The sequence below is a fragment of the Xenopus laevis genome, chromosome 7L (genome assembly GCF_017654675.1).
Source record: "Xenopus laevis strain J_2021 chromosome 7L, Xenopus_laevis_v10.1, whole genome shotgun sequence".
Lineage (NCBI taxonomy): Eukaryota > Metazoa > Chordata > Amphibia > Anura > Pipidae > Xenopus > Xenopus laevis.
Window position 1 is genome coordinate 107,638,088 of NC_054383.1, and position 134,926 is coordinate 107,773,013.

The 134,926-nt window shown below is 38.1% G+C and overlaps 5 protein-coding genes, 15 non-coding genes and 1 pseudogene across 21 annotated transcripts; 16 read left to right on the forward strand and 5 right to left on the reverse strand.

Moving 5' to 3' along the window:
- Positions 1 to 4,349: 4,349 nt before the first annotated feature.
- trnar-ccu lies at positions 4,350 to 4,422 on the reverse strand. Its single transcript has one exon. It is a non-coding gene; the product is annotated as a tRNA-Arg (tRNA).
- Positions 4,423 to 6,465: 2,043 nt separating this feature from the next.
- On the reverse strand, positions 6,466 to 6,538 carry trnar-ccu. Its single transcript has one exon. It is a non-coding gene; the product is annotated as a tRNA-Arg (tRNA).
- A 2,713-nt stretch (positions 6,539 to 9,251) lies between these two features.
- Positions 9,252 to 9,334, forward strand: trnal-cag. The gene has a single exon. It is a non-coding gene; the product is annotated as a tRNA-Leu (tRNA).
- A 1,796-nt stretch (positions 9,335 to 11,130) lies between these two features.
- Positions 11,131 to 11,213, forward strand: trnal-cag. Its single transcript has one exon. It is a non-coding gene; the product is annotated as a tRNA-Leu (tRNA).
- Positions 11,214 to 15,734: 4,521 nt separating this feature from the next.
- trnal-cag lies at positions 15,735 to 15,817 on the forward strand. Its single transcript has one exon. It is a non-coding gene; the product is annotated as a tRNA-Leu (tRNA).
- A 178-nt stretch (positions 15,818 to 15,995) lies between these two features.
- On the forward strand, positions 15,996 to 16,078 carry trnal-cag. The gene has a single exon. It is a non-coding gene; the product is annotated as a tRNA-Leu (tRNA).
- A 720-nt stretch (positions 16,079 to 16,798) lies between these two features.
- trnaf-gaa lies at positions 16,799 to 16,871 on the forward strand. Its single transcript has one exon. It is a non-coding gene; the product is annotated as a tRNA-Phe (tRNA).
- Positions 16,872 to 17,916: 1,045 nt separating this feature from the next.
- On the forward strand, positions 17,917 to 17,999 carry trnal-cag. Its single transcript has one exon. It is a non-coding gene; the product is annotated as a tRNA-Leu (tRNA).
- A 987-nt stretch (positions 18,000 to 18,986) lies between these two features.
- Positions 18,987 to 19,059, forward strand: trnaf-gaa. The gene has a single exon. It is a non-coding gene; the product is annotated as a tRNA-Phe (tRNA).
- A 1,630-nt stretch (positions 19,060 to 20,689) lies between these two features.
- On the forward strand, positions 20,690 to 20,772 carry trnal-cag. Its single transcript has one exon. It is a non-coding gene; the product is annotated as a tRNA-Leu (tRNA).
- A 178-nt stretch (positions 20,773 to 20,950) lies between these two features.
- Positions 20,951 to 21,033, forward strand: trnal-cag. Its single transcript has one exon. It is a non-coding gene; the product is annotated as a tRNA-Leu (tRNA).
- Positions 21,034 to 23,257: 2,224 nt separating this feature from the next.
- Positions 23,258 to 23,330, forward strand: trnaf-gaa. The gene has a single exon. It is a non-coding gene; the product is annotated as a tRNA-Phe (tRNA).
- Positions 23,331 to 23,803: 473 nt separating this feature from the next.
- On the forward strand, positions 23,804 to 23,886 carry trnal-cag. The gene has a single exon. It is a non-coding gene; the product is annotated as a tRNA-Leu (tRNA).
- Positions 23,887 to 24,911: 1,025 nt separating this feature from the next.
- trnaf-gaa lies at positions 24,912 to 24,984 on the forward strand. The gene has a single exon. It is a non-coding gene; the product is annotated as a tRNA-Phe (tRNA).
- Positions 24,985 to 26,200: 1,216 nt separating this feature from the next.
- trnal-cag lies at positions 26,201 to 26,283 on the forward strand. The gene has a single exon. It is a non-coding gene; the product is annotated as a tRNA-Leu (tRNA).
- Positions 26,284 to 31,602: 5,319 nt separating this feature from the next.
- Positions 31,603 to 58,661, forward strand: LOC108696636 (zinc finger protein interacting with ribonucleoprotein K). Of its 2 annotated transcripts, none has more exons than XM_018226167.2 (11): positions 31,603 to 32,268; positions 35,472 to 35,559; positions 38,518 to 38,649; positions 40,387 to 40,507; positions 41,793 to 41,906; positions 46,043 to 46,156; positions 47,719 to 47,826; positions 51,480 to 51,581; positions 51,923 to 52,039; positions 52,706 to 52,813; positions 54,005 to 58,661. In XM_018226167.2, the coding sequence occupies exons 3-11, from the start codon at positions 38,626 to 38,628 to the stop codon at positions 54,784 to 54,786; spliced, it is 1,590 nt and encodes a 529-aa protein (XP_018081656.1). In that variant the 5' UTR covers positions 31,603 to 32,268; positions 35,472 to 35,559; positions 38,518 to 38,625; the 3' UTR covers positions 54,787 to 58,661. The 2 variants fall into 2 exon arrangements, with proteins under 2 accessions (XP_018081656.1, XP_018081657.1); XM_018226168.2 differs by having other exon boundaries at positions 31,603 to 32,233.
- Positions 58,662 to 69,917: 11,256 nt separating this feature from the next.
- On the reverse strand, positions 69,918 to 70,853 carry LOC108695866 (olfactory receptor 5V1). The gene has a single exon (XM_018224818.2). The coding sequence runs from the start codon at positions 70,851 to 70,853 to the stop codon at positions 69,918 to 69,920; it is 936 nt and encodes a 311-aa protein (XP_018080307.2).
- An 8,586-nt stretch (positions 70,854 to 79,439) lies between these two features.
- On the reverse strand, positions 79,440 to 80,087 carry LOC121395492 (annotated as a pseudogene).
- Positions 80,088 to 88,013: 7,926 nt separating this feature from the next.
- Positions 88,014 to 88,940, reverse strand: LOC108695868 (olfactory receptor 5V1). The gene has a single exon (XM_018224819.1). It carries the CDS (start codon positions 88,938 to 88,940, stop codon positions 88,014 to 88,016), a length of 927 nt encoding a protein of 308 aa, XP_018080308.1.
- Positions 88,941 to 93,367: 4,427 nt separating this feature from the next.
- On the forward strand, positions 93,368 to 98,176 carry LOC108695869 (olfactory receptor 5V1). The gene is made up of 2 exons (XM_018224820.1): positions 93,368 to 93,376; positions 97,178 to 98,176. The coding sequence occupies exons 1-2, from the start codon at positions 93,368 to 93,370 to the stop codon at positions 98,174 to 98,176; spliced, it is 1,008 nt and encodes a 335-aa protein (XP_018080309.1).
- Positions 98,177 to 118,067: 19,891 nt separating this feature from the next.
- On the forward strand, positions 118,068 to 123,456 carry LOC108696637 (olfactory receptor 1361). Its single transcript, XM_018226171.2, has 2 exons — positions 118,068 to 118,299; positions 122,318 to 123,456. Exon 2 carries the CDS (start codon positions 122,345 to 122,347, stop codon positions 123,275 to 123,277), a length of 933 nt encoding a protein of 310 aa, XP_018081660.1. The 5' UTR covers positions 118,068 to 118,299; positions 122,318 to 122,344; the 3' UTR covers positions 123,278 to 123,456.
- The last annotated feature ends 11,470 nt before the right edge of the window (positions 123,457 to 134,926 follow it).

Genomic DNA, 134,926 nt, shown 5'->3' on the forward strand with positions numbered 1-134,926 from the left:
GTTAGAAACTACACTAGCATAAAAACCACCCTAAACTGGATAGGGACGTGTTTTTGTACTCTCAACCATAGGACAAACAAAAAAAATGATAGGGTAAGGCAATTTTCACAAGAATTGATGCATCTGGGACTATGGCTTGTATCTATGTTGCAATCTATATTACTGTTAAAAAAAAGGATTCTTGTTTATTTAATTTTAGAGATCTGACTTAACTTACCTGCATAAACCCTGCTGATATATCATTTGCAATAATCCTGCACTTTATTGATCAATAATTGTAAAAATAAAAATGTCTGCGTTATCTAATTTAAAAAACATTATACACTGCTGAAAACGGATGTATTTTTTCTAGTGTAAGTGTTCCAGTATAAAATATCTGAGGAGCATAAGTATAAAGGTATCAGTTTACTATATATATATATATATATATATATATATATATATATATATATATATATATATATATATATATCTCTCCATTTATCTGCACGCACCACTCTATGCAATAATTACCGGGTGCTCACCAAAATCCTCATACTCCACCAGATGAAAGCACTCACGGGTCAGTCATATGAGTACAAATAGCAAAAAGTTTTATTCCAACAACCGCATATCTACGCGTTTCGATCCCACTGGATCCTGATGACGATCCAGTGGGATCGAAACGCGTAGATATGCGGTTGTTGGAATAAAACTTTTTGCTATTTGTACTCATATGACTGACCCGTGAGTGCTTTCATCTGGTGGAGTATATATATATATATATATATATATATACACAGTACAGGACTAACGTTTCGGTCCAGTCCAGGGTCTTTGAAAAGGCCCAGGACTGGGCCGAAACGTTAGTCCTATGCTGTGTTATTTTCAATAAAACCTTTTTCATATTTTTAAGCCCTGAGAGTGCTGATCTTCTTTGGATGGATGGAGATACTATATTGATCATGCATCCAGGCAAACAAACACTTTATTCGAGAGTACTGGCTCTCTGCTGGTTATATATATATATATATATATATATATATATATATATATATATATATATATATATATATATATATATATATATATATATATATATATATATATATATATATATATATATTGATCTATATCAGGAAACCCCTTATCCAGAAAGCTCGAAAACAGAAAGGCCGTCTCCCGTAGACTCCGTTTAATCCAAATAAACCACATTTTAAAAAATGATTTCATTTTTCTCTGCAATAATAACAGTAGCTTGTACTTGATCCAAACTAAGAAATAATTCATCCTTATTGGAAGAAAAACCAGCCTATTGGGTTTATTTAATGTTTACATGATTTTCAAGTAGACTTTAGGTATGAATTACAGAAAGATTTGTTAACCAGAAAACCATAGGTCCTGAGCATTCTGGAAAGAGGCCTCATACCTATATAACTCGCTATATAATACGATTCTATGCAGAGCTTCACTTTGAGTTTAAGTATAGTGCCTCTTGTTTTATGTCCTCCTTTGCACTCTCTGCTTCATTTTGGAAATTTAAATAAAATACTCTGCAGTAAATAAAAACGACAGTAACTTCCTCATGCTTTGTGCAAATTTGAAATGCTCATTAAGAACTTAAATATATTCTTACAAACCATTTCCACAGTCATGATTCCACATACCTTCCAAAAATGTTAAAAATCCCAATTTGAAATATTATGGATTGAGTATTCCAGAAGGACACAATGAGAAATGCAGTCATTAAATTGTGTGTGTGGCACACACAGATATTCTGTGACCTTCATAGTATTTATACAGTATGATTTAGCCAACTGGGGGTAGGCTCCCAAATGTACATGATGAAAGAGCATTGTAATAGGCACTGGCAGTCCATCATTATAATGTAAAATAAAAATATGGATCAAGTTAGAATTCCAATGGGGTCATTTGTGAATGACTTGCAGCCCTTTCCATCCCTGCGGTTGTACATAAACTGTCTCCCATAGAGCTACCATGTACTCAATTACTATCATACACTCCTAGCACTGCCACTGCACTCTGTTCCCTGTGCATTATTTAAAAAGTAGCCCTGTAACTAACACCTGACCATAGGCCACTCACGTGCCATCATCCTTCTGTATGCAGCAACACAGCCAAATACACATATAACTACTCAGAGACAATGCCATTCCAGGTACAAATGCCAAATTTACTTGAAAAAGGAGCAAACAAAGGTTCCCTCTTTTGCATCTTGTCCCATTTTTAAAAATGTACCCTCATGTTTTAAACAGACTTCATTTCATTGAGATATCTGTTTCTGCCCTCTTGTCTAGCATGACACTAAAACTAGAACCTTCACTTTCTCTTCCTGATCTTGTTAAGCTGTGTGTCAGGCCAAATGGAACAATGTATATGTAGTCATAACATTTATGGCCCCTCACGGGATATCCATTCATTCATATTGTCTCCTTAGGGTCGGGGCACACGGGCAGCTTTGGGAGATTAGTCGCCAGGCGACAAATCTCCCCGATCAGGGCAACTAATCTCCCCGATCTGCCTTCCCCTGCCTTCTGCCAGCTAAAAGGAAATCACCTGGGGGCAGAAGTCGGCAATTATGGCTACTTTGGAAAACGAAAAGCTCAGAGTGCCTGCCCCCAGGTGATTTTCATTTTAGCCGGCAGAAGGCAGGGGAAGGCAGATCGACAATATGTTGGTTATCCTGCACGACATCTTGCCAATTGGCCCAAATCTGCCGTGTGCCCCGACCCATAAAGGGATACTGTCCAGTAATTAAATTAATAATAGCTGTGGCAAGGAACATGATACCTCATAAATGGAAAACAAAATTATCAATAAATAAAATATCATGGATTAAGGAAATTGAAGAAATACGAGGCATAGAAGAAATAATAGCAAAAAAAAGAGGGAAAATGAATAAACACTATAAACTATGGGAACATTGGTGTGACTTCCTAGAAAATGATGGACAACTAAGAAGGGGGGAATAATATAAACTCGTGTATCTATCCCCTTTTTTTTTTTTTTTCTTTCCTTTTCTTTTTCTTTCCCTTCTTTTTTCTTCCTTCTTTATGCATTTATTTATTTATGTATAAAGTAAAACGAATTTAATGAAGTTGTGATGAATATGCAAGAAGATACTTATTTTGTATTTATTTGCTATGTATTATACTTTATGTCTTAACAAAAAAACTGAATAAATAAATTAAATATAAAAAAAAAAAGGGATACTGTCCCTGGAAAACATATTTTTCTTTAAATTTCACGGGACAGACGCATGCACAGTAGAATGAAAAAGCCGACTTTTTAGTTAAAGTTTGGCTTTTCACTCTTATGTGCATGCACTGCCGCACAAAGAAAGAAGAAGCCAGAAGAGGATCGCTCTGTGGTGCTCACTGGTATAACCCTGGTCCAGTGCAGTTTTCTGCTGATAGGAGCACTGGCCCGGGGTAAGTAAATACATTCACTTGGGGGTGCCTAACATTTGGTTGCTAGACTACTTTCCTTCTCCTTTAATCATATTACTTTGGCTAAAACCCTGCCTATATTTAAACAGTTTGTGGACTGTAATACTAGGGTAGATAAAATATTGGCCTTACTGTATGCTAACATTTGGAGTACAGTTCCATAGCTCTTCTGCACTGGGTAGGACAGATTGGGATGTTCTCTGCAATGTACACAGGGAGGATATAAATGGTGTTATGGACTGTATAGCAGACCATATAATTTTTTGTACCAATAGCGTAATTCCTATGGTATATATGTTGTTTCTCTAATAATAAACCTAGGGTGACTAAGAATATTAAGGTTTTATTGAACAGGGAAAATGAGAGTTACAAGAGAAAGCTTGAGAGGAAACTTCAGCAGACGTACATCAAGAATATGTGGAGTAGTATGAGTGCCATCACTAGTCATGGTAAAAAGACTCATCAGGGTATGGAAGGAGACTTGAATGTGGCAAATGATGATGTGATTTCTATTAAACCTCGTTAGGGTCTCCTAGTTTGTCCAGAGGGGCTTCTTCTCATCAATCTTTACCTCAGGAGTTTTCCCTATTACTCCTGGGGTTCAATTACAATTATAGTGGTGGATGTTAGGAGGGAAAGCTCTGGGGGCTGGTGGAGTGCTGTACTGCTTTTAGATTTACCCTGCTTTTATTGGGGAAAGAGCTGCTCCTTTAGCAACCTCGCCAAACAAGTGAATCTTAAGGCTATTGCCACTTATATAAATCTGCATTGCTTGCTCTGAGTACTCCTAGTTGTTCTGCTGTTATAAATAGGAAATATGGGGACCTGCAATACATAAATTAATGAATGCGCATAACACTTCCTTTGTCAATTTAACTTTCACAAATTTTAAAACCAACACACCCCAGATGGGACTCGAACCCACAATCCCTGGCTTAGGAGGCCAGTGCCTTATCCATTAGGCCACTGGGGCAAGCTTTTCTGCTGCTTCTATGTTATCTGTGCTATGTAGGGTATATCATATTACATCCAAGCACTGATTGCACTGCACCAGGAAATAGTTTGAGTGCATGGTGTAGGAATATGGCAAGAAACCAGAATGCATAGAAGAAAGCCTCACAGTCATAGAGAATGATCAGCAATTGTGTTGCACATGCACATTTTCCAGTGCTTATAAATAAGCCCAAGTGCAGAGAAAGAAAAAAATGCAGCTTGCCAAGTGACTCTCACATAGCTGAAATAGCTCAGTTGGGAGAGTGTTAGACTGAAGGTCCAGGGCTTCGGCAGACCTTTTAAATAAAAAAAATAAAAGCCTAATTTTAAGTTTTCCCACATTTCATTTTTCTGTGGCCTGCTCTCATCATAAATAATGCATAATGCATTTTCCTGATTTTACACCATTTTGCTCTGGTACCCTAAAATTTTAAAAGGGGGTTCTACTGTAAAGTATTTTATTTATACATGTCTGCATTTTAGACTTTTATGCAAAAGGAACTCACAAGTGCACAAATCCCATACTGACTGGCTTAGACCCAGATATGGGTACCTAACAAAGTGCCGCCACCCATTGATTATACCTGCTTCTCCTTTAAAGGGACAGTAATACCAAAATGTTTTCTAACATAATCAACACCTAAACGGTTACCCCTTTGTAACTGCATTATCCAAAATTACAAAACTCTTTGCTGCACTTTTTGTTAAAAGGGTGATTGGGCATCAGGCTGCCTGCATTGCTCTTTGTGTTCTAAACTGGAAGTCAGCTTTGTAATGGGAGGAGTTTCAGCAATCAAGCTTTTCATGAGTGTTTTCAGTTTAAATATGTTTCTGTTCCTTTGGATAATTATTGGGGGAATGTTGTGACAGATTGTTACATAAATTTAAACTGGAGACGTTAATAAAAAGTTTGACTGCCATAGGTCGTCTACAAAGTACACCAGCAGAATGAAAGAATTTTTGTATTGAAAGAGAAGATCCAAAACATGTCAGGATGGCCGAGCGGTCTAAAGCAGGGGTGTCCAACCTTTTGGCTAGCCAGGCCACATTGGAAAAAGAAAAATCGTCTGGGGCCACACATGAAATACACAAACACGTTTGATTTGTAAAAGTAAAGGAAATACACAGAAAAGAACTACAATGCCAGTTGGATAACCAGATGGAGCTATACACTGGAATATGGGACACCTGGATAATAAATAGACATATTATTATATTATTATTACTAACTGGACAATGGGAAGAGTCCCCCCTCCTCCTATTTCCTTGGGAACCAAGCGTTTCAAGCTGGGCCACATTCATATGCATCCTGGGCTGCATGTGGCCCTCAGGCCGCAGTTTGGACACCCCTGATCTAAAGCTTTGTGTTCAGGTCACAGTCTCCTCTTGAGGCATTCAAATCCCACTTCTGACACGCTGTGTTTTCTGTGCAATTGGTTTGTCATAATAAAAATACCATGGTATAATTACTAGACCTGGCCAAAATCCTACAGAAACATAGATGCTACTACTAGAAAATCATGTAAACATTAAATAAGCCCAATAGGTTGGTTTTGCTTGCAATAAGGATACATTATATCTTGGTTTGGATCAAGTACAAGCTACTGTTTTATTATTACAGAGAAAAGGGAAATCATTTTTCAAAATTTGGATAAAATGGAGTCTTTGGGAGACAACCTTTCCGTAATTCGGAGCTTTCTGGATAACAGGTTTCCGGATAACAGATCCTATAGCTGTACCAGCAGCCACTATACAGTATATTAGATTGCCTGAAAATACAAAAAGGATAATTATGCCCTGAGCACACCTAAATCTAGTTTTTCCTCTTGGGAAATTAGTTGGCTGAATTTCAACAAGTACAGAAAATGTAAGGTAGTTGTTGCTAATCACACTTGGGAAAATGGATTATTAATGGCAGAATTATCACTGCCCTTATCTTTTCTTTGATGTAACCACTTGTGGAAAGATGTGTCTATTTCCACATCCTTTGTCAATTTAGCTTTCACAAATTTTAAAACTAACACACCCCAGATGGGACTTGAACCCACAATCCCTGGCTTAGGAGGCCAGTGCCTTATCCATTAGGCCACTGGGGCAAGCTTTTCTGCTGTTTCTATGTTGTCTATGCTATGTAGGGTATATCATATTACATCCAAGCACAAATTGCACTGCACCAGGAAATAGTTTGAGTGCATGGTGTAGGAATATGGCAAGAAATCAGAATGCATAGAAGAAAGCCTCACAGTCATAGAGAATGATCAGCAATTGTGTTGCACATGCACATTTTCCAGTACTTGCCTAATAGCTGTCACATGGCCACTGGGGCAAGTTATTTATGCAAATGGATGTTATCTGTGCTATGTAGAATATATCATATTACATCCAAACACTGAATACTAGTGATGAGCCAATTTTTTCGCCAGCCATTGATTTACGGCGGAATTCCGAATACCACCATGGGCAAATTTTTTCACAAAACTTTGGCTAAAATTCTCAGCAGGAAAATTTGCCAGGAAAAACACAAATTAACTTTAATGCATTAGGACAAAAAAAAGTCACGATAAGAAAAAACGCTCATTGATTAATGCATTAGAACAAAAAAAGTCGCCAAGAGAAAAAAAATGGCCATTGACTTTAATGCATTAAGATAAAAATGTGGCCATAACAAGAAACACCCATTGACTTTAATGCATTAGGACAAAAAAATGTCACCGTAAGAAAAAACTGAGAAAAAGATTTCTGTGGTCTCATCATATATAATGCATTTTCCTGATTTTACATCATTTTGTTCTGGTCCCCTAAATATGTAAATGGGGGTTCTATTGTAAAATGATTTATACATGTCTGCATTTAAGACTTTTATGTTAAAGGAATTCACAAGTGCCACACAAATCCCATACTGACTGTCTTAGACCCAGATGGGGGTCTTAGGTAAGCAATTATAATCAATATGGAGTGCCTAACAAATTGACTGCCGAAGCTCGTCTACAATGTACATTAGTAGAAAGAAAAAAGTTTGTATTCAAAATATTACCCAAGGCATGTCAAGATGGCCAAGTGGTCAAAGGCAATGCGTTTAGGTCGCAGTCTCCTCTGGAGGCGTGAGTCCTGCTTCCAACAGCTTTGTTTTCTTTGCAATTGGTTTGCCATAATAAAAATGCCATGGTATAATGGGCCTAAAGGAACGGTTACTAGACCTGGCCCCTGGCCATGATCCTACAGAAACATAGATGTTATCATTAGAAAATCATTTCAACATTAAATAAACCCAATAGGCTTGTTTTGCTTCCAATAGGGATTAATTATATCTTAGTTGGGATCAAGTACAAGCTACTGTTTTATTATTACAGAGAAAAGGGAAATAATTTTTCAAAATTTGGATGAAATTGAGTCTATGGGAGACAACCTTTGCGTAATTCAGAACTTTCTGGATAACAGGTTTCCGGATAACGGATCCTATACCTGTACCAGCAGCCACTATACAGTATATACTGTAAGATTGTCTGAAAGTATAAAAAGGTTAATTATGCCCTGAGCACACCTAAATCTAGTTTTTCCTCTTGGGAAATTAGTTGGCTGTAACTGTAAAAATATCTCCAGGGCTGTGGAGTCGGTACATAAATCCTTCGATTCCGACTTCTCCGTTTGAGGTACCTCCTGACACAAAGCATGGAATGGGCTGGGGATTTAGTATAGGGGTTAGGACTGCCAAAAAGGAGCAGATCGTAGGCAGGCTTGGAGCAAATTGATAGGTCATTACAGATTTACTGGCATGAATATTGTCAGTAAATTAGTAACACTGGGTTTGGCCGGTATTTTACTGCTTTACCCAAAATTCCGAATGCTCTGCTGTAGTTTCTTAAAAGGGTAATTGGGCAACAGGCTACCTGCATTGCTCTTTGTGTTCTAAACTCGAAGTCAGATTTGTATTAACATCTGACGAAGTTGCACAAAGTATGGTGAAGCCTTTCAAGGTGAAAATTCGCCCTTTAGTAAATTTGTCCCTTTGTGCTCTAAACTGAAAGTCACCTTCATAATAAAGGAGCTTCAGCAATCAAGCTTTTCATTAGTGTCTTTTCTCAGTGTTTAAATAAAAGTTTCTGTTCCTTTGGATAGGTATTGGAGGAATGTTGTGACAGATTGTGAACATTAATTTAAACTGGAGACATTGCTAAAAAGCTTGATTGCCGATGCATCTACAAGGCCAGTAGACAGACAGAATTTTTGTATTCAAAAATAGTACTTGCGAGAGGTCAGGATGGCTAAGTAGTCTAAGATGCTGTGTTCAGGTGCTAGTTTCCTCTGGAGGTGTTGGTTCTGACAGCTTAATTATTTCTACAATTTGTTACTTTCAGTGGTTTCTATGATAGACATTTCTACAATAACATCAAAATGAAAATATCTGAATATCATACAACTGAAGTCATTTGGCAAACTGGCCCGAAACTTCCAGGGTTGTGGAGCCAAAGCTCAAAAATATAAACCTTATCCTTTGATAATTCTAAAACAAAATTATTTTGAGGTATTTGATACCAAATCTATCCACAAGCCCACCTACAAGCCAAAATAGCTCAGTTGGGAGTTACAGTGAAGATTTAAAAGCTGCAGATGTCTCCAGCTGTTTTAGAAAAGACAAGGTATCTTACATTCAGCAGAATTGTATGAAAACATTAACTTCCATTGATTTAACAGCTACAAAAATGCAGGGTCTGACCCCCTAACATTCACAGGCAAGTTTGTGTGGGAAGGGCAGAGAGCTTAGTAAAAGTATCTCACTGAGAAGACTTAAAAAAGAAAATTGAGGCATGGGTCCAGATGGCTGAGCGGTCTAAGGCACTGTGTTCAGGTCGCAGTCTCCTCTGGAGGCGTGGGTTCGAATCCCACTTCTGACATCTTTTTCTCTCTACAATTTGTTACTTTCAGTGGTTCCTGTGATTTCTACAAAAACAAGGTAGACCATGGACTTTTTCAATGCCAACATTTGAACATAATACAATTAGCTATTTCTTTTGGAGGTAAAGGCTCAGTTTAATATCCTTATAAAAAATCAAAATGAAAATATCTGAATATCATACAACTGAAGTCATTTGGTTAACTGGACTGTAATTTCCCGGGCTGTAGAGCCAAAGCTCAAAAATAAAAACCATTTCGGCCGAATCCTGCTAAAAAGGCCAAATCCCAAACTGAGTCCTGCATTTGGTGCATTCCTGACTCACATATAAGGTGAAATAGCTCAGTTGGCAGAGTGTTAGCTGAAAGATCCCTGGTTCAATCCCGGGCTTTAGCAGTTCCTTTGTGTGCAAATGATATTACAATGACGAATGATGATCTCCTGTAAGTGGCACCAGAGAGCAGGGACCTCATTCCAATTGTTCATTTAAAACACCTACAAACTATGTATTTATTCTCCCGGTCTAATGTATAGTAACTGTACCCTGCTTGTCTCTATGCCTTGTAAAGCACTATATGCATTTGTGGTGTTACATAAATATACCTTATACATAAGTGCAAAGTAACACAATAAGCAATAGGCTTATGAAAACCAAAATTCTGACTAATGAGGGAATGTCATACAGGTATTGGATCCATTACCCGGAAACCCATTATCCAGAAAGTTCTGAATTATGGGAAGGCCCTCTCCCATTAGATCCAACATTTTTAAGAATGACTTCCTTTTTCGCTGTAGTACAATAGTACATTGTGCTTGATCCTAACTAAGATATAATGAATCCTTGTTGGAGGTAAAGCAACCCTTTTAGCTTTAATTAATGTTTGAATCATTTTTTGTAGTCAATGTATAGTGATCCAAATTACAGAAAGATCCCTTATCAGGAAAACCCTATGATAGAAATTTCTACAAAAACAAGGTAATGCATTAGGACAAAAAAGTCGCCATAAAAAAAAAACGTCCATTGACTAATGCATTTGGAGCAAGAAAAACTGTAGCGTGCCGTGCTTAAAAAAGCCTATTGACCACAATACACTTCGCAAATTTTGTCATTTTGCAAATTTTTCAGCTTTAAACGCCAGATTCGCTCATCACTACTGAATACACCTGCACCAGGATAATAGTTTGAGTGCCTGGTGTTGGAATATGGCAAGAAACCAGAATGCATAGAAGAAAGCCTCACAGTCATGGAGAATGATCAGCAATTGTGTTGCACATGCACATTTTCCCAGTGTTTATAAATAAGCCCCAGTGCAGAGCAGTGTTTAGGAGCAGAAAAAATGCAGCTTGTCTGTTAACTCTCACATACCCGAAATAGCTTGGTTGCAAGAGTGTTACACTGAAGGTCCCTGTTTGGTTTCCGGCAGACCTTATAAATACAAAAAACTAAATTTGAAGTTTCCCCACATTTTCCAAAATTTTTTAAACAATTTTTCTGTGATCTCATCATATGTTATGCATTTTCCTGATTTCACATCTTTTTTTTTATGGTCCCCTAAAAATGTAAATGGTGGTTCTATTGTAAAATTATTTATACATGTCTGCATTTAAGACTTTTTAGTAATAAGAATTCACAAGTGCCACACAAATCCCATACTGACCAGCTTAGACCCAGATGGGGGTCTTAGAAAAGCAATTATAATCACTAGGGGGTGCCTAACAAATTGACTGCCGGAGGTCGTCTACAATGTACATTAGTAGAAAGAAAAAATTTTTTATTCACAAGTGTGTCCAAGACATGTAAGGATGGCTGAGCGGTCTAAGGCGCTGTGTTCAGGTCGCAGTCTCCTCTGGAGGCGTGGGTTTGAATCCCACTTCTGACAGCTTTGTTTACTGTGCAATTGGTTTGCCATAATTAAAATGCCATGGTATATTCGGTCTAAAGCATGAGTTATTAGACCTGGCCCCTGGCCATAATCCTACAGAAACATAGATGTTACTATTAGAAAATCATGTAAACATTAAATAAGCCCAATAGGTTCGTTTTGCTTCCAATAAGGATTAATTATATTTTAGTTGGGATCAAGTACAAGCTACTGTTTTATCATTTTTCAAAATTTGAAAAATTTGGATGAAATCGAGTCTATGGGAGACAACCTTTGCATAATTCATCTGGATAACAGGTTTCCGTTTAAATGATTATATACCTGTACCAGCAGTCGCTATACAGTAAATACTGTAAGATTGTCTGAAAGTACAAAAAGGATAATTATGCCCTGAGCACACCTAGATCTAGTTTTTCCTCTTGGGAAATTAGTCGGCTGTAACTGTAAAAATATCTCCAGTTGTGCAGGAAAAACATTGTTAGGAGGTACAGGTCCCATACCTGTATAGCATAATATATTTATTATTATGATTTATTATTATAATTATTATGATTTATATATTCTTTATTTGCTATTTTTGTCCTCTAAACTGAAGTTTCAATTATTATGCAAATGGATATTTGTAACTGAGTTATTTGTAATTAGGGTCAGAATGGAGTTCGTTGCTTTCAGTGGTTCCTACGATAGACATTCTGCAAAAACATGGTAGAGCATGAACTTTTTCAATGCCAACATTTGAACATAATACAATTAGCTATTTCTTTTGGAGGTAAAGGCTCAGTTTAATATTCTTCTAAAAAATCAAAATGAAAATATCTGAATATTATACAACTGAAGTCATTTGGTAAACTGGATCAAAACTTCCAGGGCTGTCAAGTCAGTACATAAATCCTTCGACTTCGAGTTTATAGTACCTTTGATTCGACTCCTCTATTTTTAAAGGAACAATAACGCTAAAAACCGAAAGTGTATCAAAGTAAATAAAATGTAATGTACTGTTGCGCTGCACTGGTAAATATTGGCATGTTTGCTTCAGAAGACTACTATAGTTTATATAGACAAGCTGCTGTGTAGCCATGGGGGCAGCCTTTCAAGCTGATAGAAAAAAGGAGAAAAGGCACAGGATACAAGCATATAACAGATAAAACACCATTGTATTGGACAGTAGTGATGAGCAAAAAATTTGCGAAACGCTTTGCAAACAATTCAGTGGGCGTTAACATTTTTCTTGCTCTAAATACATTAAAGTCAATAGGGTTTTTTTCTTGTAGCAACTTTTATTGTCTCTGCAACATTTTTTATCCAAATGCATTAGGGTACAACTACACGGCCGATTTCCCCGCGATTGTGCCGGATTCGATGTGCTGCTCCAAAATGCTGGCGTCAAGTCGGATGAAAATAATGTAAGCAACTGCAACGTTGGATGGTGTCGCATCGTTTAGCTGATGCGACACGACTGTCGGATAATTAAAAAACTATAAAAAATTAAGGCCATTCGGAAAGTTGCTTAGAATTCTATAACATATTGAAAGTTAACTTAAAAGTGAACCACCCCTTTCTGCAGTTGTGAATATAATCCTTTATGTATTTTTTTTTTTTTTTTTTTTGGCTGAATAGAACATTTTGGAACATTTTACATTTCATTTGCTGGATATGATACCAAACCAATCCAAGGACCCAGGTACACTCAACCATAAGCAGAAATAGCTCAGTTGGGAGAGCGTTAGACTGAAGATCTAAAGATCCTGGGTTTCTGCAGGAGTTTTGGAAAGTTCGCAACTGCATTCAAATGGAATTATATTTTATAGAGGTAACACATTTACTTCAAGATAAGGTTTATCATATAACAGGTAGCAGATGTATTATCTAAAACCTAACAATTACTGCAAAGTGATAGGAAACATGACCAATAACAATGATCTTCTGTAAATGGCACCAGAGAGCAGGGACCTCATTCAAATTGTTCATTTAAAACACCTACAAATTATGTATTTACTCACCTGATTTAATGTATAGTAACTGTACTCTGCTTGTCTTTATGCCTTATAAAGCACTATATGCATTTGTCGTGTATTTGTTTGTAAATATATCACATAAATAAAGGCAATGTTACACAATAAGCAATTGGCTTAAAAAATAATAAATCCTGCTAGCTTTAATTAATGTTTAAATTATTTTTTTGTAGACAAAGTATGGTGATCCAAATTGCATAAAGATCCCATTATCAGCAAAACCCCAGGTCCTGAGCATTCTGGATAACATGTACATGAATAATATATTTGCAGTAGCTTAATACATTAAAGGTTCTGGGGCTAATTTACTAACAAGGCAGGCTGGGGCGAAATTGTTTGGTCATTGCAGATTTACTAGCATGTATATTGCCAGTAAATTAGTAATACTGGTCCTGAGTTTGGCCGGTATTTTACTGCTTTACCCAAAATTCCAAAGGCTCTGCTGCAGTTTCTTAAAAGGGTGATTGGGCATCCTGCTACCTGCATTGCTCTTTGTGTTCTAAACTGGAAGTCAGATTCAAATTAACTTCTAATGAAGTTGCACGAAGTATGGCGAAGCCTTTCAAGGTGAAAATTCGCCCTTTAGTAAATTTGCCCCTTTGTGTTCAGGTTCAGCTTCGTAATAGAGGAGCATTAACAATCAAACTTTTCATTAGTGTCTTCAGTTTAAATAAAAGTTTCTGTTCCTTTGGATAGGTATTGGAGGAATGTTGTGACAGATTGTGAACATAAATTTAAACTGGACACATTGATAAAAAGCCGAAGCATGTGTACAAGGCTAGGTGAAAGACAGAATTTTTGTATTCAAAAAGTTTAACTGCTTGATGTCAGGATGGCCGAGCGGTCTAAGGCGCTGCGTACCTAAAATATAATTATACATGTGTAGAATTACTAAATATATATACAGTAATTGCTATAACTATTAGGAAATGGAAAATATATTTCTATCTTTACCCGGTCATTACAGGGTTAAATAGAACTTGTATTTTTCCATTGCCTTTTGTCTACAAACTGCCGGCTCCGGGATACGCATGGTAGATAATAACTGCAGGCCCTTACTATTCTGGAACTCACGAGGAAGTGTATAGGAGTCTGTGAGGAGTGAGGTGAGAAGCGCCAAGCACCACCCACCCCTCAGTGGAGAGAGAACGGAAGTTGGAAGACTCAGGGGTCCGTTTACTAAAGTGCGTTAAAAATATTCGCACAATATATAGACAGAATTTTCGCCAAATATGTTATCGCCAGTTTACTAACCTGCGGTAAATATAAATTTGCGAATTTTCTTGCGCAAGAATAATTGTTCGCCAGTTATCGCATTTGCTGAAAATAACGCTACGTACACATTAACGCATGGTTTACTAAACAGCGAAATGTGCTAAAGACAAAATTAACGCCAGAATATTCGCAAACTTTTACCGCCACATATGAAGTGGCGTAAAAGTATTTTTTCTGCCAGAAAATTCTCAAGGGGCAGGAAATATCCCATAATAATGTTTTTTTTTTACCCATCATTCTTTGCTGACAGGAGAGAGATCTGTAGCTATTGCTGACAGGATGTTTTGGCTTCTGCTTCTATCTGGTGCAACAGCAGCAGTTTCAGCTCAGAGTCGTATTATTGGCAGTGGCATCACAGTCCAAGGATTCGTCAGCCTCTACACTTTTTGGTTTCATTGGGATTGGCTACATTAAACTGTGCATTTCTATGAAGCAAAGAGATTGACTGGTATCATTTCCTATGATTCTATTGGCAGAAGAGTTTATATGATGCAGACATGTTTGATTGGTATTACTCTGGTGATGTTGTTGGATGGTATAATCATCAGTTAATAAAGTTTATAAGTTTTGAAGATGCATTTCTGGCCATAAATGTCACAGTAAAAATTGCCATAATAACCGCCATAAAACAAGACTATTTTATAGCATAAATATTCGCAAAAACGTAATTTTTCGCCAGAAAATTCGCAACTCGCTAAAATTACCGCTAACGTAAGCTGGTTCCTTAACGTAGTTACCGCAAGTGATCGCAATGACTTCTGAGCGCATCGCTGTTTAGTAAACTTAGTCTCTGCGAATATTCTGGCGTAAAAATATTCTCAGCGATAACATGCGGAAACTTAAAGTCAGATTTACCGCACTTTAGTAAACGGACCCCTCAGTCTCAGTGACAAGGCAGCTGCGCAGAAACCCGGAAGTAGCAAGATGCCGCTGCCCGTGCCGGGAAGATCAGACAACAAGAACAGCCGGCACGGGTCCGCAGGACATCTTCGATACTATCCGGGACAGCGGGACAAGCATACAAAATCGGGACTGTCCCACGTAATGCAGGACAGTTGGGAGGTATGATATAAGTTTCTGTTCCTTTGGATAGGTATTGGAGGAATGTTGTGACAGATTGTGAACATTAATTTAAACTGGAGACATTGCTAAAATGTTTGATTGCCGAAGTGTGTGTACAAGACTAATAGAAAGACATAATTTTTGTATTCAAAAAGGTTTCCTACAAGACGTCAGGATGGCCGAGCGGTCTAAGGCGCTGCGTTCAGGTCGCAGTCTCCTCTGGAGGCGTGGGTTCGAATCCCACTTCTGACAGCTTTGTTTTCTCTATAAATTGTTAATTTCAGTGGTTCATATTATAGACATGTCTACAAAAACAAGGCTTTTCAATGCCAACATTTGAGCATAATACAATTAGCTATTTATTTTAGAGGTAAAGGCTCAGTTTAATATCCTTATAAAAAATCAAAATCAAAATTTCTGTTCAATAATTGTCAGGATGGCTGAGCGGTCTAAGGCGCTGCGTTCAGGTCGCAGTCTCCTCTGGAGGCGTGGGTTTGAATCCCACTTCTGACAACAACCTTTTCTGGATAGTCTGTTACTTCTCTCAGTTTGTAGTCTTTAAGATAGGAATGTTTGCAAAAACATGGTAAGGCATCTAAAGTACAGACTGATTGACTTGTTCAGAATTACACATAAATTAATCCATTTATTACTTATTACCTCATGGTGCAATTGGCTTTTAATTTTTAATTATTTGTGGTTTTTTACTTATTTAGCTTTTATTCAGCAGCTCTTCAGTTTGCAGTTTTACCAATCTGGTTGCTAGGGTCCAAATTACCATAACATGCATTATTATGAATAAGAGACTGGAATATGAAGAGTACAGGGCCTGAATAGAAAGAGGGGTAATAAAAAGTATACATTCATTTGTAGCCTTACAGAGCATTTACTTTTAGATGGGGTCAGTGACCCCCATTTGAAAGGTGGAAAGAGTCACATTAAGAAGGCAAATAATTCAAAAACTATAAAAAAGAAAAAATGAAGGCCATTAGAAAAGTTGCTTAGAATTCTATAACATACGGAAAGGTAACTTAAAAGTGAACCACCCCTTTCCACGTGTTTTGTGTGGCGTTGTATTTCTGCAGTTGCGAATACCAAACTTTATGTATTTGTTTGTTTTTTTTTTGGCTGAATAGAACATTTTGGAATATGTAATTTTGGGGCCCATTTTACATTTCATTTGATGGATATGATACCAAACCAATCCAAGGAACCATAATCACTCCAGTATAAGTCGAAATAGCTCAGTTGGGAGAGCGTTAGACTGAAGATCTAAAGGTCCCTGGTTCGATCCAGGGTTTTGGCAATTTTCTTGGAAAGTTTTCAAAAGTACTGCGTGCGAACGCAATTATTTGAAAGAATCATACATGTTTACAGGTAACAAATGTACATCAAGATAAGGTTTATCATATAACAGGTAGCAGATTTATGATCTAAAACCTAACACATACTGCAAAGTGATAGGAAACATGACAAATGACAATGATCTCCTGTAAGTGGCACCAGAGAGCAGGGACCTCATTCCAATTGTTCATTTAAAATACCTACAAATGATGTATTTATTCACCTGGTTTAATGTATAGTAACTTTACCCTGCTTGTCTTTACAGATATGGGATCCATTATGCTGAAACCCATTATCCAGAAAGCTCTGAATTATGGGAAGGCCCTCTCCCATACACTCCGTTTTAATCAAATAATTCAAATGTTTAAGAATGCCTTCCATTTTCTCTGTAATAATACAATAGTATATATCACTTTATCTTAACTAAGATATAATGAATCCTACTAACTTTAATTAATGTTTAAATGATTTTTTTTGTAGACAAAGTATGGTGATCCAAATTACATAAAGATCCCATTATCAGTAAAACCCCAGGTCCTGAGCATTCTGGATAACATGTACATGAATTATATATTTGTTATACTGCAGTAGCTTAATACATTAAAGGTTCTGGGGCTAATTTACTTACAAGGCAGGCTGGGAGGAAATTGATTGGTCATTACAGATTTACCAGCATGTATATTGCCAGTAAATTAGTAATACTGGTCCTGGGTTTGGCCAGTATTTTACTGCTTTACCCAAAATTCCAAAGGCTCTGCTGCAGTTTCTTAAAAGGGTGATTGGGCATCAGGCTACCTGCATTGCTCTTTGTGTTCTAAACTTGAAATCAGATTTGAATTAACGTCTAATGAAGTTGCACAAAGTATGGCGAAGCCTTCAAAGGTGAAAATTCGCCCTTTAGTAAATTTGCACCTTTGGAGACATTGATAAAAAATTTGCTTGCCGAAGTGTCTACAAGGCTAATAGAAAGACAACATTTTTGTATTCAAAATTTTAAACTGCAAGATGTCAGGATGGCCGAGCGGTCTAAGGCGCTGCGTTCAGGTCGCAGTCTCCTCTGGAGGCGTGGGTTCGAATCCCACTTCTGACAACAATGTTTTCTGAATAGTCTGTTACTTCTCTCAGTTTGTAGTTTTTTGGTAAGGCATCTAAAGTATGGACTTTTGGACTTGTTCAGATAAAATAAACCACTCATTATTACCTCATAGTGATCCGTTTAGGTAGTCATTTATTGGAGGTAAAAGCTCAGTTTAATATCCGTGTTTAAAAAAATAATTATATATAATAAAATATAATTATACATGTACAGAATTACTAAATATATATACAGTAATTGCTATAGCTAATAGAAAATGGAAAATATATTTATAGCTTTACCCAGTCATTACAGGGTTAAACAGAACTTGTATTTTTCCATTGCCTTTTTTCTACAAACTGGATGCCAGAAGTACCGCTTTATATTAATTCTACTCTCTCACATTTTTTAAAGGGGTTGTTCACCTTTTAGTTACATTTTAGTATGATCTAGAGAGTGATATTCTGAGATAATTTGCAACCGGTTTTCAGTTTTTATTATTTGTGGCTTTTGACTTATTTAGCTTTTATTCAGCAGCTCTCCAGTTTTCAGTTTTAGCAATCTGGTTGCTAGGGTCCTGATTACCCTAGCAACCATGCGTTGATATGAATAAGAGACTGGAATATGAAGAGTACAGGGCCTGAATAGAAAGAGGAATAATAAAATGTATGTAAATAATTTGTAGCCTTACAAAGCATTTACTTTTAGATGAGGTCAGTGACCCCCATTTGAAGGAAAGAGTCACAAGAAGAAGGCAAATAATTCAAAAACTATAAAAAAGAAAAAGTTAAGGCCATTAGAAAAGTTGCTTAGAATTCTATAACATACTGGAAGTTAACTTAAAGGTGAACCGCCCCTTTCTGCAGTTGCGAATATCATCCTTAATGGTCTTTTTTGGCTGAATAGAACATTTTGGAATATGTAATTTTGGGGCACATTTTACATTTTATGTGATGGATATGATACCAAATCAATCCAAGGACCAATACCAACATCAATTAAGCCGAAATAGCTCAGTTGGGAGAGCGTTAGACTGAAGATCTAAAGGTCCCTGGTTCGATCCCGGGTTTCGGCAGTTGTTTTGGAAAGTTCTCAAGAGTACTGCGTGCAAATGCAATTATATTTTATAGAATCATACATTTTATCAGGTAACAAATGTACATCAAGATAAGGTTTATCATATAACAGGTAGCGGATTTATGATCTTAAACCCATACTGCAAAGTGATAGGAAACATGACCAATGACAATGATCTCCTGTAAGTGGCACCAGAGAGCAGGGACCTCATTCCAATTGTTTATTTAAAACACCTACAAATTATTTATTTATTCACCTGGTTTAATGTATAGTAACTGTACTCTGCTTGTCTTTATGCCTTGTAAAGCACTATATGCATTTGTGGTGCAATTGGCTTATGAAAACCACAATTGTGACAAATGAGGGAATGTCATACAGGTATGGGATCCATTATGCCGAAACCCATTATCCAGAAAGCTCTGAATTACAGGAAGGCCCTCTCCCATACATTCCATTTTAATCAAATAATTCAAATGTTTAAGAATGACTTCCATTTTCTCTGTATATTGTACTTTATCATAACTAAGATATAATGAATCTTTAATTAATATTTAAATGATTTTTTTGTAGGCAAAGTATGGTGATCCAAATTACATAAAGATCCGATTATCAGAAAAACCCCAGGTCCTGAGCATTCTGAATAACATGTACATGAATAATATATTTGTTATACGGCAGTAACTTAATATATTAAAGGTTCTGGGGCTAATTCACTTACAAGGCAGGCTGGGAGGAAATTGATTGGTCATTACAGATTGACCAGCATGTATATTGCCAGTAAATTAGTAATACTGGTCCTGGGTTTGGCCGGTATTTTACTGCTTTACCCGAAATTCCAAACGCTCTGCTGCAGTTTCTTAAATGGGTGATTGGGCATCAGGCTACCTGCATTGCTCTTTGTGTTCTAAACTTGAAGTTAGATTCGAATTATCGTCTAACGAAGTTGCACAAAGTATGGCAAAGCCTTCCAAGGTAAAAATTTGCCCGTTAATAAATTTGCCCCTTTGTGTTCAGCTTTCGAATAGAGGAGTTTCAGCAATCCATTTGGTTAACTGGACTGAAATATCAAGGGGTGTGGGGCCAAAGCTCAAAAATATAAACCATATCCTTTGATAATTCTAAAAAAATTATTTTGAAGTATTTGATACTAAATCCATCCACAAGCCCACCTATAAGCCAAAATAGCTCAGTTGGGAGAGAGTTACAGTGAAGATTTAAAGGCTGCAGATGTCGCCAGCTGTTTTAGAAAAGACAAGGTATCTTACATTCAGCAGAACTGTTTGCAAAGATAAATGAACTTCCATTGATTTAACAGCTGCTAAATGCTTGATCTGAAAACTGTCACTGCAAGACTGACACTAGTAATTGGTTAAGCAAAGACCCCCTAATATTCAAAGGTGAGTTTATGTGGGGAGGGCAGAGAGTTTAGTACAAGTATCTCACTGAGAAGACTGATGAAACTAACTGCAAACAGGTGTTCCTTTGGATAGGTATTGGAGGAATGTTGTGACAGATTGTGAACATTAATTTAAACTGGAGACATTGCTAAAATGTTTGATTGCCGAAGTGTGTGTACAAGGTTAATAGAAAGACAGAATTTTTGTATTCACAAAGGTTTCCTGCTAGACGTCAGGATGGCCGAGCGGTCTAAGGCGCTGCGTTCAGGTCGCAGTCTCCTCTGGAGGCGTGGGTTCGAATCCCACTTCTGACAGCTTTGTTTTCTCTATAAATTGTTAATTTCAGTGGTTCCTATGATAGACATGTCTACAAAAACAAGGCTTTTCAATGCCAACATTTGAACATAATAGAATAAGCTATTTATTTTACAGGTAAAGGCTCAGTTTAATATCCTTATAAAAAAACAAAATCAAAATCACTGATCAACAAGTGTCAGGATGGCCGAGCGGTCTAAGGCGCTGCGTTCAGGTCGCAGTCTCCTCTGGAGGCGTGGGTTTGAATCCCACTTCTGACAACAACCTTTTCTGGATAGTCTGTTACTTCTCTCAGTTTGTAGTCTTTAAAGGGATACTGTCATGGGAAAAAAAATTTTTTTTCAAAATGAATCCATTAATAGTGCTGCTCCAGCAGAATTCTGCACTGAAATCCATTTCTCAAAAGAGCAAACAGATTTTTTTATATTCAATTTTGAAATCTGACATGGGGCTAGACATTTTGTCAATTTCCCAGCTGCCCCATGTCATGTGACTTGTGCCTGCACTTCAGGAGAGAAATGCTTTCTGGCAGGCTGCTGTTTTTCCTTCTCAATGTAACTGAATGTGTCCCAGTGGGACATGGGTTTTTACTATTGAGTGTTGTTCTTAGATCTACCAGGCAGCTGTTATCTTGTGTTAGGGAGCTGCTATCTGGTTACCTTCCCATTGTTCTGTTGTTAGGCTGCTGGGGGGGGGGGAAGGGAGGGGGTGATATCACTCCAACTTGCAGTACAGTAGTAAAGGGTGATTGGAGTTTATCAGAGCACAAGTCACATGACATGGGGCAGCTGGGAAATTGACAAAATGTCTATCCCCATGTCAGATTTCAAAATTGAACATAAAAAAAATCTGTTTGCTCTTTTGAGAAATGGATTTCAGTGCAGAATTCTGCTGGAGCAGCACTATTAACTGATTCATTTTGAAAAAAATTTTTTTTCCCATGACAGTATCCCTTTAAGATAGGAATGTTTGCAAAAACATGGTAAGGCATCTAAAGTACAGACTGATTGACTTGTTCAGAATTACACATAAATTAATCCACTTATTACTTATTACCTCATGGTGCAATTGGCTTTTAATTTTTAATTATTTGTGGGTTTTGACTTATTTAGCTTTTATTCAGCAGCTCTCCAGTTTGCAGTTTTACCAATCTGGTTGCTAGGGTCCAAATTACCATAACATGCATTGATATGAATAAGAGACTGGAATATGAAGAGTACAGGGCCTGAATAGAAAGAGGAGTAATAAAAAGTATACAATTAATTTGTAGCATTACAGAGCATTTACTTTTAGATGGGGTCAGTGACCCCATTTGAAAGGTGGAAAGGAAAAGGTGGTGGTTTGTTTTTGGCTGAATTTTTGGAGATATCACAGACAGAGAAGGCATAATTAATTTCCACAAACTAAAAGAAAAAAAAAAATGTTTCAGGGGAGGCGTGGGTTCAAATCCCACTTCTGACAACAATGTTTTCTGAATAGTCTGTTACTTCTCTGAGTTTGTAGTTTTTTGGTAAGGCATCTAAAGTATGGACTTTTGGACTTGTTCAGATAAAATAAACCACTCATTATTACCTCATAGTGATCCATTTAGGTAGTAATTTTTTGGAGGTAAAAGCTCAGTTTAATATCCGTGTTTTAAAAAAGAATTATATATAATAAAATATAATTATACATGTACAGAATTACTAAATATATATACAGTAATTGCTATAACTAATAGGAAATGGAAAATATATTTATAGCTTTACCCAGTCATTACAGGGTTAAACAGAACTTGTATTTTTCCATTGCCTTTTTTCTACAAACTGGATGCCAGAAGTACCACTTTATATTAATTCTACTCTCTCACATTTTTTAAAGGGGTTGTTCACCTTTTAGTTACATTTTAGTATGATCTAGAGAGTGATATTCTGAGATAATTTACAACTGGTTTTCAGTTTTTATTATTTGTGGTTTTTGACTTATTTAGCTTTTATTCAGCAGCTCTCCAGTTTGCAGTTTTAGCAATCTGGTTGCTAGGGTCCTGATTACCCTAGCAACCATGCGTTGACATGAATAAGAGACTGGAATATGAAGAGTACAGGGCCTGAATAGAAAGAGGAATAATAAAACGTATGTAATTAATTTGTAGCCTTACAAAGCATTTACTTTTAGATGAGGTCAGTGACCCCCATTTGAAGGAAAGAGTCACTCGAAGGAGGCAAATAATTCAAAAACTATAAAAAAGAAAAAATGAAGGCCATTAGAAAAGTTGCTTAGAATTCTATAACATACGGAAAGTTAACTTAAAAGTGAACCACCCCTTTCCAGGTGTTTTGTGTGGCATTGTATTTCTGCAGTTGCGAATACCATACTTTATGTATTTGTTGTTTTTTTTGGCTGAATAGAACATTTTGGAATATGTAGCTTTGGGGCCCATTTTACATTTCATTTGATGGATATGATACCAAACCAATCCAAGGACCCACAACCACCCCAATATAAGCCGAAATAGCTCAGTTGGGAGAGCGTTAGACTGAAGATCTAAAGGTCCCTGGTTCGATCCCGGGTATGGGCAAGTTTTTTGGAAAGTTTTCAAGAGTACTGCGTGCGAAGGCAATTATATTTGAAAGAATCATACATGTTTACAGGTAACAAATGTACTTCAAGATAAGGTTTATCATTAGAATTGATTGGTCATTACAGATTTACCAGCATGTATATTGCCAGTAAATTAGTAATACTGGTCCTGGGTTTGGCCGGTATTTTACTGCTTTACCCAAAATTCCAAAGGCTCTGCTGCAGTTTCTTAAAAGGGTGATTGGGCATCAGGCTACCTGCATTGCTCTTTGTGTTCTAAACTTGAATTCAGATTTGAATTAACGTCTAATGAAGTTGCACAAAGTATGGCAAAGCCTTCAAAGGTGAAAATTCGCCCTTTAGTAAATTTGCCCCTTTGGAGACATTGATAAAAAGTTTGCGTGCCGAAGCGTGTCTACAAGGCTAATAGAAAGACAACATTTTTGTATTCAAAAAAGTACACTGCAAGGTGTCAGGATGGCCGAGCGGTCTAAGGCGCTGCGTTCAGGTTGCAGTCTCCTCTGGAGGCGTGGGTTTGAATCCCACTTCTGACAACAATGTTTTCTGAATAGTCTGTTACTTCTCTCAGTTTGTAGTTTTTTGGTAAGGCATCTAAAGTATGGACTTTTGGACTTGTTCAGATAAAATAAACCACTCATTATTACCTCATAGTGATCCATTTAGGTAGTAATTTTTTGGAGGTAAAAGCTCAGTTTAATATCCATGTTTTAAAAAAATATATATATTCTTAAAATATAATTATACATGTGCAGAATTACTAAATATATATACAGTAATTGCTATAACTATTAGGAAATGGAAAATATATTTATAGCTTTACCCAGTCATTACAGGGTCAAACAGAACTTGTATTTCCATTGCTTTTTGTCTACAAACTGGATGCCAGAAGTACCACTTTATATTAATTCTACTCTCTCACATTTTTTAAAGGGGCCATTTACCTTTTAGTTACATTTTAGTATAATGTAGAGAGTGATATTCTGAAATAATTTGCAATTGGTTTTCATATTTTATTATTTGTGGTTTTTGACTTATTTAGCTTTTATTCAGCAGCTCCCAAGTTTGTAGTTTTAGCAATCTGGTTGCTAGGGTCCTGATTACCCTAGCAACCATGCATTGATATGAATAAGAGGCTGGCATATGAAGAGTACAGGGCCTGAATAGAAAGAGGAGTAATAAAAAGTATACAATTAATTTGTAGCCTTACAGAGCATTTACTTTTAGATGGGGTCAGTGACCCCCATTTGAAAGGTGGAAAGAGTCACATGAAGAAGGCAAATAATTCAAAAACTATAAAAAAGAAAAAATGAAGGCCATTAGAAAAGTTGCTTAGAATTCTATAACATACGGAAAGTTAACTTAAAAGTGAACCACCCCTTTCCAGGTGTTTTGTGTGGCATTGTATTTCTGCAGTTGCGAATACCAAACTTTATGTATTTGTTGTTTTTTTTGGCTGAATAGAACATTTTGGAATATGTAGCTTTGGGGCCCATTTTACATTTCATTTGATGGATATGATACCAAACCAATCCAAGGACCCACAACCTCTCCAATATAAGCCGAAATAGCTCAGTTGGGAGAGCGTTAGACTGAAGATCTAAAGGTCCCTGGTTCGATCCCGGGTTTCGGCAAGTTTTTTGGAAAGTTTTCAAGAGTACTGCGTGCGAACGCAATTATATTTGAAAGAATCATACATGTTTACAGGTAACAAATGTACTTCAAGATAAGGTTTATCATATAACAGGTAGCAGATTTATGATATAAAACCTAACACATACTGCAAAGTGATAGGAAACATGACAAATGACAATGATCTCCTGTAAGTGGCACCAGAGAGCAGGGACCTCATTCCAATTGTTCATTTAAAATACCTACAAATGATGTATTTATTCACCTGGTTTAATGTACAGTAACTTTACCCTGCTTGTCTTTACAGATATGGGGATCCATTATGCTGAAACCCATTATCCAGAAAGCTCTGAATTATGGGAAGGCCCTCTCCCATACACTCCGTTTTAATCAAATAATTCAAATGTTTAAGAATGCCTTCCATTTTCTCTGTAATAATACAATAGTATATATCACTTTATCTTAACTAAGATATAATGAATCCTACTAACTTTAATTAATGTTTAAATGATTTTTTTTGTAGACAAAGTATGGTGATCCAAATTACATAAAGATCCCATTATCAGTAAAACCACAGGTCCTGAGCATTCTGGATAACACGTACATGAATACTTTATTTGTTATACTGCAGTAGCTTAATACATAAATGGGGTTATGTAATTAAAGGCACTAAGTTTGCCCGGGGCAGTAACTTATAGCAACCAATCAGCAGGTAGAATTTCCTGGTTATGTGTTTAAATGCAAACATCTTATTGGTTGCTACTGGTTACTCCTCCTGGGCAAACTTAGTGCCTTATATTACATGTGGGGGTAAAGGTTCTGGGGCTAATTTACTTACAAGGCAGGCTGGGAGGAAATTGATTGGTCATTACAGATTTACCAGCATGTATATTGCCAGTAAATTAGTAATACTGGTCCTGGGTTTGGCCGGTATTTTACTGCTTTACCCAAAATTCCAAAGGCTCTGCTGCAGTTTCTTAAAAGGGTGATTGGGCATCAGGCTACCTGCATTGCTCTTTGTGTTCTAAACTTGAATTCAAATTTGAATTAACGTCTAATGAAGTTGCACAAAGTATGGCGAAGCCTTCAAAGGTGAAAATTCGCCCTTTAGTAAATTTGCCCCTTTGGAGACATTGATAAAAAGGTTGCTTGCGAAGCGTGTCTACAAAGCTAATAGAAAGACAACATTTTTGTATTCAAAAATTTACACTGCAAGGTGTCAGGATGGCCGAGCGGTCTAAGGCGCTGCGTTCAGGTCGCAGTCTCCTCTGGAGGCGTGGGTTCGAATCCCACTTCTGACAATAATGTTTGCTGAATTCTCTGTTACTTCTCTGAGTTTGTAGTTTTTTGGTAAGGCATCTAAAGTATGGACTTTTGGACTTGTTCAGATAAAATAAACCACTCATTATTACCTCATAGTGATCCATTTAGGTAATAATTTTTTGGAGGTAAAAGCTCAGTTTAATATCCGTGTTTAAAAAATAATTATATATAAATAAAATATAATTATACATGTAAAGAATGACTAAATATATATACAGTAATTGCTATAACTATTAGGAAATGGAAAATATATTTATATCTTTACCCAGTCATTACAGGGTTAAACAGAACTTGTATTTTTCCATTGCCTTTTTTCTACAAACTGGATGCCAGAAGTACCACTTTATATTAATTCTACTCTCTCACATTTTTTAAAGGGGTTGTTCACCTTTTAGTTACATTTTAGAATGACATAGAGAGTGATTTTCTGAGATAATTTGCCATTGGTTTTCATTTTTTATTATTTGTGGTTTTAGACTTATTTAGTTTTTATTTAGCAGCTCTTCAGTTTGCAGTTTTAGCAATCTGGTTGCTATGATCCTGATTACCCTAGCAACCATGCGTTGATATGAATAAGAGACTGGTATATGAAGAGTACAGGGCCTGAATAGAAAGGGGAGTAATAAAAGTATATAATTAATTTGCAGCCTTATAGAGCATTTACTTTTAGATGGGGTCAGTGACCCCCATTTGAAAGGTGGAAAGAGTCACAGAAGAAGGCAAATAATTCAAAAACTATAAAAAATAAAAAATAAAGGCCATTAGAAAAGTTGCTTAGAATTCTATAACATACTGAAAGTTAACTTAAAGGTGAACCACCCCTTTATTGACCATTTCCATGTGTTTTGTGTGGCATTGTATTTCTGCAGTTGCGAATACCATACTTTATGTATTTCTGATTTTTTTTGGATGAATAGAACATTTTGGAAATATGTAACTTTGGGGCACATTTTACATTTCATTTGCTGGATATGATACCAAACCAATCCAAGGACCCATGTACACTCAAACATAAGCCGAAATAGCTCAGTTGGGAGAGCGTTAGACTGAAGATCTAAAGGTCCTGGGTTTCGGCAGGTGTTTTGGAAAGTTCTCAAGAGTACTGCGTGCAAATGCAATTATATTTTATAGAATCATACATGTTTACAGGTAACAAATGTACTTCAAAATAAGGTTTATCATATGTATAAAAAATGGATCAGCGCCTCTGGCAACGGAGAAAACCAATAACACAAAAAAATATATATGTTGTAGTATTTTCAAAAAGTTTTTTTACACCACGTGCTGGAATGGGGAAATAGTGCTGTTTTCCCCTTTAAATTGAGAATTAATCTTTACACAGGATAACCAATGTGCTTCCCCTTTAAATAACCATGAAATCCTCTCAGCATGCATCTGTATTTCCTGCAGATACTTCCACCAAGACTGAGTGAAATGCCTACTTACAAGAAAGTAGTTTTAAACTTGCATATAATATTGTCTGTGCTGCGCTGTTCTCTTCCTCTGTCACTCCATAGGTTAACCCATACAAAATAAGACATATAGTGTAATACGTTTTATAAAAAACTTGTTAAAAAGTAAAAATTTGCACTCACATTTTTTGTCATTAAAAAGCGTTGCAGATTGCCTAGTTGGATCCGGGACAGGAGTAATGCCGGCTTCCCCTTCTCCCTTGTGCCTTCCTCTGCAGATTGCCGTTCTGTCCCTTACTACCTGACGCGTTTCGCTGATCCAATCAGCTTCCTCAAGAGATCCCCTACAGAAATAGTTTCCGAGCTCCACTTTCATTAACGAAGCAACATAACGAACATCACAACAGCAGAGTGACCATTAGGTATGGAAACCTATAGGAACAGTCGAAAACAGCACTATTTCCCCATTCCAACACAAGGTGTAAAAAGACTTTTTGAAAATACTACACTATATATTTCTTTTTGTCTGTTATTTGTTTTTCTCCGTTGCCAGAGGCGCTGATCCATTTTTTATACTTGTGAAGCAATTCTACGGTTGAGAGACTGAAGGAGGATCGGCAGGAGAGAACTGAACTAAAGGGATTAGTTTTTTCCTTCTATTTCTATTTCATTTGTAAGGTTTATCATATAACAGGTAGTTAATTTATGATCTAAAACCTAACACATACTGCAAAGTGATAGGAAACATGACCAATGACAATGATCTCCTGTAAGTGGCACCAGAGAGCAGGGACCTCATTCCAATTGTTCATTTAAAACACCTACAAATTATGTATTTATTCACCTGGTTTAATGTATAGTAACTGTACTCTGCTTGTCTTTATGCCTTATAAAGCACTATATGAATTTGTGGTGTTATATAAATATAACATATATATAAATGCAATGTAAAACAATAAGCAATAGGTTATGAAAACCAAAATTCTGGTCATAAAAGGTATTGGATCCATTACCCGGAAACCCATTATCCAGAAAGCTCTGAATTACGGGGAAGGCTCTCTCCTATAAAATCCAAAATTTTTAAGAATGACTTCCTTTTTCTCTGTAGTACAATAGTACATTGTACTTGATACTAAGTAAGATATAATGAATCCTTGTAGGAGGTAAAGCAACTCTATTAGCTTTAATTAATGTTTAAATCCTTTTTTGTAGACAAAGTATAGTGATCCAAATTACTTAATACATTAAAGGTTCTGGGCCTAATTTACTTACATGGTAAAGTAATTCCTCTTCTGGCTCAGGAAATCCCAGTTACTGTTACTTATGACTAGGGTTGCGACCTTTTCCGGAAAAAAATACTGGCCTTCCTATATATTTATCATTTTTCCCCATTAATAACATTGGGATCAACCATAATTTTTACCGGCCAGGCCAGTAAAATACCAGCCAGGTGGCAGCCCTACTTATGACCTGTTACCTTAATTGGCCCAGTGGTGTTACTATAAGTTTCTGTCTATAATAAATATAATAGGAGAAAGCAAATGGCTTTTCCTCCTTGGACTCCATCTGCTACCCAGGGATGGATGTTGATGGGGAGCCTGGAATAGAAAGTCCCACTAAATAAACTGTGCCCTAAGGGAACAAACCCCTTACCAGTGACTTAAGTAATGTAGCCTGGGCCCAGGACGTGCACCTGGATCCCCTTTCCCACTGGACTCCCGCGCACAATTTATCTTTTTTTACACTTCAGAGGTGGAAGCTAGTCAGGAAGGCTTAGAAAGAGCAGCACTTTGCTCCAAGGACTGATAGACCGGGGTGGATTTTGCAGTCAATTAAAGGTACACTTATCGGGTAAGAGACTAAATGTACTTGCTGCAGCAGTGGGTAGAAGGGGCTTGACTGGTCAAACAGTGGGCCCCAGGCAGGCCCGGACTGGCAATCTGTGAGTTCTGGCAAATGCCAGAGGGGCTGCTATAAAGTCCCATAGAAAGTCAGTATTTAGTGGGCTGATTTATTTTAATTCTCAGTCCGGACCTGCCCCCAGGAATCCTAGTCTGACAATCTATCCACATAGTTGCTTTCTCTATAGTTACGACCCTGACATCAGCACTATCCCCGGACCCTCATCAGTGCGCCCGTCTTTTTACCAGTGCACAATATTAAAGGACCAGTAACAGCAAAAACATTTTTTTTAAATTCGTTAGTATGCTACGTAGAAAAAGACACCAACACATATTAAACTTTAAAGTCGCTAAGTCTTAACTTAACGAAACTCCGCTTGCGCTTCTCTTCAGAAAAGGCGATCCATCGTGCGGCGCTTTATTTCTCCTCCCTGCCTTCCTTACAGGAGATAGCCAGTGAGGAGAAATCGAGCGCTGCACGATGGATCATCGCCCTGCTGCTGTTTCTGAAGAGGAGCGCAAGCAGAGTTTCGGTAAGTTATTTATTAATAAAGACTGAGCGTTTTTAAAGTTTAATCTGTGTTGGCGTCTTTTTTTCGTAGCATGCTAACGATTTTTCTTTTTAGAACATTTTTGCTGTTACTGGTTCTTTAATGTTGGGTGGTAATTGGGAGAAGGGCTGCCTTCAAGGAGATACTGCAGTCAGGGCCCTGTGGAAGGGGTGGACCCAATTTGTGGGTCATGGGTAGGGTTGCCAACTTTTCCGGAAAAAAAAAAATATATTTAACTTTTTTTCCTATTAATAACATTGGGATGAAGCATCATTTTTAATGGCTAGGCCGGTAAAAGACCGGCCAGGTGGTAACCCTAGTCATGGGGAGGGGCCCAGGTGATATAAGGTAATAATTGTGGCTCCCTGGGGAAAGGCCACCTGCTACATTAAAGGAACAGTAACACCAAAAACTAAAGTGTTTTAAAGTAATGAAAATATCATGTAGTGCTGCCCTGCACTGGTAAAACTGACATGTTTGCTTCAGAAACACTACTATAGTTCATATAAACAAGCTGCTGTGTAGCAATGGCGGAAATTGAAAAATATGGCACAGGTTAAATAGTGTATAACCGATAACACCATTATGTTCGACAGAGCTTATCTGTTATCTGCTGTGTAACCTGAGCCTTTTCTCCTTTGGATAGCTGCCCCAGGGCTCCACAGCAGCTTATTTATATAAACAAAAGTAGTGTTTCTCAAGCAAACACCAGTTTTACTGGTGCAGGGCAACACTGCATTATATTTATATTACGTTAAAACAATTTAATTTTTTCATGTTACTGGTCCCTAGCTCTGGGCCACTTGATGATGATGAAGCAGGCCCGGACTGGCAATCTGTGGCTCTGGCAAATGCCAGAGGAGCTGCTATAAGGTGCCAGAGAAAGTCACTATTTAGTGGGCTGGTGGGGGCTGTTTGGGCCTCTGTGTACCTGAAATGCCAGGGCCTATTTTAATTCTCAGTCCAGACCTGGGACCTGTGATGAAGGCCCTGAATGAGGAAACATATGATGTGCATTGCTGTGGTTTCTACATGTCCAACCAGCAGTGCCTCCAGCTGTTGTTGTACTGTAAAGCTGGCCATAGACGCAACAATCCGATCGTACAAATCGTGGATTCGTGCGATTTTCGGACCGTGTGAGTCCTGACATTTTTCGTCCGGCGGAGATCGGTCGTTTGGTCGATCAGACAGGTTAGAAAATTTCTGTCGCCTGCCGATAATATCTCTGCGTGTATTGCCAATGGTACGATTTTCAGTGGGAGACTGTCACCAGCTTTGGTCGGACATAACTATCGTACGATTGCTGTCAGGGGCAGAACATCGGCTGATCTGTTCTTTTACTACTTTATTTGATCTGAATGGTAAGACTTTGATCTGAATGGTTAGTGGCGGGTCGGGAGATGGGAAAGTCCGATGGTACGATGGCCAGCTTTACTCCCAGAACAGCCACCCTCATGGACTTGGATTGTGGAAACTGTTTGGTTGAACATCAAATATCCCTGGTGTTTATTTACTGAAACATGATTAAATATTGGCACAAGTCCTTCTGATTTCCTCAAATCTTTATACTCAAGGGACGCCGCGTTGGCAAATGTTCTTTCTTTACTAAACCTCGTATGGATGTAGCACCAGACAACAGGCTCATACAAGGTTAGGGTTACTTCCCCGAAACAAAACTTATTTCTCAAAAACCTGCTAAACTGGTACAAAAAGCGCAGCCCGAGGCTTCCTAAGAAACAGCAGTTACCACAGAACCACCTCACGCTGTCGTGTAATGGACACTGGCGCAGCCCTGCACCACGACTCATATTATAAGAAGAGCGGCAACAATCAATCTCTTACGGACTACTTTTTTTTTTTCTGAGGTGAAGGTTGTACGATATCTAAACGTGATGACGTAACGTATCACACAAGGGACGGCCGGCGTCGGCCGCGTTGCAAAAGCTTTCCAGCGAGTTTTTTTTTTTTTAATTTTAATGAGGCGGAGGGATTTCTATTTCTGTAATGTAGATCCGGAGTTGGTGAAGGATGCAGATGGGAATGTGCTGCGGCTGCCAGTTGCAGGTTCTGTGATCCCCCTGTTACTTTATGCTAGCAGTGTGAGTATAACGTGCTGTTGGCGCCATGTATTCCCTTCCCGGTGCTGGTTCCGCTGCTCCGCGGTCCAAATCGCTTTGTTTCCTAATAGCGCTTTACTTCTCCCTCCCCATCCTTGGCAGCGTTCTCCTTCTCTCTAGCCCTCACGCCTCCCCCGGCAGCAGCACTTGCAGCAGCACTCCTCCTCCTCTTCCTCCTATTCTTGCTCTCTTGGAGTCTCAGCGCGGGTCCCGCCCCCATCCCTGGCCCTTTGAGCTGCAGAGAAAAGGCCCGTGTCACACAGGGCTGTGCAATTAGTCTGTTGAGAGGGGGGTCGGCTCCCTGCACCCCCATGTGTTTATATCTTCCAACCCAGGCTGCTTCTGGCTTTGCAGCTGGTCTTATTTTACCCACAGAACCCCCTAAACTGTCTGGAAAGGCCCTTATTTATATGAGACACCTTGTGGGGCGAAAGGAGTGCAAGTAGCTGCCCAGCAGCGTCACATTTGGGCTCCCTGGCATCATATTTGGGCATATACCCCTTATACTGAACTTTCACTTTCCCTCAGGACAGGTTTTTGTTGCCTCTATAGCCTTTGTTCCTCCGTTGCACATCTTCCTCGGGGGTTGCCAGGTTTATATTTCAGAACCAGCCAAAGGCTATCGAAAAAAGTAGTCAAAAGCCATTTTAAAAAGTAGCCCAATTAGGCCATTGGTGTATAAAGTAAAGGCCATTAGTGTATAAAGTAAAACAATAAGGTTATCAAATCAATTAAGTGTCTGGAATGTTTCATTCATTTATATACATTAAAGGAGAATTCAACTCGTACATAAAAAACCCCTACCCTACGTATAGTAGACCACCCACCCCACAGCCTACCTGGTACCCGGGAAAAATGCCCTTAAATTTTTACTTACCCCTCTGTGCAGGTTCTGTCCTAAGGAGTTTGCGGTTGCCATCTTCTTTTCTTCATTAAACTTCAGAAGCAGACCATAGTTTTCGGGCACATTCGCAGTTGGAGTAATATTCCGGTCCTGAACAACTGCCCTTTTCCCGAAAGTCACGAAAATCTTCAGATGTTCAGGGCTAGGGCTTGTGTAGAAAGAGCAGTCAGCACGACTTCTTACACCTTTTCTTCTTTTTAAGTTGTGGTGCAGGTTCCCCAGTGTCCACTTATCACCAGTCGATATAGAAGAAATTGTAATTGAACAGCACCATCCAATCTTTGTAAGATTAAAGTGCCTTTATTGCAGATTTCTGAGCATCACATGCCCAGAAATCTGCAATAAAGGCATTTTTATCTTACAAAGATTGAGTGGTGCTGTTCAATTACAATTTCGGGGCTAGGGCTTGAACATGCTCAGTTTGCTTCTCTCTCCCCTCCCTGCTGTAATCTGAACCCAGAGCTGTGAGTAAAGCTGGCCATAGACTAAAGGTCTGCTCGTTTGGCAACATCGCCAAACGAGCGGATCTTTCCCCGATATGCCACTAACGGCATGGCTATATCCGGGGTTATTCGAACGTATGGCTGAACGATCAAATTACGATACGCCAAGGGGCTCTGACGGATCAGTCAGGTAAAAATCCCCGATCGATATCGTGGCCAGATATCGAACAGGAAGACCCGTCGGAAGCCCCCACACACGGGCAAATAAACTGTCAAATTGGTCTAAATTACCTATATCGGCAGCTTTATCTGCCCGTGTATGGCCACCTTAAGCAGGGAGAGACTTAGGCAGGAAGTGATGTTACACAAAGCTAATATGGCAGCTGCTATCCTAAACAAACCGCTTCTAGAGTTGTCTACGCAAGTGTGGTAAAGCATTCTGCAGAATAAATAAATATAGTGTTATAGCTTGCACTATTGTGGTTAATCTATTGGCAATAAACTGCTTCAGTAGCTTTCCTTCTCTTTTTAATGGGCTAGTTCGCCTTTACATTCTTCAATGTCCCATTCTTAAAATTAAGAATTTTTTTTCTATTTTTCATGATACTTCTTGATATTTGTGCTTCCTGGCTTTTTTTTTAACTTAACCCAACAGCCAAAAATTTCTCTGTGAGGTTATGGTTTTATTACCACATTTCAGTCCCTCTCCTATTCAATCATCCAGTCTCTCATTCAAACCAGCGCCTGGCAGTAGGTATGTATTGGACCCTAGCAACCAGCTGCGGAAACTCACAACTGGAGCATTGCTGAACATAAAGCTAAATTCAAAAATGAAAACCTATTGCAGATTGTCTAAATTAAAATTTGGCATGATGTGAACAGGGATCTTCTTAAAGTTTAGCCCTCCAGCAAGTATTTTTTAAGAGATTCCCTTTGTTAAGTTGGAGGTACCCATGCCTTTTTCTGGGCCAAGGATCTGCAGCCTTTCTTGAAATATGTTGCTGGCATGTGTTGCTGTGGCTATTGTGAGTTATGTATAAGTTACAGTTGCAGTCTAGAAGGTTGCACATATGGCTCATGCTGCTGGGTTACTGGGAAAGATAATCCAATTCTTAAAGGGTTAGTTCACCTTTACTTTTTAGCATGATGTACACAGTGATTAACTAGGACAATCTGCAGCTTGGTCTTCATTTTCTGTTTTTGTGATTTATTTTTTTTGAACTTTGCTTTTTGAACAGCAGTGCAGTAGTTTGGAATTTTAGGCAGCTGTCCGGTTGCTAGGGTCCAACTTTCCATAGCAACCAGGCAGTGGCTTGAATGAGAGACTGGCAAATGAATAGGAGAAAGACTAAATGAAAAGAGGAGAAATTAAAATAAACGTGTAGCCTCACAGCAATTTGAGGTTAGTGACCTGCTTTTAAAAGCTGGAAATAGGCATATAATTAAAACAAGTAAAGGGCATTTTATATTGCATGAAAAGTTATGTGAACTATCTATTTCCTCACTGGTGGGTCAAGGGCACTCTGGCAAAACCTTGTTGTTGGGCAACAGACTTTTTCCCCATAGTGATATTCTGAAGACAATTTTCAATTTTTATCAATTGTGGTTTTTGAATTATTTTGCTTTTCATTCATCAGCTCTGCAGTTTCAGCAATCTGGTTTCTAGGGTCTGAATTACCCTAGCAACCATGCATTTCTTTGAATACGAGACTGGAATATAAGTAGGAGAGGCCTGAATAGGAAGTTGAGAATAAAAAAATAAAAAAGTAGCAATAACAATACATTTGTTGCCTTACAGAGCATTTTTTTCTAATGCACTTTTTTTCCCCTGGCCTCAGATCTATTGATGCAGCTGGGAAGGCAGCTCAGGCATGGAGTGAAGCTCAGATGGCAGAATCAGGAACACTATCCAAATTATAGCCCAGGGTATGTCGTCCCTTTTGCCTCTCTCTGGTTTGTTACTGCTATGCACTTTCTTGTTCAGATAATTACAGTATTTACAGGTATAGGGTTCATTATCCTAATGAACCCTAAAGTCTCCTATAGACCCATTTTAATCAAATAATTCAGATTTTCAAAATTGATTTTCATTTTCTCTGTTATAATAAAACAGTACATTGTTCTTGAGCCCAACTGATACAATTAGATTATTATTAACATGTATTTATATAGCGCCAACATATTGCGTATGCATATTGCGATGCAGAACAATCCTATTATATGTTGTTATATGTATACATTTATTTAAAGTGCACTTAATTTATGGAGATCCAGATTACGTAAAGATCCCTTATATGGAAAAACCTGGGTCCTGAGCATTCTTTATTATCGATCCAGTACGTATGGGACCTGTTATCCAAAATGCTCGGGACCTGGGCTTTCCAGATAATGGGACTTTACATAATTTGGACATTCATACCTCAAGTCTACTAGAAAATCCTGTAAATATTAAATAAACCCAATAGGCTGGTTTTGTTTCCAGTAAGGATTAATTATATTTTTAGTTGGTATCAAGTAGAAGGCACTGTTTTATAATTACAGAGAAATAGGAAATCAATTATACATTTTTTTTAGTAGAGTCGACCATTCTGTAATTCGTAACTTTCTGGATAACTGGTTTCCTGGATCACCTGTATTTGATTTTTATTAAACTCATGCCCCCAGCCTTATATAAAAAGCTTATTTTAATATAAATTATTTTTAACACCTGTTTCTAGGGCAGAATGTTTTTTTTAAAAAATGATCGTTCGCATCAGGGAATTGTAATTGAGTTTTGCTTTTTAACCTGTATTGTTCACTCTCCTCCGCCTCCCACCTAATACTGGGCCATAACATTAACTCTTCCAATGCAAAGCATAAATAGTTCTGAATTAAATATTGTAGGTTTTCGCTGTGTAACAGATGGCTTAGCCATATGACATTATTATCTCCTCAGAGCCACAGGGTTTAGTAAAATGTATAGTTTTCACATAGACGCACCAGCTCGTTTAATCACTGGTATTAATCAGTATGTCACTAACACTAAGTGCCCCTGAGCGAGTCTATTTCACGTTAGATGTTCCCTAATAATATGCATCTGGGCGACTGGTTTGCTGATTGATAGCATGTTGGAGAAACTGTTTTCCTTTGCACTTTTCCATATTTGGAGCTTTAATTTATACATATATCTGCTGTTTTGTATGTTAAAGAACAGGTAATTGTGCATAGTGGTGCCCATTGATCATCATCCAGTAATCTCGCCTCTGTTTTTACTGCAACGAGAGGCACTGGCTTGGAAAGTCTGCACAGGGCTGCATAATTAAGAGCCAGCTTTTGTGTTGGAATGGGCAACTGGAGGTCTTCTTCAAGCCTACCACTGAAAGCTCATGTTGATTGTTGTAGTTCAGATGCCCATTCCTGCACTAGAGTTCATTCTTAAAGGAGACATTTTGTGTAAGTAATAAGACGGTACCAGTGCATTATACTCATTTCGATATAGAAGAATTATGCTTAAAAAAAGTAAAGTTTTAGGCTGATTTATTGAATATTTCTGCAAAAACCCTAATAATCCCTCCCTTCCACTTCCTGCTCCCTGAATTCCCAGGGTGTGGAGGGGAGCAGGCAGCGCTCGGCTTACTGCACTGTAGAACAGGAACCAATCAGCAGCTAGCAGGACTTGATGGGGAACTGAAACATGTCTGCTTGTGTGACTGCAAGGCTGTCCCCCTCCTACTGTGCTTCTGGCAGGGACCATTAGGACACACCCACCCCTCATTTGAAACACGGACAGTGACCATCTATAGAGAGCTCAAATAAAGGGGCTGTTTTTAAAGATAATATAAATGTAAAAACAACACCATATATTACTCATACTCATAGAAAATTAGGTTTTATTTAATTTATCCTATGTCTCCTTTAAATGCAGTTCTGTTTTTTTTTTCTGGTATTGAAGGTTATGACCTCTAATGCCCCTGTTCACATCGACCAACCCCAGCTCCAGTGTTGCAGCCATGAAACAGGTTGCCAGTTTTTTTTCTGTCTGCTCTCTCCATTGGGAGCCAATTGAAAACAGGTATATAAGAGTAGAGCCATGCTTAAGGCAACATGCATGCTCCCTTCTGATTGGTTCATATTGCACAGCTAAGTGACTGCTTTCATTTCTGCAACATCGGACCCAAGGTTTTGTCTCCAAAGGGAACTTTTTTCTTCTTTAAAGCAATAACTTGTTCAGGTATGGGATCCGTTATACAGAAATCACCGAATTACAGGAAGGCCATTTCCCATAGACTCCATTTTAATCAAATAATCAAATTTTTTCGCTGATTTTCTTTTTCGCAATAATAATAATAAAAAAAACTACAGGTATGGGAGTTGCTATCCAGAATGCTCGGGACCTGGGGCTTTCCGTAATTTGGGTCATCATACCTTAAGTCTACTAGAAAATCCAGAAAAATCCAGAAATACTAGAAAACACCCAATAGGCTGGTTTTGCTTCCAATAAGGATTAATTATATTGTAGTTGGGATCAAGTACAGGTTACTGTTTTATTATTACAGAGAAAAATGAAATAATTTTAAAAACTTTACATTATTTGGATAAAATGGAGTCTATGGGAGGCGGCCTTTCCGTAATTCGGAGCTTTCTGGATAATGGGTTTTACCATACCTGTACCATGTACTTGATCGCAACTTCAATATAATTAATCCTTATTGGATAGAGAACAGTCTTATTGGGTTAAATAACATTTAAATGATTCCTTAGTAGACTTAAAGTATGGACATCCAAATTTCAGAAAGATTCCTTATCCGGAAAACCCCAGATCCCGAGCATTCTGGATACCCACACCTACACCTGTTTTTAATTGCTGTCCTGTGCATCTTATCAAAACTTTGCTTTTCTCCCTAGGCTTCATTGAGAGCATATGTTACTAGTTACAGTTAATTTTTCTTTGCTGATCACTCAACTGACTGCAACTTTGGACTTTGGAGTTTTAATAAAGTACTGTGTGAAAATATGGCAGGCCATGTTTCTCCACAGGTAAGACAGATTTTGTAAAATTATTTTCTATATACTTTTTTCCACCTTAAATAGAGCTTCAGTATTTTTTCCTAAGATCGTAAAGAGGAATCCCTTTACTACAGAATTAACTGTCATATATAACTTGTTGTTAACTTGTTGTTTGTAGTCCTGGCACAGCTCTCTTCCTTCAAAGCAGTCTGATTGTCCTTTGAGCATTAGTGACATATACTTAAAGGGACAGTAACATCAAAAAATGAAAGTGTTTTAAAGTTATAAAAATCTAATTCAGTGTTGCTCTGCACTGGTAAAACTGTTGGGTTTGCTTCAGAAACACTACTATTGTTTATGTTTAGTATACAAAAAACAGCATTTCTAGCCTTATTCTATTTGACCTTACTTCCCCTTTAACCTGTGCCATATAACCTTTTTTCAATTTCCGCCATTTCTACACAGCAGCTTGATTATATGAACTATAGTAGTGTTTCTGAAGCAAACCTAATTTTTACCAGTGCAGGGCAACAGTACATGCCACCTTCAGTACTTTAGTGTTTTGGTGTAACTGTTCCTTTAACACTTTTACCTGCTGGGATGTGCTATGATGTCAAGATAACCGCATGGGGGTTTATTTTTAAATGGCAACAGAATTGCCAAACTATAGGTATCTGCTCTGGCCATCTTCACGGATGTAGGGCTGGAAGAGAGATGGAGCTTTGCCATGAATTCTCACATACAATTGCAACTAATTATTCTGAGCCTTCCAGTCATATTAGCAGTGCTTCTTACTTGCACGTCCCAGCCTTCACTCTGCATATTTACCAAAGCTAGGGTCATCAGATAGGGTCATTCTTGTTAATGACGTTCTTTTATTGCCCCGGCTATAAGCTTGTATTTATTTAGCCAGATGGTTACTTGCTCCCCTTGGAATCCAGTTTTTCCTGTCTGAGCAACCGACGCCAGTTAATTGGCATCTGAACAGATACATTGGCTCACCGTATTAAAAAAGGTGTGTGCGGAGCTGTAAGCTTTGTGGCCATTTGTGCATTTTTATACCAGTACTCTCAGCACCATTAGTGGATTTGCCGCTGCTTTGGTTTTGTGTTACTGCTATTGAAATAGCCCTTGAGGGTTATGTAATAAAATACACTTGTTTGCTCAGGAGCAGTAGCTCATAGCAACTAATCAGCAGGTAGGATTTGCCCGTCACCTGTTTACAAGCAAACATCTTACTGGTTGCTATGGATTACTGCTCCTGAGCAAAAATTTTTACCTATTAGTACATATGGGGGGCTTGACCTGTTTGCATTGAGTAATAATGGACCATGGAGCTTCTTGACCTTTTATGTGAAAAGAGCTGCCTCCTTGTCACTAAGGATAAACATATAAAAGATCTAATAAAGTTAATAAGTTCATTAAATGGAACTTTTTTTTTAAAGGGTAAAGACATTTTCATGAACAGCATGGAATTGCCCAACGGCCAATATATCCATTTAGCGGTCTATGCTTTTGGAACCACTGGTGTTTGTATTTTGTTCTTTAGCCAAGGTCAGTTAGTGTAGGAAACCAGGCAGTTGTTTTAAAACCATATGGAATGATTAGTTGGAGAGGGGAAAGAACACAAATATACATAATCAAATTATGAGCTACCTTAACAATCATGTGTAACTTTGTGTATTAGGTTTATTCTAACTAAAGCATAAAGTTTAATAAATCAGGTCCCTAATTTGTTCTTACTTCGTCCTCTTTTTATTCCACTAGGTAATATTCCGAGATGTTGCTGTTTATTTCTCTGAAAAGGAGTGGGATCTCCTCGAAGGATGGCAGCGAGACCTTTACACTGGTGTAATCAAAGAAATTCATGGAATTCTCATATCCCTCGGTATAGTACACATGGGTGCTTTGGAAGTGCAGTTTAGGGGGAGTCTTTATTCACAAAGCAAATTTATTGCAATGCCCCAGAGTATACCTACTATTGGTAGGATCCATTATACATATATACATACATTATACATATACATATATATATATATATATATATATATATATATATATATATATATATATATATATATATATATATATATATATATACATATATATATATACATATATACATACATACATACATACATTTATATAGTGAATAAAGTTCTCCCTTTTGTAAATTATAAGGATATTATAAGTTACAGAGGAGTTTCATGACTATATAAAAACACAAGGCTGTAGGCCGAGTAATTTCTAATATCCTCATATTTTGCAACATGGGGTCCTTTATTATAATACACAAGTTTTAGTGAGTCATATGACAAAAATGACATCACTACTCACTGTTTATAACTGATGACATCACTACTCACCGTTTATAAGGATATTCATGGCTTTTGTGTATTATACATATGAATACCACTCATTTAATTGTTTTTTGGACAGACGCTAGGTTCAGTGAGATGGTGAGATCTACCTCCTAATGGGTTAATTTCTAATTATTACACATTGTGCTGTAGTGTGTTGTTTGTATTGATGCATGATACAATGAATCACCATTGGCTTTCACATGATTACGAGTTGTTGGGTCACTCAATAGGTGGGATTATATGTTTTAAATGTTGTGGCTTTATTGTAAACTATTTTATGATTGAGCATCTTGAGAGATTCTAAACTACTAAACCATGAACCAAAACGTCGATGCATAATTTATATATTGCTTAAACTTATGAAAAATAAGTGACATACGGGATCCGTTATCCGAAACCCTTTATCCAGAAATCTCCAAATTACGGAAAGGCTGTCTCCCATAGACACCATTTTAACCACATAATCTACATTTTTTTTAAAATTATTTCCTTTTTCTCTGTAATAAAACGGTATCTTGATCCAGACTAAGATATTATTAATCCTTATTGTAAGCAAAACCAGCCTATTGTGTATATTTAATGTTTATATTATTTTATAGTACACTTAAGATATGAAGATCCAAATTATGGAAAGATCCGTTATCCGGAAAGCCTCAGGACCTGAGCATTCTGGATAACAGGTCCCATACCTCAGTGTGTGTGTATGTATGTATGTGTGTATATAGTTAGATGAAAGGTGATAGTGAAATAAATGCATCCTTTTTTACTTATCTTGACTCTTTTTTTTGTTTTGTTTTTCCCCCCCCAAAGGATTTATTATTCTTAATCCAAACAACTTCTTAAGGATTCAGCCAGAAGATGAACCATGTCGGAAAAGCCGTAATGTGCTCGAAAGACATGAAAGCATAAATATCACAGAGCCTGGTGAGTTAGCTCTTGAATGGAACTTGATTGCTTTCCATGAGATTTATTCTTGCTATTACTGCTGTGTAATAAAACTGTGAATTACTGAAACTCCTTTCTAGACACTGTATTGAACTGTACCAAGTTATACAGATTCTGTGATTCATTTACATTCATGATTTCTCCTCAATATGATCAGGTGTCACTCACCCTAATAAATATTTCTGCTTTGCTTTTATGGATGCCGGAATAATAAAGCATCACGGACTGATTACATTTTCCGCTCCTTTACTTCCCCCCCCCCCCCCATGGCTATGGTACAAGGCTTTTAAAACCGTCGTTTTTTTTTTTTTCTCTATTGATTACAGGGGTGGTTTGCCTTCAATTTAACTTTTAGTATGTTATAGAATGACTAATTCTAAGCAGCTTTTCATTTGCTCTTCATTATTATATATTTTTTACAGTTTTTGAATTATTTGCCTTCTTTTTCTGACTTTCCAGTTTTCAAATGGGGTTCACTGACACCATCTAAAATACAAATGTCCTGTAAGGTTACAAATATATTGTAATTACTACTTTTTATTATACATCTTTCTATTCAGCCCCTCTCCTATTCATATTCCAGACTTTTATTCAAATCAGTGCATGATTGCTAGGATAATTTGGACCCTAGCAAGAAGGTTGCTGAAATTGCAAACTGGAGAGCTGCTGAATAAAAAGCTACACAACTTAAAGGGGTGCTTCACTTTTGAATTAACTTTAAGTATGATGTAGAGTGTGATATTCTGAAACAATTTGCAAATGGTTTTCATTTTTTATTATTTGTGGTTTTTTAGTTATTTTGCTTTTTATTTGGCAGCTCTCCCATTTGGAATTTCAGCTATTTGGTTGCTAGGGTCCTAATTATCCTAGCGACCATGCATTGATTTGAAGAAGAGACTGGAATATGAATAGGAGAGGACCTAAATAGAAAATAAGTAATAGCAATAAATATGCAGCCTTACAGAGCATTTGTTTTTAGATGGGGTCAGTGACCCCCATTTGAAAGCTGCAGTGAGTCAGAAGAAGAAAGCAAATAAGTAAAAAAAACTATAGAAAATAAATGATGAAGACTAATTGAAAAGTTGATTAGGATTTGCCATTCTATAACATACTAAACGTTAACTTAAAGGTAAACCACCCTTTAAGCTAAACTGGATGCCATGTTCCCTATACAAGTGATTATTGTATTGAGGGTAATTTATTTGTTTGTTGTTTTTTTTAAAAAAAAAGAAACATTTTAAGATAATAAAAAAGCTAAATCACTCAAACTATAAAAAATTAAAACAAATTGTAAATTGTCTCAGAATATCAGTCTCTCTAAATCATACTGAGAGTTAACTCAAAGGTGAACACCCCCTTTGATAGTTTTAATGATCACAGACACAATCCCTCAAGCAGGGATTTAAAGGGGAATTGAGTGTGATCAATTTCTAAAATGTATATAATTATCTCTTAATAAGAATGAAACCCATGTCTACAACCTTGGTTCTCTGCACAAACCTCACTTGCAAATGACTGATTCATCTCTATATGGCCCCACTCCCTGGTTCCTCGTGGTAAATGCAAAGTAGCAAAACACAGTTGTCAGCTGTTATCTCTGCCTGCTTGACTTCCTTTCTCCAACTCTTTGGCAACCAGAAGCATGCACAGTTGGGGCTAATCTAGTCCTGGCTTCAGTGCAAGGTTGGTGATCACTGCGAGAGAGTCCAATAACCAAGAGATGTTAGCCCCAACCATGCGGTGCTACTTTGCCTTTTAGCACAAGGTTAAAGGGAAGCTGTGCTGTAATGGGGTACATTGGTGTGATTCGAGACTTGTGGTCTCCTTTAAAGTGATAGTGACACCTTTAGTTTGTGCTTAGATCTCTACATTGATGGCAATAATTGTTAATCACAAAACTACTGATGTAAACTCACTAATTAGTAAAATATATTGTTTTAAAAAACACTCCACTTTCACATATGGAGAAGAATTCTACTTCCTTTAGGGGGTGAGTACTACTGCTTTCAGCCTCTCACACCCACTCTGCAAAAGATAAAAGCCCTCCTCTTCCTAAAATCTCCTCTCCTGCACTGCTCAGGTATGGTTTTTTTCTTTTTCAGATGGTGCTTTTAACTCATTCCCTCTTACTAGGATATATATGCGTGTCCCTTTCCTGCCTGCTTGACTTTTCCTGCACTAAGAATCTACTCCAGCTATGTGGGTTAAAGGAATTGTTCAGTATAAAAATAAAAACTGGGTAAATAGATAGGCTTTGCAAAATAAAAAATGTTTCTAATATATTTAGTAAAATGTAATGTATAAAGGCTGGAGTGACTGGATGTCTAACATAATAGCCAGAACACTACTTCCTGCTTTTCAGCGCTCTAACTCTGAGTTAATCAGTAACTTGAAGGGATGCCACCTGGTCGCTAATTTACCGGCCTGGCTGGTAAAAATGATGCTTGATGCCAATGTTATTAATAGGAAAAAACTGCAAAAATATAGGAAGGCCGGTATTTTTTTCAGAAAAGGTGGCAACCCTACATATGGTACATCTCTGTTCATTGAGTTTGCAATTGATCCTCAGCATTCAGCTCAGATTCAAAAGCAACAGATATGACCCATGTGCCCCCCCCTCATGTCTCTGATTGGTCACTGCCTGGTAACCTGCCAGAGTAAACCAAGAGAGCTGAAAAGCAGGAAGTAGTGTTCTGGCTATTATATTGTACATCCAGTCACTCCAGCCTTTTTACATTACATTTTTGCCTAACTATATTAGAAACATTTTTTATTTTGCACAACCTATCTATATACACATTTATTTTCACACTGAACTGTTCCTTTAAAACGTTAATCTTGCAAGCAGTCCTGGCACAGATCATTCCATTTGTGCAGGGAAGGCAGGCAAGGCCCACACATAATCAAGTAAGGCAGAATAAAGGTGGCCATACAAGGAGAGATCCGCTCGTTTGGCGATGTCGCCAAACGAGCGGATCTCTCTCCGATATGCCCACCTTGAGATGGGCAATATCGGCCTGATCCGATCGTGGGCCCAACGATCGGATCCTAACGAATGGGAACGGGCGTTCGGATCGCGGGACCGCATCAACGAACAGATGTGGCCACGATCCAACGGGATTTTTAGTCCCATCCGATCTCGATCGGGGAAGCTCGTCGGGCGGTCGGCAGCTTTTATCAGCCCGTGTATGGCCACTTTAAGTTAAAAACACCATTAAAAAAAATGAGTAGCACAAAGCGATGCAGAAGAGGAGTTTTGCAGTGCGGTGGAGAAACGGAGGATTGTTATTGTATAGTCACATACCTGAACATGAAAGGAAGCAGCAGCACTGCGATAAGGAGGTTGTAAACCCTGTGTCTTGTGTATAGTAGCATAGTATAAGCACTACACCATTTAACTGTGCTGCCGGATTCTTCCTGTCAGTCAAGCATTTAACTTCCTACCTTGCAGCTCTGATTGACCAGCCCCAAGGGACCATAAGAACGTTTCGGAGTCCGACACTCTCTTAAAGGAGAAGTGACCTATGTCCAATTTACATAGAAAAGGTCACATTGAGGAAAATGGTCTAAAGGAGATATAGGCATATTTTGATAAAGAATTCAATTATGCTAAAACCTGAGGTGTCACTATCCCTTTAATAGAATTTTTAATGTATTCCTATTTATCAATATTTCTTCTTCCTACTACTGTTCTACTGAATAAGTAACCATTGCAAGCTGCTTTTGCAATTGCAAAATGCCTGACGAAGGGGCCTGTGTGCTCCGAAAGCTTGCAATTGTTACTTATTCAGTTAGCCAATAAAAGCTATCACCAATCTTTAAATTTTCTGTGTTTTTTCAATGGCTAACACGGTACAACATCCTAATACTACTGTCCTGTTGTTGCACAGCAAAAAACCTGCCCACACATCTTTACCTTCAGAAAAAGGGAAATTTAATGTTTAGTGTGTCTTTAAAAAAGGAAAAGAGAGCTTTAAAAATAATGTAGTTCATATCTAAACACAGTTTTAATTTGTAAACGTGACAACATTTTCAGAATATCTTTAAATTGATTTCCATTCGGAGGAATTGGTGGAACTATTGTTTATGATTATTTTTATTATTGTTATACCCAGACTGTGGTTTGGTGAATCCTGATATTTTATTAACTGTCCAGCTTGGTGAAAAGCAGCGTGTTGCAGATACTTATGAAGAGGACAGAGGAAGAAATGTGGCATTGCCTAGCACAAGTAAGTTCAGTAATTTACAGTTGTAAATTAATATATAGCTTATTTGTGTTTGTTTGTATAAAAAAGAGAAGGATGAGGGTATACCATATGCCAGGAACATGCACACTTACCCCTCCTGCTGATTAACTGCTACAGTTCTCATCATTTTCAAACTGCTAACAAGAAGTTGGTGAATTCTTTTTTACTTCTCTAACCCACTGTAGTTTGAGACTCTAGTTTATCCTTTCCTTGAGAGAGTCCACCCTTGTCTCATTTAAAAATCAGAGGTTTAAAGGGGTGATTTGCCTTTATGCTAGCTTTCAGTATGTTAAAGAATGCCCAGTTCCAAGCTACACTTCTCCATCATAGAAAAAAGTTAATTTAAAGGTGAACAACCCCTTTAAGCTGGGCTAGTGCTGGGCTAGTGTGTGGGTATTAAGAGCTGCTTTGAGTTTTATGGCAATGAAAGTGTGGCTCTAAGCCTGCTGGTTTTACTGCTCCTTGTGTTAAAATATGAAGAATACAGTCAATTTCACCCACAATTAACTAGTCTGACCTGCAATTTGCTGCCCCATGAGAAAGTGATCTAGTTACCTATCCCTTACACCAAGGGAGTATTTATTAACATTGGAGACAAGCCAATCAGATCGTTGCTTTTGTTTTCTTACTTGTAGGTGACTGTTCACATCTAATTGCTGATTGGTTACTATGGGCAACATCACTGGTGATGTTTGTCTCCAATGTTAATCAATACGTTCCTAAGTTTGAGTTATGTTATACCCTGACACTTTAGATGTTGGCATCCCACTGACGGTTTTGGGTTGGCAACTTGCCGTGGCATAAATACCTTGTTAGTTCTGTTCACTTGTGATTTTTTTTTCTTTCTTATTAAGGCTACAAATGTATTGTTACTTTTTATTACTGATCCTTCTATTCAGAGTCTCTCCTATTCATATTCCAGTCTCTTATTCAAATCAATGCATGGTTGCTAGGGTAATTTGGGCCCTAGTTACCAGATTGCTTAAAATGCAAATTGAAGAGCTGCTGAATAAAAAGCTAAACTCAAACCACAAATAATAAAAAATGAAAAACAATTGCAAATTTTCTCAGAATATCACTCTCTACATCATACTAAAAGTTCTCAAAGGTGAACAATCCCTTTAAGTTTTACTTATCCTTTAAACTGGGTCCAGATTTCTTAGGCCAATCTGTTAAAGGCTACAAAGGTTTTATTGGATAAGTTATGCCTAGTAAAGCAGAATCCCGATTATACAACTGGGCATAGAGTTGCATTCATGAATATGTCACCCCAGATGTTCTTGCACTCTATGTTCGTGCCACCCAGTTGCAGTTTGTCTGATCTTCTTACTCTTTTTTTCAGATGCAAGGGGCATCTTTGTAACCGGAATTTCAACTACATTCTTCTCCTTTTACTTTTTTTACGTCAATATAAAGGGAATTATGTTTCTTAAGAATACTGTAAATTTGTTTTCAGTGTGTTTTTTTTTTTTTTAATTTTTTTATTTCTTTATTTTTCTTTATTTTGATTTTCACTTAACCTGAAAGTGTTTTAATGTTAACAGGCAAGTTCATTGACAAGTTTGGTGAATATACTGCTGTCAAACAGGAAGCCCGAATAGCGGATTATACAACTATTCCAAATGTAGAACCGTTGAATAGTCCAAAAAAGCGTAAGTTGCGTTGCAGTAACTTTTTTTTTTGTAGAAAACACTAGCCTACTTAAAGGAACAGTAACACCAAAAAGTTAAATTGTTTTAAAGCCATGAAAAAATAATTTACTGCTGTGCTGCACTGTTAAAATGCTTCAGAATCGCTACTATAGTCCATGGGGGCAGCCATTTAAGCTGTAAAAAGGAGAAAAGGCATAGGATACACAGCAGATAACAGTAAGCTGTAGAGCTGTTAAGCTCTGTAGTATACAATGGGATTCTTCAGAATGTATGTTATCTACTGAGTATCCTGTGCTTGAATGGCTGCCCCCATAGCTACACAGTAGCTTGTTATAAACTATAGTAGAGTTTCTGAATCAAACACACACACACATAATGCAAAAGTACATTATATTTCAATTCCTATCAAACAATCAATCTTTGGTGGTACTGTTGCTTTGACAGATGTACCTACCATGTTATCATATATGTTCATTGCCTTACTCAATACATAGTAGTTTTGTTTTGTTTTGTTTTTTATTTAAACAAAAACATTTTTCCAAGAAGCTGGTGCCTATTTTTAGGCTTTAATTTAGGGAAAACAAGGACTGTGTTTATTTAAAAGACGTGCGTCAAAAAAATTTTTGATGCCCATAGACTTTAATGGTCGTCGGTGACATTTTGCCGATGGCGAATTTTTGGCAAAACGAAATGGGTCAAATTCGCCCATCCCTAGTCATATCTGTTGCTTTTGAATCTGAGCTGAGGATCAATTGCAAACTCACTGAACAGATATGTACCATGTGGCCCCCCTTCAAGTCGCTGACTAAAGGGGAAATGCAGGAAGTAGTGTTCTGGCTATTATGTTAGACATCCAGTCACTCCAGCCTTTATACATTACATTTTTGCCTAACTAACTATATTGGAAACATTTTTTATTTTGCACAGCCTATTTACACAGTTTTTATTTTCACACTGAACTGTTCCTTTAATATATTGCTTTATGAATATTGGTAAGAGAAGGCTCATTCCAGGACTTCTGGGTAACAATTCAAATAGTCCTATAATTCCCATCTGTTTGTGATCTAGTGCTTTAATTTGGTTTGCATCACCTTAAAACATAGGTGGTCATGTTTTAGTAAATGAAGGCTTTCCATAATTTGTGAAGGCCTCATTCAGGCCAGATTAGCACATTGTATTACAAAATTTAAAATAACAATAAAAATATTGTTATAAAAAAAAAAAAAAATAGGCAGCCCCCCCACATGCATTCATCATAAACTAATAAGTAAGAACACTGTAGAGTTGGCGGGGGAAAGGCTACATCTTAATTTATGAATGAATTCATGAACTAATCCAATTAACTCGTCGTTATTAAGTAAAAAGGACATACTAATGCAAACTAGACTAAAACAAGATAAAGTGTCCCAGTTGGCTTCTGATAATTGACCCCAACATGGTGCCGGTATGAAAATCGATCTCACTCGGAAACAGCCGACCAAGAGCCCCCCTCCCACAAGCTGCAACAATATTGTTTTTTGTTTTTTTTTACCTTATACTTTTTTGTGTGTGCGCATCCAATTAATACAGTTTAATTTACAAATCAAACATCGGGTAGACTTTACTGTTGCCGGGTTCCTGCTGTCCCACACATTGGAACTGGAGGAGCAGAAAGGAAGCTTTAAAGCTCCCCATAGACACGACGATTCTTCTTGCCGAACGACCAATTTTAGCGAAGTCCAACCAATCCTTCGAAATTATCGTGTGGTTAGAAGGATTCGAACGATCGACCATTTTACGATTTTTCGGCCGGCATCTGTCAGGAAATTGATCGGCCAGGTTAAAAAAATCTTTGTCAGTCCCAGTGCAATCTATCTATGTTTGCAGGGCCAAGCAGGCAGCTCCCCTTTGTTTTCCTGGCAAATTTTAGTTGATGGTCAATTCGTATGATCGTAAGATCTTTCAGAGAAAATCGTGGTCTCACAACGAGAATCTGATCTTTTAAAAATCTCAACATCTATGGCCAGCTTAACTCTAAAAATTGCACTCAATTGGCCAGCACAACACTAATATAAATTTTATGTATTTTTTTTCTGGGAAAATTATCAGTTGCTGAGTATTCTATATATAGGATCCCAACTGTAATCACTTCCTGGAATCTCAGGAGAGTTTTACCAAGTACAACTGCCCCAGTGGCCTAACTGCAGGGGGCGCTGGGGGTTCGAGTACACCCGGGACTGCTCCCAATCGGGGCTGCCAGAGATCACAAAGCGGTAGGAAAAAATCATGGAGGCGGGTGCAAGTCACCTGGACCCAGAAAAGTATAGTTACATTACTGGCTGCCATATCCAATGTTTTGGTTTTTTTTTCAAGATCATTAACCCCACAATGTCAGATTACAGACATCAGAAGAAGTGACACTTGATGTAACATTGAAAGCTTGGGAAGATAATGACACATTCACAGTTAAAACAACATTATGGGTGAAGACGCACAGAGCTTCTAGTAGCAGCTACTTCTAACCGCTACAAAATAGGCAATAGATATAATTGGCTTTGCTAAGACACAACATGTGTTTTAGCAGAGGCAATTTTCAGTAGTGTCTATGGCAGGGTATTTTGTAGCTGCAACAAGTAGCTGCTACTAGTTCTGTGTGTCTTCACCCTAAATGGCAGTGTAATGCGGCTACCTAAACAAACAATATATCCGTGTAGCAGAATCCTCATGAATAAAGTTTCGATCTGAATTCTCTGCCTCCAGTCTCAATAAATGCACATCCCCCTGTGCTATTGATGCTTTATTATGCATGGCCTATAGAGCATTCTGGGAACTGTAGGAATACAGGTTACAGCTGCATTGCTGTTTCACTTAAATTGTCTTCTGGAACAGAAGATTATAATTTAATAGTGTTTCTGCTTGTCTTGCAGAGTGAATTTTTTTTTCCAAAGTCACAAATCACTTGTTAATAAGCTCTAAGGAGAAATGCACAGCTTTATAAATACACGTTTTGTTGCTTGTATTTATAGATTTTACAAGATTTTTCAGAAACACACCTTAAAGGGATTCTGTCATCGGAAAACATGTTTTTTTCAAAACGCATCAGTTAATAGTGCTACTCCAGCAGAATTCTGCACTGAAATCCATTTCTCAAAAGAGCAAACAGATTTTTTTTATATTCAATTTTGAAATCTGACATGGGGCTAGACATTTTGTCAATTTCCCAGCTGCCCCAGGGGAGAGAAATGCTTTCTGGCAGGCTGCTGTTTTTCCTTCTCAATGTAACTGAATGTGTCTCAGTGGGACATGGGTTTTTACTATTGAGTGCTGTTCTTAGATCTACCAGGCAGCTGTTATCTTGTGTTAGGGAGCTGCTATCTGGTTACTTTCCCATTGTTCTTTTGTTTGGCTGCTGGGGGGGAAAAGGGAGGGGGTGATATCACTCCAACTTGCAGTACAGCAGTAAAGAGTGATTGAAGTTTATCAGAGCACAAGTCACATGACCAGGGGCAGCTGGGAAATTGACAAAATGTCTAGCCCCATGTCAGATTTCAAAATTGAGAAATGGTTTCAGTGCAGAATTCTGCTGGAGCAGCACTATTAACTGATTCATTTTGAAAAAAAATGTTTTTCCCATGACAGTATCCCTTTTAAAGATTTGAATTTATTTGCTACAGGTTATCCCTGTAATGAACCAGTATTGCGACGAGTCAGTGTTCAGGAACAACCATCCAATAGCTTGCATTTGGAATTGAAACGTGGGATCAGATTATCTACTGGTGAGTTCAAACTGATAATGCATTGTCATGTCATATATTACAGAAAGAGCAAATTAGCCAACATGTTATTGTTTAAATAGAACCCTATGCAGTTGCCATTTTTTTAGAACTTTCTAGGTAACTGGCAGAATTACACCTGGGCTATTGAATTGTGAATTTTGTAGTGAATTCACTCTTGTCCCATTGATGTAAATGTTTTATTTGTAAAAATGGCAAATTGTAATAATGAATACACACAATGCGATGGTAAGGTAAAAATGTTCACACGGACTAGAATAAATAAAGTTTGCTATTAATTAAATATATAATAATATTTATTATATAAAATATTGCTTCTCCAGTGCAGGGAAACAGAGCATCTACCTCTGGTTTAAGTAAGCCAAATGTTGTTGCAGTACCAGGAAAGTTCATTATCAAGAAGCCATACAATGTATGTGACAAGAACTTTAATGTAAAAGGTAAGTATATAAACACACACTCTCTCTCATTCCTATTTATTATGCTGTTAACGGTGTAAAAAGCTGTGTAAAATAAACAGCGAATTTATCAAGCTGTGTTTTATTTTATTCCATGCGAACGCTAGATTTTCCCCCGTTATTTTACAATGGTTCCGACCTTTGTAAGTAATTTCTGTCAGAAGTTGTTTAAGGAAAAAGTTTTTTTTTTTTCTTTTATACACCATTTCTTACACGACAATGCCACGACAAATTATTCCACCATTTTTTATACCACTTAATAAATATACTCCATAATATTAGTGTACAGAAGCAATGGCGCAACTAGAGATTGTGACAGATTAAACCACAGCTCCCAGGTTCCCCCCCTGCAATATTTGTGAGTGCTGTAGTAATTGTTGATGGGCCACAATACCCTCTTCCCAAGGTTTTGTTTAGTAATAAAAACATTTTGTGTGCGCAAATTTTCTTGGGACAGGAACCTATTAAAGAACAAGATGAGCATTTGTTGGCATTGTCTGCACTCACCAGCAAGTAAGTCACACGTTGGCATGGGATTAGAATTCAGTCAGTGTAGGTGTGTGGTTGGGAATTTGTCATTTAGTGTATATTAACCATATATTAACTGATCTGTGGCTATTTAACTATAATGTTTCTTTCCTTTGGTAGCATACCCAAAAATTGAACCTCTAACTTTAAAACTGAAATCAAAAGAACTGCCATCTAACACTGAAAATGGTAGCTTGGAAGGAAGAAAAATGGTTAATTTTATTAATGGTAAGTTTTTTTCTACTACATAATGTAAATTGTGCACAAGTAGTAGTCTGCTTTATGCCATAAAATATAAAAGGGGAGGATTTTCTGTTTGAGTTCAGAATAATTAAAGTAATCTGTATATAGGGATACATTATATGAAGGCACATATTTGACTTCAGTCTTATGTTCATTTAGCTGACTACTGCTCACCTTAATTCTAACATTATCTTTAAATTATAGGAACATGACTTTTCTTACACAGTGTCTGCCATTATTGGACTCCTATTTGTAAAGCCCATAGAGGATTAAAATACATTAAATACGTGTTATTTGCATTGAGCTGGCTGCATTAAGAATCACAATATGTTTAGAGATGTTCATTGACAAAACAAGAGAATATTCTCCAAACTGGATCTTGTTTCACTAGCACTGTGCACCTAGCCAGAAGCCATCCTATTTCAACTCCTTTTGGTACAAATTGTAAAAAAGTTAAATATATATTTTTAACTGAACACATTGCACCAAATTGGAAAAAAGCTCACCCAGGGGAAAGAGCCTTTCATAATAAAAATGGGCTCAGCCTAAAGTCAATTCTTATAGTCAGATTTAGCAAAAGTTGAATTTCAAATGTGATTTTTTTTTTTTAATCTTAATAAATTCGAATATACTAACGACTCAAATGGGAGGTTATTTAAGAAAAAAATTAGAACGTTTAATATTCGATCGAATAGTCCCGACCCGAAAATTTGCATCGAATTCAAAACGAGTTTCCCCTCGAATGTCCTATTCAAATGGTTCAGTGGACCTCTGCCATTGACTTCTACATGAACTCGGCAGGTTTTAGGTGGTGAATATTCGAATTTGAACTGTTTCCATGGTCGAGGTGTGATAAATCTCGCATTCAATTTACATTTGAATTGGGGGATTAAAATTTCAATGTGTGAATTTTAACACCAAAAATAAATTTGAAAATTCGAATTTACTATTCGACCTTAATAAATCAGCCCCTTAAGGTCCGCTTGAGAACACTAACTGGGGAGTGACCATATGTATTTTTCATTTCTGAATAATGCTTTTACTATTATGTGAAAAATCAAGGGCTGCAGCGCTTGGATTTAATTTAAACTGCAATCAGTGCAGCCCAGCAATTTGCATTTATTTCTAGTGTCATTAACATTGTAAAAAACAATGTTCTTTCTTTTATTTTAACAGTAGACAAAACCATCAATGAGAGACAAGTCACTCAGAAACTCAACTTAGGAAATATACCTTTGAAAAACCAAGGAAAAGTTCAATACAATTTGAAAAGTAGCGGGTACTGCCAAAGAATGTTGAGATGGTCAATCACTCAAAAGGAGGAAGTGACACAGAAACGATATTTAGCAGGAGCGCACGTTTATAAAGAGCCGGAAAGGCGCTTTAACTGCACCGAATGTGGGAAGAGATTCTTAAAATTATCTGACCTTAGGCTTCACCAAGGAAGCCACAGAATAAAAATCAAACAATTAAACGGTTACGTTATTCAACTGAAGAGTCATCAGAATGTCCAGGCAAGCCAGAGGCTGTCCATCGAGCAGAAAAATTCTAATGCAGGTTCACCCAAAAACATATCCGGGGCAAAGTCATTAACATGTGCCGTGTATGGGAAAAGCATCAGCCCCAACACCCACGTCACACCGCATCAAAAAACACTTGTAAGAGAGAGGCGCTTTGTGTGTAAATTCTGCGGGAAAAGATTTCAAAATAATAGTAACCTTATTGGGCATGAAAGAATTCATACTGGAGAGAAACCTTTCGAATGCCCAGAATGTGGCAAAAGCTTCAGCCAGAAAGCAAACCTCACAACTCACCAGAGGCTTCACACTGGGGAACGGCCCTTTGTATGTATCACTTGTGGTAAGGGCTTTGCTCAGAAGATCAACCTGCTCACACACGAGCAGACGCACTCCAAGAAAAAAAAGAAAAGCGATGGCAAACACATCATGATCAATTGATCGTCCCGCTTCAGGATCTGGCTGATTCAATAAACGGAGAGACGTGTTCAGCTGTGATAACCATAAAGTGCCTGGAAATTGGTTGCTCCATTTCACAAAGTCTACTTATTTTTGAATAAACCTACACAGTTCCTGAGATGGCTAATTTTACTGTTGGTCTAGTTTAGGACTAGCATTGACAGGTGCTACTTTTTTTTTAAAAATAAAAAAAAGGGTAGGTATCACTGGGAAGTAAGTCTCTCAAAACACTGCTCGCATAGATGCCCCTAGATATCCATATCCATCTCAAAAAGGCTATATACCTCACTCCTTCCGTAGGAGGACACTTGTCATACATAGTTTTCCAGTTTCATCATCTTTTTGGTTAGAATAAAAACAATAGTCATTGCTAGTGTTTGTGTTCTAAACGTTAGTACATTCCCCACCATTACAGCATACTCTGTTTCCTCTGCAGTTTCGGGGGGGGGGGAAGACATTCTTTGGGATATTATAGTCTCTTGGGTCACCTTTGATTGGAACATATCAATTTAATTCCATTCTAGAGGCAGTGTACTTTCACTAAGTGCAGTGAAATATTTTACCTGTTTGAGACTCCCCCCAACAGAAAACTTCTTCCGTGGATGTGGCGTATGATATACTGTTACTGTATGTACATTAGGCATGCCAACTACTTTCTTTGCTCATGTTTCTCGAAGTCGTGGCATGCACCTCACACACTCCCGAAAGGTCAGCAGCAGAACACACAATGGCACGTGCAGAAGCTGCTACAAAGCACTGCCAGGGTTATTTCCAACACTTCTATAAAGGGTTTTATTTGTGCACACCCCTTCAAGTGCCGAAATAATATAATTCCCAGTAATACTTTCCCTTTTTTTTTTTTTTTTTTTTTTTTTACAAAGAAACGATGCATAAGGAAGAAAGTACCTCAGAAATGAAAGTATTTAGGAACTCTAAAATACGACTCATTCTCTCCAATGTTTTCTAGCCTTAAATTTACAGAATATATTTCCAGTTTGTGTATATATATATATATATATAAATATATATAATATGATGTTTCTGATATCCTTGAAACAAACTGAATATCCTTGTATTGTTAAAAAAAACCTAGAGAAACCTCTACTTTCTGTTTTAGAGAAATGCCTTGGAACTTGTAGAGATGGGAAACCTATTTATTATGTGGTAGACATTTTTTAGTTGGGTGTTCAGGATTTCTGATGTTTTAGTATCCCTTCTCCCCTGTCAAATGAAGTTGATAGTGCAGTAGTCGTCCCCTAATTGTACATGAAGCTACAAAAATCTCCATGTTTTAATGGTGCGTTCATTACAACTGGTCTGCTAAGGTCAAAGTGACTGGACTAAAGACCTAGTGGGTACAGTTGGCTATCCCAATATTTCAAAGTAATGTGAAAATGGAATTCTGCTGAGCTGGCTATGTGGATAATGCCAAATAAGCTGCAGTTAATGGAAAGGAAAGGCTGTACTACAAACATTATCTTTGGTCTTGTTTGATATACAATGAGAGGTGTCTTAACAGACCCCTTTGCATGTAAAACCAGTGTTTCCAATGGCTCACTTCAAACATACATACTGGGATTCTCTGATGCGGTTATGTTAAGACAACACTAAGCTGCTAGTGAAATAAGCTGCATCAACTATGCGGACGTTGATCTCCTGTGAATAGGACTTGTTCTCTCTGATACAGCCTATAAGGTGTTCATGTCTTCCTGCCAAAGACCCAACGGTTATTTTAATAGTCCTTTTCTATTCACATAACATTAAATGAGTAGCATTTTTATAGATAAACACGACAATTACGGTTTTTGGTTTCTGCTGCTCCAGTGAACAAGTCCTGCGTTGGTAGGTTTTATCCACGGATTGGAAGAATCGTTAATTTTCTTATCAGATTTCATTTAGATTTCCTTTTTTATTTATGTTGAGTGAAATGTACGAGTATGTTCCTCTGCACAGTGCCTCTTTATCTGCAACCTTTTTACTAATGTACCTTGATAAAGTGCCCATAGCCTCTTCAATGGTTGTTTTCCTTTTAAATATGTAACAGGGCCGAAGAAGACGAGAACGTGTAGTAGCCCTTCCATAAACCGTAATTTGTACAAAGCCAAATACACTAAGCCGATTCCGTGCTGTTTAATAGTATCCGTAATATGAGGGAAGTTCATTTGGCTTCATCAGTTGTCATTATTGGCAGTGAGAAAGCAGAATCGGTTGCAAATGCTGAAAGATCGGATGCTGGGTGCCCATGCGGTCTCTACTTTTCTGCCACCCTTTGTAGGATATAGCTTTTGGCTATAAATCGGGGAAAAGATCATGTAGGGCCCATCGGCCATTGCTGTGCACCATTATTCAGCTGTAAGTGAATTATAGCAACACTAGATTTGCGAACACTGCTGGGCAACAGTCTAAGGGTTGTTTAAAGGATTCCATGTTCTACTAGTGATCATGTGGATGTTTGATGCTACTGCACTATTGACAGCGGGTTCCTCACACACTGTTCAACTGTTAGTAATTCCAGGTTTTAAATTCTTGTAATATAAATGAAGAATGGCGTGAGCATAAATGTGCATCTGTCACACATCATTGTTACTTTCGCTGTTGAATCCTTATGCACAGAATGCCTTTACTGCACGCTCTATAGCATTTCCTCCTGCAGGGTTCACTTTTATGTAGAACTTCAACAGACCATTTCTAATGGCACTGTATGCTGGGCTGGGCGTTGGAACCTGCTAAATGCAGCTACTTGTGAAGAAATTGTATTCAAAGGAGGGAATAAAAAAAACGCAGATTTTTGTTCATATGCAAACCGTTATGGTTGTTCATGTTCCGAATATGTTGTTGATGTTGCTTAAACAGCAGGTATTTAATTATACAGTCTGGGATGTTTAAGGTGTGACCAGTCAGGAATTACCTTTTTTGTGGTTTATAAATGACTTTGGCTATAATACACTGCAACATTTATTTCTTTTCAATGTACTTTTCAAACTTGTTCTGCCATTTTCCCCTCATTGGAAATGTTATAATACATTGTCATTAGTCAAGGAAAAGTTATATTTTATACCTTATTTGCCAGAGTTGCCTTTGAACAACTCTTAGACCATTCCCCATCTGGTTTGTTGGGGTTTGGTACAACCCAAATGTAGTGCTACAGGGGGGCGATCAGGAATGTTTTATTAATTATTTTTTTTGTGTATTATACATCACTACAAAGTCAAAAGTTCTATGGCAATATAAAATAATAAGGGAGACCCACAAGTATGCTTAATAGAGGACCACATTGATTTTAAGCATCCAAGCCATTGTTGGCGGTCAAAATTAATTCAGGCTTCCTTTGGTATGGCCTCATTGTTTTATTTGGTTTTAGTAGAATATACATATTTAATCTCCCACGTTCATGTTTTTTTACCAAACTTTGAGTGTGATGCTTTATTCCACAATCACTTGCAATTATTTGGGGACCCTTCCCCCTTCTGATTTAAATTCTTTAATCAAATATACTTTTTCCATACTGTTTTCTCAAACACATGAAACCAAAATAATATATATGGATATATATATGCAAATCATCTCTGTTGCATTTATTGTTTCTCTTTTTAAGTTATTTCTCCTGGAGAGCAACAGTCTACTGCTTTTACTGCCATCCCTTTATTTGTCTGTTTCATTGTCGGCCTTCTTTCCAGCACAAGCATTTAACGCATGTTAAGTGTCTTCTATGTGTGAACTTACTAGAATTCAAGGTACTTTAGAAGGAGCTTGTTTGCTGTTCTATAAACTTCCCATTTAGAATGAGTGCTTACTAGAATCCTTATGATTAATGTGTCAGAAGTGCTGTAATATCTTCCAATAAACAGTTTTCTTAACAATTGCATCAGATCTGTTGTGTTCTGCGAGGTCTGCTTTCTGTCAAATGACTTTACTCTAGGTTTAGTATAAACTCATCCCATTGTAGAGTTGCATCATCACTGGAGTTAGGTTAATAACTTTGCTGGCAATATATTAAAAGGCCCATTTGTTTGGAGCAGATCTTTCACTGATATGCTCGTCTTGATCGGGCTGATGGATTGTTGAGCCCTAGGGCCCAACGATCGGATCACAAGAATACAGAAACAGGGCGTTGGAGTGAGGTTTACTTCAGCAAGATTCCAAGCAGACTTTTCAATTACAAAACTTGGTTAAAAAATTTTTAATTGAAAAGACTGCCTGGAAGATTGGTCCTTGAAGTGCCTGCTCAATTTCAGTATATGGTTATCCGCTCCCTCAGCTGGTTGAGGGTGGTGCACCTGGACCCCTTCCCTAAACTGGTGAGTGTTTTCACTTTGAGTCCTGAAAGATTTATTGCATCTACCCATCAGTGTTCATGATCCTAATTCGTTGCTTCAGCAAGATGATGCGTTCCTCATTCCAACAGGATTTTTATCCGGCTAATTTTTTTTACCAGATATTGGTCAGGTAAGCCCATTGGAGACCAATAAGATGCTAGTTTAGTTTGTATGGCCACCTAAATCTCGTATTCTCGACTAATACAAACAGGCTATAAAGTGACTCCAAAAGGAGTCCTCAAACAGAACTCTTCCCTTAAAGGAGAATTCAACCCGTAATTAAAAAAAAAAAAAACCCTACGTATCTATGCCCTCAAAGCTGCCCCAGTAGCTCCCCATCTTCTTTTCTGCCAATTCACTGCACATACTCTGTGCTGATGTCACTTACTGAACTTAGGGACTGACATATAGGGGCAGATTTATTATGGTTCGGATGGTAAATTTGAATTCTCAAAATTTTTTTTGTGTCAAAACTCACACGTAAATTGGGATGTCCACACCTCGACCATGGAAACCGTTCTAATTAGAATATTCAACACCTAAAACCTGCCAAATTAATTTTAAGTCGATGGCAGAGGTCCATTGAACCATTTGAAGATGTTAATAGCCTTCCTGACATTAATTGAGTTTCATTCGAGTTTGAGTCAGTGACATTTGTTCAAATTTTAGATGTTCTTAAATAAGATAACGTTTGAGTTTTAAGTACATTTAAATTTATTAGGTCCAAATTTGAAATTGGACCTTTGATAAATCTGCCCCATAATATACTGAATATATATCCTATAAATGTCACAATACAGTAAATATAGTAAATAATTCACATTATTGCCAAATGGCAACTCAGAAAAAAGCACAAGTAGGTAGCATCAGAATTTAATAATCAGCACTGTACCAATAGCTTAAATAACAGACAAACCTCATTTTCTGCTTGATAATTTGTGATGACCCAAAGTTAAGCTTCTCAACAGCCGCTCAAAGCCCACTGAGCATGTGCGTGTTGCAGATAACTTTGAAGACCTGGATCATTACTGCTGTAGAGATGCTAGTTCAATTAGTTCAGTACAGTGATGGGTAAATGTTAAACCAAATATGACTTTTGCCCCAATGAGGAATCATTTCCAGCTTTATTCCTTTTTAGTGTTTTGTTCTCCTTTTAATATTTAGTTTTTTCGGCAAATTAAATCTTTTACAGGCAACCAGATATTCACTCTTGAAAAGTTGGGCAGCTTATTGATAAGCAGATCTCTGCAGATGATTTCATATAGCAATAAGCAATTTTGAGCAGTTACAAGAAATTACAGTTGATGGCAGTATCTATACAGGTATGGGATCTGTTATCTGGGAACCCGGTACCCGGAAAGCTCAAATACATTTTAATTAGATCATTTATACGTATTGGAGGCAAAACAATCCTATTGGGTTTAAATAATGTTTAAATTAATTTGAAGCAGACTTAGATGTATGGAGATACAAATTAGATCCCTTATCTGGAAAACCTCAGGTCCCGAGCATCTTGGATAATAGGTTTCATACCTTGATCTGTATGGAACTTGTTTACAGTGGAATAACTTTGCTGATTAATTTCCTTAAAGGCGAACTATTGCAAAAATGTAATATATGCTTCATCATTCTATATATATATTAGAATGATGAAACTCCCCACTGCTTTTGTATTTTCTAATATATATATATATATTTGTCTATACAAAGTGGGGATCAGCACAATAGAAAGAAAAATAGTGCATTCTGGGAATAAAATGTGGACATTGCCCATTACCAGAGAGCAGTATAGAAGACTTAGAGAAATATAGAACATCTCCAGAAAAGTAAAGGCATACATTACAGTGTGAAGCCGTAAGGCAAGTTTCCCAACCAGGTAAAGTATAAAAAATGAGCAGTAAGCAATGAGGGGAAAAAACATGAAAAAAGTTTGGGAACCCCTCTCAGCCTGCATAATAATTTACTCCACTTTCAACAAAAAAGATAACAGTGGTATGTCTTTCATTTCCCAGGAACATCTGAGTACTGGGGTGTTTTCTGAACAAAGACTTTGTGAAGCCGTATTCAGTTGTATGAAATTAAATCAAATGTGAAAAACTGGCTGTGCAACAATTTGGGTGCCCTTGTAATTTTGCTATTTTGAATGCATGTAACTGCTTGGAACTTAGCTAGTTAAGCCTTGAGCTTCATAGGCAGGTGTGTCCAATCATGAGAAAAGTTATTTAAGGTGGCCAATTGCAAGTTGTGCTTCTGTCTGATTCTCCTCTGAAGAGTGACAGCATGGGATCCTCAAAGCAACTCTCATAGGATCCGAAAACAAAGATTGTTCAGTATCATGGTTTAGGGGAAGGCTACAAAAAGCTATCTCAGAGGTTTAAACTGTCAGTTTCAACTGTAAGGAATGGAATCAGGAAATGGAAGGCCACAGGCACAGTTGCTGTAAAACCCAGGTCTGGCAGGCCAAGAAAAATACAGGAGCAGCATATGCGGAGGATTGTGAGAATGGTTACAGACAACCCAAAGATCACCTCCAAAGACCTGCAAGAACATATTGTTGCAGATGGTGTATCTGTACATCGTTCTACAATTCAGCACAATTTGCACAAAGAACATCTGTATGACAGGGTGATGAGAAAGAAGCCCTTTCTGCACTCAGGCAAACAAAAACAGTCACTTGTATGCAAAAGCTCATTTAGACAAGCCACAGTCATTTTGGAAAAAAGTGCTTTGGACTGATGAGACAAAAATTTAGTTATTTGGTCATAACAAAAAGCGCTTTGCATGGTGGAAGAAGAACACCGCATTCCGAGAAAAATACCTGCTACCTAATTTCAAATTTGGTGGAGGTTCCATCTTGCTTTGGGGCTGTGTGGCTAGTTCTTGTGAGTATAGGCCCACGCGCCTACCGGAAAGAAGAGAACAGCGCGCATATTCACCTGATAGGAGAGGATACCGGCAGACGCGTTCGCCAGATAGAATGGAGCAGTGGACAACACACCCTGCGGATAGGAGAGAGGGACAGACGCCCTGGCGAAATTACCGAAGGAATGAGAGAGAGGATGACACACGAGTCTCTCTAGCAAGTGGTGGCTATGGCGGGTCCACTTCGGATACATCGTCGTCCTCTTCTTTTTTAGGGTACAGCACGGGACAATCCACAAGAAAAAAAGGAGGGGCGGCAGGAGACATCGGAGGATACCAAGAACGGAGAGGGCAACCATATCGGAAGGCACGGACTCACAAAAAACGTTGGTAATTAATATTTCAAAACATGACTTTTCTTTGGGGGAAATAGAGTTACTTAGTAAAGGTCTTTCATTTTGTCCGTTAAAAAGCTGTGACACATTTCAGTTAGACATAGATTTGGAGAGATTTTTTCGCAATCTGAGGTTGAAGTCCCATTTTTCACAGGTTAATACTATGGGGTTTGAAACAGTGCTTCATGCTGATACGAGTGACTCTAGATTGGATTTAAAGAACGCAGGGTTACGTAATAAAAGTAATTTTACCCCAGCTAATGCGGATCCAATAGTGGAGACATATATTAAATTAGTGAAATGTGATGTACAAAAACTTAAATCCAAACTAAAGTCTAATCCAATGTTCAGCATGAGAAATAATTTAACAGCTGGTGAAAGACAGGGTTTAACCGAGTTATTGAAGCATAATGATGTGATATTTAAACCTGCAGATAAAGGGGGATCGCTGGTGATACTTGATAAAGATTATTATATTAATGAGATCAATAATCAATTTGCAGATGTGACAGTATATTGTCTATTGTCTGGTGATCCTTTAAGTGGCATACAGGATAGTATTAAGGAGGTGGTTGAACTGGCATTCGCGGATAAAGTGATAGATGAGAATCTTAGAAAATATTTGTATAAAATTAACCCCATTACACCTGTATTTTATACTATCCCAAAAATTCACAAGGACTTACAACATCCACCAGGGCGACCCATAGTGGCTAATACAGACTCAGTTTTCTCTCCTTTGTCCATCTATTTGGATAGACTTTTACAACCTATTGTTCGTAACACGAAATCTTTTCTTAAGGACACTAACCAATTATTAGACATTTTGGATAATTGTAAAGTTAATGCCCAGACAGTGTTAGTCTGGATGTAAGTAGTTTATATACGTCTATAACACACACAGCAGGTTTGACTGCAGTAGAGAATTGGCTAAACAAATCCAGAATACACAAAGAAAAATCTTTTCTCTTGGATTTATTACAAATAGTACTTAAAGACAGTTACTTCCTATTTGGTGACAATTTTTATAAACAACTACAGGGGACATCAATGGGGAGTAATATGGCCCCCACTTAACGCCAACCTTTATATGGCAGATTTTGAGGAGAATTATGTTTATACTGATATAATATTCAAACAATACTGTTCCCTATATCATCGGTATATCGATGATATTATAATGTTTTGGGAAGGACCAGTGGGTACACTTATTGAATTTCACCATATTTTGAATTCTGTGGTACCTACCTTGAAGTTCACGTTATGTCATGATATGGAGAAATTGAATTTTTTGGATGTTATGATACAAAAAAATGGCACACTGTTGGAAACATCTTTATAAGAAAGAGACAGATAAGAACAATCTGTTATATAATACTAGTTTCCATCCGCGGTCATTATTGAAGTCTTTACCAATGACACAGTTTAAGAGGGTCAAAAGGATCGTTTCCAACGAACAACAGTGTGAAATCCGTTTAAAAGAAATGTCAGAACGGTTCATAGAAAGGAGTTATTCCCAGTGTAAATTAATGGAAGATATGACAGCTATAAAAGATATAACATCTGTACAGTTAAGGACTCCTAAAAAGACAGACAATATAGAAAAAGAAAGTAGATTAGCCTTTGTAAGTCCGTATTCAGTGGCAAGTGATCAGGTTAAGAACATTTGAGAAAACATTGGCAGATCCTCAAAACAGGGGTTTCACATGTCAAAGAATTCTCATCTGTTCCTTTAATGGCTTACAAACGTAATAAAAACTTAAAGGACCTTTTGGTGAGAGGGGATATAGGTCCTCAAAAGAAACTTCGACAACAATTTTTAGGAACCCCCCCAAAAGGGGACATTCCCTTGTTTATCTTGCGCACATTGCAATAACATTACTAAAGGGAATTCCTTTACACATCCTCATACGGGCAAAAATATTTTGATTAAAAAATACTATACTTGTGAGTCCAGGTTTGTAGTCTACCTGATCAAGTGCCCATGTGGGTTAGCGTATGTGGGTGAAACGACACAGAAGGTGAAAGAAAGGATAAAGCAACATAAGTCTAATATACGCTGTAAATTGTTGCATTTACCGATACCCGCACATTTTCATGAAAAGAAACACACGATTTCACAACTACGATATCAAGTTATAGATAATGTGGTGCCACTAAGACGTGGCGGTGACAGACAACAAATCCTTAAGAAATTAGAGATGCGTTGGATTAATACATTGGGCACTCTAACGCCGGGTGGTTTGAATAGAGAATATACACCTATGTTATTTATATAAGTAAGTGCTTGAAGTTGACTTTGTTGATATGCTTGTTTTTAACATGTGTCTGTTTATAGATGACTATATATTAATTTTATTTCTAATTTTATTGTGTTATAGGACAGTGAAATTTAAAGATATGGAAGCTCCTGATTCAAAGTAATTCAGGGGTATTAGTTCCCTGAATTCAGCATTGGAGCCAGAGATAAGTAAAATCCAGAAGTCTAATATTGAAATAAAGCAAAGTAAGACTTCCTGTCCTTGACACTTATGTTGCAAAGGTTATTTAAAAAGGATTTTAATACATTGTGTCATTGTTTGAAAAGATGTTTATCTATTATCTGTTACTATATAGCACTTTTTGTAATTCACTTCTTTTGTAACAATATATGAGTATGAGATATTTAATTCGGTATATTGAAAGTAAATGGTTTGAAAATAGCTCACTGTGACTCATGGGTAATTTGGTGGTGGAATGGTGTGACTCCTCCCTGTGGTGGGTATTTAAGCACATTTAGACACTGTTAATTAATGGCTTGACAAAGGGCCTGCGTAGCCCGAAACATTGCCTATGGCATTTGAGTAAAGTTTTTCAATTTTTCAAAGATACCGGCGTGCTGCTGCTTTTATTTGCTACATGTATACTTTGCCCTGGCAGGGGGTACGGCTTGCACCCGGGGCTGCAAGGAGCCTAATCCGCTTTTGAAGCACACTTTAACTACATTTATTGTGTGGCTAGTTCAGGGACTGGGGCCCTTGTTAAAGTTTCGAGGGTCGGATGAATTCAACCCAATATCAACAAATTCTTCAGAATAATGTACAAGCATCAGTCACTGAGTTTGAAGTTACTCAGGGGTTGGATATTCCAACAAGACAATGACCCTAAACACACTTGGAAATCTACAAAGGCATTTATGCAGAGGGAGAAGTACAATATTCTGGAATGGCGTCACAGTCCCCCGACTTGAATATCATGGAAAATCTATGGGATGATTTGAAGCAGTCTGTCCATGCTCGGCAGCCATCAATTTAACTGAACTGGAGAGATTTTGAATGGACGAATGGTCAGAAATACCACCATCCAGACACTCATCAAAGGCTATAGGAGACGTCTGGAGGCTGTTACATTTGCAAAAGGAGGCTCAACTACAAGTACTGATGTAATAACTCTGTTGGGGTGCCCATATTTATTCCCCTGTCTAATTTTGTTATGATGCATGTTGCATATTTTCTGTTAATCCAATAAACATTGTCACTGCTGAAATACTACTGTTTCCATAATGCATGTTATATATTAAAAGGAAGTTGCTACTTTGAAAGCCAATGATATACAAAACTCCAAAGAATTAAGAGGGGTTCCCAAACTTTTTACATATGACTGTATTCTTTAGTAACAAAAAAGCAAACTTCTGTATAAATAAAACACAATCTGCTACTAAAAGTGTTTTATTCTTTTCTGGGGGCAAAGTGTATCAGCAGTTAGTGTAAATACCATAGTCATTTTCTACACAATATTGTGTTGTATACAAAAAGCAATCAACGTCTTTTCAGTTTTCCTTTGTAACTCCCTGCATCTGTTGTTATATTTTTTACAATATATTTTGCCGCCCCTTGTAACTGGCCACTCGCTGCCGCCTGAGGCAAGATTCTCACCTTGCCTCATGGCAGAAGCGGCCCTGCTGGGAACACACAGGATAGAGGGTGTGAGGGGAGGAGTTTGACTGCTTCAGATTTCAGCCTGTCAGTCAGTGCTGTGACCACTTCCTGTGGGAGATTGAAGAGACACTCCCTCTCTTCATTTCAGCCTAGCTTCTGACCAGTAAATACCTCTCTGCAGCTCTGATATAAAGACAGTTTTAGGAGGTAACCTGCAAGTTGTCCATCCACTTCTTTGACAGGAGAAATTATATTAATTCATTTTTAAAACATATATTTAAAAAAAAAAATCTGTCAAATACAAAGGAATTGTAAACAAGCATTCATTTTGGTGTATTACTTGAGAAAATGTTTTGTGAACTGCCACTTTCATCCGCCATTGAGGTGCCAAAACTATCAGTTGTGTTCAACCATTTTGCTGGAACTGCATATACTTGTAAGTTGAAAAATCACAAATAGCCCAAAATCGTGGAAAAAAAATACGACTTGCTTAAATGATGAAGATGTGCTTTCCACTGACGATGGAATCTCTTTTTTCCATGCAAAGTTGTAGGGGGGAGGGCACAAATTGTGGTATACCATACTGTCCCCCACAATGTTAGTGGCCTCAGTGAGAGATAATTTTCTATCTAGTTTATATAGCAATTAGTTATTTTTGTAAAAAATGTCAAATGTCAAAAACATCTAATTTTGCTACATCTACTTCAACACTTTCCAGTTTCCTACTCACATCTTTATTACAGCAAGGAAATAACTTGGTAATGAATAAGTAAGTAATAAATAAGTTGTGCAGTCTTTTCCAGTTGTGATGAGACCTGGGTGAGGTGACCTGTACCCACAACGAACCTTTTATTAAGTGTAAAGCTCCACTCACAAATCTTCTGTCATCACTTTTGTTTTCAGCTACTTTATCCCTGGCACACAAGAGACTTGGGCTACTGTTACTTATGATCAAACACAGGTGGCCCCATCATTTTAATCACATTTTGTCAGTAGTACCAAATAAAACACACTGGGTGCCCTGTGCCCCATGGTCTGTCCCTGGCTTGTGCATCATTCTTACTTGCAGCCAAGGTAAATAAATAATATAGTCTCTAGTATTAATAGTACAATAATGCAAGTCACCAAGCAATGTTTAAGCAACACCAGTGCCATTGATTCTTCATATTTCCTAATCTTTTTTTTCATGTTTTAAATTTTATTTTAGGTTGTGGTCGAGATCTTCAGCTCTACAGAGATTTTGTATGAAAAAATGTCTTGTTTAGCATCCTAGGATGACACGGTTGGCACCCTAGATTCAGAACCGATGCTAAGCACCCTGTTCTCAGCTCTTGCTTCTGCCTTTAACAGCCGCCTTTCACCTCTGGAGGAGCCCTCGGCTAATTGGATGCCTCCAGGTCTTATAAAGAGAGGTGCAAAGCGAGGGCTTCTGAACAAGCTAAGGGGCACAACTGTAAAGCAGAGTCTTTTGGGCAGAGGGTCACGGTACAAGGCGTAGGCAGAATCGTAGTCAGATCAGGCCGGGTCGGGGCAGGCAGAATACAAAACGGAGTCAGGCAGGCAAGGGTCAAACTAGGAGATCAATCAGTAGGGATATAGAGTAAGCAAAGTCGGATATCAGGCAGGGGTCAGGATACAGATGTCAGAATCGTCAAAAGCCAGGCAGAGGTCACAACAGGAATCAGAATCAGATAAATGGAATAGCACTAATCTCAGAAGCACCAGGAAAAAGATCCTATAACAGGCAAAGCTTTTTATACTTTTCAAATTTCGCGCCATTGTGCCTTTAAATCCCATAGAGGCGCACCGCGCGCGCCCTAAGAAACTGGCACCTCCCGCAAGGAAGCTTGGCGTGACGGGCGTCCTCGCTGAGGGGGCGGCAGGCATCCCTGCCGTCCCCCCACTAGACCACCACGGTGAGTTTTTGTTACATAGGACTTTGGAGCTTAATAGTGACCAAAACTATTCAACCCCTCAGGGGTGAATACATTACTGATATATGGGAAAGGCTAAAAAGTCTATTATCTTACAATTTGGAAAATGTGATTATTGCAAAAATATTAAATTACCCTCATATTAAAAAATAATAAAATCACAGGATAGGTTCCCAAGACCCCAACAAGATTTGTTAATTCTGTAGTCAATATAAATAATTAACATTTCTCCAGCCCAACAAATTAAACACAGGAAACCCAAGTTCCTTTTAAATTGATAGTGAGCCCTGGGCATGATAATATAAGAAAGTGCAGAAGTACCCAGAGATGCAGGAACCCTGTAGAACTTGAGATGTAAAAATATGCAAGTCATTTATACTCTTAGTAGGACCACAATACTCAAATCCTAGAGAAGAACCTAATAATAATTAGATTTTAATTTAATTAATTTTGCTCTAATAATCTCATCTCTCTCCAAATTCCTTGATGTGCTACACAAATCCCCCACTCCCTGTGGTTTAAGCCAGATTCCATGGTACACAAACTCTTATGGGCCAGATATCACCCTCACATTATCAAAATGATCAAATCCTCCAAGCCCCTGCAGGGCGAGGTGGTCTTGGAACCCCTAACCTTAGACTTTGCTTCCTGGTCAATGTTTCCACACTGGTGGTGAGTCCCCAAATCTAATATCCCCTTGAAAATTACAAAAGTGGTGGGCTCAATTGAAGTACTAGCTAAACTTTAATAAAGCTCTCAAACATGTTCAGGGACCTAGGCCAGGCTGGTCAAGATGGACCTTTGGAGAAACAAAACTCTAGTGCACTTTAATATACTTCCATAAATTAGTAGATGGGCAGTATTTGGAATAACACACATGAACTCCTAGATAATGGGCAACTAAAATAGTTTCAGGTTCTAAAGGAAGTGCCACCATCTGCCTCTGTCGGTATTCTTTTGGTACGTACAACTCAGATTCAGTAGTTTTGTTTCTTAGAGTAGAAATAGCTGAAACCACTCTCAAAGTATACCTGCACAGGGAAGATCTTAGCAAACCCCTCTCTTGGTCGTATACTTTTCTCTGACAAGCTTGTCCTGACCCACTTGCTATAGTCAAGGAAAATTGTTGAGATCTACCAGGGTTTAAAGAAGGAAGGAGGGTTCATGGGCTTCAGCAAGTCCTAGATATTGCTATCCCCACAATAGATAGATACAGTAAAAACTAAGTTCCTTAACCTGGTATATTTTACTACCAATTGATGTGCTAAACTTTGCTGGCTTCACTCCTCTACTATGCCAAAAAAAAGCCATGTTACTACACTGGAAGAGCACTACTCCACCATATCAAACTTTTTTGAAGACACTAATCAATGACATTTTTACAACCAAAAACTAAGATATTATCATAGGCTGCCATATAAGGTTGAGGAAATCAACTAGTAGTTTATCTTTTTTCAACCTAAATTACTATGTCACTGTGTTCCTAATGTAAATACTAAATTGCTCCAGTGCAGATGCATATAGCAACCAGAACTTTGCTTACCAATGGCGAATGATGTCTAATACTGTAAGCCATAACCTCTGGTGTACAATGGTATAGCTATAAAAATGTGGAAATGATAAAAAGTCTTAGAGGCGAGTAACACATTCGATAAATGTATCTAAAAGAGCATTAATACCAGGAGAGAATCATATTTTTATTGAAAACTGATTAGGTATCAATTTTCTTTTCAAAGCCCTCTTTACCTCCTTGTTTCTGAAGCAGTATATAATGGGGTTGAATAAAGGAGTTAGAATGCTATATAATATAGAGGACATTCGCTCAAAGTCTAAGGAGTCTCCTGGTGTAGGGCCAATATAATTATAATTAGCTGTCACATAGAACACGGTAACAACAATGAGGTGGGAGGAGCATGTGGAAAAGGCCTTCCTCCTTCCTGCAGCAGAACAAATTTTCATAATTGTGGAAATAATATATATGTAAGAGATAATAACAAATACAAAGGGAGTCATCCCTAGAAAAACACTGACAACATATAATAAAAGCTTGCTTGTGAGTGTATCAGTGCAAGAAGCTCTTAGAAGTGGAGGTACATCGCAGAAAAAATTATTGACGTACCTAATGTCACAAAAATACAGTTGTGATGTCATCACAGTGTGAAGAACAGAATTCAAAAAGCCACAAACCCATGACCCAGCAACAAGGTGGAAGCAGAGCTTCCTGTTCATAATGGTGGAATAATGCAGGGGCTTGCATATGGCCACATATCTGTCGTATGCCATGGCTGCAAGCAGAAGGCACTCTGTCCCTCCAAGTGAGACAAAGAAATACAGCTGTATGAAGCATCTGTGAAAAGAGATTCTTCTGTTGCCAGTAATGGAGTTGAATAGCATAGAAGGGAGCGTAACAGTTGAATAACAAATATCTAGGATAGATAAGTAACTAAGGAAAAAATACATGGGGGCCTGAAGATGGCAGTCAATGTGAATAATACTAAATATGGCAACATTCCCCATCAGAACCATGGTGTAGACTGCAGCCATGAGAAAGGACAGCATAACTGGTTCTTCTGAGAAGCCTAAGAGGATAAAATCACCAAGAAAAGTCTGATTTTTCATTGCCATCCAATCTACAAAGGAGACCTGTAAAAAAAGATCTCAAGAGGAAGCAGAGACACAATCCAGCAATGGTTAGAGATTATGCACAATTCATCAAAATGTTCTACTTGTCTGGGTAAAACAGTAGTTAAATAAAGGAACTGTGGTTCAAGAAACCCTGGGTTTAATTCTCTTGTTGACTCAAGGAGGCCATAGACGGACAGATTTAAATTGCTGATTTTGGTGCTTTAGATTGATTTGGCAGCATATCTGCCTATGTATGGATCCTTCCGATGGGCCTCCCCAACCAATATATGGCCAAAAATCAGCCAGATGTTGATCAGGCAGGTTTAATTTTTCCATCCGATCGAGGACCACATTGGCTAGTTGATGCGGCCCTTGTCCCGTCTTAGCCTATTCTTGTCATTGTAATCTGATCATTTGGACCTAGGGCCAAACGTTCATATTAGCCCGATATGGCCCGCCTTTGGTAGGCATATCGGAGGAAAGAGTGAATAGTCACTCGTGAATTGTCTGTTGCCACCTTTACTGTGATGTATTTACTATTAAATTAACAATGTAAAACATAATCTAAATAAAAGAGTATTGGAAACCAAATATACAATAATCTGGTGACTAGTGCTTTTAAATAAAGAGAGTAAGTAAAATCCACTTCTCTTTCACAACTCTTCACCTACTGATATTTCAGTGTTTGGAGTCAGACACAATTGGGCTTATTTATTTAAGGTCAAATTTTTCTGGTCGAGTTTTTAAAGGGGAAAGCTCAAATTTTTATGGGGTTATTTACTGAATTTATCTCACAATTTTAATTAAAAAAAAAAGCTTGACCAAACTCCCATGCCTGAGTTTGCCTTATTCATTAATTTAAAAAAAACTCGAATTCATCGGATTGTGAAAAAACTCAATAAAATCAAGCAAAAAACCCTAATCATACAATTTTTTCTAGCTTTTTCCCCGAATCGCTCAATTTGTTTTGAGTTGTTGTTAAACCCAGCGCAGACCACAATAACTTCCAATTTTTGATAGGGGCCTCTCCCACTGACTTATACAGGACTTTGACATTTCTGAGATGGCGGATTTTCAGATTCAGGCTTTTTGCAGCATCGGGGTATAATAAATCGTAAATTACAGTTTTTATTTCCAGAAATATTTTGAGTTTTAGCCAAAAGAACTTTGACCAGAAAAAAGTAAATAACCCCCTTAGAGATTTATTATACCCTAAAGCTACTAAAAATCCGAATCTGAAACTGGCCAGATCATGTAGAAGTCAATGGCAGATGTCTCTGAAGATGTTTCTTGACATCGTGATCCTCACTGGTTTTCGTCTGATAATCCGATAAATTTGCTTTTTCGCTGAGATCATTCGTTAATGTTGAGTTTTTGGAGCATCAATTCAAAAGAGTCATAAGACACATGATTTTGTCACAACGTTTTTTTGCACCAACTTTTTCGAAGAATTATTGATAAATGAGTAAAATTCATGGATTGGAGTTAGGTCAACTTTGTTTTTATAAAAAAATTGATAAATGCGAGTTTTAGTAAATAAATATGTGTTCACATATGTGCTGGATTGGTATATGGAAGCAATGCAAAGCCTAGGATATACTGTATATATTTTAAATCAAAATGACAGCTGTAGGTCTAGGTAAAAGTTATGCAATTTAATTGCAGGAATGCTTAGGATCTGGGGTGTTCTGGACAAGGCCATCATGCCTTTCATGGGAAAATTCATTCCTCAAAAGAGCAAACAGGTTTTTTTATATTTAATTTTGAAATCTGTCATGTGACTTGTGCTCTGATAAACTTCAGTCACTCTTTACTACTGTACTGCAAGTTGGAGTGATATCACCCCCTCCCCCCCCAGCAGCCTAACAACAGAACAATGGCAAGATAACCAGATAACAGCTCCCTAACACAAGATAACAGCTGCCTGGTAAATCTAAGAACAGCACTCAATAGTAAAATCCAGGTCCCACTGCGACACATTCAGTTACATTGAGTTGCATCCTATTATTGTTACATCCAAGTCTTGGCTCTTTCTGAAAGCACATGACCATGTCCTGAGATGGCTGCCTACACACCAATATTACAATTAACAAAAAATACACTTGCTGGTTCAGGAATTAAATTTTATATTGTAGAGTGAATTATTATTTGCAGTGTAATTTAGAAATAAAAACGACATCATAAAAATCATGACAGAATCCCTTTAAGAATTGAAAACTTATAAAACCCCAAAAGAATTGTTTTACCATCAACGCAGATTTAAGAACAAGGGCCCTACCTGAAATCCACCAAGAAAAAGCCATGCAGCCAAAAATGAAAAAAACGTTTTGTTTAAATGGGATGGAGTGGGGAAAATGCACTGATATATTTCAGAGCGTTCTAGAAATTAGATCCTATATCTGTATTAGACTGATTCATAAGAGCTTCTGAAACAATACATAAATGGAAGTAGACATATAGAAGGTATATCTATGGTGTATATTTTACTAATTGGGGCACATGGAATTTTCATTGTTGGATTACCCTAAAATCTTACAATTTTATGCTGGTGCCAGTAATAGGCCACTGCATTTACTCTTTACATGGGCTTATATGTGAACATAAGAGCAAAGCACACAACTATGTCAAAATTTCAGGTACATACAGTAGGTACTTGTATCTCTACACATTCCTACATTTGATTTTAAAAATACATTTTTCAGCCACATTTTTAATGAACACATACTCTGTTTTAGCTGTTAAAAAATTATATGGAGAAGTTTCCCTTATACTCTAATGCTAATTCAATATAGGTTATATTTTATGTTTAATGGAGAAGGAAAGTTTTTTACTTTGCTTGGGGGTGCCAAAATTTAGGCACCCCCAAGTGATTGTTATTACTTATCTGATACCCCGGGCCGGTGCTCCTATCAGCAGAAAACTGAACAGTCCCGGGGTTATTCCAGTGAGCACCACAGAGCGATCTTCTTCTTGCTTCTTCTTTCTTCTCATGGCTGCGCATGCGCATTAGAGTGTAAAGCCGAACTTTAACTAAAAAGCTATTTTATTTCATTTCATTTAAGGCTATTTCATTCTACTGCGCATGCGTCTGCCCCAGGAAATTTGAAAAACGAAGAGGCAAAAAAGACAATGGCTTAGTGATGCTGGCTAACTTTTGCCACCTCCAAGTTAAAATTGATTTCCTTCTCCTTTAATAACAGCACAGAACTGTAAAGAAGCACCAGCTTGTCAATGCTAACAATTTTAATTTTCTTTTTTCCCCATTGCTTGTCATTTTAGTTATAAACTAAAAAATGCCAAATTCAAAATTGATGACTTTAGGAGCCTGAATATATAATATATATATTGAAAGGCATTCTCTATCAGGCATCACCGCCATGTATACAGTGCATACTATCACATATTATGGCATCAGTCAGCCTAATTTAATTGGATGTTAATGTTTATGGATATTTAATTGGATAATGGGAATCAGGACAAATGCCCAAAGATAACATTTATGGTTAATACTAGGAGTGCCCCAAATATATAATCTTTGAAATCAACTGAATGCCAAACTGTCCACAAAAGATTTGGCCAATTACCAAACTGAATCCAAACCATAATTTACATATTAATATTTTATCATACTCTAATTTACCAGCAATTAATAATGCTTTTAAAGAACACTGAAGAAAAAAAACCTTTCTCCGTCATTGGCTGTGTTGTTTGTAAGCAACGTGAATACCTGCACCATAGCATCTTGTCTTAGAAAAAGTATTATCAAAACCAATGCAATGTATAAATATCTACAATTGTGATTTGTATGTTTGCAAAGATTCTCATTCATCCAGGTCATGAAATGTAAAATTCATATGGATATCTTAGAGTGAGATTACAGGTGTGTTGTTATAATGCAAATACTGTAAGAATCCAGGGTAAAGTAATGTCTCCTACCTGTCCCAGTACTGCAATATTCTCAGAGAACTGAAACACACAGATTAATTGATTATATACTGAGATGTAATGTTGTTGTTGATTTTGTACTTATAGTAATAAAAATAATTGTCTGAAATCCTTACAGTTTGTGTGGCTGCTTGTAGCCAACTAAAACAAATGACTAACTTGTGCTGTTGGAGCTGTATTTAAAGTGTCTTAAAGGCCTTGGGGATAGTTGTTACATCTACCCAAGAGACAATGAATTGAGCATTGTATCTATTAAGTCTATTCAGTGCAGGAAGAAACTTTTAGGGGTTATTTAGTAAAGTCTGAATGCCAAAAAATCGAAAAATTCACGTTTTTTTTTACTATAAAATCTGAATTTTTAGTGAAAGAAAAACTAGAATTTTTCAGCATTTACGTGAATATATCGAAAGGCGCTCTCTATCGGGCAGCTCCAAGATGTACTCTATGTAGTGTTTTACTATCACATCTTATGACATCAGTCAGCCCAATTTAATTGGATGTTCTAAGCCAGGGGTGCCCATAAGATAGATCGGGATCTACCAGTAGACCTTTAGCTGATGATCAGTAGATATCAAAACACTATCAACTAAAGGTCCCCATAGTCACGAAGATTCTTCTTTGGTGAACGACTGATTTTAGTGCAAACCAACCAATCCGTCAAATTATCGTAAGCTTGGTGGGGATCGAACAATTGTGCATCTAATGATTTTTCGTCCGACATCTGTCAGAAAATGGATCGTCCAGTTATAAAAAAAATTAAATCGGTCACAGTAAAATCTATCGATGTTTGCAGGGCCAAGCAGGCAGCTCCCCTCAGTTTTCCTGGCTTCAACTAGACAATATTGCTTGAAATGGTCTTTTTAGTTGATGGACAAATCATACTAATCAACGATCGTTTCAAGATAAGCTTGGTCTAACGATAACGAAAAGATCTTTTAAAACTCTTTACATCTATGGCCAGCTTAACAGCTTGTCTTAATCACTGTCCTATTTCATGCTTTTCATTCAGATATTTATTATGTTACGGTTACATATAAGTAGCTGTTTGTTAAATATAACAATATAAATTCTCTCAAATCAATATAATAGTTAAGAAATATTTTCCATGGAGCAGTACGCTAACAATGCTTTTATGGATGTAGATCATAATGGGACAACATCACTAAAAGTAGACCTCGCATTAGTAAAGTATGGGCACTCCTGCTTTAAGCAGATTAACGTGAATCAGGACAAATGCCCAAAGATAACATTTATGGTTAATACAAGAGGTGCCCCAAATCCATAATCTTTGGAATTGACTGAATGTCAAACTCCACAAAAGCTTTGGCCAATAACCAAACTGAATCCAAACCATCATTTACATATTCATATTTATTTTGTTTTAATTGCATGTTAACCAAAAAATCAAACAAAAATCAAACAAATCAAAGTCCAAATGCCAAAAACTTACAATAAAATCAGAATTTTTTGTGGAAAAAAAACCTAAAACTCCAAGGGTGTTAAAGGTCAGAATTAGGTCCACCTAAAATGTTTATATAAGGGAAATAAAATCTGTATTTCCTACAGTGGTGTTGCAGGTGGACAGGGTCTACACATGGTGCATTTAATAATTCCCGAGAGCACAAAAAAAGGTGTTATATACCAAACAATATCACACTAGATATTCTCTTTGTTTGTTTCCTGGGCTTTTGGCACTGGCTCCTATTACACGTAGAAGTAAATGGGAGAAGTCCCTAAAATATCCTGATCTGCGCTGGGTTTCGTGCAATAATCCAAAGATTTCATAGTTTTCGGCAAAAATCCAAAACAATCCTCAGTTTTGCCAGGTAGCAATCTCCTTGCCCTTCAAAGTGCCACATGGTAAAGCACAATCCATCATTACAGAGAATGTATTACTATAGTTACAGAATCCAATGGCAGGGACTTTAAACCCCTCCAGGCATTGCACAAGATTTATGTATGGATACTTGTGCATGGAAATCTTATTTAGTTCCCAGTGAAGAGTTCTTGTGCTGATGTTACTTTCAGAGACAGTTTGGAACACAGCATACACATGTCTATGAGTTTGTGTGGCTTGCCACCTACTGAATTGTTGTTCTTAGATATTTCCACTTACATAGGTGGTTAGCTATGATGGTGCCCAGCTGAAAGTCACTGAAAGGCTGGGGTTGGCCTGCCTGTGAACCAGAATATCTGCCAGTGGATTTACCATAGTGGGCCCTAGCCAAAAACAATTTGGAGCAGCCCTTTTTCACATCCCACTACAGGCACATATAACACCCGTAACACTATCTGCCTTTATATTTAATTAGAATGGGTCCTGAATATCAGGTTCTCTTGAGGGTTCTAGGAGGCTCAGTCTGACACTTCAAATAAGTTTAGAAGGAGAAGGACAAATGGGAATTCTTTAATACAAACATATGATCCAACACTGGACATTCTAGTTTAATTAGCAGTCAGTGTCCATGTGGGAAACAGGTTTAAACAACCACATCCAGTACATTGTTTGCTTTCTAGTTTTTTTGGGTAAGCAGTCTAGATTAGCTGTGCTTTTCTTACCCCATGGCTGCATGACCATCAGCAATAAGAAAGTTTCAGACAGAGGATTATCAAGAGAGTAAGAGGGTTATTTACTAAATTCCGAATGCAAAAATCACAAAAAATTCGTGATTTTTTCTAAAAAAAAAAAAAATCGGACTTTTAAAAAAATCCCGAATTATTTGGAATTTATTAAACTCTGAGGATGGAAAAGTTTGAATCAGAAAATCCGGCATCCCAGACCTGCCGAGTTGCATATAAGTCAATGGGAGAAGTACCAATGATTTTTTGATGTGTGCTGGCTTTTGGAGTTTTCGGGCGGGAAAATGTAATATTAATAAGCGTAAAAAGCCAAACAGATTTGTTCGGAGTTTGCAGCAAAAAATGTTGAGATATAATTGGACTTTGATAAATAACAATAAGAGTTATAAGGTTTATAAAACTAAAGCTTCTAAAAACTAAACTTTTGGAAAATGTATGATGATTTATACATTAATGTTGCCAATACAGTTTTAGGTTTTGGTGAGTCATCCCCAAATAATTACATTCCTAGTTTTTTGTCCTGTTTTAATATCTCTCAATTCAGATATATAATTATTATGATCCTATAATGCACATATCTGCATTATACTCTATAATAATGAAATCTACATAATCTATGCCCAAGTACTTTTTGTATGAGCTCTGGCAAGCACAGTCTGCACCCTGTTTCCTCCTGATAATATGCAATTGTACGTGTGCATCTATTTTGGTGAAATGTTTCACTGTATATGTAAACTGTTATGTCTTGTAATTATATCCCTTTACAATGTGCTAAATTTTGCTATCTTCAGCCCCTCTACTAAAAGTCATCTAGCCGCACTGGAAGGGGACTACTCCACCACATTCAACATTTTGGAAGAAGCCAATCAACCACTTTCTTCCCAACCAAAAACTGACATATATGGAGATAAGCTGCTGATTTGAGGCAATGTGGGATTTATGGCGTACTGTATAATGTAAAATGATTTATGACCCACCAGCTCTATTAACTACTTTCATATCACTCTCACTTTCCTTTCTACACTTTTATATGCAATGTTAAGTATAATGTAAAGGAAAAAAACTTGGCTGTAGTGACCAATGGCAGGCAAACTAGGTTTTGAGCTGTATTAAATGGAGAGGGTCGTTCTTCCTCTTTACAAAGCACTGGTAAGCCAGAAGGGCAACTAAGCTCTGGAACTCTGGAAAGAGTATGAAAACTCTCAGTTATGAAGAAAGACTGGCCAAGTTGGGGTTGTATACATTAGAGAAGAGGCACTTAAGGGGAGATATGAGAACTATGTGTAAATATATAATGGGAGCATATGATAAACGTTCTGATGCTTTATTTAGCAGTAGGTCCCTCCAACAGACACTGACATTAGATGAAAGAAGGTTCTTCTAGAAGAAGAGGTTGAAAAATGTATCTATAAGAGCATTAACACCAAGGGGCAGATTTACTAAAGAGTGAAGTGGCTAACACTAGCGACAATTTGCTAGCGTTGCCACCCACAGGGACATCGCCAATTCACTAACAGTCACAATCGCCAATTCGCTAGCAAACCAGACCATCACTAGGGCAAATTCACTAAAGTGTGCATTTTACTGAACGTTACGTCTTTCGCCAGATTTGACTTTGCCACGTCAGACCAGGCGAAGTGCTAAAAAGAAGCTAAATCTTCCTCAATCTTCTGTCACTTACATCATATCCTGTGTGCTGAAAATGCATTAAAGTTCAAAAAACTCTGGCAACTTTTCATTTTTTTAAGCGGGATTGGCTGCAAAAGTCCTGACTTAGACTTTTTTTGGGTAACCGGTTTTCTGCACACATTTTATAACATATGGAACATTCACTCTCTTGTCTTTATTAAGGTTACCTGGACATGTATAATAAAAAGTGGTAACTTCAAGCATTTGCACCAACATTTATAACAAAGACCTCCATACTTTGCCGCCATATGCAAATTGACCTAATAGCAAGATCACTGGTGAAATTTTGGTAGGCACAAAATGAACTCTAGTGCATCTTTGCTATGAAATGCTCTCACAATCGAAGTAACGCTAGTGAAAAGTCGCCATCGTTCAACGCCGGGGATGAAACTTTGCATTCCAGTGAATTAGTGTATTCGTAAAGCATTTGGGCCTTGCAAAGTGGTGCGAGGGGTGCAAAGCTGACACTGGGTACAATCCGCCCGTAAGTGAATCGCAGAAAAAATAATTGACATACCTAATTTCACAAAAATACAGTTGTGATGTCATCACAGTGTGAGGAACAGAATTCTAAAAGCCACAAACCCATGACCCAGCAACAAGGTGGAAGCAGAGCTTCCTGTTCATAATGGTGGAATAATGCAGGGGCTTGCATATGGCCACATATCTGTCGTATGCCATGGCTGCAAGCAGAAGGCACTCTGTCCCTCCAAGTGAGACAAAGAAATACAACTGTATGAAGCATCTGTGAAAAGAGATTCTTCTGCTGCCAGTAATGGAGTTAAATAGCATAGAAGGGAGCGTAACAGTTGAATAACAAATATCTAGGATAGATAAGTAACTAAGGAAAAAATACATGGGGGCCTGAAGATGGCAGTCAATGCGGATAATACTAAATATGGCTACATTCCCCATCAGAATCATGGTGTAGACTGCAGCCATGAGAAAAGACAGCAGAACCTTTTCCTCCGAGAAGCCTAAGAGGATAAAATCACCAAGAAACTGATTTTTCACTGCCATCCAATCTACATAGGAGACCTGTAAAACAAGATCTCAAGAGGAAGCAGAGACACAATCCAGCAATGGTTAAAGATTATGCACAATTCATCAAAATATTCTACTTGTCTGGGTAAAACAGAAGTTAAGTAAGTAAACTGTGATTCAAGGAGCCCTGGGTTCAACTCTCTTGTTTACTTGCTGTGATATAACCTCTATGTAGATCAGGCACATAGAGTAAATTCTATGAAATTCTATTGTTAACTTTGTCCACATAAGTGATATCAGAAAAGGGGGGATAGAGAGGTTCAAAAAGTTTAAACACAAAGACATAAGGGTCACTTTCATAATGAGTGCAATGTTAAAGGCAAAGGAGGAATGGTTATAGTGGCCCTTACTGTGTTTTAGGGGGTTATTTATCAAGGTCCGAATTTATCTCAATATCGGCTGCTACAAACTCCGATCTAAGCCGCTCGGGTTTTTAACACTTATTTATTATTACATTTTCCAAAAATGACCTTTGCGGGAAAAGCTCAGATATTCAAGATTTCTTTCGTGAATTTTCCCCGAAAACGCAGAATTTTTCGGACTTTTCACCTGAAAGCTTAGAAAACATCGTGAAATTGCCCGGAACCCCAGACACAACCAAAAATGAATGGGACTGTTCCCATTGACTTTTATGCAACCTCGGCAGGTTTGAGATGCCGTGTTTTTATATTCGGGCTTTTTAGCCTTCGGGGTTTAATAAATTCCAAAAAATTCGTGATTTTTTAAAAGCCTATTATAACACAAAAAAATCACAAATTTTCCGGATTTTGGGGAATTTCGGGTATTCGGAGCTTAGTAAATAACCCCCATAGTGTAGTCTGGACCTTGTATCCACTTAAACCAACACAGGTACAATTTACTTTCAACAAAACTCATCTGACCCATAGGTTTTCTGTCGGCCCACTCATCATTACTTGGAAAACACTCTCTGTATTTATTTTCTAGAAGAATAAAGAAACTAATAAAGTAGCTAACCTTGGCAAGACAGCTTCTAGCAGGCCATTAAACACACAGTAATTCAGAAATGAATGCATATCAACAATATTATATTTCATATAAATGAAGAGACCTGGATAAGATGGACAATGTCTTACTGTGCCTGCCACCTGAGAGACAAATTCGGATTACTGAAAAATTATGAACAGCTAATAATGGTTGATGGTTGAAATCTACGTTGATTTGCAAAGACATCCCCCCCATAGACCTATTGGAATTGGTTTGTTTACATGTTTATGAGTCCAGAATCTTTTATTGTTGAATAAATGTGAAATAAAATCTTAATAAAAAAGAAATGGAAACCAAATATACAATAATTCAATGAAGAAGAAGCACATAGAAAGCTAAAGGGCAGATTTACTAACCGGCAAAAATTCGCCAGCGTCAATATCGTAGCCAGCGCAACTTTCATCATACTAAAATTCGCTCAGACAACGATAATTCATTAACATGCAGAGTTTTCTTCATCGGGCCCCAACGCTGGCGACTTTTAGCTAGCGGCAATGAGAGCATTTGATAGTGAAGATGCGCTAGTGTTCTTTTATGCCTAGCAAAACTTCGCTAGGGATCTTGCGCTTAGGTCAATTTGCATAGGGTGGGAACCTTAATAAAGACAATAGAGTTGTTATAATGCCCTTCACATGAGCCCACTGTTAATGTTCAATATGTTAGAAAATGTCTGGAGAAAACCGGTTACCAAAAAATTTTTTAAGGTCTTTTGCACTCCAGCGTTTTTTGAGCTTTGATGCATTTTCCACTCACAGAATATGATGTAAATAACAGAAGATTGAGGAAGATCTATGTACTCCATTGCACTTCTCCTGGTCTGAGCTGGTGAAGGCAAGTCTGGCGAAAGAGGTAACGTTCAGTAAAATCCGAATTTTAGTGAATTTGCAGAGTAACATCCATTCGCCAGAGCAAATTGTCGCCTGGTGATAGAGTGTGAATGAGCCAGGGCCGGACTGGGAGTAAAAAGCAGCCCGGGCAAAATAATCAAAGCAGCCCACATGTAAAGACAGAGGGGCAAATTCACTAAACACCGAAGCGCCTAATAATAGTGTGAATACGCTAGCGTAGTGCATTTTCGTTAATTCGCCGCTTCACTAACGAACGCTGGCGTAAATTCGCTAGTGTTACTTCGCACCCTTACGCCTGGCGAATTTGCACAACGGACGTAACTACGCAAATTCACTGACGCGCGCATTTTTCTGAACGCTACCTTTTATGCCAGACTTCCTTCGCCACCTCAGACCAGGCGAAGTGCAATAGAGTAGATAGGGATTGCTTCAAAAAAAGTTAAACATTTTTCTAAGTCCCAAAAAACGCTGGCGTTTTTTTTCTTTTTTATGGGTGATAGACTGAAAAAGATTGAAAATTTTTTGGGGCTCCCCTCCTTCCCCCCCACATTTCCTAACTCATGGCACCTTAACTATACAGTGGGCACATGTGTAGGGCAAAATAAACTGTTTTAAATAAAATAAACTGCTGTTTTGAAGATTTCCCAGGCTTGTGTAGTTCTGCTACATATTCCTCCATTGTAACTTTGTATGCAAATTAACCATCACTAGCGTAACTTCACTTTGCTTGGCGAATTAACGCTAGCACAACTTCGCAACCTTACGCTACCCCTGAGCGCAACTTCGGATTTTAGTGAATTTGCGTAGCCGTTGGCGAAAATACGCCTGGCAAAGTGTGGCGAAGCGTACGCTGGCGCAACTACGAAGCTTAGTGAATTTGCCCCACTATGTTTTGTACTCATCCACACATACAGTATATTGGGGTAAAACTGCAAAAATGAAGAAAGCACTCACTGAACTAGAACTCATCAAGTCCCCCCCCCCTCAACAGTCCAGATTGTAGCTGGTACCTGCGCAGCACGAAACATTCTTAGCAATAAACAGTTAAACTGAAAAACAAAGCACTTGTTGAACAAGGCGACGGAGGGGGAAACACAACTCATCTCTCTGTTCAAGAGCGGCCCATTTGAACAAGAAATAGAGAGGCCCCACGGGCAATTGCCCGAGTTGACAGGTTGCCAGTCCGGGCCTGGAATGAGCGCTAGTGTCTGTCACTTTCTCTAGCGAGTTGTCGCCTGTGCCCGTTATTAAATTGGCGACGTCCCTGTGGGTGGTAACGCCAACCAAATTCACGCTAGCTATGGTCAGCTCGCCCTTTAGTAAATCTGCCCCAAACTATAATGCAGCCTAATGTGTTAGGACAAGTGAGTTGTGCAAGGCCTAGGATACATATTTGTTTTAAATCAAAATGACTGCTAAATATCTATTTACAAGTTATGCAATCTGTTTGGTAGAATACTTAGGATCAAGGGTGTTCTAGATAAGGGTCCCATCCCTTAAGGCAACTGAAAACATTTAAAAACCCAAAACAATTGTTTTATCATCAACACAGATTTAAGGACAAGGGCCTGGTCTAAAATCCACAAAGAAAATGATTTAAAATGAGACACAAGTGGGAATTGTAGTTTCAGAGCTTTCTGGATAATAGATCCTATATCGATATTATTGATTTATAAAAGCACATTGTACTCTTGAGACTAACATCAGTTATATAATATATAAACAGTATATATATCAATACAGGTACGGGACCTGTTATCCAAAATGCTCGGGACCTGGGGTCTTCCGGATAACGCATCTTTCCGTAATTTAGATCTTCATACCTTAAGCCTATTATAAAATCCTTTAAACATGAAATAAACCCAATTTTTGCTTCCAATAAGGATTAATTATATCTTAGCTGGGATCAAGTACAAAGTACTGTTTTATTATAACAGAGAAAAAGGAGTTTATTTTTTAAAATTTGGATAGAATGGAGTCCAAGGGAGAAGGTCATTCTGTAATTTGGAGTTTTCTGCATAATGGGTTTCCAGATAACGGATACCATACCTGTATATATAATATATACTGTATATTGAGAAAGGTTCTAATGAGGACCGAAACGTTGGACTCTGATATGATGTATTCAAAATAAAGAGGCAAAGATTTTTTATGGGTGTGTTGGTTTTAGAATTCACATATATACAAATTATAACTGTGCACCCCGATTATATACGAAAGAAGATTTAGCCTTGGAGTGCGGATACTTCCCAAAACTGAATACTCTTATTATGTAATATATCTATGAGTAATTTCTTCCATCTGTTTAATATCTTTAACAGTGGAAAACCACTCAACGAGGGTTGGAGCTTCTGAAGATTTCCATTTTTTTTGGTATAAGTGCTTTTGCTGCATGAATCAGGTGTAAAGTAAGATTATTTGAGATTATTTTGTCTTCTATAATGGAGAAGTCCAGAAGCATTTGTGTGGGATTGTTGATATCCTTACTAGAATTAGTGATTTTATTAATTATAAAAATTACTGAGATCCAAAATTGTTCAAAGGCTGGACATGTGAGCCAGATATGCAAATGAGAACCTTCTGTGGCTTTGCACCTCCAGCATACACTGGATTGAGTTGCACTCATTTTGCTTAATCGTACTGGAGTGTAATGCCATCTGGTAATTAATTTATATGCGGCTTCAGTTGCTTTTGAGGCCCTAAAGGATTTAAACAGATTCGTAAAAATTTTGTTCCACCTTAATGGTTAAATTTTTACATTCACTCCTTTTCCGATGCAACACAGAATTTTAAGTCTTTTAAAGTGAGTTGAGATCGTAATAAATTATCAATCTTTGAAAGTGGTTAAGAAATGATTGATGAGGACGCTAACATTTGTTCCGAAGGAGTTAACTTTCTTGACCTATCTTTCCAGCTAATAGTCTCAATAAAAAAAAAAACAATTGCCTATACCCCCATAAATCCCTTGGGTGCTGGCCCCAACGTTTTTGAATTTCAGATAGGGGTATTATCTTATTGCCACTTATGAAATCCTTAATTCTAGTTGGTCTATTTTACCACAAGTTTCACCTGTTGAATGAGCATGGTTCCATACCAGGGATGAATTCTGGGTTGTTCATTAAAGGTTGTAATATATATGGTGAAGAGGATAGAATAAATGTTGTTTTATTTTCGTGCCAGATTTTTAAAGTCGCCTTTGTTAGAGGGTGTTCAGAAATATCCCTTAGTAGTGAAGTCCTCTCTATCCACAACGTGTTTACCAGAGGGTATTTAAATAACATCTGCTCTAGAATGATCCAATCTTTTTCTTTATCTCTAGTGTACCAATCTAGTACTCAGTCTACTAGAGAGAGATGAACAGCAACATAATATAGAAAAATGTTTGGAAGACCTAAACCCCCCTTGTCTTTGGGCAGGACTAATAGGTCATATTTTAATCTTGGTGCTTTTCTTTTCCATATAAATCTAGAAATCAAAGATTTCACTGAAGCAAAAAAGGATTTAGGGGCCATTATTGGAAGGACCTGGAATACATAGAGGAACTTCGGAACTGTAAACATCTTTACCACTTGTAATCTTCCCAACCATGACAACCCTAATTTCTCCCACTAGGCAAATGACTTTTGTGTTGAAGTTAGCAAAGGTAAATAATTTTCTCGATAGGCTTTTGAAATATCTCCTTGAATTATTATTCCTAAATACTTAATACGGGTTTTGCCCATTTGAAGGAAAAATTTTCATCCAGGTAACCATGTTAGCAGAGCTATTTATATTTAATATTTCTGATTTGTTATAAGTGACTTTGAAGTTAGCTAAACTCCCAAACTTATTCAACAATGCAACTATATTAGGCAAACAATAAATCATCTGCAAATGCTACACATTTGTATTCTTTCCCTGCTATTGCTAACCCTGCTATGTCAGTGTTATGCCTAATACCTAGCGTATATACTCAAGTCAGTGGGCAGTAGCTGAGATTTCAGTCACTTTCAATCATTCCTATACCAACAGTACACTTGGGGAGAGACTGCAATATCACACAGCGCCCTCTGTTGGTTATATGAAAGAATAACAGTGCGCCCTCTGTTGGTTATATGAAAGAATAACAGTGACTGCAATATCACACAGTGCCATCTGTTGGTTATATGAAAGAATAACAGTGACTGCAATATCACACAGCACCATCTGTTGGTTATATGAAAGAATAACAGTGCGCCCTCTGTTGGTTATATGAAAGATTAACATTGACTGCAATATCACACAGCACCCTCTGTTGGTTATATGAAGGATTAACAGTGATGGCAATATCACACAGCACCATCTGTTGGTTATACGAAAGATTAACAGTGATGGCAATATCACACAGCACCCTCTGCACATGGTAGTGGGACAGTGGGACAATGTACACAGTAATCCTTTTGGCAATTCTCTGTCACCATCAACTTTGCAAAGAAGTCCAGTTGATCACTGGGGGGGTCACTTTGGCGGAATGTGCGCTGCTGGGAGACAGGGCTGTAGTTGTGTCTACGCTTATTCTCGAGTCAATAAGTTTTCTCAGTTTTCGTAGGAAAAATTAGGTACCTCGGCTTATACTCGGGTCGGCTTAGACCCGGGTATATGGACTTTAGGAGATAGAATCCCATTAACTCGAATTCTTGCTGAAGGATTGTCATAAATAGCCATTATGTGGTATCTTGTCTTTGTACCTATACCAAAGCCTATCAATGTCCTATCAAGAAAATCCCAAGAAATTCTATTGAATGCTTTTTCTGCATCAGTAGTAAGAAGAATTGTGGGAATATTCTTTAATTTTGCGTGATGAATTAACGATATAATTTTGAAAGTGTTATCCTTTCCCTCCCTTGCTGGAACATATCCTGCTTGGTCTGTATGAATTAATTGTGAGAGAAAAACTTTCAATCTGTTACTTAAAATTTTAGCATAAATTTTCATATCTATATTGATAAGAGAAATTCGCCTATAGTTGGAGCAGAGCTGGGGGTCCTTTCCAGGTTTGGGTATAACTGTATTAAGGGCTTCTTGAGATTGTTGGAGAAAACCTTTGGTATCAGAAATGGAATTGAAATATTTCAATAACAGTGGGGAAAGGAGTTCCTTATATGAGGCTAAGTAACCATCTGGTCCGGGGCTTTTGCTAACTTGAAGGGAATCAATACATTCATTAATCTCATTAAGAGAAAAAGGATCTTCTAAATCCTCTACTTGATCTGGTGTGAGTTTAGTTAGGTTTCCTTCCTCAATAAATCTATCCATTTAATAAGTTTAATTACAAAGGCATAGGTTTTAAATTGTATAGGTTTTGATAATATTCTTGAAAGGAAGTAGCAACCTGACAACAATTGGTGAATGGTCTGAGAGTGGAAAGGGCCTAATGTCTGCTTTCGTAAATAGATGTAACAACTGCCGATTTGCAAATATATATAATCACTTTGCTTGAATTTTATAGCTTGTAGTAGTCTAATGAAAGCTTACTGCCTATCCCTGCAATTGAACATCTATATTTTTAAGTCAGCTCTTGAGTTGACAGTCTAGGAGGTGATTTCTGAGGATCCCTAGTGATCTCTAGTATATTGCTCAGTTTTATTTAGAACTCAGAAAAGGTCTTTAGGTGCTTTTATCTTAACCATTTCTTCTGGGACTATGATATTTCTTGAAGGATTTTGGTTCTGGACAGTTGTTTCTCACTTACTTGCCCACCTTGATGGTGTCAGACTAGCAGTACTAGCAGGTCTTAGCATCAGCAAAAAAAGCATTTGACAAAAATCTGAATTTCAGGGTAAGGCTGAGAGTTTGTAGTGTAGGGCTAATTAATCCTAAACAGCTCTGGAACTGCGCCTTGATGTTATTCTTTTTTTTAAGGGTGGTTTCATTTGGTACCAAAGTCTACTGCTGTAAGTCATTAAACCCTGTGTACAGAGGTATAGTTAGAAATGTGTGGCCAATGTAAAAGGTGTTAGAGTTGAGTTGAGTACACTTTAGAAAAATGTATGTATTTGAGAATTAATACCATGAGAGAATCAGTGAATTTTTATTGAAACTTGATTAGATATAATTTTTTTTTCAAAGCCCTCTTTACCTCCTTGTTTCTGAAACAGTATATAATGGGGTTGAATAAAGGGGTTAGAATGCTATATAATATAGAGGACATTCGCTCAGTGTCAAAGGAGTCTCCCGGTGTAGGGCCAATGTAATTATAATTTCCTGACACATAGAACACGGTAACAACAATGAGGTGGGAGGAGCATGTAGAAAAGGCCTTCCTCCTTCCTGCAGCAGAGCGAATATTCATAATAGTGGAAATAATATATATGTAAGAGATAATAACAAATACAAAGGGAATCATCCCTAGAAAAATATTGACGACATATAATAAAATCTTGCTTGTGAGTGTATCAGTGCAAGAAGCTTTTAGAAGTGGAGGTACATCGCAGAAAAAATGATTGATGTACCTAATTTCACAAAAATACAGTTGTGATGTTATCACAGTGTGAAGAAAAGAATTCAAAAAGCCACAAACCCATGACCCAGCAACAAGGTGGAAGCAGAGCTTCCTGTTCATAATGGTGGAATAATGCAGGGGCTTGCATATGGCCACATATCTGTCGTATGCCATGGCTGCAAGCAGAAGGCACTCTGTCCCTCCAAATGAGACAAAGAAATACAGCTGTATGAAGCATCTGTGAAAAGAGATTCTTCTGTTACCAGTAATGGAGTTGAATAGCATTGAAGGGAGCGTAACAGTTGAATAACAAATATCTAGGATAGATAAGTAACTAAGGAAAAAATACATGGGGGCCTGAAGACGGCAGTCAATGTGAATAATACTAAATATGGCAACATTCCCCATCAGAATCATGGAGTAGACCACCGCCAGGACAAAAGACAGCAGAACATGTTCGTCCGAGAAGCCTAAGAGAATAAAATCACCAAACAAAGTCTGATTTTTAATTGCCATCCAAGTAAACCTGTGAAAAAAAGATCTCAAGAGGAAGCAGGGACACAATCCAGCGAATGGTTAGAGATTATGCACAACTCATCAGGTCCAGGTAAAACAGAACTGTGGTCACTTTCTTTCACTTTTCAGTCAGCGGAATCCAAATGGATGTTCTAACCAAAATAAGTAAATCAGTGTAACATCCTGCCTGGATTTGAACCAGGGATTCACTGCTTGCTGTGAGGTCTCCTTGTCTCTCACCTGTTTGAGCAGATTTCTGGGTTCCTCGTTCACTTCAATAATATTTTTAGGTTTTTTTTAGGCTATGATGACTATAGGTGGGTTGTGTTCTTTATATCTAATTATCCAGCCTATAAATCCCTACCTCTCAGTTCGGTTATAGGTCTATCTAATATAGTTCCTGGAGGTGATTCTGTTCTGCTAATCTGATCCGGACCCCTACCTGTATCCTGACTTTGACTGCTTGATTTCTCTTCTGGATTCCAATTTTGTACTGTGTTACCAATTGGTTTTGACCTGGCCTGCCTGACCCTGATTCTTGTAAGATCCCTCAGTCCCAGTGCCTTGCTGGCTCAGAACCTTTACCCTGATGCTCTCACTTTAATACCTGGCGGCACTCGAGTAGCAGAGGGCTCCACCCAAAGCCAAAGGTGGCAGAAGTGTCAGCAGTGGCCCAGGATCTTGGCAGTGGTTCTGGGTTTTTGGGTTACCAATTGTGACAATCAGCACATGTCCAAAGAGAAATTGTATGGTTAATATACTAGGGAGCACCAAACCCAGAGAATTTGGAATCAGCAGAGTAAGGTAACCACAAATGGTTTGTCCAGTTACCAAACTGAATCCAAAGCATCATTTACATAATCAAAAATTTGCAATGTGTCTTAACAAAAAATAGTAGGTTTCAGTTCTCCAGTGCTGGTATATCTGTATTCTGTATGAATTATGGATAAGGTATTAATATTTACCTGTCTCAATATTCACAGAGAACTGAAACACACACTAAAAGATTACATTGTTCTAAACAATAAACTGAATGATATAGCTTGTGTGTCTGCCTGCAGCCAACTAGAACAAATGGCTAACTTGTGCTTGTGGAGCTGTATTTAAAGTGTCTTAAAGGCCTTGGGGATCATTGCTACGTCTACCCAGGAGACAATGAATGTCAGTATTGAGTGCTCTTTAGTCTATTCAGTGCAGGGAGAGATTAAAACATTAATACACAGAATATGTTGCTGCCTAGAGGCCCTTTCTTTTTAGCTTTTAAACGTATACCACTACATACATCCTGGGCCGCCATTAGAAATCACGGGGCCCTGTAAAACAAAATTTTCAGGGCCCCCCTTGGCTCTGCCCACCCCAGCTTCCAATTCCCACCCCTGATCCCACACCACAGTTAAAAGATCACACAGACATCAGTGGCCCCCTTATAAGTTAAAAAAGAACTGTGGCACCAGGGTCCCCCCATACAAGTTTTTTTTTAAAAAAAAAAAAATTGATAACCAAGGCCTCCCTATAAGTAAAAAAAAACATTGGCGCCAGGGCCAACCATAAAAGTTGTTTTTAAAAAAACAAACAAAACAAAAAACATTGGTGCCAGGGCCCCCCATAAAGTTTTTTTTAAATCATTGGTGGTCAGGGTCCCCCATACATAAAAAAATGTTGACACCAGGGTCCCCCATAAAAGTTTTTAAAAAAAGATAAGTGCCAGGGCCCCCTCTTACAACTTAAAAAGAAACATTTGGGCCCCAGAGAAAAAAAAAGCATTGGTGGCAGGGGCCTATAGAGTACTAAAATTATACATTGGTGGCCAGGGGTTTAATAAAATAAAAAAACCCACATTGGTTTTCAGCAGAACTGAACTCGTGGCTTCATGACTTCGGCTCCTTTTGCAGCTTCGGGTTTTTTTTGCAGCTCCAGGACTTCAAGTTCAGCTCCATTCATGACTTCTGGGTCTTTTCGTGGCTTTGGAGACTCTCCCAATGGATTTAGACCCTAGTAGGCTCTAGCCAAGACAATTTCAAGTAGGGATGCACCAAATCCACTTTTTTGGATTTGGCCGAATCCTTTGTGAAAGATTCGGCCGAATACCGAACCCCGAACCCTAATTTGCATATGCAAATTAGGGGTGGGAAGGGGAAACGTTTGTTACTTGCTTGTTTTGTGACAAAAAGTCACGCAATTTCCCTCCCGCCCCTAATTTGCATATGCAAATTAGGATTCTGATTCGGTTCGGCCGGGTAGAAGGATTCGGCCGAATCCTGCTGAAATAGGCCAAATCCCGAACGAATCCTGGATTCGGTGCATCCCTAATTTCAAGCAGCTCTCTCTGAATTATATAGTTAGTTTCAATGATAAAGAAAAGACCAAGAAAACCCCTATTATTACACTGATCTACTATAACTTCATATATTTTAAGCACCTATTTAAAAAGTCATCTAGCTTGTGATCAAACAGAATTAATGTGAAATTAATTAATTAAACTACAAAAAACTGCATTCTACCCAAATTGATCGGAAATCCATGCAGAACCGTAAAGGGTTATTTACGACCTCTGAGAGTGCAATCCACAAACAATAGAGACCGACAGAGACCTGCAGCTGCTTTTATGAATATAGTGTTGCCTGAGTTCAGCAGCAATATATTAATGAGTATGGGTGAGGAATTGGCATCAACCTCCTTCCAATGAGTAAATATCTCGTCATTCACAATCTCGATACTGAAGTCCAGAAACACATTTTGCTAGAGCAAAACTCCATACAAAAATTTAGATTAGGCGTGACACATTTATGATCTCATAAAATTCTTTTAATAATTAAACAGGACTGCCCTGTGCCCACCGGCATTGCAACTAGTGGTTGATATTCAATCCGGTACTAGGTGCAGTTCACAGCCTGACCCCTGGTCTAAATGCTTTTTTAATAAGCACTAAGGGTCCTGTTTTTTGTGCCCCTTAGGGCTAATAATAAATAATACATTACATAATAAATTATATTAATAATATATAATAATAAATAATAATAATATTTATAATAAATTAAAACTTGTGTGTTCTGCACTTTTTTGGGGGCAGGGGCCCCCAACCTACTTATGAGCCACAGTCAAATGTAAAAAGAGTTGGGGAGCAACACAACCATGGTGGTGCAAAATAAGGACAATGATTGCTATTTGTTAGCCTCTGAGCAGATTGTCAGCCTATAGTTGACTCTGTTTGGCAGTACATTTTGTTTTTTTCAGCCAGAACTTGCCGCAAAGCCAGGAATCTAGAAATAACCACCTGTTTTGGGGACACTGGGAGCAACATCCAAGGGGTTGGTGAGCAGCATGGTGCTCACGAGCCACTGGTTGAGGAACAATGGCCTCAGGCATCCCCCAATAAAGCTGTTTTTTTTAAATGTGTGACTTTCTCTTTAATCTTCCATGTGCAGTAGTCTAAGTGAAGTGTAAGCCCCAACAAAGAGGAGATCTTATAAAAACATGTGAATGAGTATTAGCTAAATGAGGACTCAATCCTAGATGTAGTCTCCTTGGAACCGTCCATAAGATACTACTAACAAGTACTTAGTGAGTAGTCAGGAAAATGAAATGAGGGGTGTACAGGTTAGTACTATTTGTGTGTAGACTGTATTAAGGTACAATTAATCCTGGGTATTGTAATCCAAGAGTAATTGTGTGTACAGGCATGGGATCTATAATTTGGCTAGGGGCCTGGGATTTGCTGGATACAAGGTCTTTCCATAATTTGGAGTCAGTCATGGCCAGAGACTGGGAAACTGAAATCAATAAAAATGGAAGCAAATACAGGAAATCTAGAGGAAATCTGTTTTAGTCTGAAAGAGACGGAGACCTAAAACTAGGGCACAGGTTCCCCTTTTAGCAGGTCCAGTGACTCTAAACACAATAGCTCACATCTAACAATGCATGAAAAATGTTGTCAATAACCCTGGGAACTGTATCAGACTATACATGGAATTGGGTACACCACTAATATTATTAATTTTTATTATATAGATTCTTGTATTCATATAACTGAGATAAAAGAAAGATATATACATTTGTCCTAATTTATTTTTATTTCTGTGGAATTGCGATTCATTAGCTGATATCCACATGGGGAAAAGTGCTTATTATTGCTTAATGACTTATTTGTGTCACCACATAAATTGCTAATTATATAATATAGTAACACTCTTGATCTCCCGGGGTTGCCTCCGTCTGGAATAAATACTGCAGAATTTTAGCAGGAATCCTACTATAGGCCAAAGGATTAGGCATGTCGTCTGTTTAGATTATAACAATTAATAGTATTAATTCAGTCTTTCCTGAGTTCTCCATTGCCAAATGATAATGTTAAGAAGAATTCTATAGAATATCTTTTTTTTTTCTTTTAAAAAATAAGACAAATACACATTATGTTTTCTACAATAGTCATGTTTCAGGTAAGTAAATTCAGCATATGGAGAAGAGCACTAGAAGCAAAGATATATTGTTTTTATATGAAACAAGAACGGATGAACTATGATGTAAAATAATATCTTAAACCTGATCATGTTTCTCCAAGTGGGTCTGGCATTTTAATTATCTCTCCTGCTGGTTATTACTGGGTTTCTATACCTGTAGCACATTCATTTGCTCGGTGTGTTATAATTAATTATGTCTAACCATATATAGAATAATGAGTCCGTTGTGATAAAACATGAACAACAAAAAAGGAGGGGTCATGGTAACAGACTTGTAAAACACACATAACACAAACCCATAATACTTCAGTTACTAATACCAATCCCATTAGGCCCAGACACCGTGTAAATTACAGCTGGGTACTGTACTTGGCACAATAGTTCATAGTAAGGAGCAGAAAACACTCACAATTAATGCCAAACAGTGCCAGTGAACAACAACATTTCAATTGGTCTTCAACTACTTTCATCAGGTATTCATATTTTTTTGCTAATTACTATGAACTATTGCCACTGATCTGATGGGGCTACGTCTCAGGGAAGAGACACACGGTCAGATCAGCGACAAATCTCCTCTTCTTCAGGGCGACTTTAGAAAACGTAGCGCTCCGATTGCATTCTGGCCTGCGATTTATATTCTAGCCGGCGGGAAGGCAGTTCGGGGAGATTAGTCGCCCTGAAGAAGAGGAGATTTGTAGCCGGGCGACTAATCTCCCCGAATCTGACTGTGTGTCTCTGACATCAGAGTTTTTGCACCATGACAACATTATACAGGTAAAGGATAGCTTATCCAGAAACTTGTTATCCAGACAGCTCAGAATAACTGGAAGGCCATCTTCCATAGACTCCATTATAATCAAATAATTCACATTTTAAAAAATGTCTTCCTTTTTCTCTGTAATAATAACACAGTACCTAATATTTGATCAAAACAAAGTAATCCTATTGGGTTTGTTTAATATTTAAATTATTTTTAATAATTAGTTTAAATAATTATTTTTTAGCATTCCAAAAGCACGATGATCCAAATTATGGATAAATCCATTATCCAGAAAATCTCAGGTCGCGAGTATTTTGGATAATACTTCCCATAGTGCTAAGAGTGCTCCTCATATACTTCAATTCCTGTATTTTACACCCCATAATATAAATGGTAAGAATAGCAGGCTGAGACATTGCCTGTTGAGATCACTTGGGGATGTCTGCATGTACTCAAAAAAAGCTGTAAGTCAAAGAGCATGGAGGCCAGGTGGACACCCACATGGCTGCTCAAATTGAATATATATATATTCACCTTTTTATATTTTATTTTAGGTTCTACTTCAGGCACTCTTTGTACTAGTTAGGACCCCGATTCTTTATTGCATAGCCATCTATGGAAGGTAAAATAGATTATATTGGTCAAGGCACTTTCTAGAACTTCATCGTGAGGCTATAATGTATCATAATAATAGAGCACTAAATTGCAGTAAAATCACTTTCTGCCCATCTTCCATAGTACAGGTCCAGAAACCCATTATTCAGAAAGTTCCATATTACGGCAATGCCATTTCAACAATGCATTAATACTCATTCACGAAACAAAATGTTGTGTTTTCGTTTTAATGTTTGCAGAAGCCTCAAGGCATTGTTCTGTATACTATTCATTAACATTTTGCATATTCCACCCATTCTGATTAGAGGTTCTGTCTAAATATTCAGAAGGTGTTTTTAACAGTGAGAGCTGTGAAGATGTGGAATTCTCTCCCTGAATCAGTGGTACAGGCTGATACATTAGATAGCTTTAAGAAGGGGTTGGATGGCTTTTTAGCAAGTGAGGGAATACAGGGTTATGGGAGATAGCTCATAGTACAAGTTGATCCAGGGACTGGTCCAATTACCATCTTGGAGTCAGGAAAGAAGAGGCTTCAAATGGGGTTTTTTGCCTTCCTCTGGATCAACTAGCAATTAGGCAAGTTTTATATAGACTTTAAAGGTTGAACTTGATTGACATGTAACTTACTATGTTACTATGTTATATACACGTCAGTGAGTGTTACTTCTTACCAACTATTGACCCAAAGTGCTAAAACCCATGTGTCAATCATAGTATATTAATTGTCTAAATGTTTGCATTGTCCAATCATATTATCAGAATATGTTTCCAAGCATATATATATATACTGTAATCTGAACACTTTATATGAAATAAGTCATTTTTTACCTGGTTATTATCCTATGTATGTACAGTAAGTAAATATAGAGTAGCTGGGCTACATCCGACTGGATATCTGTCAAACAGGTCAGTTGAGGCAAGTTACTGTATACAACCCCTGAAAATGCTATCAAATTCGTTTTTGCACTCTTGTGATACAGAATGATGTATTTAAATTTAGGGAGAGATTGTTTTGCTGTTATAAGTAAAAATAATACAGGGACACAGCCTGCAACGTAGGGAGTATCTCTCACACCACAAGTTTCAGGGCTGAATAATTATTTGTGATGATGTTATAAGAGTTGGTGGGTCCCTTGAACAGAATGAGGACAGACCTACAGTAAACCAAACCTTTTTAAACCAACTTATATGAATGGTGCACCTTGAAGAATATCCACACTTTACAATTTGGATATTTAACATTGTAACACCTCTCTTTTATCTTCACACGTGCCTAGAGTACAGACATTATTTTGATTGGATTTACACATCAAGCGCTTCATCACCATCATCATCATAGTACACCATGATCTAGACTAGAGAAATACTACCTAATTATTGTATCATTATTTCATAGGGAAAAATCTGACAAAAAAAGCACAGGTTTGACTGATATAGACACTGCTCAGTCATTGCTCTGTGTGTATCTCTCTCTCTTTATATATATATAAAATACACAAGAGCCATGAATATCCTGTAAATTAATCCTTATAAATGATGCTTAGTGATGTCATCGGTTATAATCGGAGCTCAGTGATGTCATTTCTGTTGCATGACTCACTGAAACTTGCGTATTATAATTAATAAAATATGAGGATATCAGCCTTTGGCCTCATGCTTTCATATGGTCATGGAACTCTTTGGTAACTTATATTTTGCAAAAGGGGGTACTTTTTTCACTATATAAAGCGGTTTGAACTGGCCCATCCAGGGTCCACTGGGGATGCATCTTCAAGGGCCCTCCTTGTAAACTCAAGAACCCTCCTCCCCTCATGGGCCCTTTACCCCAGATCACCATTTACCAAGTACCTTTTACCTATCTCCTCCTTAATTTTGCATCTGTGATTGTGGGAGGGTGATCAGGGTTGGCAATGCCCATGAAGGCGGAGGGCCCACTTGGTTTTTCCCCAATATCTTGCCAGCCAAATCTCATCCTGTATAAAGTGCTGCTACAACCTTCAAAACATCTTTTAACATCTGTTACAAAGGCAGGTAAAAGTATTGGAGAGGTTACCCTTCCAGAAGATATTTGTTCTATTTTAGCAATGGGGTAGATGGTATCTACCCCAATGCTGTGTTTCTTTTGGGCAGCATTACTTTGAGGGTTTACTGATATATTTAGGTGGACCTTTCTAATAAGGCTTACTTAGTTGTAACCTTTTCTTCTCCTTTAAGTACTGTATATGCAATGAAAATCACTCCATTTTAAAATGATTTATTATGTTTTTTTATTTTTTTATTAATCTCTTGTAAAAATCAGGGAATTCATTTAAACATTTAAAAACCAGGTAACAGCAGAGTTTCTTTCTGTAACCGTATCATGTCAAATCACCAAGGCATAAGAAATATTTTCTGTTCATTTTTAGATCTCAGCCTCTGAAGAACTAAAACATGAAAACTACACAACAGTTAAGTATTTTAGCTTGCTTGAGTTTTCAGAGGGCTGGCTTTTGGTCGCCATCTTTTTTCTTGGCATTTACATCACTATTCTTATAGGCAATTCCTGTATTTTTGGCATCATTCGCTTCAGTTCAAATCTGAACGCCCCAATGTATTTTTTCCTTAGCAATCTTTCACTTCTTGACATCTGCTACTCGTCCGTCACGCTCCCCTTCATGCTGATTAACTGTATTTCTGGGAACAGAAGGATATGTTTCTATAATTGTATTGTGCAGCTGTATTTCTTTGTCTCTTTAGGGGGGGCGGAGTGTATTCTTTTGGCTGTTATGGCCTATGACCGATTTGTTGCCATATGCAACCCACTACGTTATCCCATAATAATGAGCCGCACCCTCTATGCAAGCCTAGCAGCTGCATCATGGCTCAGTGGCTTCCTAAACGCTATTCTTCATACAGTCATGACATCTAACCTCTCATTCTGCAAGACTACGCAGAGCATCAACCATTTCTTCTGTGACATCCCCCCTCTTATACAAGCTGCTTGTAATTCCACCAATACCAGTAAAACCTTGTTGTATGTTGTCAGTGTCTTCTTGGGGTTTACTCCTTTTCTTTTTATTGTCATATCCTATGTACGTATCATCTCCAACATCGTGAAAATAAAGTCTTCAGACGGGAGGCAAAAAGCTTTCTCAACATGCTCATCCCACCTCATTGTGGTAACAATGTTCTATGGAACCGCCAACCTCAATTACATAGGTCCTGCCTCTGGCTACCCTTTGCAATTAGAGAGATTGTCTTCCCTGTTATACAGCATTTTAACCCCACTTTTAAATCCAGTCATCTATTGTCTGAGGAATAAAGAAGTTAAAGAGGCCCTAAAGAAATCATTTAGAAGAGCTCCGTTTGGCTCCATCATTAAGATCTCACACACAAACCCACAAGTCATAAAATCAATACACTAAACAAAGAATTCTGTTTAATAAGCAACACAAACTCTGCCTAAAACTAGTTTACCAGTTTTAAAAATAATAAATGTTTAACTTGTGCCTGAAAACATGTAATATTTCCTTTTTCCCCCCAAAAGTTATGCTCTTTTTACATGCACATGAAAGTGAATTTTCTACTAGACCAAGCAGAAAATTCACTTTACTACCTTCCAATGATAAACAGCAGCTCTATCATGCTTAAAGGGCACCTGTTGGGTAAAAATGTTATCCCCAAAGGTGTGGGCTAATAGAGGCCGCATTCCAGTTGGGGATAACAGTCGTTTTTTTTAAAAATGCCCCCAGTGCGAGCAGCCATGTCCAGTCACTCCTATGCACATAATGAAAATGTGCCACGAATTGCTGATTATACGCATGCTCGTGGCGTAAAAAGTGCATTATGCACATGCGAGTGACACAACATGGCTGCGGGCTCTATTAGCCGGCACCTTTGGTTGGGGATAACATTTTTACCCAACAGGTGCCCTTTAAAGGGATTTTGTCATGATTTTTATGGTGTCATTTTTATTTCTAAATTACACTGTTTACACTGCAAGTAATTCACTCTACAATATAAAATGTAATTCCTGAACCAGCAAGTGTATTTTTTTCAAGTTGTAATATTGGTGTGCAGGCGCCATCTCAGGTCATTTTGCCTGGTCATGTGCTTTTAGAAAGAGCCATGTTGCACCATGGAACTGCTTTCTGACAGGCTGTTGTTTCTCCTACTCAATTTACCTGAATGGAGTCACAGTGGGCCATGAGTTCTGTTCTTATATCTGCCAGGGAGCTGTTATCTTGTTACCTTCCCATTGTTCTGCTTATTGGCTGCTGGGGGGGGGGGGTTATATTGATCCAACTTGCAGTGCAGCAGTAAAGAGTGACTGAAGTTTATCAGAGCACAAGTCACATGACTGGGGTCACCTGGGAAACTGACAATACGTCTAGCCCCATGTCAGACTTCAAAATTAAATATAAAAATATAAATTTGCTGTTTTGAAAAATGGATATCAGTCCAGAAATCTACTAGAGCAGCACTATTAACTGAGGAATATTGAAAAAAAAAACATGTTTTCCCATGACTGCATCCCTTTAATAAGCGAGGCCTTCTATTTTTATAAAACAGTATTGGGCTGAAACTGCCAACACATTGCACATATTCTGACTATATACAAGTGTGGACAAATACTGTTGTTGTGAGGTGCTGCTGATACACCAGAGAATTGACAGTGACCCAACAGGTTCAAACTGACCCCCCAAAATAAAATACATGCACAGACAGTAGGACAGTATAGTTAAAATTGGCTTAATTGCCCCCAAATCTAGTCTGACTAGTCTTAGGGGCCGATTCATCAAGAGTCGAATATCGAGGGTTAATTAACCCTCGATATTCGACTGGGAACTAAAATCGTTCGACTTCGAATATCGAAGTCGAACGATTTTGCGCAAATCCTGCGATCGATCGATCGAAGGATTTTTCGTTCGATCGAACGATTAAATCCTTCGAATCGAACGATTCGAAGGATTTTAATCCAACGATCGAAGGAAAATCCTTCGATCAAAAAATCACAGGCAAGCCTATGGGGACCTTCCCCATAGGCTAACATTGACTTCGGTAGGTTTTATCTACCGAAGTAGGTGGTCGAAGTATTTTTTAAAGAGACAGTACTTCGATCATCGAATGGTCGAATAGTCGAACGATTTTTACTTCGAATCGTTCGAATCGTTCGATTTCGATCGAATTTAACCAATTCGATGGTCGAAGTACCCAAAAAATACTTCGAAATTCGAAGTTTTTTTAATTCGAATCCTTCACTCGAGCTTCATGAATCGGCCCCTTACTGTATTCAGGAATTCAGCCAAATACCATCACTTTTCATTCAGCCTAACCAAATCCAAACTTTTGACATGTGACTTAAAAGAACATTTTTTGTTCAAAGTTGATATATATATTTTTTAATCCTTTTCAGATTTGAATATGCAAATTAAGGTTTGGATTTGTCTCAGTATTCAGCCAAAGCTTTTGTGGAGCAATGGGTATTAGGTTGATTCCAAACATTAGTGGTTTGGTGCAAAGGTTTCTGTATGTACTGCTTGATTTTGACCAGGCATTAAGTAAGGGCCCCTGCGCCCCTATTAGTATGTATTACTCTTTTGCACCTGATGTTAAACTGGATTCAGCCCACTATCACAGACCCACAAAATAATTGCAGTTTTGATCTATATATCTTTATTATATCAAGCCTAACTGGGCAGACAAATCTATATTGTATGTGAAACTATTTTCTTAGCAGGGTGGGCACCGAAAATAATTCCAGCATGAACCAGTGGTTGCAAAAACTATGGTCAACCTTTCCTAGCTATCAACATGGAGATTAATGAGAGATTGCAACCTCAGGGGGTGATTTATAACTTTTCCCAAGAATTTACTTTTTTGTGCAAAAAATTGGGAATTTGAATTATGATTTTAAAAACTTGGATGTACAATATTTATAAAGTGCAAAAAAAAAAAATTCATAGAGCTTGAATGTAAAACGTTGTCATCTTAAAGCCTTGGAATTCATACAGAACTCAATGGGAGCCATCTATGGCAAATTTATTATTACAGAGAAAAAGGAAATCATTTTTAAAAATTTGGATTATTTGGATAAAATGGAGTCTATGGGAGACAGCCATTCCGTAATTTGGAGCTTTCTGGATATCGGGTTTCCTGATAAGGGATCCTATACCTGTACATAGCCACCACACATGAAAATAAGGACCCGTGTCACGGCATCCTCTGAAGCATGAAAGAGAGGCCAAAGAGACCATCATGGCTTGTTTCCACTGAGGAGTATTGCACCATCTATATAAAATTTGTAGGCTGTTTCTTTAATATTGACACTTGCTGACACTTTGGGGGTTATTATCAACGGTCGAATTTAAGAGCTATGTCAGCTTTTTTAGATACCTCGAATGAACTCACAACTCGAATAGTTTCTAATTTAAGAAAAAACTCAAATGTATAAAACTCAAATCGCTTGAATTGATCGAGTTTTCAAGTGAAACACGCCAAAGAAACTCGAACATCATGAAGGCTATTAACATCTTCAAATGGTTCAAGGGACCTCTGCCACATGACCTCGACAGGTTTTAGATGGTGTATTTTTGGATTCAAGCTATTTCAAGGCTCGCGGTATAATAAACCTAGAAAGATTCAAGTTAAAAAAAAAAATCAATAACCCTCAGAAACTCTAATTCTTCTTGTAAAACACAACTTGACCCTTAATAAATCTGCTCCTTTATGTATAGCCTTTCCTATTTTACAGCATAGATCTTGGGCATCTTGGAGTTGTAAATCCAATGTTCATTGGGGTCATATATGGAAACAGGGTCCAAAGGTTGCTCTATTAATAGGTTATAAATCGATGAAATACAATTTGTTGCAATTAGTAGATGAAGGCAGGCCCATTCAAATGTGGAGCTTGTGAATGGAAAAAATTAAAAATTTGGTTATAACACAAATGTTCGGTTTTTGATGTCTGAGCCTCATTCTCCAGTTTTTGGAGTGACTTGAGCCCCTGGTGATGTAACAAGTACCCAATATCCTTTCATAGGCAACCAATAAAATGGGTTGGGAGAAAGGCCCGGTGCAAATTTGGTTTTCCATCAACCTCCCTGCCCCTAATTATTATATGCAAATTAGGATACGGATTTGGTTTGGCTGACCAGAAGGATTTGGCCGAATCCTGCTGAAAAAGGCAGAATCCTGGCCGAATCACGAACCGAATCCTGGATTCGGTGCATCCCTAGTTTTAAACAGCTATTCTTGTTAAATTAGTTTGGACTTAATTGAATGCCAGAACCGCAAGTGAAATGCTATTATGAAGTTATTAATTTTATATTTGCTTAGACCATCTTTTTAAGGGCAAGCTTTAAAGCAGACGTGCCTAAAGGTTTAATGGAAGCATATTCAAAATCAGCCTAACCGGTCACAGCAGGTGGTAAATGCCAATGTATCATTTAGGCCAATCTGGCAGCACTATAATAATTATATAATTGTAGAATATATATATTATATAATTGTTAGACCACCTTGGTACTGTGCGAGATATATAATGTATTTACTAACTCTATGCAACTAAGTCTGCCCAATGAAGCTGAGACTTTTCTGCTGCATAATGTCAATGTTTCTCTTTGGTACCATTATGAATAAAGTGCAAAATAAATGTAGTAATTTAGAGAGAACTACCATGCGCACAGCAGCTATTTAGCCGAACCAAGATATTATAAGTTTATCCCAGTAAGCTAGGAGGCGGAACAGTTTTTGAAATTTTGGTTTATAGTTATTCTTATAAAGGGTTGAGTATGATTTAGTGCAGGAGTGTCCATACATTACTAATGTGAGGTCTTTTAGTGATCATGTCCCATTATGATCTACAGCCATAAAGGCATGGTTAGCATTCTGCCCCATGGAAAATATTACTTAAATATTGATTTTTGGGAAAATCTATATTGTTATATTTAACAAAACAATATTTCTTATGTAACCTTAACATAATAAATATCTGAATGTAAAGCATGAAATAGGAGGGTCATTTAGACAAGACAGTGTCTTGAGTTCTACTGCTCACAAGCTAAAGGTCTACTGGTAGATCCCGATCTACAGTACCTTTTAGGCACCCCTGATTTAGTGAGTTTAATTACCAAGTAATCAACGGTGTCTTTCCTCCAATGGAAGGGGAAATTCAGTTCTAATAGCTTTACTTGTGGTCCAGAAAGTGCCCCTGATTTACTTAAATTTACTTTCAAACATAAAATTTTATGGAATGTATCCAATATCTGAAATAGATTGGGGAGGCTCATCAGGGCTTTTGTAATTGTAAGACAAAGATCATCAGCATATAAGGTAATCTTATGTTCCTGGTTGTCTTTTGTTATACCCTGATGCATTTGGGGAGTTCAAATGGGCTAATGGTTAAATCACTAACGCAAGACAGAGACAATTGGCACCCCTGACAAGTCCCCCTCTGAATCTCAATTCCTGAAGAATACATACCAGTGGTGTAGGCAATAGGATTTTAATATAGTACATGTAAAGCATCCAAAAAAGCCCCATCAATATTATATCTAGGTAACACAGAGAGTAGATACTGCCAAGACAGTCAAAGGCTTTATGGATGTCAAGCATCAGTGTCAATAAAGGAAAACCGAAGACACCCGCATCTGAAATTATGTTAATTACTCCACGAATACAGTCAGTTGTCTGACAGCCAGGAATAAAGTCGCATTGGTCTTGTTGTATTAGGCAAGGAAGATATTTTGAGAGTTAAGATCTTTGCAAATAAACATCCACGTTTAGTACCAATATTGTGCTATATTTCTGAATGTTCGTGTAGGGACCCTGAGGCTTAAGTTCCCCTTTTCATTCGGAGCCTCATGGTGGATACGGGGTCTCCTAGAGTTTCAAGGGGCAGAGCTCTTGGATATTGCCATTACTGCTGGAGGATTTCTGCTGATTATACTTCACTAAGGAGTAGTGAGTTCAGCTGCCACTATGTAGAGGCATGACGGCCTCTGCGGCTGGAGTGGCCACTCCATGCCTGGGAGCTCGATCAAGAGGGTCGGAAGCTCCCGATTTTCCCAACTGAATGTGAAATGCTCGCGCTATATGCAGTGTTGGGAGCTACAGTTCAGCTACGGATTCAGCAACAGTGTGATGGCGCTATAGACAGTACTGGGAGCTATGTCTGAAGGATTAAACAAGCTGCATATGTTTATGGAATGGATTCATTGCTATGGATGCCTGCTCCAGCTCTAGGTGAGCCTGCCCGTCTGAGTGAATCCCCAGGGTGAGTGATGTCAGGGGGAGGTTAGAAAAAGAGAGGATCCAGCAATATTCCATTAGTGACCCAGGCTTTGTTTATGCCTGCCACGAGGGAGCCAGTACCTAACTGGAGGGAAAGGTATTTTTGGGCTGCTAGCGCTGCCTGGGACCAAGTGTGCTCATTGGGGATAAGGGACTGAGACTTTGATCTGCAAATGAGTAGTGCGGGACTTTGCCTGGTAGGGAATTACCAGGATGGGACTGGCACAGGATTTCCAGTGGTTCATGCTAGTTAAATGCATATTGTATGATGTAAATGTGTTTTTTACTTACCCTTTAAATTACAATTTCTATATATAAAGTTGTTGTTTTTATAAAAGCAAATTGTGTGTTGCATGTTATTCCTAATGGGGCCACCCGCAGTTGTATTCCCGGATCCCATTAGGTGGAGGGACTGCCAGAGAGCAGAATTTCCAGTACCCTTTCACACTGCAAAGGGTACTCAGGACCTGTAAGTCGGTAAATATTTTGATGTACCACTTTGGCACCAGGGGGGGTGGCAAAAAATGGGTTACATTCGTGTGATCTTTATTAGGCTTCGGAATGAGGGAAAATTGGAAGAAAGCATCTCAGATGGTACTAAGTGGCATTTTAGCATACCATTAAACAATATTACTTAATGAGAGTATAATGTATCTCCAAATTTCTTATAATACAATGGAGGAAAACCATCTGGCCCCAGAGCAGAGTTATTCTTGAGTTTAATTGCTGTTTTGATTTTGATATGGGTTATGGGGCATTAAGTACAGCTTTATCTGAAGCAGAGATCCGAGGCATAGATATTGTATCCAATAACTGCTCTCTAGCCTGTACTGAGGCCAGAGACTGCAAAGAGTACAGGGAACTATAAAAATCATTAAATTCTGCTATAATAGAGAACTAATTAGAAAGTGTATGACCTGTTTTTGATTAGCTGTAACACGGCAAAACCCCACATCTTGTCGGAGCTTTCTAGCTAATAGACGATCAGACTTGTCTTTTGGTTTCGGAGAGCTTTATCTACTTTGTTCAACATAATTGCTTGTAATTTATGCCGATGTTCCATTAAAGGGGAAAGCGTATGTAGTGTGGTATTTCTCTCTCTAATGTCTGAACAGTTTCCAAATAAACCTACTTTTTTGTGTAGCTAGTTTAATAATTTTTCCCCACAAGGTAACTTTTTGTGCAGCACATAGACATACTAAGCTCTGAATCCAGATTATTCACACAGTATTCGTCCATTGAATCAGCTTCAGCTACTTTAGAGGCTACAGAAGAATCTGATAACAAGGATTCATTAAATGCCACATCTGGCGACCTGGCATTAGTGTTGGAGGTAATAGGGTCAGTGTAAGAGCAGCATGATTAGACCAAGTTATTGGGTAAATTACAGAAGTTACGGCTGTATGTATAGCAATTTGGGAGATCAAGAAAAAATCAATTCTGGGGGTGAGAATAAAAACTGTATTGTAGGTCAGCTAAATCGAGTTAAACATAGTAGCCCCATCTATGACTTGGGGACATAGAAAGCAAGAGGTATCTCAACACCATTTTGGTTTGAAAGGCACCTTTAAATGACAAAAGAACAAATGTGGGGCATGCTCATATGTCATGCCTAAAACACAAATAACCAATGAGATTCCAAGATTAGAAATTTTTGTTAATTTTCACCTATCTATCTATGTTGTGTATTTGTTTATATGTCCTTGCAAAAAAAATGTACATAGGCAGAACTAAAAGAACTATAGGAAGGAGGATCTGAGGGTTTTATCCACTTAAAAAACCCAGAACTTTAATATGGAGTCCAAGTCATTCCCGAAGATGACAAATGGATATTTTGAAGATTCAATTTATTTGCATTGAGTTCATATTTGAATAAGAATATCAGAGTATTGATTTCATTAAATATACGGTTAGATCTGTTGGAAAAGATTTGGTATTTGCCAGAATCCAATGGAATTGTGTTTTCTATCATTTGATGGCACTTTCATCTCATTCTGATTGAAACTAGTGGGAAGCAATATGGGTAATTGGTGGTTTATGACACTCATAATGACATTCAAAGTGTAAAGTGCAATTTCTCCATGTTTTTAATCCACATTGCAGCATTTTTTCCCCAGAACCCTAGTAGCTCTGCAGGTGCGACTGGTGATTCACTTGATGACAAAACAATTTTATTGGGTTTATTTCATGTTCACATGATTTTTAGCAGACTTAAAGGGGACCGGTGATCCGAAAAAATTATTCCAAATCCTATTTCATCACGTTAGTCAAGCAAAATAAGCTTTAAACTATATACATTATTTGAATCTTGTTTCCTTCAGTCTGGGAATTCATAATTATAGCAAGCAGGCAGGAGCCATTTTGTGGACACTGTTATTAAGACAAGCCTTGCATCATCTCATAATCTTGTTTGTGCACCAGAATGGGGGACCTGATGTCCATCCCCATGCCCTGGTTACACAATTAAATGGTAAAGAGCGAAGGGGAATGTGAGGAGAGCAGAGACATCTAGGAAGTGCTAAATGGAAAGTGAAAGTTATTACCTGCCTCTGCCTAAGGCGTAGAGGAGGGGCAGACAATATTTGATTGACAGCTGAGGTTTCTAAATGAGCTTACAACAGTTATGAATGCTTTAATAAAAAAAAGAGGTTTTAGGTTTCATGTTTAATTTGAAAAGGACTTTTATTATACAGCTTTTTATGTCTAGGTGACAGGTCTGCTTTAAAGTGTGGTGTTCGAAATAACAGAACAATTGCCTTTCAGAATACCCCAGGTCCCCAGAATTCCTATCCTATACCTGTTCTTCTGGTGATCATTAAGAATCCATTAAACTTCTGTTGAAAAGGGGAGTGGAAAATATCTCATATCTCATCAATGAATTGCCTTGAACTCTTTTATCCAAACCGACATAGGTAGGGAAGCTGCAGAATAGGCTTCTATGAATTGTATTTGTAATTGTATTAATTGTAAGATTATTCTGTAATAAATCTCTTTATGGCCTATTTACAAACATGGGGTCTCTGGGGCATCTGCTACTCAAGAGTTCCTTCAAATCTGCCCTGTACTTTGTTACAGGGGGAGTTAAGTTCCCCCATATAAACGATAATGCCTTGAACCCCTCATCCTAGTACTGTTTTTATATGTACGCATGTGTGTATATCTTTATTTATGCCATGTTACTAGTGGCAAATTAATTACAATTTAAGACTGAGTTTTTTCACAATTTAAGAAAAAAATGCAGGAAATAAATGAATGTGACTGTACTCAAAAACAGGAAAAGAAAAGTGGAAAAGAAAAATTGTCAAAAACTGGCGTGAAAAATTTGGCAAGTAAAAGCTGACAAGTTTCTATAGAAGTCAGTAAAAACCATAGACATTGGGAAGAAATGTGAGTTTTTCCATTTTTTTCTCCTCAAACTCGAATACTGATAAATCTGCTCTATAGTAGCCTACATCTATTGGACATAACTAGTACACATTTGGGACAGACAGTGCAATAAGTAAAATCATATATTATCACAAAGAAAGTGCCATACGTAGAGAGATACGGGAGGAATGAGGTAAAACAAAGGCAAAGTTGGTGGGAAACTTACAGACACAAATAGGAGAAAAACAACTGCAGACATTCAGTGTTTGGGGCACTGGCCTATTACGAGAATAAATCCGATGCTCTGCTAGTGCTTGAAGAGGTAGGATTTAATTTTGAAGAAGATGAGTAATTCATGGACAGTGTCGGACTGGCCCACCGGGATACCAGTAGACCCTCATGCTGCTAGACATTTGGCCTATTTCATGGCCATTCCTTTTTTCTATGAGAACAAAGAGGTTAAATAAAAGGAATAATAGATTATAGTATGTAAAGAAAAGAGACTAGGAGAATAGAGGTTGAGTGAGGAGAGATAGAATAATAGTACTGTGAGAGGGCCCCTGGTCAAAGGTTTTTGGGTGGGCCCCTGGTGTACCAGTCGACACTGTTCAGGGATGGGTTTCCACCAGCAAATTAATGATTTGAAACCGAATATACAGTAAATGTGAAATTAGCTAGGGAACCCTATAAAAAAACGTGAACCTGAACTCAAGAGGTCTTAAAACAAAGCTGTGTTATCCTAGCCTTGTTGCATGCCCTCACAGTGTAATAGGAAGAGCGTAAACTATAAGTTGAGAGCCAGCTGAGCCCTGCCAAGGGCCAAATCAAAGAGGGAAGTTGGACTGCTATGAAAGGGATGGGGCCTCCCAATCAAGGGGTGGAATTGGGCCAAACCAGAGGCAGGGGGTTGGGTGGATTGCAGGTGTGACCATAGAGGCATATGGAGGCTAATTGTTCCTTATTGCAACCCTGAGGACCAGTAATGGCCTCCTAGCTGCCAAGCCCCAGTGTTCACAGTAGCCTATGGGAAGTCAGCATGATGCTAACCAAGCTAAAGAACTGTGTGATGTGGTATATTTTGCTGAAAAAAGCCAAGCCAAAAAAAAAAATATATATATATATATATATAGACATCACATTGTGGCTCTGATTAGAGCTTGTGGAACCCCTTGATGCTGCTTCCTTTCAAGGTGTTTTTTTTTTAATATTTCTTTTTTTTTTACCTGCTATTATCATATGCCTGATAAGTGTATAATCAAGATTATAAACTTCAGTATTATTAAATGGATTGGCCAGCGAAGTCTTGATTAAAATCACTTTCTTATCATAGCCTGCCATTCATTATGTATTGTATAGAAATTTCTACCTCTACTACACATTCATTTTGTTTAAGGAACAAGTAACTTTGCTAATTAGAGTTGTTTACCCAGCCTAACACCTGGGATTCATTAATATAAATACAATAAAGGTATTATTAACCTCCTGACTTTTGTGCTCCCTTGTTAGTACAGACTGCTGGGATTCAGTCTCATGTAAACATTTCCTTCATTAAATATAATTACTGACAATAGTGTCAGCTGAGGTTAATTACAAGCAAATGATGCAAAAGATATTAACTGTTAGAGCATGTGTCAGCTGCAATCTCCAGCAATAGATTTGGTTATATCAAGTGTAAGACCTGCCAATACCAATGCTTCTAAGTCAGGGATCCCCAACCTTTTGAACCTGTGAGCAACATTTAGAAGTAAAAGGAGTTGGGGAGCAACACAAGCATGAAAAATGTTCTTGTGGTGCCAAATAAATGCTGTGATTGGCCATTTGATAGCCCCTATGTGGATTTTCACCCTACATTGAGGCTCCGTTTGGCAGTACCCTTGGTTTTTATGTAACCCAAACTTGTCTCCAAGCCTGGAATTCAAAAATAAGCTCCTGCTTTGAGGCCACTGGGAGCAACATCCAAGGGGTTGGAGAGCATCATGTTGCTCACGAGCTACTGGTTGGGGATCACTGTTCTAAGTTATATGTGTTTATATGTGTATATATATATAAATATATATATATATATATATATATATATAAAATACACAAGAGCCATGAATATCTTGTAAATTATATCCTTATAAATGGTGAGTTCTGATGTCATTAGTTATAAACGGTGAGTTCTGATGTCATCTCTGTCACATGACTGATATTTGTGTATCGTAATAAATAAAGTACCCCCAGTTATAAAATATGAGGATATTAGAAGTCACCTCGTTTTTTTTATATGGTCATGAAACTCCTCGGTAACTTATAATATCCTTATATTTTACAAGAGGAGGTACTTTATCCACTATATAAATGGTGTCATAGGTTATAATAAGAGCTTAGTGATGTCATTTCTGTCACATGACTCGCTCACTTTTTTTTGTATTATAATAAATAAAGTACCCCTGTAACAAAATATGAGGATATTAGAAGTCACCTTGGAGTTCCATGACCTGTATAAAACACTCGGCCTTGTTCTTTTATATGGTCATGGAACTCCTCGGTAACTTATAATATTCTTATATTTTCCAATAGGGGTTATTTTATTCAATATATATGTAGTTCACATCACACTTTAAGTTTAAAGAAAATTACTGACCATGACTTTAGCTCACAATTGAATAATCAGATCTTGGAGGTAGGGTCGAATTATAAAGATTAAAGAAGAAAAATCATCAAAAGCATTTTGTCAATTATGGATTGATAGTCAAGCCAAATTTTTTTTCTTTTTATATGTTGTCCCTTTTGTTATATATGAGCTTTTCCCAAACTATGTGTTTCAATCGTCGCCTTTCTCCACCTTGGTACCATGGTGAGACGTAGGTATTTCCAGTAATGGCTGTTGCTATTTTTGGCCAACAAAGAGAGTCCTTTGTATAAAGAAAATCTGGTACTGGTGGAGTGAATTGGTGTCCAGAATACACAATATATAATGATTAGGAGATGTTTTTTTTTCTTAAGCATTGGACATTAAGCACATCTGTCTAGTACGGTTCCACATTATCACACTCCTATAACATATGCATTAGGTTTTCCTTTTCTAAACAGGTCTGGTACATATATTAGATTTATGTAAGTACAGGGCTTGGTATGCCTGATATATGCGCAGCCGGGCCCCCCCGGCCCCTCCGTACGCCCGGAATTCGTGGCGCGCGAGCTGCCAGGGGGGGCCTGAGGGGGTGCGGGCCCTGGCCCAATCGCACCCCCTGCTCCCCCGGTAGTTATGCCACTGTTTTTATTTTAAATAGGTGGTTCACTTTTAAGCTAACTTAGTTAACTTTCAGTATGTTATAGAATGACAACTCAGTATGTTATAGAACGCCAATGGTAATTCTAAGCAACTTTTCAACTGGCCTTCATTTTTTATATTTTTTATATTTTTTGAATTATTTGCCCTTCTTCTTCCGACTCTTTCCAGTGTTCAAATGGGGGTCACTGACCCCATCTAAACAAATGTATTGTTATTGCTTCTTTTTATTACTCATTTTTCTATTCAGGCCTCTCCTATTTATATTCCAGTCTCTCATTCAAATCAGTGCATGGTTGCTCAGGTAATTTGGACCCTAGCAACCAGATTGCTGAAATTACAAACTGGAGAGCTGCTGAATAAAAAACTAAATAACTCAAAAACCACAAAAAAATACAAAATACAAACCAATTGCAAATTGTCTCAGAATATCACTCTCTACATCATACTAAACACTTATTAAAGGTGAACAACCCCTTTAACGAGGCCTGATTTATTAGATGGATGCAAAGCCTTTTCCCTTTACTGTAATTGCTGACAAGCAGGAAGTTTTTATTGGCTACAGAGTTCCAAGACATGAACCATTACCCTAGTTATGAGTTATTCTAAAGAAGTGCCCATTGCTAAGATACAAGTATAATTCTGGACACAATATCCATATTTACACTGTTTTTCCCATTTTTCCAACATTATTGTAGTTATCAGGTGGAGTTGTGCCAAGACGCAGTTGCACTTGCACTTCAACGTGAATGGGACACAATTGCAATGAAACTTTTAAGTCCATTTGGCACAATGTCTGGTGTTTCACATGAGATTGATGTATTCACCTGATTCTTATGGTGCCTAGCACTCCAACGCTACCAGATAGCAGTGCTAACCATTGCACCACCATGCTGCTCTATAATATTATCCATTATTTTTATATGTTGATGACACATTTATGCAATGCTATAAGAGATCACATCAGTCCCTGTCCCAGTGGAGCTTACAATCTAATGCCCCTATTACATTCATTCACACTATGGTCCATTTTATAGGTAATATCTCTCATATTCCATATTCAATGTGGACGTGGGTTCCACTGTGTGATATCTGTTAGGGCCCTGTAAAGGTTCTGCATTACATTAACTAACTGCAGTATCTTTAGGCATTAAAGAAGGACTATGGAAATAAACTAACTTATGTAGGGGACACAGTATAAATTACAAAATTGTGTAAGAACATATAAATATTATAAATCGTGCACAATTCTAAGCTATACTAGCTATGTGGGTTTCTGTGTCTGTAGATGCATCCTTTTCAATCCAGCTTCCTACTGACGGCTTCACAGTCCCTTCTTTCGCTGCCAGATTTTACACTGTGAATTTCCTGGTTAAAATATTGTGTTTATTTATGTGCTGTGTTTTACACATTTCCATAAATAAGTGTATTGTTTGAGCAAGGTTATTATTCTTTTTTGCTGCAGTGGGTAATAAACATACATTTTGATAGAATAAATAGTCACATGTATCTGGCAATTCACTATGATATTATAAATAACAATAAATATCAGCTCATAGCCTTTTATATACAATTGGTGAGTTGTGATACCTCTGTCTCTAGGTACCACAAACTACTGGCACTCAAAAAGAGGGGAATTGACCTGATATTACATCACATGGTTTTCACATATGCAATATTCCTACAATTGGCCACAACAACCCTGAGTTTTGTGCAGAATTTTGAATAAGTGTTCATTTGACCACCTTTGAATCTAATGACCTTGAGTCTCTCAGACAGGCCCAGATTTGTGGTGAGGCCACAAAGGCCCAGGACTAGGGTGGCAAAATTTCAGGGGTGGCATGCCGCCCAGCGCCATTATAGGAGCTGCAACTCCCCAGCACGTCAACATATGTACGCAAAAGGGGTGCGCACTAGGATTGCCACCTTTTCCTGCTGGGAACTCAGGACAGGGGGCAGGCCAATGGGGTGGGGTGTTGACATTGTGGGAGTAGTTACAGTTACATAGTTAAATTGGGTTGAAAAAAGACAAAGTCCATAAAGTTTAACACCTCCAAATGAAAACCCAGCATCCATACACACACCTCTCCCTACTTTTAATTAAATTCTATATACCCATACCTATATCAACTATAGAGCTTAGTATCACAATAGCCTTTGATATTATGTCTGTCCAAAAAAATCATCCAAGCCATTCTTAAAGGCATTAACTGAATCAGCATCACAACATCACCCGGCAGTGCATTCCACAACCTCACTGTCCTGACTGTGAAGAACCCCCTACGTTGCTTCAAATGAAAGTTCTTTTCTTCTAGTCTAAAGGGGTGGCCTCTGGTACGGTGATCCACTTTATGGGTAAAAACGTCCCCTGCTATTTGTCTATAATGTCCTCTAATGTACTTGTAAAGTGTAATCATGTCCCCTCGCAAGCGCCTTTTTTGCAGAGAAAACAACCCCAACCTTGACAGTCTACCCTCATAATTTAAGTCTTCCCTCCCTCTAACCAATTTAGTTGCACTTAGTCTCTGCACTCTCTCCAGCTCATGTATGTCCCTCTTAAGGACTGGAGTCCAAAACTGCACTGCATACTCCAGATGACCTCACCAGGGACCTATAAAGAGGCATAATTATGTTTTCATCCCTTGAGTTAATGCCCTTTTTTATGCAAGACAGAACTTTATTTGCTTTAGTAGCCACAGAATGACACTGCCCAGAATTAGACAACTTGTTATCTACAAAGACCCCTAGATCCTTCTCATTTAAGCAAACTCCCAACACACTGCCATTTAGTGTATAACTTGTATTTATATTATTTTTGCCAAAGTGCATAACCTGCATTTATCAACATTGAACCTCATTTTCCAGTTTGCTGCCCAGTTTTCCAGTTTAGACAAATCGCTCTGCAAAGTGGCAGCATCCTGCATGGAACCTATAGTTCTGCACAATTTAGTATCATCTCCAAAAAATAGAAACAGTACTTTCAATGCCCACCTCCAGGTCATTAATAAACAAGTGACGTCAGTGACGTCACATGGGTGAGTCGTGCACGTGGCTATGATGTGGTAATTGGCTGATTTTCCAAATTAGGAAAACGGGCCAGGCAGTCTTGAACCGCACAGACCTCCTGAAAACCAGGCTGTCCGGGTCAAAACCGACAAGGGGGGGTGCTATGGCAGTTCTGGATTGCTCATAATATTGTACTGAGGCATTGACCCAACTGTCTGATTTACACATCGGTTGTTACCAGGTCACCCGACTTGGAAATTGAAATATGAGATATTTAGGACACTAGAGAATGTGCATAACCATATACTTGGTGATGAGATATTTAGTTTTCTTACAATGTCCTGCTTGTCCTGTACTAAAAAACACTCCCCAAGATCCATAAGGACACACAGTTTCCTCCTGGTCACCCTATCATATCTGCCAGGAATTCATCACTCCAACCCATCTCCCAATTTCTTGACTTTATATTACAACCTTATGTGTGATATATGCCATTTTATCTCCAAGATTCTAGCAATTTACTTTGTACCATAGTCCCCAGTTTGTGGAACCCTTGTCTCTCTGCCCTTGTGGCTATTTCCTCTAAGAAGGCTAAATACATATTTGGGTTCCTAGGATAACCACATGCAGGCCTTGACTGGCAATCTGTGGATTCTGGCAAATAGCTGCTGTAAGATGCCATCTACACTCACTGGTCTGGTGTGGGGGGGGGGGCTGTTTGGGCCTCTGTGTTCTTGGAATGCCAGGGCCTATTTTGACTGCCAGTCCAAACCTGACCACATGACACTGCGGAATTACATACACTGCGTATCTTGACAGCGCTATATAAATAAACGATTATGATGATGATGATAACCTATAGCTGTGCTGAAGGCTCTGTACATGGTGGCCACTTACTTCCCCTCTTCTCTCTCCTTATATATAACCATTTGACTATATTCGACTCTGTTTCCCTTTTCTGCTTTTTCTTTTCCTTGGCCATGGAGGTTTTAGGATTTTATATATCACTTGGTCATTCTACTTTGCTGCAATTTAAATGCACTCCTTTGAACATACACATTAATACTTTACCAGCTCGAATCTCCCTTTGATCATCAGCTACCTAACGATCTACACATAGTGATGTAATCTACATTGTATACCTCACACCAATGATGTAATGGGGGGTTCTAGGTGCCAGTTTTCACTCACTACTGAGTTTGGTTTGGGGACTGTTTTTGATGTCTTGTTAAAAGTCCTTTGTGTAGGACTGAAATGTCGACTTACACCATTAAAGGAAAACTATACCCCCAAAATGAATACTTAAGCAACAGATAGTTTATATCAAATTGAATGACATATTAAAGAATCTTACCAAACTGGAATATATATTTACATAAATATTGCCCTTTTACATCTCTTGCCTTGAACCACCATTTCGTGACTCTATCTGTGCTGCCTCAGAGATCAAAATTGGGGGGTTGTGGAAGCACTCCTAAGGCTAAATCAAAGTATATTTAAGTATAATGGAAGTGCTACTTACAATGCACTTCCCTGGGCCCCTGTCTCATAAGTAATTCAATATAAATGCAAGTGCATGTGTTTACAAAACAGGGGTTTTTAGTTACAAAGTTATGATCATAAAGTTGAAAAGCCACCATACCACGTCAAGGTAAACCCCATATGGCGGTCCCTAACTTGTTTATTCTCAGGTCATAATATAAAAAGACAATTCTCTGCATAATAGCATTACCTGTATTCAGTGTTTGTGGAACATTGGTTTCACTCTGGAGCCTAGATCCTCCCCCGCCAGTTAAGGCTTTTAAGAGAGAGAGATTGCCCAAACCAACGCCCATATTTAAAAGCATAGGACCACCATTAGTATATAGGGGTGGGTATGGGGTGCTATTAAAAACCACATGAAGCTAAGCCACAGCTTCAGGCTAATACAATGTACAAAATTGGGGGGTTGTGGAAGCACTCCTAAGGCTAAATCAAAGTATATTTAAGTATAATGGAAGTGCTACTTACAATGCACTTCCCTGGGCCCCTGTCTCATAAGTAATTCAATATAAATGCAAGTGCATGTGTTTACAAAACAGGGGTTTTTAGTTACAAAGTTATGATCATAAAGTTGAAAAGCCACCATACCACGTCAAGGTAAACCCCATATGGCGGTCCCTAACTTGTTTATTCTCAGGTCATAATATAAAAAGACAATTCTCTGCATAATAGCATTACCTGTATTCAGTGTTTGTGGAACATTGGTTTCACTCTGGAGCCTAGATCCTCCCCCGCCAGTTAAGGCTTTTAAGAGAGAGAGATTGCCCAAACCAACGCCCATATTTAAAAGCATAGGACCACCATTAGTATATAGGGGTGGGTATGGGGTGCTATTAAAAACCACATGAAGCTAAGCCACAGCTTCAGGCTAATACAATGTACAAAATTGGGGGGTTGTGGAAGCACTCCTAAGGCTAAATCAAAGTATATTTAAGTATAATGGAAGTGCTACTTACAATGCACTTCCCTGGGCCCCTGTCTCATAAGCAATTCAGTATAAATGCAAGTGCATGTGTTTACAAAACAGGGGTTTTTAGTTACAAAGTTATGATCATAAAGTTGAAAAGCCACCATACCACGTCAAGGTAAACCCCATATGGCGGTCCCTAACTTGTTTATTCTCAGGTCATAATATAAAAAGACAATTCTCTGCATAATAGCATTACCTGTATTCAGTGTTTGTGGAACATTGGTTTCACTCTGGAGCCTAGATCCTCCCCCGCCAGTTAAGGCTTGCCAGAAGCTGTGGCTGAGCTTCATGTGGTTTTTAATAGCACCCCATACCCCCCCTTACACTAATGGGGCCCTATACTTTTAAAAATGGGCGTTGGTTGGACAATGCCTCTCCCTTAAAAGCCGCATACTGGCGGGGGAGGATAGATCCTTTTCACTGAAACCAAGGTTCAACAGACACTGATTACACTGAATGCTACTATGCAGTAAGACTTTTTATACTATGGCCGAAAGGCAAACAAGTTAGGGACCGCCATGTGGGGTTTACCTTGACGTGGTATGGTGGCTTTTCAACTTTATGATCATAACTTTGTAACTAAAAACCCCTGTTTTGTAAACTTACTTTTGAGACAGGGGCCCAGGGAATGTGCATTAAAACTAGCACTTCCTTTATACTTAAATATACTATTACTTAGCCTTTAGAGTGCTTCCACACCCCTATTTTTATACATTGTATTGCCTCAGAGATCACCTGACCAGAAATACTACAACCAGGGTCGGACTGGGAGGCATGGGGCCCACCGGGGCTACTGCCCCAGGGCCCCCCTCCAGCCGCCGCTGCCGCTCCGGAGTGCTTACTGGGGCCCAGGGAATGTGCATTAAAACTAGCACTTCCTTTATACTTAAATATACTATTACTTAGCCTTTAGAGTGCTTCCACACCCCTATTTTTATACATTGTATTGCCTCAGAGATCACCTGACCAGAAATACTACAACCAGGGTCGGACTGGGAGGCATGGGGCCCACCGGGGCTACTGCCCCAGGGCCCCCCTGCCGCTGCCGCTCCGGGGGTTACTGCGCATGCGCGCGGTGCCGCGTTTGTGCGCATGCGCGCGGCGCTACCATTGTGCGCAGCCATTCTATTCTACCGCGACCCCAAACAAAGTGGGGTCGCGCCGCCCCACTAAGTAGCGGATCTGGGCCGGCGGGGCCCACAAGAGCCCGGAGCCCACCGGGGTTTTTCCCGGTGTCCCGCCGGCCCAGTCCGACACTGACTACAACACTAACTGTAACAGGAAGAAGTGAGGAAGCAAAAGGCAGAACTCTGTCTGTTAATTGGCTCATGTGACCTTACATGTGGTTTGTATGTGTGCACAGTGAATCTTACGATCTCAGGGGGCGGCCCTTATTTTTTTAAATGGCAATTTTCTATTTATGATTACCCAATGGCACATACAACTAAAAAAGTATATTATTATGATAATGGTTAATTTACATGAAGCAGGGTTTTACACATGAGCTGTTTTACTCAGTATCTTTTAATAGAGACCTACATTGTTTGGGGGGTATAGTTTTCCTTTAAAGTTTTGACATAAATTAAGTCCCATGGGTTTTCTGTGTTCTTCATGCTGATATATATACATTTAAATATAAACAGTTTGGGATTTTGTAACTGAAGTGGAAGGTTTTGTTGGAGAGGACCAGGTCAGATAGTTTGCATTAGCACTTTCTCGGGACTGGGATATTTATATATGAGAGGCAGCCAGTGTTGGACTGGGATGCCAGGGGCCCACCAGCAAACTGTAGACCGTGGGCCCACTTCCCAAACAATTATTCCTCTTGTCATTTAACCTCTTTATTCTTCTAGTCTTTTATATCTACTTACTTTACTTTATTCTTTCAATATTAACCCTATTTTTTCCCATGAAAAATAAGGAATAACCATGAAATAGGCTAAATGATAAGAAGCAAGAGGGACCACTGACACCTGGGAGTTTTCCATGGTATCCTGGTGGGCCAGTCCGACACTGGATGCAGCATATTATTATTATTTGTATACTATTTGCCGAAGACAGTGACAAAGAGGGACAGAGTGGGAAAAGTGTATCAGGTATGAGATGCATTTTAATAACTTTCCATTGCCAATTAATAAGTCCAGTGGGGGTAATTTCCTAGGAGAAATTAAGCATTTGTACAAGTCCCTTTAGTTATACTTAAGGGATCCTTCAATCTAATCACCACAGCAAGCTAGTATAAAAATGAGAATACATGGACTCACGTGTTTCTCTATGTATCATATTCTGTTATGGCTTCTAAAGATATTCAGTGAGATCCCTTCATAGCTCTGTTTGGCAAGTCCCAGCTGCAGTCATTCATTGCTGTAAGTTAATATTCATGAAACCCAGCTTGTTATATACCTTTGTGCTCAATATCTTTATTTTGCTGTATTTGCTCATTTAATTTCATGTATATTTCATACCTGCATTTTCATGTTTAAAGGACCGTAACCATTTATAGTGTTATTAAAGGCCTTGTACAACATACCTCATCTTACTTGCTGTTACATATCGAGACATATATAGGTCAGTTATATATGAAAACACTATTAATTCCTAAATGATCATCGATTATAGGGTTAATTAAAGGACAAGGAAAGGTATACTCAAAAGGAGAGATGTCAACAAGGGCATCCCAGGACAAACAGGAGATTTGTGTTCAGGCTAGAGTCCTGCCGGACTCAACCCCCCACCCGCAAACTCTGAGAACCGCCGACTCGCGTCTATACCCGCTCCCGAAACTTCTAACTGCAACCCACAGGTTTTTGCGGGTAACCCCAGGCCCGGATTCGTGGAAAGCCACCAAGGCCCAGGCCTAGGGCGGCAGGATTAAAGGGGAGGCATGCTGCCCAACCACACCAACATTGGTCCAGAGATACTGGTGGTGCGCAGGAGATAAAATAGTTTTTAAAATTTCCTGTGCGCCAATCCCCATTGCTAAAGTCCCGGTGATGAAAATTATTGCGAACAAAATGGAGGTGATGTGGGCAGCGAACAACAGCGGGCCTAGGGATGCCCACTATGTAAATCCAGCCCTGGGTAACTCGCGGGTACCCGACCCGTTGCAGGACTCTAGTTCAGGCTCATCAGGGGGACCTAATAAATTGGCACCACCCCCAGTGAGTTCATCTTTCCTTCTTTTTTATGAGAAAATATAACACATATGATTGTTAACTGGAGTTCTCATAATCCGTAAGAAGAGTAAATTAAATTTGAAATGTTGAAACATAAATATCTATCATTGGGTCTCACAAGATTACAATTTGTTGAATACTAGTGTTGTGGGGCTAGGGCCAGGCTAGATTAGAAGGGTATTTTCTGAATCTTAATGATTATGTATGCCAATATTACGTTTTTAAGTGTCCAGAGTTCTACCTAAAACCCTAAGGGCCATTACCAAAAGCATCTTGTTTTGTAGCAGGGATAGATATACCCTAAGCAGCAGAAATAATTCATTTAAATAGAAATATCTCATATCTGAACCTCAGATGTGACATCAAAGATACTCCTGAACATTGCAGGCCAAGCCACCTTTAGTACCTTTAAGAGCTTTTTTGTTTTTTAAAGGAAAAATGTGCCAGTGCAGAGAATACAATTGCAATCTTTGCACTAGTGATGTGCCCCACCCAACACCAACTCTGATGCAAAAAATGTACATGCTGGGAGGGTAAAACAGAAGATGCCCCTAAAGCACTTCGGCAAGAGATGAATTAATACAACAGTGATAAAGATGTGGCAAATTAAATTCTATTATGATAAACAGGGGGTTAATGTATCACAGGTATGGGACCTGTTATCCAGAATGCTTGGGACCTGAGGTATTCTGGATAATGGGTCTCTGTAATTTGGATCTCTATACCTTAATTCTGCTAACTAATAATTTAAACATTAAATAACTCTCATAGAATTGTTTTGCCTCCAATAAAGATTAATTCTATTTTAGTTTGGATCAAGTACAAGGTAGAGTTTTATTATTACAGAGAAAAAGTTATTTCCTTAAAACAGAGTCCACAGGAAATGACCTGCTGAGCTTTCTGGATAACGGGTCCCATACCTGTATATGTAATTACAATGTCCTTTTAAGCCGTGAACAGTATTCGTTTGACTTCTAATTTAGAGCATCATTCTGCAAACCAACCTATCGTCTCTATTCAACTCTGCATTCAGTAGTAGCATCACAAATCTTAATGTTTCTGAATATCTGAAGGACATGCAAGTGTATGATATGCAGATATGGAACCTATTATCCAGACTGAACGGGACCTGGTGTTCTCCAGATTTTTTTTCCGTAATTTGGATCTTCATACTTACTAATCTACTAGTAAATCATGTAAACATAAATAAACCCAATAGAATGGTTTTACATCCAATAACGATTAATTATATCTTAGCGTGCAGCGTCTGCATCCGACAGTCGTGTTCAACGCTGCGACACCATCCGACAATGCATTCGCCTACCTTATTTCCATCGCATCCAATTTGACGCCTGCGTTTTATCGCGGCGCGTCGGATCGCTCCAAAATCGTCCGTGGAGTTCCTCCCTAACAGTTTAGGATCCCCATTTGCTCCCACCTCCCTCTTGTTGAGGAAAAAGAGGATCACTCTGACAGTATATGGCAGAATGTACTAACGCCTATACTGAAATGCATTCCATGTAAATATTTTCTTAAAGGTTCTCTTGAGATAAAGTCTATAACACATGTGAAAAACAAAGTTCTATCACTTCCATGTAACAGAATCGATAATACTTTATTGATGTTTTGTCACATAAAATGTATGAGAATTTGTCCAGATCGTCCCCTCATTGATTATGCTATGGTGTTCAGTAAAGAATTTCCAAAGGGTAGTTGCAGTCCCATAAATTGTTTCGCTATGTATGAATGTAACCCTAGCCACTGGCAGCTCATTACTTTCTATATTAGATATTCAGCTCTGGAAATGGAATCCCCTAAATAATCTTGACATGTGGAAATGCCTATATTTTCATAATGTCAAGAATATATATGGGTACATGTATTTCCAGTGTTAGACACTCAATACCCATCAACAAACCCATCATTCGTTTCTTCCATCTCCGGCTGTAACAAGACCTTCAAAGCCAAAGGGGCTATCCTTGTCATCCATGTTCCTAATATAAAAAACTCACATACTCATATTTACACACTAGTCTGCATACCCACAAATGCACACTAAAAGTCTTTAGGCAAATACATCTTTGTCTGTCTAAAGGAGTGCAAACAAACAAAAAGACTCTCATCGACTCCATTTTATCCAAATAATCCAAATTTTTTAAAAATGATTTCCTTTTTTCTCTGTTACAATAAAACAGTAGCTTGTGCTTGATCCAAAAACAGATATAACGAATCCTTATTAGAACTTAAATCAGCCTATTTGGTTTATTTAAGGGCAGATTTATCAAAAAAAAATTTGAATTTCGAGCTATTTTTGTGTACTTCGACTAGGGAATAGTCCAAATTTGATTCAAATTTGAAAAAAATTCGAAAATTCAAATATCATAATTTATCATGTACTGTCTCTTTTTTTGAAAATACTTTGAATCAAATTCGATCTTACTTCGATTCGAACAATTGAATACAGCCGATTCACCCGCAAAAAAAAAACCTTTGATTTTTAATAAATTTCGGTTGGTCTTTTTTTATTCAAATTTCAAAAAAAACTCCCATTACTTCGAAATTTGACCCTTGATAAATCTGCCCCTTAATGTTTACAGGATTTTCTAGTAGACTTAGAGGCAGATTTATTAAGATCCATATTATGTTTTCCACAAAAAAAATAGTTTAAGGTTAGTTTTGAGTCAAAAATATATATTTTTTTATTATTATTATACCACAACCCTGGAAATAGCTCAAATCCAAAACAAAAACAGCTAAAACCTGCCAAGGTCATGTAGAAGTCAATGGCAGAGATCCCTTGAACCATTTGAAGATGTTTGTAGCTGTCATGGCATTCAAGTTTTTTTTCCCCCAGAAAACTTAATCAAAAAAGTTTTTTTTTGTTGCCGAAAAGTCAATCAATTCGAAAAGAGTAACTTCTTTATTCACTTTTTTCCAGACTGAAAGTAAAACTAAACAAGTAAACATGGAGAGTGACAATAGATCAACTGCAAAGTATTTTTTCCTCCAAGGATTAACCAACTCCCCACAAGTACAGTTTTTGTTATTCTTCCCCATTCTTGCTATGTACCTCCTCACCATGCTTGGGAATTCTATTATTGTGAACATTATCCATTTGGATTTGAAACTGTACACACCTATGTATTTCCTTATGGGACATCTGGCATTTATTGACATGTGCTACGTCACTGTGATTACTCCTAAGATGCTGGGGAATCTTTTGCTGAATAGCCAGCTAATATCATATAATGGTTGCTTCACTCAACTTTTTTTCTTCATTTCTTTTGGGCAGTCCGAGAGTTTCTTACTGGCCGTTATGGCCTATGACCGTTATGCAGCCATCTGCCATCCTTTGCATTATATGGACCTCATATCCAGAAGATCCTGCCTTTGTCTCATTGTTTTTTGCTGGATTGCTGGATTTCTGAACTCTGCCTTGCACACGGGTTTGGCGGCACGCTTGCCATTTTGTTCTTCTCATCAAATCTCCCATTTCTTCTGTGACATCACACCTTTGCTGAAGTTATCCTGTGCCAGCACATTCATCAATGAGGTGGTCATACTGGTGGCAGGGGTTTTTGTAGTTCTTACACCGTTCCTGTGTATTCTGATATCTTATGTTTTCATTGTCAAGACTATTATGTCCATCCCATCGACCACAGGTCGGCACAAGACTTTCTCTACTTGCAGCTCACACCTGACAGTTGTATGTATGTTCTATGGTACAATTCTTCTCTTATACATGCTCCCGGCATCTCTTTCCCAAGACCACAATAAAGCATTTGCCGTCATATATACATTAATCACGCCATTTTTAAACCCATTTATTTATGCACTGAGAAACACAGAAATAAGAGGATCCTTCAAAAAAATCTGCGCTAATCTGCGTGCTGTATAATTAACATCACAGCGATCAGCACAATTTCCTTTCACAGACTACAAGAAATAAGTAATGTGAAATCAATTAAACTAAAGGGGACGTGGTCCAACCTGTGATCTGGATGGCAGAGTTAAAGGAAAACTATACCCCCGAACAATATAATACATAAAACAGCTCATATGTAAAACCCTGCTTCATATAAATAAACCATTTTCATAACAATATACTTTTTTAGTAGTATGTGCCATTGGGTATTCATAAACAGAAAATTATTAAAAAATAAGGGCCGCCCCCTGAGATCATAGGATTTGCGGTGCACACAAACAAACAAACTATACTTGTTTGGTCACATGAGCCAATTAACAGACAGAGTTCTGTTGTTTGCTTCCACACTTCTTCCTGTTACAGTTAGAGTTGTAGTATTTCTGGTCAGGTGATCTCTGAGGCAGCACACAGACCATCACAAAATGGTGGTTCAAGGCAAGAGATGAAAAAGGGCAATATTTACTTAAATATATATTCCGGTTTGATAAGATTGGTTAATATGCCACTTAATTTGATATAAACTATCTGTTGCTTAAGTATTCATTTTGGGGGTATAGTTTTCCTTTAACTGACAGCTCCACTCATAAACCAGCCTGACCTCTCAACAGAACCCCACTAACAGGTAAAAGAAACCAGCAGTATAAGGCCATTACATAGCACAAATTATCAAAATATTTGAAATGTACTATTTTTTCCATGTGCAGAAATTATTAAACATTTCAAATGACTCTGAGGAAAAGGGGAAAACAATAAAAATGACTAAGTATGGAAAAGCATCTGGCACAAATACTGTAAATTTTGTGTCACTTAAAAGCTTGCATCCACACAAACACAAGAGTACACCTACGGATGTCAGTTGCGGGTACCAGGAAAAAGCCATGCTAACAACACACTTGGCTGACGTGTACAATTCCATAGTACATGGCAAAGAAAAGTTATCCCAAGAGCTGCTAAAAGTGCCCATTGATATTCTTAAATAAGAGAGAAACTCTACTTATGTTGGCTACTATATAGTGAATAATGTGCCCCTATTGTAAAATATAAGGATTTTATTAGTAACCAAGGCAGGGTTGGAACTAGGGGTAAACAGAATAGGCACATGCCTATGGCACAATGAAGGGAGGGCACGGGCACATACCTCTTTTATCACCTACCCCTAATACGGTCCTTCTTCACTCTACCGCTGGTAAACTCCTCAACCGCCACTAGTCAACATACGCACACATACACAGGGGGGCAGCAGGGGTGTGGTGGCTGGTGGGTTGTCGGCCTCCTTGACCCAGCACTGCACTGAGTTCTGGGACCATATATACATGGCTTTCATACAGGAACTCCGAGATGACTTCTTATATCCTCCTATTCACAAAAGTTCAGTCAGGTGACAAGTTATTATTTACAGGATATTCATGGATCCTGTGTATTATAAGATTATTGCCCACAGACTAAACTAGGCACATTTAAGCAGCATATATCCTGAGATAAACTGATAACTAAAATTTAGTTATCATGGATGACACCTAACATAAAAAAAATCTTGCCAGTTCCTGAATGGGATCCAGTGTCTTTACATGGACTTTAAAGGAATTGTTCAGTGTAAAATTAAAAACTGGGTAAATAGATCGTATGTGCAAAATAAAAAATGTATAGTATAGCTAGAGTAGACTGGATGGCTAAAATAACAGAACACTACTTCCTGCTTTTCAGCTCTCTGACTCTGAGTTAGTCAACGACTTGAAGGGGGGCCACATGAGACATAAATGTTCAGTGAGTTTGCAATTGATCCTTAGCATGCAGCTCAGATTCAAAAGCAACAGTTATGACCCATGTGGCCCCCTCCCAAGTGACTGATTGGTTACTGCCTGGTAACCAATCAATGGAAACCAAAAGAACTGCAAAGCAGGAAGTAGTGTTCTGGCTATTAGACATTCAGTGGGGTATATTTATCAAAGCGTGAAGTTAGAGATCACCACAGTCCTCTAGAGTGAAATTCCACCCATCTCTCCATTCATATCTATGGGATTTTGAAAGGAGTATTTATCAAAGGATGAACTTTCACCCATTGATAAATACTCTTTTAAAAATCCCATCGAAATGAATGGCATGTGGTGGAATTTCACTCTAGTGGACTGGGCGACCTTAAACTTCACTCTTTGATAAATATACCCCAGTGACTCCAGCTTTTACACATTACATTTTATTATATTGAATAAATTTTTTTTTATTTTTCACAGCCTATTTATTTTTATACTGAACACTTCATTTTAATTGGGAGTGCAGTACTGGATTTAATTTAGAGAAAGTCCTCATCATTGCACTAGTGACAGGGGTCCCCAACCTTTTTTACCTGTGAGACACATTCTGATGTAAAAGTAGTTGGGGAGCAACACAAGCATGAAAAAGTCACTCTGGGTGCTAAATAAGGGCTGTGATTGGCTATTTGGTAGCCCCTATGAGGACTGGCAGCCTACAGGAGGCTCTACTTGGCACTATACTTAGTTTGTATGCAACTAAAACCTGTTTCCAAGCCTGGAATTCAAAAATAAGCACCTGCTTTGAGGACACTGGAAGCAACATCCATGGAGTTGGAGAGCAACATGTTGCTCACGAGCTACTGGTTGGGGATCATTGCACTAGTCACAGGTGTCCACTCTCCCCAACCTAATTTATTTATATAGGCCAAAGCTATATCTACCAGTCTGGGGCTCATTTATAAACTTTGCGCAGCGCAGAATTATTCATGCAGTGAAAACACTTGCCTTGTGCATGGTTATATTTATAAACCTGGATAAGAAAGGTGTATTTAATGTGCAATCAGAATTGCGTATTTTTATTCTCACTGCGAATGTTGATAAAGGCTTTTTAAATATAATCGCAAACTGTGAATATTTCTTCCCACACTCTGCGTTTGAATTAAGCACAACTTTGATGGTGGAGAAAATATTCACAAATCAGTCTTCTCAAATTGTGAATTTAAGTTAGTCAACACTATTTTCGCACACAACAACCTTGCAGAGTCGCAAGCACCCATTTCATTTCTGTATATATTTGCACTAAGCAAATTCTCAAAAAACTGAAACACAGTCACAGCAGTGCAATATTTCAGCATTCAGGAAAAAACATGGGCAGTACAACCATTTGTGAATGAATATGCGCTGCACAAACGTTATAAATGACCCCCCCTGAGTCATCAATGACACTATATTCAAAATGTGTGAAAGGAATATAACTCATTATACTGTATGGCTCACATTTCATAACGTATCAGCATAAAACATACTAAATATGAACTTCAGGGGTCTACTAAACAGTTTGATGCCCAAATTATATGGCGCACAGAGACCCCCTAATATATATATATAGCAGACAAAATTTCCATGGGCAAAACGAAGAAAAGAATAGTGTGAAACGCAATAAAAATTGTAAAATTAAATAAAACCACAAAAATCAACACTTTTTTTTGCCTAGTGTAATCAGCCGTCAGAATCAGTTTGAATATTTTAGCTGGGCCAAACAGGTTTTATGGACAGAATCTTTCACAAAGGATTTGGGGGTTCGGCCGAATCCAAAATAGTGGATTTTGTGCATCCCTAGTTGTGAGTGTGTGAAACCCCCCAAAAATGTATGTGAATATGTGTAAGTGTAAATCTAAGTGTGTATTAGTGTGTGTGACACTAACCTGGGGACAAGCAGGCTGGAAATCCAGAGAAGGCAGGAGGGATCCAGGAGACAGAGGGGTTCTCGCATGTGCAGGTCCGTTGAGTGAGCGACGCTGGGGGGGCCCAGAAAGTTCGGACAGCAGCAGGACACATAGATTTCATTGCCTAGGGGTGGGGGAGGAGTGAGTGGATTGCTCCTCCACTCCCCAACCCAGAAGTGCTGCAGATCATAGAATCTATGTTCCTGTGGCACGTAAGCATTTTATCCACAGAACGTAGATTCTATGATCTGTGGGACTTAAAAGGTTAAATCTTTTTATTGCGGTGATTTCCTTCTGTGTTGGGTTAAAAATATGAAGCGCAGATCACTTCTGCAAATAAACCTCACTTCTTTTCAGAAGTACAAGAAAAACAAATGTGACATGAGGCTGCCCTGTGTATTTACATAGCATTTCTCTAGTTTACTAAACAGTGCTTGGTCTATGAGCAGCCAACAGCCTTGAATGGCCTGGAAGACATTCTTTGTATACAAGTAATGGTAAAATCAGATGTACCACTAGATCATAGTAAATATGCATTTTTTTTAAAAATAAGATTGGAGCCCCTCCATACTTTTCCTACATAAAAACCCAGTGCCAGTAGCACAATCAAATAAATCTACCCTTCCTACTCAAAAATTCTTATTCCACAATATTGGAAGAGGAAAGATTTCTGCAGTGACTGTTGAGAGTATCAGCAAGACTCTAGTAATGTGTGCGTCGAAAATGCCGTAGAGCCCAACCCTATTGGGGGCTGAGAGGAAACGTCAGTAATAAAGGCTGAATATTAGCAAACTAACATTCCTAAATGCATATTTCTACTTTTCTCTTTAATATTTGTGTTAACAATTTCATATATTATTATGACAGCCATTTCTTGCTTCTTAGGGGCAAATTTACTAAAGGGCGAACTACTAACGATGGCGTAAATTCGCCAACGTGACGTCATTTTGGTACTTCGCCGATTTACCAACAGTCGCTGGCGAAGGAGATAGGGAACGAAGTACCGCTAGAGTCTAACGCCTGGCGAATTTGCGCTCTGGCAAATGGACGTAACTACGCAAATTCACTAAGATGCATATTTTACTGAACGTTACCTCTTGCGCCAGACTTGCCTTCGCCACCTCAGACTAGGCGAAGTGCAATAGAGTAGATAGGATTTCCTCAAAATTTAGTTGAAACATTTTCTTAGTCCCAAAAAACGCTGGTGTCTTTTCCTTTTTTCAGGGTGATAGGCTGCGAAAGAGCGTAATTTTTTTTGGGGTAACTGGCTTCCCCCCTACATTTCCTAACAAATGGCACATAAACTATACACTGGGCACATGTGTAGGGCAATATAACAACTTTATTTTCTTTTATTAAGGTTTCCCAGGCTTGTGTAGTGTAATGTATTTGCTGCAACATATACGTCCATTTAACTTTAACTTCCCACCGTATGCAAATTAGGCAACGCTAGCGCAACTTTGCTTTGCCAGGACGCAACTTCGGATTTTATTGAATTAGCGTTGTCCTGGCGAATCTACGCCTGGCGAAGTGTTGCGCTTTGAGCAAAGCCGTTGCTGGTGAATTTTCAAAGGTTAGTAAATTTGCTCCTTAGGGTGAAGACATACATAAATACTAGTAGCAGCTACTTGTCACGGCTACAAAACAGACAACAGTAGGGATGGGCGAATTTGACCAGTGTTGTTTCGCCAATAATTTGAAATGTCGCTGATGAACATTAAAGTCTATGGGCGTCTTTTTTTTTTGACACACAACGCCATACAAGTCTATGGGCGTCGTTTTTGCGGTGAAACATTTTGCCCATCCCTAGACAACGGTGATAATTGTCTTTGCCAAGACTCAATTGTCAGTATTGTCTAGTGTTGGGTTTGTTTTCCCTATGGATAAGTTTCATGAAGATGATCTGAAAAGTTCTTTCTCTATCACTTGATGTAGTGAATTCACATGTGCTCTGTATGCTGAAATGTACTTAGCGAGTTCCATGCTAAATGTACACCGTGTTTTATACTGTGGAATGGCTTTCAGCGCATTAAATTCAAGTAGCTTTTTTTGTGCACATAATTAATAATATTAATGCAGGACATACAACCCAGGTTACCAACTAGGTGTATTTACAGAAATTCCTAATGTGTGATTACAGAAGACTGTAAAAAGAGCACACAAATTACTTTGAGACCTTATTCAGTGACTATTGCAAATACAGTAAGTTTTTTCTATGGATTGTTGCTTTGAGAGGCATTTGTAACAACATTATCTCCTGCTGCCTGTTCTCCCTTGATAGAACACTGGTTACATAAGATTCTCTTTTTCACTTTTTTTTTTTAGGGTGGGCCCCTGTAGCAGGACACAGAACATTCTGCTGCTTGAGGAGTCAGACTTTTGTCTCTATCTGTTTTGCCCCATGTCTTTCTTTCATCCACACAACCCCATTCAGATGTCTATGTGTGTCACCCCCCTACATCCATGTGTCTCTTCCACCATTTCTGAATGGCACGCTCTTGTATAATTTCCCTTATATTGTTTTACTTAAAGGGGTGGTTCATCTTTAAGTTAACTTTTAGTATATAATAAAATGATTAACTCTTAAGCTGGCCATAGATGTTGAGATTTTTAAAAGATCAGATCCTGATCGTGAGACCAAGATCTTCTCAGAACGATCGTACGAATTTACCATCAACTAAAAAGACCAATTTACCAGGAAAACAAAGGGGAGCTGCCTGCTTGGCCCTGCAAACATAGATAGATTGCACTGGGACCGACAAAGATTTTTTGACCTGGCCGATCAATTTCCCGACAGTTGTCGGCCGAAAAATCGTAAGATGTACGATCGTTCGAATACCACTAACCGCACGATAATTTCGAAGGATTGGTCGGGCTTCCCTAAAATCGGTCGTTCGGCAAGAAGAATCGTCGCGTCTATGGGGAGCTTAAGGGCAGCGCCAGACGGCTAGATTAGTCGCCCAGCACCAAATCTTCTCTACTTCGTGTGACTAATCTTTCCGAAATGCCTTCCCGCCGGGAAGAATATAAAATCGCTGACAGGATGGCATACGAATCGATTCGAATTTCCGAAGTTGCCTCAGTTGGAAGAGATAAGTTGCCCGCATAGAAATTTTTTTTCGCTGGCCGACTAATCTCCTCGTCTGCTACCACCCTAAGCATCTTTTCAATTGGCCTTTTTTCATTGTATAGTTTTTGAATTTGCTTTCTTGTTCCAGCTTTGAAATAGGGGTCACTGACCCCATCTAAAAAACAAATGCTCTGTAAGGCTACACAACGAGCGTTACTGCTACTTTTTATTACTCAATCAGGCCTCTCCTTTTCATATTCCAGACACTTATTCAAATCAGTGCATGGTTGCTTGGATAATTTGGACCTTAGCAACCAGATTGCTGAAATTGCAAACTGGAGAGCTGCTGAATAAAACGCTAAATAACTCAAAAACGACAAATAAAAACAATTGCAAATTGTCGTAGAATATCACGCTCTACATCATACTAAATTTAAAGGTGAACAACCCTTTTAAAGGTGAACCACCCCTTAATAACCAATCCCAACTCCATACCAAATATAATGCATCTAAAAAGAGGAAAATAAGACGTAATTCTTGGTCCGTAGGAAAACAAGACATTTATTTAACAGCAGGTTATACTTATCTACTCTGTGAAAACAAATGAAAGCACACTGAAGACAGGATAAATAAAGGCATACAGCTCTAAATTTCACCAAAATTGCAGATTTTAAGGATTTAGGAGCTTCCTCTTGTAAATATATATTTTCATGTGAAATTTTAATGATTTTACTTTTGCTCTCCATTATTGTTAAAATCCCCTCATGCCCAAACATATGAAACCTCCCAACATCTGGAAAATAGAAAGAGGGAAATAAACATTTCCTGGGCTAAGTGTGGCAAGAAAGTTTTTTGGACCACGCCCATTTTATGGCCACACCCTCCAAATTTCACATTCACAGGCTATGGAAAGTTTGAACACATTTCTGGGGGTTTTAGTGTTCAGGTTTTATGTGTTATTACAGTTTTGCTAATGAAGATTTATTGTCCTTTAAGCTGCAAGTCCCAGTTTCCCCAAGAGACCTGCTTATCATAAATAGTTACAATTGTTTCTTTGTTTGTCTTAAATTGTTACAAATGTTTCTAAGTGCACCTGCCTCAGTTTTAGAAACTTTGTATCTTTTTCTGGCTGTTCAGTGCAGGAGATCAAAGAGAAAGTTAGGACATTTCAGTAACAATACGGAACTGTGGATTGAACTGTCAAAATCGTGACTGTCCCGCAAAAAATGGACAGTTGGGAGTTATGAGGATGAGGGATGTAACATTATGGAGTACCCAGAAATAGTAGGAGCAATGGCAGCACACACAGGCAATCAGATATAAATGTAGTGTGGCTGCATGGGAACAGTATATAAAGAGCTGCAGAAATTTGACTCCACTTTCACAAACAGGTTTTGCAGTCTGGGTGTGTGTTTGTTGGCACTGGCTCAGTTTATAAGGAAATAATAAAATAATTTCACTTGCACGGAGATTGTGCATTGAATACAATTTACAGACAGACATACTGGGTTGTTGTTGTCTTTGCCTAATGACAATAAAAATCTTAAAATCAACACAATTGGTGGGGCTTAAAAAGGGCTGTATACCTCCTTTTCCAACATTAGCTGAACTAGGCTTGTACTCGTCACGATTCTTGTCTACTGCTTTAATTAGGCAATATCTCTGGTTCTTCTTGAACTGAACATGGCACAGTCTGAATTTGAACCCAGTTTCCTGTAAACATCCACTTTCTGTGCAGTGATGCTGAGCGTCAACTCTAGTAATAATTCTACTTCCTGTTCTTACGAGCAACCTCAATACAAATCAGCAGTCCACCGACAATCCTCTGAATAATCAGCTGCTCCTTATCCGAATGCCTAAAAAGGCTGCAGCTGGGGGAAGGGAGAATTTTGACTAGACAGAACCTTCTCCATGGACTGATGGTCGTAAGAACATAAAGTGGAAATGTGACTCTGCAGTTTCTTAGTGCAAGAAATAACATAAAACGCAGCTATTTCCTAATTGAAACAATAGGCAAAATGGCACAAGCCCAATCATTGAAATATTTCATGCAGTAGGCACTAGTAGACAGCCTGCTTTTCTCCATTGCGGTGAAAATAAACTCCACGTTAATTATGCAGCCATCTAATCTACCGGTTATTTACCATTTCAAGACTTTTTTTTTTCCGAGTAAAGTTAAAAGGCCTAATACACCGTGTGACACCGTCTTTACAATAAGGCAATTACTGATTAAGGGAGCAGTGATCTTTAAAGAAAAGTAATGTCTGCTACTCCAGATAATTCCTTTGAGTGCTTTTCAATCTCATTGTTCATTCTCTTGTTGCTCTAAAAACAGACTGGTAAAATATATAAATCTCAAAATAAAAACATTAAAATACAAAAATTGCACTCATTTCAAATAACAGTCGGCATTCAGGTCCACACTTTATAAGAACATTCGCCATGCGACACTGTTCCCTCACACATGGAGCTTCTATAAGAACCATAAGACATTTATCAGCACTGGGGAAATCTGTCATTTTGCAGTAACCCATGTTAAATTAATTTTCAGCCTGCTGCAGATAGAATAAAGAAACCAAACATTTGATGGTTGCCATTGGTTACTGCCCAATTGAAAATTTCCCCAGTGTTTATATAAATAAGCCCTATTATGTGTCCTAATTAGGGATGCATCGAATCCACTATTTTGGATTCGGTCGAACCCTTGAATCCTTTGCGAAAGATTTGGCCGAATCCCAAACCCTATTTTGCATATGCAAATTAGTATTCACATTTGGTTCCGCAGGGCAGAAGAATTCGGCTGAATCCTTCTGAAAAAGGCCAAATCCTGGCCGAATCCCGAACCGAATCCTGGATTTGATGCATCCCCAGTCCTAATTGCTTTTTTGATGTAAATGGAAGGCACTTTTAGTAGTTTTGCATCTGTAATTATTGTTTGAAATAGGGCAAGTGCACTTATACTAAAGATGCACCAAGTGATATATTTATCAAAGAGTGAAACTAGGTTCACTGGAGGGATATTTCTCTGATCTCTACATTACACAGACTGAGACAATCTAAAGTAGTCTTTTAAAGGGATTTTGTCAGTTTTTATTTCGAAATGTTTACATTACAAATAATTCACGCTTCTGTTCCTGCTTTTTCAGAAAGAGACAGCACTTAAACTGAAGGAGTCACAAAGGGACTTGGATTTTTATCATTGAGTGCTATTCTTATATCTACCAGGGAGCGGTTATCGTGTTACATTCCCATTGTTCAGATTATGGGCTGATATCACTCCAACTTGCAGTGCTGCAGTAAATATTGACTGAAGTTTATCAGAGCACAAGTCACATAACTGAGGGCACCCGAGAAAATAAAAATATGTCTAGCCCCATGTCAGATTTCGAAATTAAATATAAAAAAAAAATCGGTGTTTTTGAAAAACGAATTTCACAGCAGGATTCGGCTGGAGGAACCTGGTTAACTTATGTGTTTTGTAAAAAAAAAAAACATGTTTTCCTAATGACACATTCCCTTTAAAGGTAACAGTCCCTCATTTAGCAACACGGAGTAAATTTGGTTGTTATGGGTTAAAGCCCAGGTGCAATCAGTGATTAGCTTTATTAAAAGGGAAGAATTTCCCCTTGTTCAAGGAATAGTATTTGTGTTAGATCTACTTTTTTATGGTTTTAATTTTTTTTTTTAAAAAAAAAGTAGTTATTTCTGGAGCTAGACAAAGAAAATAGTGTAACGGCTTTCAGTTCTATCTGAAAGTTAGAAACCAGCAACTAGATGTTAGGAGGCTGAGGTTGTTTAAACAGAGCATATGATCAAAGTCAGCCGATTATAGGGGAAGGTTAAGAACGAAACAATTGTCAGCAAATGCTTTATGGTAATAATTCATTGGGCACTTTGTTGCCTGCTAGTGATTACACTCCCTGCTTTTTTTGTGCAATTACCCAACAGTTTTTTTCAAAACGCATCAGTTAATAGTGCTGCTCCAGCATAATTCTGCACTGAAATCCATTTTTCAAAAGAGCAAACAGATTTTTTTTTTATTCAATTTTGAAATCTGACATGGGGCTAGACGTATTGTCAGTTTTCCAGCTGCGCCCAGTCATGTAACTTGTGCTCTGATAAACTTCAGTCACTCTTTACTGCTGTACTGCAAGTTGGAGTGATGTCACCCCTCCCCCCCAGCAGCCAAACAAAAGAACAATGGGAAGGTAACCAGATAGCAGCTCCCTAACACAAGATAACAGCTTCCTGCTTGATCTAAGTGCAACACTCAATAGTAAAAGATAAGTCCCACTGAGACTGATTCAGTCACATTAAGGGTAAGGCCAGACGAGGAGATTCGGGGAGATTTTGTCGCCTGGCGACTTATCGCCACGTCTTTTGCGCGACTATCTCCCCGAACTGCCTCAGAGTCTTTTCCCCATAGGCTACAGTGCAAAATCGCCTGCGCTAATGCACACGCGGCGATGCGTTTTCAATAGTCGCCCAAAGTTGCCTCAGTCTGGCCTTACCCTAAGTAGGAGAAATAACAGCCTGCCAGAAAGAAGTTCCATCCTAAAGTGCAGGCACAAGTCACATGAGTGGGGGCAGCTGGGAAACTAACAATATGTCTAGCACCATGTCAGATTTCAAAAATGAATATTAAAAAATCTGTTTGTTCTTTTGAGAAATGGATTTCAGCTCAAAAGTCTGCTGGAGTAGCACTATTAACTGATGTGTTTTGAAAAAAAAAAAACCCAAAATGTTTTCACATGACAGGATCCCTTTAAGTTTTAAATGTGGTGATTCCCATAGGGGAGCACTGAAAGGTGTTTTAGACACGTTGCTGCCTGCAGTTAGCATGTGCGGTTATCTT

What these genes read in the sequence shown, in the direction of transcription:
- LOC108696636 (XM_018226167.2), top strand. Translation starts at nt 38,626, where the DNA reads ATGGCAGGCCATGTTTCTCCACAG. An exon ending in TGTGGCATTGCCTAGCACAA is followed by an intron (nt 46,157 to 47,718) that starts GTAAGTTCAGTA and finishes TAATGTTAACAG; the next exon opens with GCAAGTTCATTGACAAGTTT. An exon ending in TGGGATCAGATTATCTACTG is followed by an intron (nt 51,582 to 51,922) that starts GTGAGTTCAAAC and finishes TTGCTTCTCCAG; the next exon opens with TGCAGGGAAACAGAGCATCT.
- LOC108695866 (XM_018224818.2), bottom strand. Translation starts at nt 70,853, where the DNA reads ATGGCAATGAAAAATCAGACTTTTCTTGGTGATTTTATCCTCTTAGGC.
- LOC108696637 (XM_018226171.2), top strand. Translation starts at nt 122,345, where the DNA reads ATGGAGAGTGACAATAGATCAACTGCAAAGTATTTTTTCCTCCAAGGA.
- LOC108695868 (XM_018224819.1), bottom strand. Translation starts at nt 88,940, where the DNA reads ATGGCAATTAAAAATCAGACTTTGTTTGGTGATTTTATTCTCTTAGGC.